The sequence below is a fragment of the Ascaphus truei genome, chromosome 3 (assembly GCF_040206685.1).
Source record: "Ascaphus truei isolate aAscTru1 chromosome 3, aAscTru1.hap1, whole genome shotgun sequence".
In the NCBI taxonomy this organism is placed as follows: Eukaryota; Metazoa; Chordata; class Amphibia; order Anura; family Ascaphidae; genus Ascaphus; species Ascaphus truei.
Window position 1 is genome coordinate 245325307 of NC_134485.1, and position 144179 is coordinate 245469485.

Sequence of the window (144179 nt, forward strand, 5' to 3'; positions counted from 1 at the left end):
TCTCTGCCATTATAGCAAATGTAAAACAATTGATTAGCAATCTGATGCAGGTCCAAGGTTACAATCCCCCCCCCCCCCCCCTCCTTGTTCTACATGCATTTATATGGAGCTTACTACATACAGAACCCCACTTCATTTTAATAATTACTTGTAACAACATTACAACATTACTTGTAACAACAAAAGTAACAACATTTGGGGTGCCTTTAAGCGTCTTCTGCTTGGGCTTCACTAAGAAGATTCGTGTAACTAGTAACAATTTAGATGGTGTTTGTTTCCATTAAGTGTAAAATGAAGGATAGTGAGGAGGGGTACGAAGCAGCAGAGGAACTGTGATGGGATATATCACGTTTGTATGTAGCTCATTCCTGGCATTGTTATACAGATTAACTCAAACTGTGTGCTGTCCAAAGTGCTGAAAACCCCGGAGCAGAGCAGCACAGCACAGCACAGCATGTCCCCACCCTCTGCATCTTAACCATGCACCAGCAAACACAAGCTACTGAATACACTGCGGGGGCACGTATTGCAATATATTAGCCTAGAAACAACCGATGAGGGCGCTACTTCTTTCTTCATTGTGACCAGAGGACGTGAAGGGACTACTAGCTGCATCTTGTCACCAGAAATAGAGAGTTGAGGCTGGAAAGAGAAACCTCTGCGATACAAAGGAGGGATGGACAATGACAGAAGACCAGTAAGGGACTGCATGAGATACACAATCTGTTCCCCTTAGTTTCATTGCAGGGGCTGATAGACTACAGCGAAGCACTCGTGTGAGCCAGTTTACAACATGCTAAGGAGTTGACTCGTTCATCTGTTCTCGCTTCTATAACAGCAGAAATACAAAAGTTCTTACTGATTTCTAAAACATGTTGGTAACAGCATTATAGCCGACGTTACGAGTAAGTATTCATTGAGATTTATTGTGTGAGGTTTTTTTTATTTTGCATTTATTATAATGTTGTATTTGTCAGATGGAATAGGGATAAGATCATTCTTAAACTTTTAAACCTACATCAGTGGTGTGCACTAGTGGGGGAAAAGCCTTAAGTAAAAGGGTTGGTTGTCATGGTGATGATAATTAACAAAGCACTTAACAAGATAGGAATCCCTGATCTTCTCTGGTTTAAGGGGATTTATGCTTTCACTTTAATTAATTCTGCCATAGCTCGTGCTGTCTGGATCACAAGCAGGGTTAATGTTTAGTGACTGCAGTGAACTTTATTGTGTGCTCTGTCTGTTTACAGAAGAGAGAGGAGAGAGAGGAGAGAGATGAGAGATAGACATCCACAGAAGAAAATGAGAATTTGAGAGTCATTATAGACAGAAATATGCAGGGGGAAATAAAGTACTTAATACAGTATTTACACTATATACAGTTCATGTCATAGTTTGCAGTGCTCACTCAGGTTCCCTGTGAGATATATTCTGCTTAATTAATATTTCAGTGGCAGCAAGCTGTCGGGACAATTTCACAAATATCCATGCTTAGAAGATAGGGACAGACATCTCATTGATTATCCAGGTCCCACTAATGTTTAGTGGAGTCTCACTGATACATTTACATTAAAATGCCATTCTTTTACACCTCCAAAGCTCACTTATTTGTATGTTAGGAAATTGACTTCTCTGTATTGATAGTAATCCAAAATATGCACCGAAATGTAAAACATGCAGAGATCTGCACGTTAGTGCGAATCTAACTAGCAGGGACTGATTGCATCTTATCTTGCTCTGTAACTTTCCTATGATTTCACCTAATACTTTGTATTCCTGCCAGCTGGAAGAAAAGGCTCAGGGAATAGGACAAAACTGCCTACTATTTAATATTGCGTTTTAATATTAATGTTCGGACAAACGTTCACGTAGAAATCAACACAAGCCAGCAACTCAAAGGGATACAAGCATAGATGTATTCAACATAACACTTTTCTAAATTCATGCATGAAGACAATTATTTACTGGGATTAAAAGCTTCAGCTCAGGGATCACTTTGATTTGTATTCTCCCCACTAGTATACAACAGCACTAATGTTAACAACACTGAGACCTGCAGGCTGCCAATTGTTCCACTTTTTAGAAGAAAATGAGGAGATGGATCTAGATTCTCTTGTCTTTAATTCTCATCTGAAATTGGATTTTCCTTAAATGGTCTGTAGGATGGTTATGGTATCCGATTTAGTGGTGAGAAGGCAAACCACACTTCATCTTGATGCTTCAATCATTACAACACACAGTAAGGACAAAGCATGTCAGCCGGCACAAGCTGCTTCTACCCCCCTAGTATGCTACAGAATATAAAAAGAGGAATTAATCCAGGTGTCACAATCCCCTAAAAACCACAATGCTCGTGTTAAGTACGACACCGTTTTAAACCTTATTCTCTTGACCATTTATTTCGTGGTTTACTTTTACAAGTGTCTGTACTTCATTGATTCGTTCCCTTTATCCTAACACCCCTTCTAGGTTTGCAAAGAACAAAGTAGAGTGAGTAGTACAGAATATTTCCATTTCAATCAAATCCTAGTGTACCCAGGAAAATAAATTTACTGTTGAAGTATGTCTACTATTAGTTAATCCAGTTACATTAAACATGAACGTCCGGAGTACTACTGACTCCATGTAATTACAAGTGCACATGGTGAATTGCATAATGTTGTCAGTGTAGATTAAGGAAAAATGGACTTCTTAAAAGATCAGAAATACTGTGCCAGCATTACTGTCTTAGTAGGGGTGCAGGATACTACTGTACATCTCCAGCATTAGATCAACTAAAAACAATTTAATTAAATTAACCTGCTTGGTTCTTTATATGTATTTAGGTTTTCACTGTAACTGATAAATAATAAGATAAATAACATATGCATATATCGTATTGGCTAAAAAAAATCATCATAGATATTATTTTGAAACAAATCCCAATATTTGTATTATTACATTTTATGTAGACATATGTTGCATTCATGTTTTGCTCTATGCCTCCTGTGTGCCATGTATACAATATGTACTGTATGAATCTGTTATGAACATGGCGCTACAAGTAATGCTACTGTTTCTCACTATATACAGTATGTAGGCCTCTCTACACTTTGGAAATTTAATGCTGTTGCAAATGTTATATATTAGGGCTGGTGTTAGATCTGTTTCAATTATTATGTTTGTTTTCATATAATCTGTAAAATTAATTACAGTGTGTATTCCCCTCATTTAACTAATTAATACTATGGTATGTAAATATATGTATGTATCCAGTTTTCTATTTGAGTATTTGAGATTAACGCTAAATCTGGAAACACGAACTGAAGATGATATAGTCATACTTATAAGGATATGGATAATATTTCTGACCCTAAAAAAGCACACACAAGATTGGGATATTTCACCACTGTAAGAGCAGCTACAAATAAAAATAATGCTTCGGCAAATGTTTTATGCTGAATTGTAAAACTATACTCTCTGCACCACATCATGGGGGGTACATTTCTAATCTGATTTGCAGTACATCGTGTCCATGATAAACTTCATAAATAGAAGATAAAAAATTGTGGAGCTCAAATTGTGAATGATCAAAATGAAACAAACAGGTTTAGTCCATTACACAATATGTTTTCAGTACAATAAAATGGTACATAGCATGGCTCATAATGTTATATGTTAGGAAATAAAGGTGTGAATTTAATTTTTCTGTGTCATATGCCAATTGATAAACAACATCTATGCATTTTTCCCTTGTGTTCAAACGATGCACCTTGCTTTATTAGGCCTCTTGTGGGATTAAGAGGGAGAAGGTCAAAGCTTGCCATGTCTTGTTATCCATTCTAAGCACCAATTATATTATCCTCTGACTTCAGAATTGGCTCTCTCAGCAGATGTCCCATATAATGATCCCAATGTTTTCTTTACTTACATGGAGAAAAACAAAAGTATGCCTTTACTTCACTTTGTAGATGTTTTTATTTATGTAAATAGATTTACATTATAAAGCTGTGTGCAGAAAGTGTTGTGCCAGCTACATAATTCATTTTCAAATAGCTAATACAGTGTGTGTAAGGCCCGGGCCATAGAGGGGGTGAGGAGGTCCGAGCCGCGCTGACGCTGAGGCTCGCCTGCTGAAATCTGCGCGATTTCATGCCCATACAGGCGAGCCAGCATGCGCGATCGGAGGCGGGGGGAGATTGAGGGAGGCGGGGCAGTGACGTCGCTGGGCCAATCGCCCGCGACGCACTGACGTCAACATCACGGCGCTGTGACGTTGACACTGCTGTGCTGTGATTGGAGGTTTTCAGCCGACAGCTCGCTGAAAAACAGCTCGGCGCTCGGCTGAAAACTCCAACTCGTCAGCACGCCTGCGGACTCTCGCATGAGCCCCCTCTCAAGGCATTCTCATTGAGGATGCAGGGGCTCAGCGCGGAGCGTTCGCACGCCTCAGCACGGCCTGTCCTTCTATGGACTCGGCGTAAGATCTCCTATCCCAGTGTACAAAAACTATTGTCAGTATTGCTGAAAAAAGTGTCTCGTATAACAAAGTGAAACCGCATGCTCAAGTCCAAAAAAGCTATCATACAAACAAACATTTTCCAACACTTATATAGCTACTGGTAGTTTGACCTTCATGGTTAGGATATATTATTGTTTATTTGTAAAAAGGTACAGTGGGGGCACAGAGTGACGTCAATTACATAACCAGAACGACATACCAAATAAGGACAAACAAGCGCAATCAAATACAGAAGGTAATGAGGCCCCTGCTCATGATATAATGTACAGTATGTGTGTCACAAAACTCTTTTGCTGAATATAATGCCTGCAGGAAATGTATTCGTAAACATGAATGTAAATTATATTTTACATAAGCTATACATGTGGAATCTGAGCAATTGGATATATTACGTAACTCGACTTCAGATATTTTGGCGAACTGGATGATGCTGGTTTTCTGCTGGGCATTTCTATATGTGCATTGTTCCACATTGCTGCTGACCTGTTCAAACATGTTTTTTTAAGAATCAGAACAGCAGAAGAGGACACCGTTATATAGATGTCCTTTAAAGCTGTTGTAATTATATAAAAATGCTAGTATTCTAATTTCAACAATACGATGAGTATATATTTCTTTTAAACATTATTTTTTATTTTGTTCACATTTTTGGGGTACAGAAAATAAGATGTCAATGAGTATATTTAATAACTCTTGTTCTATTATCTTTATTAATTTTATGGAGAAATCCCTCTGTATTCTGGAAACCCTGTGGCTGTGAGAATCAAGATGGCGGTTAAAGTCAGCACCCAGATCTCATACCCTGTGCTGCACAGGTTGTCTGTCAGGACCATTGATGAAGACATTGAAAGGACTGAAAATGGTGTCAGCAGGTAATGCCACATTGCATTTGGGAAAAAACAGACACTTTATATACACCATTTTGTTACATCTACTTAAAAATTCTCATTAGACATAATCATAATACATCATCGTCCCTGGAAGCAGCTGTGGTCTATTTAGAAGCAGTTATCTGCTGTGCTCTACAGCAGGGGTGCGCAAAATGGGGGACGGGGGCGCAGGATTTTTCTGGGGAGGCACAGGCGGTTGCAGAGGCCTTGCGCTCTTCCCGAGGCATTTAAATTAAATGCCGGGGGACCACGTGAGGCCTCTGCAACCTCAACTTATCAGGATTCAACCGGCTTCTCGTCATGTCGCCATGACAAAGCAGCATCAAATGACGCTGCAAGCTCATGTGATGTGATGCGTCGTCATGCTAACGCGCATCAAATTACGCTGCGGGGTCATGTGAAGTGTCATCACGTGACCCTCTGCGTCATTTCATGCCGGGTCACAGGAGAGGAGGGGGGGGGACGCGAGCGCTGGGGCGGCACACAGGGGGGGGCGCAGCAAAAAAACTTTGCGCACCCCTGCTCTACAGCATACAAATGAAAGGAAAATATCTGTAGAAAGAATGAAATACCTTGTTGAAAGACTATATCAGCAAAGAAGTGTGTATTTTAGAAGAAGTGTCTCTTTTACTAAACTATTGCTATAAGACTGTAAATTTTACTAGTACAGTCAATGTAAATTCAAAGCTTAGAAGACACCAAGTAACTGGGCTTAATTGCACTGTGTCATTCTTTACAGCTAGCATTTATTTCAGTTAGTTACGTGAATCAATAAATGTTTTGTAAGATTAAGAGATGAATACTATTCCTCCCTAAGAAGCCCTATACATTTTATATGTAAAGAAAGTCAAAGTATGGGTAAGAAAAAAAAATAATCTTTTTTTAACCATATAATCAAGCCTTTCTGACGCAGAGGTCATTATAGGTGATTCACTAAGGTCCATTGTGGGATAACACAGACAATCTAGAACTAACTGCCATTGACTTGAATGCTGGATTGGGTGCGTTAAAATGCAATGAACCTTAGTGAATCTGTCCCATCGTTGCCTACAGCATCATTCCCTTTTGCAGCCTATTCCAATATACATTGTCATATTATTCCTTCTATCAGTACAGCTGACAGCCTGGGCAAGACAAAGCCATGGTTTAGTTAGTTTTTTGGCCTATTTTCTGAGACAAAGATGATATAGTGGGTAGACTCAGTAACATACTGTAATTAGAACATGTTTTGTTTTTTTACACATTACCTATGATTGCATATGGCTGTACGTCCCACTTTAAGTTAAACTTCATTAATAATATAATACTGTATGTATCTGCAGGACTAGTTACACTAGTGGTGCATGGGCCATTGGAGCCATGCAGGTTTTTCTAAGGGTTCGATGCAGTCACTATAAGGTAACTTGAGGGCCAAAATGTGACAATACTCAAACCACTATATATTGTACCACATTCATCTTGATGAGGGAGGATGAAGAATTACTTTCCCCAAACATTAACTTTCTGTATGTTTTCACTCATTTGTCCAATATGCTGACAAAAGTACCTGTCTGTTCACTGTCTCATCTCTGCCTCTGTGCATGGTTAAATGGTTGTGTCAGTATTATTTTCACTCCACTTACATTACTTACTTACAGTTCAAAAAAATCTACATTACATGCATGGGGGGGGGGGGGGGGAGGGAGAAGAAACAAAGTAATAATTTGTAGGGATGTTGGGGAATAAGACTGTGGCAAACTGTTATCCTGTGGTTCCCAGTGCCCAACAGTAAGCAAATTGTGGCAAATAAACATCTCTATAGTACATCTGAAAAATGACTACTGCGAGATCACAATACTGGAACCAGTTTCAGGGTTGCCAGGAAATGCATATGTTCTTGATACACTTTCATTTCTGTTTTGTTCTGGTACAAAGCTTTATGTATATCAATATCCATTACTTTTTAATTAGCGGCTTTTCCTGTAGCTGAAAACCTCACCATCAAATCTGGGGAAACTGACAGTTCTTTCTATTTTTTTGTGAAAGGTGGTTAATTTGTTTTAAGTTTCACTAGAGAACGATTTCAATTCTTCCAATACTGTAGTTTAAAATGTTATGGAATCATATGAAAATCCCATTCCAACATATCTCTTCAAATCCATGTTTGGCCAAACAAATTCATATTTACCAATACCTTGAAAACCAGTGATGCAATCAGTGGAGAATGGAGTGAGGGCCATATACAATATTTGAACGTTTTCTGAGGACCATGATATTCAATTATAGAAACGATATTCCTCTATTTTGGTGGGAGATGCCTCTTAATCATCCTCAGTGCTAGAAAGATATGTAGTGTTTTATCTATTTGTATGCGACCTTTGGAGTGCTCCAGTGTTCTAAAATCTATATACGTAAGTTTGCTGATATAACACAAGTTCCTCGCATACAGTATATATTCTGTTAAATGAACTCAAGTTGTGTCTTTGTTTTTTTTAAACTTTGCATATAGGACTCAGCTTTTGTCTCAGGAGGCTTATTTATAAAACTGTGATAGTGCCGATCGGGGCACTATAACACAAAAACTCCTGTTGAAGAAATTGGATTTTCAGTGTGGTGATCAGTACTATCACCCAAGGTGTCATAGGGAGTTTAAAGGTTTGGGAAATAATTCCAATCATAGTGCCCCAGAACACAAAGCTGGATGACCAAAAATATTTGTGATTTGTGTCAAAACAGTGCACTTTGGAACACACACCTACATTTTAAATAAGACAAAACCTTGAAGGTCCAATCGTGCTTTATCACTACTTAAAATAAACAATTTACAGTATGTTCAGGGTGCCAATTTCCTCTTGCTTAGTAATTAAGGATTTTAAAGCAGTTTGCCATAAAATCAGAATGGCTGCTATCTTTCTGAATCCTCATAAATATTGCACCAATATTTCTCCAAACGTAAAACTATTGTTTTACTTGATTCCTTCCTTCTCAATAATAAAGAGGCATTTCCAAAAGTGTGACAAAAGACATGAAGTGGTGGGCGGAATACACAAGTCAGCTCACTGGAAGGGTGTCTCTAGTCACAGTCTCACTAAAGCAGTGTGTGAGAAGCAATCACCGTGGAAAAGAGACATACACAATAGTGCAGACCGTACAAAAATGTTTTATGAGTTAACAGTAAGGTCCAAAAAGATGGAGACCGATCACGAGGGATGCAAGAGTGGACGGCGGTGAGATCATTGACATACCGTACCACTTTGATGTCATTTTATTAACATGCACTTTTAACACTGATCCATTGTAGGTGTAAATCTATCTGGGCCTTACTGCTAACTCATAAAACATTTTTTATGTACGGTCTGCACTATATGTATTTCTCTTTTCCACTGAGATTGCGTCTCACACACTGCTTTAGTGAGACTGTGGTTAGAGGAAATATACAGAAAGAGGGTGGGATCCCCAAAGCAAGGGGTAGTCGTAGAAACTGCAAAAAATGGGGGGCACTGACGGAAATGTGGGGAAATATAAAAAAGACAATTTATTTATTAGATGAACAGTGGACAGGATTGAACATGTTAAAACCCTAAAAAACACAAAACAGACACTGTGAATAATGTCCCCTAACTGCTTATAATAAAGTGTCTGTGCGCATAAATCAAGTAACCAGGGAACCACATGTCAAGAGAGTGACTGAAGAGTCCCCTCTTGAAGTGTAGATAGCTGTACCCAGGTAAAGTAGCTCAGATTATAGTCTACTAAGATAATGACAGCTAATACAGTTCTAAATAAGTGAAAATGTTTCTTAATAGACATGTCAAAATCAAGCAGAACAAAACATGATCCTCCGCCCAGAAAGCTAGTCGCTGATACAATGTATCAATGTATGTAACTCCATCAAACTTATGCACGTGCACAGGGATAGTATTTAGTGACTAAAGTACACATGACAAAGTATCATCAAAAAATAGGGGAGGGGGCTATGCCCAGCATATATACAACAGGTATTATGAGTCAGTATAAATAGCTGGCCACTGCTACAGTGTATAATCTTTGCCCTTGTAAGTGTATATGTGCACACTGAAAGCGTATCAAACCAATAGAAAAGAATGAAAAAATATCCTACAAAATGTTGCAAGGTGTACATATATTCAAACGCAATCAGAGGATGCTTACGTAGTAACCAAATGATTATAGTCCCGAAAAATAGTATCCCCTCTTTAAGGTACAGTAGACACAAAGTATGGCAAAGGCAAAAAATGTTAGCAAACAGTTATTAATATCCAATATGCCCATTTCCAAAAAGTCAGTATCAGTGGAAAGATATGAACAACCTCCCATGCATTTCATGGCGTTAGAGTCTAACGTAATATTAATCCGATGCAAATCTCAGTGGTAGAGAAGGAAAACCCCCGCCAAGGGCAGAGAGCCAGGCTTGGTGTTCTGTGCAGATTCCCTGTGAAACAAAACAGAGGTGGATACCAGCACTACGAAATGGGAATAGAATAGGGGGGGGGGGTGCACTAGGGGAAATAACAAGAATAAATAAATTGGGGACTTGCTGACACATTATCTCCACTTGGATCTGGTGCTAGTCGGCGTTGCTATTTATTCTTTTTGAAACAGCAGGGGCGAACAGGCTGTGACATTGGCCCAACGAGGCATTTCACTGGTTAAGTTTCGTCATGGGCTTTTTTAAAAAAAATTTTATTGAGAGTTTTAACATGTTCAATCCTGTCTACTGTTCATCCAATAAATAAATTGTCTTTTTGATATTTTCCCACATTTCTGCGAGTGCCCCCATTTTTTGGAGTTTCTGGGATTACCCCTTGCTTTGGGGATCCCACCCTCTTTCTGTATATTCTCATACTTTACTCCAGGGGACCACCGTCCGCTTTTACTAGGACAAGGAATTATAGATTACTTTATAGTCATTGCCTGAGTTATTTACTGGGTAGTAAAGCATTCCCGCCCCCCCCCCTCCGTTTTCATATTGACTAGAGACCCCCTTCCTGTGAGCTGATATACCATCCACCACATCATGTGATTTGCCACAGTTCTGGAAATGCCTCTTTATTATTGAGAGCATGTGAGTTCCCTCTTCTCAGACTCCCATGATAGATTCACACTGAGTTGAGAACATATTGCACTATATTATGCTCTCTTCATTTTTGGTCATGAAATCTGTGCTCTCCAACTTTTAAAGATTGTCTTCCTATCAGGGACCTGGGATTTTGAGTGTTCAGTCTTATGCGTGTTGCGGCCTTATGCTTGGTATATTATTCAGCCGGTGTGCTGTATGCGGTAAAGAATCCAAAAGTCTTGAAGAAAAGTAGCAAAATTCCACCAAGAAAAATAGTGCATGGGAATTCCAGATTAGAAAAATATCAAAATGTCCATTATTTAATTTTATTATAAAAGACAGAAACCTCTCTTATGCATTTCAATGGACATAGAGCTCTAGAAGAACAAAATGCGTAGCAGTCAATAAAGGACATTTGTATATTTTTCGAATTCTGGCATTTCTATTCACTATTTTCTTGGTGGCTCTTTGCTACTTTCCTTAAAGACATCATGAAATTATAGTCCAATCCTGGATCTTTAAGTCTTCATTGACCATAGAACTGTATCACAAATGTGACTCAAAATGCAATGCTTGGTTCTCTGTACTGCATTTGGGGGTATCTGTACATTTATCCACCTCTCACTGTGCTGAAAAGGACGAATCGTTTCAGTTTCTGGTGCACCTAGTTAATACAGTCAAGTTGCTGCATGAAAGACCACAGAGAAAATGTTGTGTGACTGCATTCATCAAGGGTGGCAAAGTGTGAAAACTAATTTATTTTTTAATAGGAGACAAAGAGAGGATGTGAGTGATCACAACACTGTCATACTAATAATGGCCCAGTGTTGCATGCTTGTTCTTATTAACTGCTACCACACATACACCCCAGCCTGTTCTGGGTGTCCTCTTGCGTAATGGTGCCACCTACTGTCCTTTCTGCTCCACACATCATAATGTGTCCAGCATACAAACTTGGTAACAGCTTTATTCTTTATGCAGATAGATATTCGTAGAGAAACGTGTAATGGTAAATGATATCTGAAAAAATGGAAGAAGATGTAATACTTGCTTCTATTGAAAATATAAATAACACATATTTTTTTACTTTTACTTAGTTCCTGACATACATTTATTTTAATTAAGATTGGAGATCAATTAAAATGTTCACATTGAATAAATGACAAATCAAAAATAAACAGTGATGGTTGGGAGACAGCACTTAGAATAATACTACAAAGCAGAACCCAAATACTTCAATTTTGTTCTTAAAATGGTCCCTATTTGTTTATAAAACAAATGCATAGGAATATTTGCATATTCCATATAAGGAACTGCTTAGCTATTGTTACATATAGTTAAGTATTGTTGCATGAAGTTTGATTTTGGACACCTTGTTTACTGTGCTCAGATGAAATATGAAGATTTGCTTCATTAAATGGGTGCAAATAAATGTCCCAACGTTCAATATATATCAAATAGTTCACGGTCCGGTTCTTTTCTCAATTTATTCAGAGACAATAGAAAACATATTTTACAGCATCATTTCAGTCAGTTACATCATCAGGCATATAGAATGTAGTGTTAGAGTGGAGAATCCTTAGCGAGTTTTTAGCTTGTTTTTAAACGATTCTGCATTATATAAATCCAAATACAATTTTTATACATTTTAGCAATCATCTGTTTTTCTCACTGTCAGCCAAAATTTTCTTAGTCAGTCATCAATATTAGAACACTATGTTTTCCTTTAGCAATATTTACTTGGATTTAGAAGAACCTCTTTGTTCTGTCACTAAGTAACTACATAGTTAATCCTATGTTCATTATCTTTTAAGACCTATCTCTATTGTATTGTCTTTTACTACTATTTACCTAACAATTGATTCCAAACTCAAGACCATATACTATTCAACTCAGCAGACATTAAACATATCAAGTGTCTTAAATTACATAACACATTTCTACACCTGCCTGTCTTCAGACTGATTTATCTTCTTATCTTTGCAGAGGCAGCTTATCATTTTCCAATATAATTTCTAACTTAATAGTAAATGACTTATTTTAACTAGTTACATGCTGAATATGTGTGTATATAGAGAATATAGCATAATTCATATTTTGGCTTGAAATCATCCTATCTTCAAAATACTTAATTTCCTTCCCAATAACTCCAATATATGCACATTCTGGGGACTCTTTTTGACTGAATCTGATTAAAAATGTTGTAGTGATGATTCTGTGAAAGACACTTTACAGTTCCTCTGTCAGTGGTACTGTAACTTGTGAAAATCTTGGACATTAAACATTCCATTAAATGCTTCTGGATAAACTAGCAAATGAATGTGTATTTGTCATCCTGCAGAATTCATTCACTGTGTGAGGATACATCCTCAGAGCTCCAACGTGTGATTGCTTTGGAACCTAGAGGCCTGACAGAATCCCGCAGGAGTTCTTTTACTGGTAGGGGTGCATTGGCCAGGTAATATGCTTAATATACTTCTATAGGTTATTTACATGTATTGCATAGGAGATGAGTGTATGTCACCCAAGTTCTGTGTCACCAATGGATACCTCAGATCCCCTGAACAGATAAGAAAGCAAACAAAGATGACTTAAGTATATTGTTTATAAAAAAAGATTTTACATGAAGTTTAAAAGAACAGAAAATTAGGACTTTATCACATTTCAGAACATGGTAATTACAATACCATTGAAACTGCAAAATCAATTGTAAATGTAACATTTCGTAGTAATCCATTGTATTAATTAAGATATGTGGGGAGATGCAATTAAGTAGATCGATACGAGTCCTGTTCTAATGAATAGTCAAATTCACACAAAGCTTTGGCACTGGAAGGTAGAACCATTGGTTGTGTCTTGCCTTCAATGAAGATGTGGGTTATCTGATATTCTAGTGTACAAGATCTGTGTCAGAAATAGACTTACATGTACAGATAAAGCAACGGTTATTGTGCCACAAGCTGCGGCCACGCTGCTGCTGAGCCCGCTCATGCTTGAGAGTGGTGACATCACCAACTCTCCAAGCATGAGCGCTCGGCTGTCCTGCAATAATTTGAGAGCAGGAGCGGGGGACGTGTCATTGGTTGGATCAGAGTTGTGTGTGGGCCCCCCCCCCCCTCTCCCCTCCCCCTCCTCCCTCCTCCCTCCATTCTCTCTCCGCTCATCCGATACTCTCTTTCCCCATTCTGTCTGTCTTTCTCTCCCCATTCTGTGTCTGTTTCTCACCCCATTCTGTCCGTGTCTCTCGCACCATTCTGTGTCTGCCCCTCTCCCCATTGGTTATTGAAGGGTCAGGTGACTCTGCTGTAAGCTTGGAAATTAAATTTCCTTGTCTCTCCAAGCACTGAGCTTTAGAGAGCGTACGTGGATGTGCGCCTGAGCGCCGCTTGAGCATGGCCATACTTATTGGGAATCACTGAATTGATCTCTCCAAGCATGCTCAGCGGCAACGTGGCCGCAGCCTTATGGTGCTTTATGATGATATGTTTTGATATTGTGCTTTATCATTTCCATTGAATCTCTGTGATTTTCTGCGTTATAACCCAATATGTTGTGTTATCAGCGGGAGCAATAAAGTCTGCTACAGCTGTATTTACTATGCTTAAGATAATATGCAACATACTCTTATATTATTGTCTAAGAAGTGTTATGCATAAGCCTTACATTTAACTTTAACATACATCAGCTGACAATGTTCTTATGAGTGATGCATGATTAGCTAAGTAAAATTAATATATTTCAATGAAACCATGTTTGAAGAATGAATTAGATTGTATTCAGGATATTTTGTACATATGTTGAGAACAAGTATATACATTTTTTTAGGAGGATAAGCAGTAATCAGAGAAGTGCTAAACAGCTGAAGCAGTTGTAGCTGTAAGCTATACTCCCAAAATATGACTTCTCTTCTTGTCTTACTGTAGGCTATCACGAGTTATCATTACATTGCGGAACTGGGCCATGAGACATCTGAATCGGGAAGACCAGAGACCAGATTCTTTTCTTGAACGTTTCAGAGGGCCTGAGATCAAGGAAATGTCCAGCAGGAACAGCAACACCCAATCCGTCCAGGGGAACCAAGACAAGCTAGACAGAGCTAGGAGGTAAACTGAAATAAAGTTAACCAATGTTTTGCATTTTAAAGCAGTGGCAAGAAAGAGATGGCGAACTGTGAAAATGCTGTTAAAACTAGTAACAGTTGGGGTAGGATAATTATGAAAGTAATTTTGTTAAATGCCATACATATTTTTCTTAACTCACACTGTAGGTGTATAGTATTAGAGGTGTAATTGTAAATATATCTTTGTAAATAGAATGTTGAAGGAATAATGAGACTTTGTCCCTGGAAATGTATTATTATTACACTCTTAAGGAAGGAAAGAAAGAGTAGGAGAGAAGGGCCAGTTTAATTCATGCAAAATTCTAGATGTGTTCTTTGTTATTTGCAAAACAAAAAATACCACAAAATATAGTGCCATGACAACTGTGTAATTCTTACTTCTTGTGCCGTTTGTGGTTTTATACTGTATTTCAGGCGCACACACACACACACACACACACACACACACACACACAAAACAAATACAGTATGTGAGCCTCACAATTTGTCTCAAATTGTCAAAGGCCATTTTGATTAGTCTATTACACGTGCTTTCATGTAAATAGCCCTTTATCTAGTTAAGCACGTCACAAGCCTTCAGTGGGCAATATATGTGGCCCTCAGGGAATGATACTCCTAAGCGTAGAAAAGTGTGCAGAAGTGATCTGATTTCCAAACCAGAACAGTAAGCATGCGTGTTGCTGTCAATGTTCTTGGAGTTAGAGAAAAAGTGACAGGACATTGGGTACAAATGATGAAACAGAAGATGTTTAATCTCTTGTAGACGTATAAAAGGGAATGAAAACAAGCATTACAAAGTGGAGGAAGTTTCATTGCAAATCTGTTTTCCAGTCATGGGATTTACAATAGACAAAAAGTCTTCCAGGCCCTCTACAGCAGGTCAACTTGAAATGGTACAGAGCAGGACAGATAGTTTTGACAGGCAACAGTTAACTCTGGAGTCAGCTCTCAAACCGATCACAAACAGTTTAAGATGCAGGCCAGGCATCAATAAGGAAAATGTCAGAACAGGGCCACAGGGAAGTAAGTCATCCATGTGGAGTGGAGACAGGTCACTTGGTAGCAAGGTTATACCATAGAAAGAATCCTCTCAGCACAACAGCAACATGCTGGCTTTCTGTACAATATTACGCCATACTACAATGCCACAAATCCTAGGCAGCATTCTGTTCACTTGTGATTCAAATAGCCGTCACTTGGATAAGGTAGGCTCAAGTCATACAGTAGATGAAACCCCAATAAAGGACTAGCTTTGTGATAGTAATAAGTGCTAGGTGAAAATACTCCTAACACATAGCATTACCATTGGGCTCTGGAAGTGAGCAGTGCATGCAACACAGAACACAGGAAACTATAACCAGGCATTATTTATGGGTACCAATGTTTGCTGCTATGAACACTGGATATAAAAAGGTAAACGTTGAAAGAGTGTATTCTAGTTTTGTGAAATGTGCCACGTGGGCGCTTTTATATAAAAAAGAAAGATGAAAGCACAACAATATGTAGACATTTCCATGCATTGATAAGGGGGAGTAGTTATCAATAGGACTGACTGCAAGAGTGCAAATATATTGCTGTGCATTTGTGAATTTTGCAAATATCATCATTGGCACCACAACTGATACAAAAAAAAAAAGAGAGAAATAATGTTTTTCACTATTTTCCTACTTAAAACCCAACTGAAACAATCCTCACCAAAATATGACAAGAATCAGCCCTACCCAATTTCAGTAGTCAAGCTATGATTGCTGTAAAAAGTGAAACAGGAGACTGCTGATCCTCCTGTAACCATGTCTGCACAAGAGGAGACAACTCCTCAGTATACGCACAGTGATATGAGGGTATACATATTACATATTTCAGTATTCCTTTATTTCACACTGCATATATGAAGGTTATTATTAGGGGCCCGATAAGATTATTATTGGCAATTCTGTGGTTTACAGTTTTACACAGTGTAGGTCCTGATTAAATGTTTGTACAATAGGATCATACAATATAACATCTTGAATTAGAGCAGCCCAATTGTGTGGAGTATAGTAAAAAAAAAAATCACCTTGATCAGTGGAGGCAAGAGAAAATATTGGAGGTATAAAGCCGTGTGAATGCAGAGATGTCACTGAGCAGGCACGCGTAATAAGCTAAAACAGGAGTGCGCAAAGTTTTCTTCCTGCGCACCCAGTCTGTTCGTGGACCCCCCCCCCCCCCGGGTTGCCATGATGACGCATCGCTGGAAGGCAAGGTAAGGCCTTGATTAAACCAAGTGCTGCAAGGCGGCAGCGCTATTCTGTGACGTCACCCAGCATCTTGATTATAACGGGGAGGGAGCGCAGTGGAGGCTTGGACGTGAGTGGTTCGCCCTTATTGGCTGAACCGCTCACGTGACACGGCCGTCGCAAGAAAAAAAAACAAATTCCACAGTCTCTTCCCCAGCCGTCCGCTTTACAGTACGGCGCACAGTGACCGTTGCCAGCGGTATGAGCAGTTTCATTAGAATTAAGCAAATTGTTTTGGCGCTGTGTGGCATCGCTACACGCGACTCCGCGTGCATTTTTGGGTATAATCATGGCCTATGTTTATACAGAAGCCTCACGCTATCCCCTTTATTTAATTTAAATGCCTTCAGGGATGCATGGGGCATCTGTAACCGCCACCCGCCCAGAAAGTCTCGCGCCCCCAACTGTGTGCACCCCTGAAGTTAAGCAATGTCTATTGAGGACCACACTAATAGCATGATAAAAAAGGGGGGCTTTTATATGATAGAATTGGAAATAAGAAGCACAATCTAAAGTCAACAAAATCAATATATATACACAATAGTGCTTCTCTGTGCTGCTCAAAAAAAACAGTTTCTAGATACTGTGTGCATGAATTAATTGTGGCAAAAATTAAGCGTAATAGTGCAACCAAAAATAACAAAATGGATAAAGTGCAATGGTGGTAAGTGAATAAAGCACTCACATAGGTGTCTGTAGATGAATGACTTGGCACACGCCACCTCTCTTAAAAAAAAAAGAATACGGAGAGAACATAGCATAATACAGTTTTAATGGACAAAAAAACAAAAGATGGTGGAGAAAGGTTAAACTCACATTCCCCCAATCCTTTAAAGCGTTGAGTGCTATAAGAGCACTCACACACCACTCTGAATCTCCCGAACAACTTTTCTTTTGGTGTGGACCTCTACACCTGTAGCCTAGATCCTCCAATCCTGTTGGCGTCGGCACTTCTGCGTCTGCGCACGCTGCAGTACGATGGCTCACCAGGGATGTCAATCTGCGCTGTCGGCTACGGGATCCTCAGAGGGTCAAAAACCCTACGCGCTTCGCCTTTCCCTTCTTACGGCTTCCTCAAGGGTTGTAAATTGTCTGCTTTACCATAGAATTATTTATAGGCACAAATGTCCAATAGAAAAGATCGTCCAATTTCAGAAAGGGCGCCAAAATATCTCTGTGCTCACTTCTGATTGGGTCATATTCTGTTTTTCCATCATTAAAGTTAAACTGTATAAATGAACCATTAAAACTGTATTACAAAATGTTTTCTCCATAGGCTTTTATATTACACTAATCATGTAACATAGGAAATGGTTTAATTTATGTTATCAACGTGTATTTATATATTTACGTAAAGAGCTGGGAACGAGACACAATGTCAGGTACAGGCACAGCTAAGGGAAAAACAAATCATGGAAATGGAAAGCTGGCATGTAGAGGGGCTTATGTTAATTCCCAGTCTTACAATTGACATTCTCATTGTTCCCAATCTCATATGAATTATTCAGTATTTTATTGTTGTATTTTGTAGTTCTGGTAACTCGTGAATTTTTTTATTGGTGATCATAACCGCTCAAAACCACGCTAGCTTTATTGTGAACGGCTGTTGGTTCTTTTTGTAACAATCTTATCTTTTCCAATTCCTGTTATTATTTTTTTCTGAACGGCTCTAACCTAGTGTGCAGTATTATTTTCTCCTTTTTATTTAACTCAACACAGTCACTGGGTACTTGCCAATTTCAATGTCAACAACAGCAACAACACGGAAGAGTAAGTCTATCTTCGTTATTCCCATAGGAAAACCAAGACCCTGTAACATCCCAATATCCTAGTAGTGAAGTCTGTTCAAATGGCCATAAATCCTTCCAGTCATAAATAGATTCTGTTTAGCATTTAGCAAGGTTATTTCTTATGAATAGAAGATATCCCTCTAACCTCCTGTAGACTAACCAAACCCCCTTAATCTTTGATGTTTCCTATTCTGCTATCCTTTTGAAGATCTTTAGATTATAAGAATTGTGACAACTAAAAATATGTGATCGTATTATATTTTTTCCAAACTCCATCAGAAAATTGATTTATTTTACCTGTAACAAACGTAGCTTAAAGTCATGAATGAAACAGTACAATTGCAGTAAAAGTCACATTTCTCATTGTATACTGTACAACATGGGAACATGTAACATAACTCAGCACAAAATGTTTTGTTAAAACAGATGCAAAGCAGAAATGGCACAATTACGTCAATTTTAACATCTCCATTCCACTGACACATTCTTTCAATTTGCCAAGAGAAAACTAACAAATGGTGATACCTTTACTAACACTCATGTTTGGTAGATGCAAACTAATATCTCTTCCAGGCTTTCTCTATGAGCTCTTGATATGTCCAACCTACAAAACACCAGTTACAAATAAAGTTATTATCCCCATCAACCCATTGCTGTTTTATCTTGATAGGTTATATATTGTGAGCAGACTTATTGTAAACAGTCTAAAAAAAACCAAAACAAATTATTAATGTATTCACTCCATAACATTTTAAAAGAAGCATATTTTTGGATTACAGAAGTTATACGGATTTGTTAGTTATCTGAAGATCAAACGTTGGATCCCTTTATAAAAAAAAATGGTCACATTATAATCTATCTTTGAGCATAGTAGCTCTGGAGCTCTTCTTGTATTCTCCCCTTGGAACTGTATTCCTTATGAAATCCCTCCTTCCGTCCTTCATGTAAGAATACACTGTGTTAAACAGCACACAGAAAGAAAAGAACACCACGAATGAAAACAAAGAGCAAAAACAGGAGAACAAGGATGGCAGAAAAGATGATAGTAAGGACAACGAGTAAGTACTGAAGTCATCCCTAGTGTAGAGAATCCCATTGATGGCTATACTGTGTAAGTTAACCTCTGTTCTATCCAGCAGGAACATATAACACATTTGTGATAAATTACCTTCTATTAAAAATGTTACATTTGTTGCTACACCATTGTAATAATAATCAGATTGATCCAAGTTAAAAGTCCCATTGAAAACCCTAGGACTTTTTCTTTGATAACTCTATAACAGGTGCTTTGTACCAGTATTGCATTCGTGTTGAAGTAGAGATAGTTTCATAAATGACTCTTTTCTGCCATAGAGAAATGAAATGCAACTTGTGCGTACATTACTTGAGAAAAAAATAAATACCTTACTCAGTTAGAAATGTGTCCAGTTCCCGTGAGACTAAACAAACCATGGGAAATCAATGCATTTCGCCATTTCTAGCACACGTGTAATACTCTCATTACTGCCAAGTTCTGAGAGGTAAAATGTAAAATAATTGGTATATTAATCAGCAATGTAAAAATTATGAACCATTGATAAACTGAATCAAAGCTTTAGAGTAAGAAATAGAGAATACTGACGTCTTTTGTACATTCGTCATTTTCTCCATTTGTTTTAAGCAAATTATATCTACTTATACTAGTAGCAAAAATGGTTATTTTGATATGCCCTTTTGTCTGAAAAGTATTAGTTTATGTCCTGTAGGTCACTTAAGCAGTGAAAGCAGCTATTGTTGTGCATACCGTTTGAATATTGCTCTATAGAGCATTGTTATTTTTTTTGATACTTGTGCCAATACATTTCCAATCAGTTGATTTTAACCTAGAACGATAACTTCCTGCAAAACTATTTGCCTTACCCTAGTTTTTCAATGAATGTAGGAGGGCCGCATACAGATTTCCCGGGGCCCAGGACTAGAGTTATGACCCCCCAAATACATACATATAACCCCCCCCTCCCAGACCCAAATACATACATATAACCCCTCCCACCCAGACCCAAATACCCACTGACATTGCAAATGCATTCAATGATTACTTTGTGGGGTGTGCCACTAACTTATTAGCGAAACGCAGCACAAACCCCAAACCTGAATCTCATCCTGGGAGTATCCCTACAGTCCCACCCCCTCCCAACACTGCCCACAATTTTCAATTTAGCCCAGTATCTGAAGAGGAGATTACACAAGCGCTCCTCAAACTAAAACTAAGCAGCCAATGTGGACCCGACTTACTACAATCTAGGTTCCTACGACTTGGTGCCCCAGCCATTGCCAAACCAATTGCGTCCATAGTCAACTCTATCCTGTCTGCAGGCCATATCCCTAAGACCTGGAAAACTGCCAGAGTTGTCCCAATCTTCAAAAGTGGGGACAAAAACACTGTCTCAACCTACAGGCCAATCTCACTTCTCCCAATTCTATCCAAAGTTATGGGAAAATGTGTCCACTCCCAATTAAGCGATTTCTACACCAAGACAAATTTCCCTAGCCAATTCCAGTCTGGGTTTCGTCCCAAACACTCCACCGTAACTACCCTGCTAAAAGTTTGCAATGAAATCCAGTGTGGAATGGAACGGGGACAACTCACTGGTGCAGTATTCCTTGATTTTGCAAAGGCTTTTGACACAGTTGACCATGTTATCCTGCTTAACAAACTCCAGAGCTCTGGAATAGGGAAACATGCTTTAAACTGGTTTCAGTCCTACCTATCAGGAAGATCCCAACATGTGTCCATCTCAGGCTCTAACTCCAACCCCCTGGATATCACCTGTGGTGTCCCGCAAGGCTCTGTTCTGGGGCCCCTACTCTTCTCAGTGTTCATTAATGATCTTCCCACAGCTTGTAAGGAAGCCTCAATACACATGTATGCAGATGACACAATCCTGTATGCACACAGCCATAGCCTCTCTGACCTTCAACACATACTTCAGTCTGACTTTTTGAGACTCGAAAACTGGATTTCCCAAAACAAACTGTTTTTAAACACTGACAAGACGGTAACAATGGTATTTGGGACCAAGACTAAATTTGTAAAGCTTCCAGTGACTGAGCTCCTGATTAGAACCAACGCTAAAACCACCCTAACACCTGTCACTAGTTTTAAATACCTGGGCTTATGGTTTGACTCCCACTTAACATTCGGGATGCACATTGATACCCTGACAACCAAGACCTATGCCAAACTAGGGGTACTTTACAGGAACAAATCCTCCCTAAGTCTCCTGGTCAGAAAGCGTATTGCACAGCAGATGCTAATGCCAATTATTGACTATGGAGACATAGTATATGGCTCGGCTCCTCAAACCCACCGTAGCAAACTTGACACCCTCTACAATTCAATTTGTCGTTTTGTTCTCCAATGCAACTACAACACACATCACTGTGAAATGCTCAAAGAACTAGATTGGTCATCACTAGAGTCTAGGCGCAAAGTTCACCTTTCCTGTCTCACCCTCAAATACTTTCTGGGCAAGCTACCCAGCTACCTGAACAAGCTCCTCACCCCTACTACATGCAGTACCTATCACCTGAGATCAGACTCCAAAAGACTATTCATGGTCCCAAGACTCAACAAAGTATCCGGACGTTCCTCCTTCTCCTTCCGTGCACCCCAAAACTGGAACAACCTACCAGAGACTCTCATATCCACCACCAGCTTAAGTTCTTTCAAATCTAAGGCTGTCTCACACTTTAATCTGGTCTGTAACTGTTCCATACGCTCATAATATATATTTTCTTTAACTGTGCATGCAATGTCTTGTATATAATGTATACCTTGTTCATTTATGTAACTGTATTTGTAACCATGTATTATTTTGTTTTACTCTGTGCCCAGGACATACTTGAAAACGAGAGGTAACTCTCAATGTATTACTTCCTGGTAAAATATTTTTATAAATAAATAAAAAATACATACATATAAACCCCCCTTCCCAGACCCAAATACATACATATAACCCCCCCTACCCAGACCCAAATATATACATATAACCCCCCCACCACACCCAAATACATACATATAACCCCCCACCCAGCCCTAAATACATACATATAACCCCCCACCCAGACCCAAATACATACATATAACCCCTCCACCCAGCATTAAATACATACATATAACCCCCCCACCTAGCCCTAAATACATACATATAACCCCCCCACCCAGACCCAAATACATACATATAACCCCCCCTACCCAGACCCAAATACATACATATAACCCCCCCTACCCAGACCCAAATACATACATATAACCCCCCTACCCAGACCCAAATACATACATATAACCCCCCCTACCCAGACCCAAATACATACATATAACCCCCCCTACCTAGACCCAAATACATACATATAACCCCCCCTACCCAGACCCAAATACATACATATAAACCCCCCCACCCAGCCCTAAATACATACATATAACCCCCCCTACCCAGACCCAAATACATACATATAACCCCCCCCCCCCAGACCCAAATACATACATATAACCCCCCCCCCCCCCCCCCAGACCCAAATACATACATATAACCCCCCCACCACACCCAAATACATACATATAACCCCCCCTACCCAGGCCCAAATACATACAAATAACCCCCCCACCACACCCAAATACATACATATAACCCCCCCTACCCAGACCCAACTACATACATATAACCCCCCCTACCCAGACCCAAATACATACATATAACCCCCCCTACCCAAACCCAAATACATACATATAACCCCCCCTACCCAGACCCAAATACATACATATAACCTCCCCTACCCAGGCCCAAATACATACAAATAACCCCCCCACCACACCCAAATACATACATATAACCCCCCCTACCCAGACCCAACTACATACATATAACCCCCCCTACCCAGACCCAAATACATACATATAACCCCCCCTACCCAAACCCAAATACATACATATAACCCCCCCTACCCAGACCCAAATACATACAAATAACCCCCCCACCACACCCAAATACATACATATAACCCCCCCTACCCAGACCCAACTACATACATATAACCCCCCCTACCCAGACCCAAATACATACATATAACCCCCCCTACCCAAACCCAAATACATACATATAACCCCCCCTACCCAGACCCAAATACATACATATAACCCCCCCTACCCACACCCAAATACATACATATAACCCCCCCACCACACCCAAATACATACATATAACCCCCCCTACCCAGACCCAAATACATACATATAACCCCCCCACCACACCCAAATACATACATATAACCCGCCCTACCCAGACCCAAATACATACATATAACCCCCCCTACCCAGACCCAAATACATACATATAACCCCTCCTACCCAGACCCAAATACATACATATAACCCCCCCTACCCAGACCCAAATACATACATATAACCCCCCCTACCCAGACCCAAATACATACATATAACCCCCCTTACCCAGTCCCAAATACATACATATAACCGCCCCACCACACCCAAATACATACATATAACCCCCCCTACCCAGACCCAAATACATACATATAACCCCCCCTACCCAGACCCAAATACATACATATAACCCCCCCTACCCAGACCCAAATACATACATATAACCCCCCCTACCCAGACCCAAATACATACATATAACCGCCCCACCACACCCAAATACATACATATAACCCCCCACCACACCCAAATACATACATATAACCCCCCCTACCCAGGCCCAAATACATACATATAACCCCCCACCACACCCAAATACATACATATAACCCCCCCACCACACCCAAATACATACATATAACCCCCCCTACCCAGACCCAAATACATACATATAACCCCCCCACCACACCCAAATACATACATATAACCCCCCCACCACACCCAAATACATACATATAACCCCCCCACCACACCCAAATACATACATATAACCCCCCCTACCCAGGCCCAAATACATACATATAACCCCCCCTACCCAGACCCAAATACATATATATAACCCCCCCTACCCAGGCCCAAATACATACATATAACCCCCCCACCACACCCAAATACATACATATAACCCCCCCACCACACCCAAATACATACATATAACCCCCCCTACCCAGACCCAAATACATACATATAACCCCCCCACCACACCCAAATACATACATATAACCCCCCCACCACACCCAAATACATACATATAACCCCCCCTACCCAGGCCCAAATACATACATATAACCCCCCCTACCCAGACCCAAATACATACATATAAACCCCCCCACCCAGCCCTAAATACATACATATAACCCCCCCTACCCAGACCCAAATACATACATATAACCCCCCCCCCCAGACCCAAATACATACATATAACCCCCCCCCCAGACCCAAATACATACATATAACCCCCCCACCACACCCAAATACATACATATAACCCCCCCTACCCAGGCCCAAATACATACAAATAACCCCCCCACCACACCCAAATACATACATATAACCCCCCCTACCCAGACCCAACTACATACATATAACCCCCCCTACCCAGACCCAAATACATACATATAACCCCCCCTACCCAAACCCAAATACATACATATAACCCCCCCTACCCAGACCCAAATACATACATATAACCTCCCCTACCCAGGCCCAAATACATACAAATAACCCACCCACCACACCCAAATACATACATATAACCCCCCCTACCCAGACCCAACTACATACATATAACCCCCCCTACCCAGACCCAAATACATACATATAACCCCCCCTACCCAAACCCAAATACATACATATAACCCCCCCTACCCAGACCCAAATACATACAAATAACCCCCCCACCACACCCAAATACATACATATAACCCCCCCTACCCAGACCCAACTACATACATATAACCCCCCCTACCCAGACCCAAATACATACATATAACCCCCCCTACCCAAACCCAAATACATACATATAACCCCCCCTACCCAGACCCAAATACATACATATAACCCCCCCCTACCCACACCCAAATACATACATATAACCCCCCCACCACACCCAAATACATACATATAACCCCCCCTACCCAGACCCAAATACATACATATAACCCCCCCACCACACCCAAATACATACATATAACCCCCCCTACCCAGACCCAAATACATACATATAACCCCCCCTACCCAGACCCAAATACATACATATAACCCCTCCTACCCAGACCCAAATACATACATATAACCCCCCCTACCCAGACCCAAATACATACATATAACCCCCCCTACCCAGACCCAAATACATACATATAACCCCCCTTACCCAGTCCCAAATACATACATATAACCGCCCCACCACACCCAAATACATACATATAACCCCCCCTACCCAGACCCAAATACATACATATAACCCCCCCTACCCAGACCCAAATACATACATATAACCCCCCCTACCCAGACCCAAATACATACATATAACCCCCCCTACCCAGACCCAAATACATACATATAACCGCCCCACCACACCCAAATACATACATATAACCCCCCACCACACCCAAATACATACATATAACCCCCCCACCACACCCAAATACATACATATAACCCCCCCTACCCAGACCCAAATACATACATATAACCCCCCCACCACACCCAAATACATACATATAACCCCCCCACCACACCCAAATACATACATATAACCCCCCCTACCCAGGCCCAAATACATACATATAACCCCCCCTACCCAGACCCAAATACATATATATAACCCCCCCTACCCAGACCCAAATACATACATATAACCCCCCCACCACACCCAAATACATACATATAAAACCTGCCCACCCAGCCCTAAATACATACATATAACTGCCCCCCCAAATACATTAAAAAAAAACACCAAATACATACGAATTTACCTACCTTGGGGATGGTCTCAGGTCGCTGCTGCCCCCCAACTTCTTTGCCCGGCGGACACTCATTGCCGCCGGGCCCTGCTCTCCCCCAGCTGCGGGCCTCCCTCACTGACTGTCCCATGTCGAGCCTGACACTGGCGCGACTCGGAGCGCACCAGAAGCTGAGCCCAGCCTGCTTCCGGGACGCACCGACATCAGAGGCCCGGTGTGGGACCGCGTCAGCTAGCGAGGTCCGCAGCTGGGGAGAGCCAGGCCCGGCGGCAACGAGAGGACCAGCAGCTGGGCAAAGAAGTTGGGCTTGACCTCTGGCCCTCTGCAGCCACCGAGCCCAGGACACATGTCCTGGCTCTCCCCCACCCCCCCTGTTGATGGCCCTGAATGTAGGTACTCAAGTAAGTTATGGTTAGTAAAAAGGAAACTTAAACCCTCTACTGTACAACGTAGAGCAACATGCAGATAAGTGTCCTTTACCATTGCTGTACGCTGGTGGAGGCGTTTTGTAACTTTTTTTCAAGGCACGACCAATTACCATCCTCACACTGATGAGACCCAAAGAATAGAAACAACTGGCTGGGAGTAGGTTCACTGGCCAGAAACTTCTATAACCCTGGCTTTGCTGTAAAATGTGAATAAAACAGCATGCATACGGTTATAGGGATCCATGTTAAAATGGGTAAGCAGCAAAACGTGACACATTGTGGGTGCTCATTTGCATGTCATTACCCAAAATCCTTTGCTGCAGTGGAAGCTCGGTATGCTGTGCGATTATGGGGTAAGGCAGGTTTGTGCACAAGTCTCATATATGTGAATGAGTGCATGTGTGTTCTTTATCATTATTGAATGTACAAATCCTCGAAGGTTATTGCATACGTGAGGGTGCATTTATTTCAAATACATGCAGTAGTCTAGGCAATTAATAAAGTCAGGTCCCCAAATAACAGGAATCGTTAAATACCAATTAAGCTGGCTTCTTAGCAGGTTACATCAACCATAAACATTCTTCAGAAAAGTGTTTGTACAAAGGATCACAGTGTGGTACATGATTTTATTATTGTAAAATAAGCACATATATAGATATTGTATTTTCTCAGCATTACATTGTGTTCAAATGTTTGTAATATGTGTTAAATACATATCGGTACTTTCAAGCAATTTCTTCATACGATTGTGTGCCCATGAGCATCTACATATATTTTATGACCATTTGTTTATTGACCATACATTGCTTTATTACATGTACAGGCGGTACATCCTCGGTTATCCGACACAATGTGTTACTCAAAATGGCGTTGGATAGCGAAACGTTGTAAAGCGAAACACGTTTTCCCATAGGAACACTGTTTAAATGAAAGGTTCCGTTCCTGAAGGCATTTTTAACACTAAAATACACCAAATATTTTATGTAGGCAATAAGATATGCAGCACACGTATAGATTATATAGTGTATATACTATATAGTATAATATAATATTATATAGTATAATATTATATATATACACTCTTATGCTGCTTTGCAACGTTGTGTATGTGTATATATATATGTGTGTGTATATATATATATACACATACACATACACAACGTTGCAAAGCGTCGTAAGAGCGTTGGATAAGCCGTTTTGGCGTTGTAAAAATGAACATAGGTATGCATTGCACAGCGTTGGATAAGCCATTCGTTGTAAAGCGAAGCGTTGTAAAACGAGGACTGCCTATATATCTATTCCACCCTTTGCACTTTGTTTTATTATTTCTACTAAAAAAAAAAAAACTGGGGTAAAAAAATACATGCCGAAGTAAACAATTACCTTGGCAACCAGGTAAACGTTTGTCTTAAATGGCAAATGCATGCAAGGTGTTTCACTGTGATGTGATACATCGAGATTCTAATATAGATGGGCTAAAAACATGACAATATAGCACAGATTGAAACTATATGTCAGAAAACATTCAATGTCATAATCCAGGACAGGGGGGCTCAGCCCCAGTCCTCCAGAACAGGTCAGGTTTTCAGGCTATCCCAACTTCAGCACAGATGGCTCAATTAAAGGCTCAGTCTAAGACTGATCCTTTGATTCAGCCACCTGGGCTGAAGCAGGGACTGATTGAGCCACCTGGGCTGAAGCAGGGATATCCTGAAAACCTGACCTGTTGGGTGGGCTTGAGGACTGGTGTTGAGCACCCCTAATCTAGGATGCAGCAATGTGGATGTCCTTGAAAGAGAGGAACATTTTGTAGGTTTGCTGCCGCTCTGCCGCTGCTAAACCTTTTAACTTCTCCAGCATGAAATGCTGTAATTGTGCTGACAGGATGAATGGCTGGTACTGTATGCAATAAACAACTGGTACATGACATATCAGTATATCAGCAACCCTGAAGCATATAATTAAAAAAAGACTATATGCTGCAAGTAATTGTGCCTCTATAGCATAGACCTTTACATAGCATGCCAATGTCTATCTACAGAAAGAAAAAAGAAGTGTTTGTAATTGACCCAGCAAGCAACGTATACTATAGATGGCTATCGATTATCTCCATCCCTGTGCTTTACAACTGGTGCTTGCTAGTGTGCAGGTAGGTCCGTGTGTATTGGAGTGCATTCAATTATATATATATATATATATATATATATATATATATATATATATATATACACACACACACACACAACTTTACTTTCTTAATTCTTCTAGGGCTTGCTTTGACGAGCTTCAAAAAACCAATATCACCTTGTGGTTGGTTTTGGACTACAGTGCAGATCTTATATACGTTATTGACACAGTAGTAAGATTCAGAACAGGTGAGTTTCATAACCGTACTTATCAGAAGGAAAGTGATATGTGATAAGGCCTGGGACCATTTGTAGTAATATGTAATTGTATAAAATTATATTTAGATGCAATGCTCTAATGTGATAAAACATTTCTTCAACTCAAAGGAAAATAAAGTCTGCATATAGATCAGCATATAATTCATGTTTTTAACTCTAATGCAATTGACATAATTAAAACACCCTAGAGAGAGAGAGAAAAAAAAAAAAGTGTGCGTCCTGCCAGGAAATTAAAATAAGTGTAAATAACATTTCCATTTTCTTTCTCAGCGTTCCTTGTACTGGGGGACTTTATCACTAATGCTATATATTTCTTAATTACATTGCCTAATGTTCCATGTTGGACTTGCAATCTATAGATGAAGTCACACATACTGTGCACCATTGAGATTACAGTTGTGCCGAGGTTATCTAGAATTGGGAAAGGGATATTTAAATATATATATATATTTTTTAACTAGCTGAAGAAGATACCCAATTTACGCAACTACCATTTGCGAATAGGTACTTGGTACATAACTTGGAGACCCGCAAAGCCATGTGAAGTCCCCACTCAAATGTAAAATGTATGGAATGTACGTAGCATAAACAAATGTAAAAATCATGTAATGTACTTTTCATATAGAACGATTCTCAATAAGAACTCCTTCCAGCTTCATGGCTTTTCAAATTATGCAGGGGGGGGGGGGGGGAAGGGAGCAGGATCGTCAGGAACACCCAGAAAAAAAACATATACATATAGATCATGGTGTGGTATGAAAATAAATATGAGTCAGAACTCTGGAAATGCTGAACAGGTCCCCCCCCCCCCCCTCCCCCCTGGATCCATACGTTTTGCGAGGGAATCAGTGTATATTCCCTGGAAGGTTGAGAGTTTTTTCAGTTTCACCACTCTTATATTTTTTTAGATCACTTGCACTGTGTTAAAGCGCCACTCTAAATCACTGGGTTTCACGTTGTTCTCAAATTATGCACCGAGTTCCTATTATCTAATAAAACGTATGCAAAAAGTTAAGTAAATTAAGTATGTAAAAAAAAAATGCTTTTCAAAGCGACAGTAAGCATGAGAAATTCTGCTATAATTTATTGCTTTCATTAAAATAGGCCTAATGCTACACATAGAGACCACATCTTTGGTATGATATACTGTAGGCTAAATGTTAGAAGAAAATGGTAATGCATATTGCAAGTAATTCTATTTATTCAGAAGGACAAATAATATTTCCTTTTACTATTATGAATGTATTATTTTATTTTCCTATTTAGGTTTTCTTGAACAAGGCTTACTAGTCAAAGATGCCAAGAAGCTAAAACAGCATTATTCAAAGACTTTACAGTTTAAGCTGGACATGTTGTCACTGCTGCCAACAGATCTTGCCTATTTCAAAGTAGGACTTAATTATCCAGAGCTGAGATTTAATCGCCTGCTGAGGTTTGGCAGGATGTTTGAGTTTTTTGACCGCACAGAGACCAGGACAAATTATCCTAATATCTTTCGTATTGGGAATCTTGTCCTGTACATTCTAATCATCATACATTGGAATGCTTGCATATACTTTGCCATTTCCAAGTCCATCGGGTTTGGAACAGACACATGGGTTTATCCCAACATATCCCATCCAGAATATGGACGTCTTGCACGAAAATACATTTATTGTCTATACTGGTCAACCCTCACACTTACCACTATTGGGGAGACTCCTCCCCCTGTGAAGGATGGAGAGTTCCTCTTTGTTGTGTTTGACTTCCTCGTTGGTGTACTGATTTTTGCTACCATTGTGGGTAATGTGGGCGCCATGATTTCAAACATGAATGCATCCAGGGCAGAGTTTCAGTCCAAGATTGACTCTATTAAGCAATATATGCAATTCCGTAAAGTGACCAAGGACCTGGAGGCAAGGGTCATCAAGTGGTTTGACTACCTCTGGACAAACAAGAAAACGGTAGATGAGAAGGAGGTCTTAAAGAATTTGCCAGACAAATTAAAGGCTGAAATAGCCATCAACGTTCACTTGGACACATTGAAGAAGGTACGGATCTTTCAGGACTGTGAGGCAGGATTGCTTGTGGAACTGGTACTCAAGCTGAGGCCTCAAGTCTTCAGCCCTGGAGATTACATCTGTCGAAAAGGGGACATTGGACGGGAGATGTACATCATCAAAGAGGGGAAACTAGCTGTGGTAGCAGATGATGGAGTGACACAATTTGTGGTCCTCAGTGATGGCAGTTATTTTGGAGAAATAAGCATCCTCAACATCAAAGGAAGTAAATCAGGTAACAGAAGGACGGCCAACATCCGAAGCATTGGTTACTCTGACCTCTTTTGTTTATCTAAGGATGATTTGATGGAAGCTCTCACTGAGTACCCAGATGCTAAAACAGTATTAGAAGAAAAAGGACGGCAAATTCTCATGAAAGATGGTTTGATTGATGAGGATGCAGCAAGAGCTGGGACGGAACCAAAAGATGTGGAGGAAAAGGTGGAGAGATTGGAATCTGCTTTTGACAGTTTACAGACTAGATTTGCTAGACTACTAGCTGAATACAACTCAGCTCAGTTAAAACTTAAACAAAGGATAACTCATCTAGAGAGAAGAGTACATAAATATGGGAGTGGCAACCTATCTGAGGGACCAGAATGTGTGACAGAAACAGATGTTGACAAAACCGAAGGCAACGAAAATAATAAATAGCTGAATATATACTTTGTCATTTTAGACACATACTTACAATACAGACCATATATATATATTTATATATACTTATAATGGACTCTGGCCTCAACATCAACCTTTCCCAAATGTATTTTCCTATGAACGTATCTTTTTGAGAATGAGTACAGATCTACTGAGCTCACAAAGGAGGAACCCTTATTTGCATAGATTTTAATTTGTTTAACAATATATTTTTATATGCAACAGTTTTTAGAATTTTTAGGATTTTTAAGAAACTTAGTCTGATTTTAATAAAGTTGGTGTTTGAGTTAATCTCTATCCAATGATGGAAAAGCCTGCAGGGTTTTGTAGTTGCTGAGCAATGGTTGGAAGGCACCTTTTGAAGTGATTAGTTTACATGTTTAACATATAAATTACAATTGCTCCAGAAACTACCACATCACAATAATTCCAAAATAAATGGTACAGATGTGACCTGGGTCACTAACCACAGGTTCCAATAAAGTTGGCTATATCTGTATATTTAATTATTTCTGATATACAATGAACTATTTTTTCAATCTATATATTAGAAATACCATAGCAAATTCCAATGGGTTAGATATTTTAGACAATATAAAAGCATTATTATTAATATACCTGTTAACATGTAACACAATACTTGGGGAGTCACTGGAGTAGTTGGAGAATCCCGAGTGATCCATTGTTTTTTTTGTCAATATTAACCTCCCAGACCAGTTGTATTCATTCAAGGCTGAGAGAACCACACTGGGGGTGTGAGCAATGCCAACAGCATTTCTTAAACTTGCACAAAGGCTTGTGAAAAGTAAAACGAATAAATGCTATGGGCATGATTGGGTTACTGACCATGATGTTATCACTACATATCACAATGAATACATCATTTGACAAATGATTCCATGAAATCTTCATCACAATAGGACAACCTATCCTACCCATGCGGCTTCTGGCACTGGTCACACGCGTACTGTATGACATCTCCTGGGTTGGATTCTTTGCAAAATTTTGATGTATGAGTTGTTTAAAAAATCTACAAAAAGACATTGTTGTTTTGAGGCCACTAAACATTTGCATAGAAACGTGGCGATAAGGTTGCCGAATAATGTTTATTTGCCATACCAGGAATAAACAGATGTGGCAAAGCTTAGTGTCTTCGGGGGCCACTGCCACATGCAGTCACATGACCGTGGCAGCCACAGCACCAAAGGATTAACACTGCAGGGGATCCCTATAAGAAGCATGGACCCTCTGAAGCTCCATCGGCGCAGATACCGTCCCTGGCTCTGTGCACTTTTGTTTGTTTGTCTGTGGTGCTGGGGCAGTCTAGGACATTTGGCGCAATGAAAACTCCACCAGCGTTCAGCTGCCAGGACACTTCGCCGCCATCTCCGCTCCAGTGCCCGACCACCAACCCGACCAGCCAGGTCTGCCGCACCCGACCGCCCTTTCTAGGCAGTGTAGCGGTCCTGCGTGGGACACTTAAACCTACAGTTGTCGGAGCGGGCGGTTGGGACACGCAGTTGCTGGAGCGGCAGACCTGGCTTGGCGGGTTTGGGTGTGGGCGGTGGACAGCAGGCAGTCGGAGGCAGGAGCAGACATCGTGGCGAAGTATCCCACAGTGAAGTGTCCTGGCAGCGAGTTTGGCCACGGCCAAACGTCCCATTCTACGCTGGGGACAGCAGGTCTTACTACATATCTATGTAAAGGCTATTTTAATATAATTATAATTGAAATCCTTGGTTTTTCATTATTAATAATGGCACAGGATATCATCGTAGACAAAGAAGGATACATGCCTATTCATTAAACTTTATTTTTTTCTTATGGGATTTGTTTCCGGCTGTGTCATTACACGATAGGCAGATTGTGTATGCAAATGAAGCAAACTCACAAAATTACATATTTATCGGCTATTTATTATGCTGTGAATTGCATATCACTCGGAAAATCACAGCCCAAAATGTCGCCTCTCTCTCTCCTACCTGAGGGAGGCGAGATGGCAGATTATCGTTTTTTGGGTACTATTGCAGTAAATCAGGAAAAAAGTGCATGCAAATGACTTGTCAAACCATACATTTTTTTTATGCATAGATCAATTTTAATGGCATTGGCAATATTAGAGTTTAATAAATTGGCCCCTGAGTTTCATACATATTTAGCCATATTCCCCATTAACTTTCAATTTGAAGATTACCAACACTTGTCAAATACTACTGGTGAGGCAGAGAGGAACTGATGAGAGATGGCATGTTTTTAAGGTAAAGAAAAGGAATACATGGGTAGAAAATTATAGACTCAGTTAGGTGGGAACAAAGGAATGAAGGGATGGGTGTGTTTAAAAACATTATCAGATCCTTTTTGTGTGATGCCTACAAGCATCATATTTATAATCCAGTAACATTAATATAATATTTATATGTATCTTTTACTGTACATGTCTTCTTTTGACAGGTCATTAAAGCTGCAATCATACCCCACGTTAACTAAGCCAGTGTTTTTAAACAGGGGTTCCTATGAACCCTTGTGTTCCCTGGGCATCCCTAAGGGGTCCCCTGCAATTTTCAGGTAATTTGAAAATTGTTCCTTACAATGCATCTGATCTCAGGCGCGTTATTAGAGGGGGTTGGGGTTCCTTATGTAGCGCACTTTCCCCCACACCCTGGGAGATATGGTGGCTAAGGTGGGTGTGGTGCTTTACCTGTGGTTCACAGGAGAGCCGAGCCTCCGCTGCTGGGAGCCTGGGGTGTGTATGATCCGTCTGGTGACAGCGCCTCCACCTGCACGGGATCCTACTATGTTGGATAACCCCGTGACAGGACCAAATACAATAATACACACACTGAATAAAATAACAGTTTACTGTATGCATAAAAGTAATAATAATAACACCTCGAGCACGTCAACTAGGCCTCGCAGGGCCGCAACCCCACAATGTCCTCCAACCAGTGTCCCCACCTGATGGGTTATACCCCCAACGTACCGAGGGGCCCTTGGGCACCCAACCACACTGGTGTCCACAAGTAACAACCCACCCAAATGTGTAAGACAGCGCTGCCCACAAGAACTGATGGTGTATAGTTGGTGCACTTATAGTACCTGCCCAGGTGCTCCTGCACCTGGGTATGGCGGGAAGGTAATGCGGATCCACTGGTCCAGTGAGGTTAGTGTAGCCTCCACCTCTATGTTGGGTGGTGTCCCACGTGGACAGTGCCACCATGAAGAATGTCTGATCTGTAGGTGGTAATCTGGTCCCAGACCACCTGATGCCAGGTAGCAGCCGCATCCTGTCTGTGTCCCTCGCACTGGTACTACAGGGGCAGTGTCCCTAACTGATGGGCCTGTCCCTGCAGCAACCACAAGCTGAGGTGAGTCAGGGCCTAGCTGGGGCCTGAGGGAGGGGGGAGGGGGGTCACTGACACCCTGCACACGCACACCCTACCCTTCTGATGTTCCAGCTCCGACTGACTAGCGTGGTGCAGATGCGTCAAATGTATCTCTTTGCCTGCAGGGGATTTCTGCAGCCAGATTGGCTGTTTTGGGCCATGTGTTGTGCAGCCCCTGGGGCTGCTGGGAATTGTAGTCCCCGAGGAGCCTTGGGTGTAATTGCTGCCGCTTGCAAGGCCTCTTGCGCATGCGCGAGGAATAGCAAGATGGCCGCCACACAAACAAACCTACTTGGCATGCGCGAACTGCACTGCGCATGCGCTGCCACATTCAAGATGGCGGAGTCCTGCAAAGGGAGCCGGCGGTGACTCGCTCCATAGGGATATCCATAGGGGAGACCTGGCCACACTTACAATACATCTGACCTCAGGCTCGCTGTTAGAGAGGGTTGTGGTTCCGCAGAATTTCACTATATAATTATAGGGTTCTTTAACAAAAAAGGGTTAACAATGCTCTTGGCATTAAAAGTATGAAAGAGTAGCCAATTGCAAATTATAATCTACATTTGATACAAAAAGAATAAATAAATCTACTGATTAAAAAATAGCTTTAAGGATTGACACTGAATCAGGGAAACTGTATGGTTGCTATTTGCTCACTGAGGTTCCATTGCTTCTCTCATCTTCACTGGTTATTTCAACTTCACCCGATTGTATTCTGCCATGTGGTTCTATCACTGTTCTCTCACTTAGAAAGGTTCATGTAACTTTACAGGAAGAGGTCTGCAGGAAAGTAGATAGATGCCCTTTCAAAAGGTAGGGGTGTGTGTGTAAATATATATATATATATATATATATATATATATATATATATATATATATATATATATATATATAGTTTTTTTTCCTTATTTGGAGTAAAGGGCTATGTATTGACATTTAGAGTAACATTGGCTATGTTAGCAATCTAAATTGTATTAGGCTATTTTTTATTTGCTGAAGATAGACTGCTGCAAAACGGATGTGTTTTTTGCAATGTGTACTGAACTTAAATTGATCCCTTGTACAATACAATAGCAACCACTTCAGTTTCAATGTACTGCTTATATTCACATATTGCATACATTAAAGTCAATGTCTACCCATCGGGACTTACAGAAAACAAAAGAACCAGAACACACGTAAATCTTTTTTTCGAGTGCAAGCATTAAAAATCACTTTACAAAGCTCCCGCAGTAAATGTTATTTCTTTCAAAACAGTACCCCTGCAAAATGTTCAACTTCCCTGTGGTTTTCTTCATGTGTTTCCGATAAACATTGCTAGTGCATCTTTTTTTTACCATTTTATCCAGTTTCTGTTCTATAGAACTAAATTCACTAACTTACATCCCCAATGGAATCTATATTGGTACTTTGCAAACCTATTCGTATTAATATAATCGTATGTGCCATCATTATGGTGAAGAGATGCATGTGATTGTCAGTCATATTACTTCAAAATCAAGGTGACAATAAAAGAATAGACATCATGGTACAGTATATCGTTATGATTGGGATTGAAAGTCATTTAACTACTGAAAGGGCTACGGGCTCTAAGATACCATACAAAATCTGTCACCTACATATCAAAAACATGCTGCACACATTGCAATGTTGCAGTGAACAATTGTATAAAATCAACATTAAAATTAAAATTTTTCTGGAATAAAACAATTACAAAATAAACTACTAATTAAATTCTGAATTATCAAGGTGGTTAAGGAAAAGTATAGGTAAAGTGTGAGAATAATTGTTACTGAGTTGATGGGATTGCTAATTTAACTGCAGATTTTTTAAAATGAATTATAATACAAAGCAATGGAATCAACGGACTCAGACACAGAACTCAAACAGCAGCCCAACCGTGCATGTAAACTCAGCAGCTTCGCTCCAATACTCTGTCATTATTCACTACCCCAAACCGCAAATTAGTTGCGTAAAGGTTTAGAACAGGGGTGCGCAAACTTTTTAGTCTGCGCCCCCCTGCCTGCTTCCTCCCTGCTGCTCGTGCCCCCCTTACCTGATCGCCTTCATTTTCTGATGTCACGACGTCATGTGACCCCGTGGCGTCATTTGATGCCATGGCGACGTGTTGTCAGAAGCCACCAGAGACCAGGTAAGTGAGTTACAGAGGGCTCACGCGCTCCACCGGCATTTCATTTAAATGCTTTGGGGTAGAGTGGGGCCTCGTAGCGCCGCACCCCTGACTTAGAATGCCATGTCCTCAAAAGAAAAACTGCCTTAAAGCATAAATAAAGCAATCTAACAATGTTGTAGTGGGTATAAAAGGTAAAATCTTTATTATTACAATTTGCTATAAATCAGTAAAAGACTGCGACTATTGGGCCTAACTTTGAAAACCGCAGTGTGGAGTTCACTCCCCCTCTAACAGAAGCCTTAAAGCAGCAAAACATTTGAAATCATATATAAAAAATAAATAAATCAGTTCTGTAGTATTAGATAAGTGACTGTTTTTTCTTCTTTTTATTCAACCCTTAATGTCATTTTCAATGAGTTTTAATATACTGCACCCCAGCAGTGCAAGATCTTTGTAACACTTTCCTGTTTCTAATAATTTTTTTGCCAATATTCCCAGCAGTTTGAGCGGTCAACTGTAACAATAGTCAATGTTACCTTGGTAATATAAGAAATTTGTAGTTCTAACTGAACGCAGCAAACGTTACTCAATTATAATTTTTTTGGTCTGATAACAGCAGTATATGGCTTTTAATTTTATATAGCATTTTCATTAAAAAATTTATTCAAATATAATGTTTGTATAATTTTTAATGGAACAGGTCGTTTAATTGATTTACTGTATACACACAAATTCACAGGTAGCTCAAAGTCCTACACTCACCACATCATAAATACAGCTCAACCCCGTTATAGCGCGGTCCTCGGGGGGGCCCGCTAGTCCCGCTCCGATCCCGCCCGCCAGCCCCGCTCCGATGCCCCCCGCCAGCCCCCCTCCGATGCCAGCTCTGCTCCGACCCCCCCCCCCCCGCCAGCCCCGCTCCGATCTCAGCAACCGACACCAAAGGTAGGGACGGGGAGTCAGAGGGAGGGGGCTGGGAGTGTGTGCAGTGTGCTGGGAGTGTGTGCAGTGTGCTGGGAGTGTGTGCAGTGTGCTGGGAGTGTGTGCAGTGTGCTGGGAGTGTGTGCAGTGTGCTGGGAGTATGTGGAGTGTGTGCAGTGAGTGTATGCAGTGTGCAGTGAGTGTATGCAGTGTGCAGTGAGTGTGTGCAGTGAGTGTGTGCAGTGAGTGTGTGCAGTGAGTGTGTGCAGTGAGTGTGTGCAGTGAGTGTGTGCAGTGAGTGTGTGCAGTGTGCAGTGAGTGTGTGCAGAGTGTGTGCAGTGAGTGTGTGCAGTGAGTGTGTTTTTGAAATTCGGGGTCCACGCTCAAACCGCGTTATAAGCGCGTTATAGCGGATTTATGCCAAAATTAGTGCTACTGAGTGTGGCAAATGTATACAACAAAAGACAGGGGTGCCCAATGCTACAGTACATCAAATTGACAAAACATATACTGTATGGTAATAAGTATAAAGTTTAAATACTTCAATAATAATAGTAATGCCTTGTTTTTTTTAGTTTTGTCAATTTGATGTAGCATTGGGCACCCCTGTCTTTTGTCGTTTAATTGATTTGTCTGAAATGTATTAAAAAATAACAAAAACCTATTACAGCATGACAAACTGCAATCAACATCTCCTAACGTTGAAATAGCTTTACAAACTTTCCTATCAATGATGCCCACAAACTGCAAAGGCGAAAGATCTTTATCAAAGTGGAAACAAATGAAGAATGAGCCGTGCAGCTGCTGCTTCAACCAAGATTGAACGCTCTTTCCTAGATGACAGCCGAATCAGATACACTTCATAAAATCAAATGTGATGGCGTTATTTGTGACTTTGCAAATAGATACAAAAACATGTAGATAAATAAAATGTATGTGTTTGTAGTATTGCTGCAGAATTTCAATAAAAACATACTGTATTTGTATGTAAATGTAATCTTTGTGGGTGAGTCCCTGTAAGAACATCCTGTATATTCCCTAACTGGGTGGGTAGCTAGGCTGATTACAACAGCCTCTCTGTTCTCCTGGGTCAGCATCCATGTGTTCTATGGTACTCTCTGTGCCCAGGTTTAGAGGTCTTGTCCCCTTGTCTTGCTGTCAGCATACAGTCCTTCTGTGTGCATCAATACATCATATTTTCCTCAGGTCAGCCCAGTTGTGGGCTAAGGAAATCTCTGGTCTGTCCTTGTCAGCCCAATAGTAAGCTAAGGAATCTCTCTCCTTGTCTCACATGAGGCTTTTTTTTAGTCCAGGTGGAGGCGAGTTAATTCAGTGGCTGCAATTAACTCTCTCCCTGCTGGATCCACAGAGCTCTGAGGATGCTTTATTTAAACAGATTTATTTAATATGTCCCTGTTACAGTTCCCCAATTTTCAACCTATCCAAGGGCCCCAAAAAAATCTTAAAATGGCTGACTAGAACATATCTTGTGCATGTTAATACACAAAATAACACTATTTGACAAAGTCACGAATACCGCACCTGTGAGCATGTGGCTTGTTTATGTGAAATGAGCAATAACTCCCCAAAAACCATGACACTGCACCTCAATTACGCTGCCACCACCAAGAATAATGTAAGGTCGTGCCCACAGGAGTGCTTGGTCCCTACTAGAAAAAAGATCTAAATAATAATAATAATAAATAAACCAATGTAGCAAAATATGACCAAAAATGCGGTTAATCTCTTCGCAAAGGTACTAGGTTCAATTAGACCCCAAAGACCGTACTGATTACATTTAAGATTTAACATATGAAAAGTGTACAGTGCTTGTTTACAGAAAAGGAATGTTACAAAAAACATTCAATATATAAATAGACCGTTTCATAAAATAATAAAAGCAGAAAGCCTAATACGTGACCAGCTAATAGACAGAAGAGGTGGTGAGATAGAAATATGAGAATTCCCGTATTATTTGGTATAACACCCTTCTCTCTATGTTGAATTCTACTTTTGATACACAAATGCATTTGTATGCCCCTGTGACAAGGGCAGACCAACCTTTTGTGTCATATCTCCCACTTATCAATCTTTGGTGACATTTATGGCTGCGAGAGAATGATTTTAAACTCAAATTTATCAGAGCGTATAAAATACCCTATAACTCTCACTATAAGTATAACCCCTACAGCAATGCTTTTGCATTCGTATGATTTTACAGAAGGCGCAGATATCATTTTTGCTAAAGCAACTTTCAGTTTTGAGGGAGTGAACAAATATCAGTTCTGCAACCCAGACAATCTGTCATATTTGCTGCTGTTGCCCGCCACAACTCTATATTTTAATCATACATTTTTAAATCCTGTAAGGAAATGGAGAATGCCCTGTCACCTTTTGTCTACTAACCAGAACAGAGTCAGGAATTTACACGATGCCCATGAAGATAACCAAGATCATGTCAAACCTTCAGTACATCTGCACATTTTCACATGGCTACAAATTACTAACATACCGTTTTATCATAGCTTTATTGGCCCATTAATGCAAAGGCCATGTTGACCGAGGAAACCTCCCAGATCATCAATAAAAATAGGCATGTTTTCAAATGAAAGTTAACCCCCTTGATTGCTGTAGTAACACAACTGAATAGGTTAAAGGCATTAACGTGACAGACAGGGGGAATGGGCATTTGCAAAATTGTTGTGCCCTTCTCACCTACTCTTATATTCCCTCTCAAACCCCAGGCCCTCCTTTACGCTAACCCAGCTGCATTCAGGGAAGCCCTGCAGCCAGACTTGCGCTGTCATGCCGTGTCAGTGGGACTAGTTACATCTGCCCTCATCCCCCCCCTCCCCCCAGCAGTTTTGCAAGCCTCCCCACTTCACACCTCATGAGTCGCCTCTATTTCCCACCCTCTTTCCTTGTATTTCTCCCCTCCTCTCTTCCTCAATCACACCCCTTCCCACCTCGCATGTATTTCTCTCGCTTACGTCTCATTCTTACTCCGTTTTCCTCACTCCCTCCCTCCTTCTCCCCCCTCTCCTCTCACGCAATTTCCACCACAAAATACATATAACCCCAATACATTTTAAAAAGCCCCCCACTCGCCCAATACATTTGAAAAAGCCTCCCACTCGCCCAATACATTTGAAAAAGCCCCCCACTCGTCAAATACATTTGAAAGACCCCCCACTCGCCAAATACATTTTAAAAAGACGCCCACTCCCCCAATACATTTTTTTTTTTTAAAACAGACTTACCTTGTGGATGGTCTGCGGAGGGCCGTCAAGCAGGCACTGCAATTTGGGCCCAACTGCCGGTCCTTTTGCGGCCGAGCCACGGCTCACTCACTGCAGACCTCTACCCCTGTCCCATGCTGAGCTAGCGCGCGCCGGGTCTCCCTCCATGTTGGCGCATGCCGGATGCTGGGCAAAGCCTACTTCCAGCACGCGGACGTCACAGAGGCCCGTCGGCGTGGGACAGTGATAGAGGCCTGCATCTGAGAGCAGGGGCCCGGCCGGGAGAGGCCTGCATCCGAGAGCTGGGCTTGGCCAGAGGTCAGGCCCAAGTTGCGCCACAGGACCCCCCACTGCCACCGGGCCGGGGACACCTCTACCTTCTGTCCCCCCCATCTGCGGCCCTGCAAGGACCCCCCTGCCAGGGGGGACCGGTGACTGCCGGGATGGGGGGGCAGTGGTGACCAGGTAAAGCAGTTGCCACCACGCCCGGCTCTCCCCACCTGCAGGCTTCTTCCTCTCTCTGTCCCATGCCGTGCCCTCTGAATTCAGCGCGTGCCAGCCCCTCCACTCATGCCACCGTGCAACAGAAGCTGGGCCAAGCTTACTTCCGGCGTGCCAACAGCAGAGGCCCGTCGCGCTCTGACAGAGGGCCCGGGTGGGACAGAGACAGGAAGAGGCCTACAGGTGGGGACAGCCAGGGCCTAGCGGCAACTGCTTTGTCCAGCTGCTGGGCTCCCCATCGCCAACGGTCCCGGGACACCCCCTGTCGTTGGCCCTGCGGTCAGGTTATGCTCTGTGTAAGTGAATATAGGTATTCATTTGATTTGTCCCCTTATTTGAGGCACGACGACAATGACACTAGTAAATTCTGGCTCCAACTGCCAGTCAGGTTGACCACCCCTGGTAAATAGAATTTGGGCTTGGCCTTTCTGCTCTCAGACATAAATTTAACAAACTATTACACCATGTTTGATTGTTACATAGTAGATGAGTGTAACACCTTTCCCCCCCCCCTATCGCAGATGGGGACCATGTGGGGAAATCTACACTTATGTTACCTGGTGTGGTGCGTTACCTGATAGGCTCACAGAAGACCCTGAACCTCCGCCACTGGGAGCCTGGGGTTACCTGATTCGTCGTACACAGCGCCTCCACCTGTAAGGGTTCCCACCTGAGTGGGATGGTCCTCTTACAGGAACCACAATAATAAGACACGCACACAGTGTATGCTAATAACTGTTTACTATTGCTAATACTAATAACTTCGGTACCTGTACCACACAGAATAATGCATATAGCCGTACACATAGAAGTGCACCGGGTGCACACATCAACATAAGTATTCCCCAGAGTACCTTATGTACAAACCCACCCACGTGTGATGGAGATAGCACTATCCCTGGACGTGTTGGTGCACAATTTATAGATACCTGCTCGGGGCTCCAGCCCACGGGTACCGCTATACAACCGGTATGGATCCGTCTGATCTGACGTGATGTCCTCCTACGCGTGGGGTGACTTCCAGCGTGGATAATATCACCGCAGCTCCGCACCGTCTGTACCTTGACGGGGATCCGCCTGTAGCCGGCAGGCCACAGTCACTGCTTGGCTGGGCCTCCACGAAGATAGTCTCTATGTAACTGAGGGGTCTGAGCCCAGACCCAGCAATCAGGCTGCTCAACACTGAGGGTGTCCTAATTTAACCAAATAGCTAAAGGGGCAGATCTCCTTACGTAGGGCCTGTCCCTGAAGCAACCACAAACTGGGGAATGGTAACTTATCTGGGACCTCTGGGGGTAACTAGGCCTAGTGCTAGGGGCTACTGCTCCCTGCACACACACCCTAACTCCCCCAGCTCCGACTGCTAACTCTTTTTTAAAAGCTGTCTAAACTGTCATCTCTCACAGCTTCACTGGTTGCCTAGCAACATGTAACTGCAGCCTTAACTGTCTCTATTTAGAACTATTCAGAACTGCCAGCGCAGGCTCCCTTGCACTGAAAAGGCCTTAATTGCAAATGCAGCCGCCCTATTGACTAAGCCGCAGCATGTGACAATCCCCTTAGGGATACGGGGGCTATACACCCCCCCTGGTAAAATCCCAACGGCCTCGCTTGGGTAGCAGACATATAACGGAGAGTTATATAATGAAAAATGCATTGCATAGGATACACAACAAATCACGTTGATACCCGAAGCCAGCTGAGTCTCATAGTGGGGTACCCCTAACTGATTGAGTGATTGACTCCTGGGAGTCTTTTGGAGCTCATGATCGGGGGCTAGTGTCTCTGATCCCAAACCATCTCCTCCCCCTGGTAGAAGGAATCGTAAGGGGTCTTGGTGCCAAACTTTTACCCGGCCATCCGCGACATGGACGAGATGGGCAAGGAGGTCTTGCCCTTTGCCTCGGTCCACCACATGGTGAATGAAGCGCTCCAGCGTGCGCATGAAGGAGGCAATAATTACCAGAGCGGTCACAGCACAGACTTTGTTCACTCCAGCAATCTCTTTAGTGGTGACGTCTTCTGGGGACATCACAATATCTACATGCAGGTCCTTGTCTTGAGACGAGAAGGATTGAAGGTTCCTCTTGTAGGTGTAAGTGCCGCGCATAGCCGCTGTACTGGATACCTTGATGGGGTCAAATCAGTTCTCTGGTCTGCAGAGATCTTCTAGGGGAGACACCTCCACCAGGACGCGATGACAGGGGTGAGCCCATCGCCCGGGTGACCCTACCTTTGGAGCCACCATGCTCCACGATCACCGGGGAGCTCACACCCGACACCCCTGGGGCAGTCAACTCACCCCTGTCGTCATTGGCAGGTACTGATCCCAAGCCTGGGACCGATGGTACCATCGTTGAAGGCCGGACAGGCCGTGGCAGGGCACACGGGCCCACAGCAGAGTCCACAGTAGGTGAGTCAATCAGCCCGTTGTCCTCAGCGTCACTTGAGTGGTCCGCCGGCAGGTGCATCACCACGGCTGATTGGATACTGTTGTCAGTAGAAGAGAATGGGTGTAGGGACACCTTACCCTTTGTTGGTTCGAACATCTGTGGTTCCGTCATTGGAACCGATTCTGGAGTTGAGTCTGGAACCGCTGTTAGGGCGCACGGGCCCTCCAAAACCTCTGCTCTTGAGGTAGGTAGACTAGCAGCATTGACCGACCCAGTAGAGGGGTCTGTCGCATCTTTCTCTGTGGTTTCCGTGGGCCGCAGCAGCATGGGTTGCAGGAACTGTGCTCCGCAGCAAGCACTCTTGGGTCCCCAAGTCAGTTCTCCATCTGGAAAATCACATTTGCTGCAGAAACATCGTACGCACTCCTGCCTGTCCACTTTTGCCACCAGAAGTTCTACTGGTTGGTGATAAGGGTCAAAGTCCATACCGCCATACTTATTCAACTCCTTTTGTAAGCACGGGCACAAAAGATAGGGTGCTTTCACTCCTTTTACTCGCCAACCTCTGTATAACTGAGGGTGCAGTTGGATGCATCCTGTTTCTCCCTGCCGGGGAACAGAAGTGGTGGACTGAGACTCACTTACATCACAGGGGTGGAGCTCTGGTTCTCGCGCCAGACCCGGGCTGGTTACTGTAACACATTGTGATGCAGCCTGGCCGCCATTAGCACGTGCGCTCTCCTGACCTGGCGGGAGATGCCATTTTAGGTGGGACTCATGATTAGCCTCCCCAGATGAGGGAGCCAAAGAAACTGCTAGGTAAGGGTAGATAATTGGGCACCCATTGGTCGGACCCTCAGGCAGACTTAGGAATTGGGGACCGTCTTCCTCGCATATGGCATGGCCTACCTTTAGTATCATGGCACTCCATTGACGGAGGGAATCAAACTTTCGTCCTATGACCCATGCTTGTGCCAGTCCAGGGAGTTTGCGAACATGCGCCTGGATGTCTGACGCGAATGCGCATGCAGGAACTCCGCCCACAACGACCAGGCAGTTCGGGGTCAGGCTGTTTTGGGCCCATGCGTGGACCTCCTACCTTGAGGGCACCCACATAGTGGAAAAGTAAATTGGACAATTTGCATGAAAAATAGGACAGGGCACCCCAGGTCTGAGATCTCAGCAGCTGCCTCCAAATGTAACACCTCCCCCCCCCCCCCCCCTATCGCAGATGGGGACCATGTGGGGAAATCTACACGTATGTTACCTGGTGTGGTGCATTACCTGATAGGCTCACAGAAGACCTGAACCTCCGCCACTGGGAGCCTGGGGTTACCTGATTCGTCGTACACAGCGCCTCCACCTGTAAGGGTTCCCACCTGAGTGGGATGGTCCTCTTACAGGAACCACAATAATAAGACACGCACACAGTGTATGCTAATAACTGTTTACAATTGCTAATACTAATAACTTCGGTACCTGTACCACACAGAATAATGCATATAGCCGTACACATAGAAGTGCACTGGGTGCACACATCAACATAAGTATTCCCCAGAGTACCTTATGTCCAAACCCACCCACGTGTGATGGAGATAGCTCTATCCCTGGACGTGTTGGTGCACTATTTATAGATACCTGCCCGGGGCTCCAGCCCGCGGGTACCGCTATACAACCGGTATGGATCCGTCTGATCTGACGTGATGTCCTCCTATGCGTGGGGTGACTTCCAGCGTGGATAATATCACCGCAGCTCCGCACCGTCTGTACCTTGACGGGGATCCGCCTGTAGCCGGCAGGCCACAGTCACTGCTTGGCTGGGCCTCCACGAAGATAGTCTCTATGTAACTGAGGGGTCTGAGCCCAGACCCAGCAATCAGGCTGCTCGACACTGAGGGTGTCCTAACTTAACCAAATAGCTAAAGGGGCAGATCTCCTTACGTAGGGCCTGTCCCTGTACCGTGTATGAGTCTCACTAGATGTGCTAAAAACTGAGCTTTGTCTGTGTTTTATGTTATGTCTCTGGTTTTACTGTCCCTGATGCAACCACAAACTGGGGAATGGTAACTTATCTGGGACCTCTGGGGGTAACTAGGCCTAGTGCTAGGGGCTATTGCTCCCTGCACACACACCCTAACTCCCCCAGCTCCCACTGCTAACTCTTTTTTAAAAGCTGTCTAAACTGTCATCTCTCACAGCTTCACTGGTTGCCTAGCAACATGTAACTGCAGCCTCTCTTACTTGTCCCTATTCAGAACTGCCAGCGCAGGCTCCCTTGCACTGAAAAGGCCTTAATTGCAAATGCAGCCGCCCTATTGACTAAGCCGCAGCATATGACAATCCCCTGAGGGATACGGGGGTTATATGAGGTTGAAAAAACACATCCATCGAGTTCCACCTATATTAAATGTGATTGACTGATAAAGCACTCAACTACTCATCCGATATTTATATTTATTTTGATCTAGAAGAAGGCAAAAACCCTCAGTGAAACATTATCCAATGTCTTATAAGGGCAAAAAATAAATCCCCTCCTGACTCCAGTAATGACAATCAGATTTCTCCAAGGATCAACATCTCCTCCATGTTTACTTATTTGGTGTGTGTATACATACATAAATATATATATATATATATATATATATATATAGACAGAAAAAAGACTGCGCTCAACAGGTAATAAAGATCTGAATGTAGTTAATAAACAGTATTGATTAGCATAATTGATTGACTATACATAAATTGAATTCTAATAGAATAGCTGAATTATTATTGGTATTTTCTAAACATGCTAAACTAAAATCAATGGGTGTAATTGTGGACCTGTATATAATTAAACTAAAATAGCTAAAACCCTAAATCACTAATACAAATACATGAAATAAGTGATATAATAATATAATAAAATACAAATTTCTATGAAAGAAAAAATATATATAAAAATAAAAATAAAAGGTAAAAATAAAAAATGAAAAATGGGATTCAAAAATAGGATCTGGCAGCTCTCCACAAGGACCAACGACCTCCCAGGAATCTGCGAACAACAAAAAAAGAAAGCGCCCGATCCTAGTGCAATATGAAAAAAAACACTTTTAATACAATCGATTAGGTCCAACAAAAATACACTCACAAACAAATAAAAGGTAAAAGCATGTTATGAGTATACTCATTCGCCTCCACGTGCTGCTGTAACTCCGTTTGTAAACTGCTCTCTCTTGGGTGAAGTGTCTGCTTCTCCAGTAGCCCTTATCGGTGCAGGAACTGTGAGAGTCTCTGGAACCGTGACCCGGAAGTAGGATCAAATGCCAGGATGGTGGGTATAACCCTGAGGTTTGGTGTAGACTGGCAAGGTGTTATTTCCCTATAATGTCCACTTGTATGAAGTACCCGGTTCCTGTACCTCTACTGGCAAACCGCTCCCTTCAAGGATAGAGCTCCGGTCTTTCCCGTAGTCCTCCGGTGGGTATAGGGGTTGGAACTGTAACCCGGAAGTGTAATCGCCCCCTCTGTGTAAACCGGATGCGGAGCAACGGATGTGCGACCCCGCTGTTGAGGTCTTATTATACTTCCAAAGTTCCAAAGTCCTGACACAACTGTGCAATGATAAAAGGCAGAAAAACGGCAGCGAACGAGTATTAATAAAAACTGGTCTAGATACCAATAAAAAATCCTCCCTACGCGTTTCTTCACTCAGGGTGATTTCATCAGGGGATGTATGACGGAAGTACGTCATGCTATTTATACATATGTATGGCAATCAATTAATTAAATGCTTCCAATACAACACATGATTATATTTAATTGCTATTTTCAAAACGAAGGCATCAATATATACTTTACATGTACAATTAAACCATTCTCAATTGTTTTAAACTGATTGTGGATTTTAAATAAAGTTTCATATGACATTCAATAAAACTATTTATCCATGTCTGTTTCAGTTGGATATATATATATATATATATATATATATATATATATATATATATATATATATATATACACAATGTGTTCAATGAATGTTGAATTTTCATTGCTTCAATTTATTCCCATGTGTCTTTAATTTACTAATAGTACTGGGTATTGGTAGATCTTTTGTCCTTACAGACTAGGATAAAGAGTCAATTACAATTAAGCACTAATGTGAGTTAATGGTTGGAGGATAGGCGACAAGGGTGGCCATTAATTCAATGATTTAAATCTGTGTTGGTCAATATTGAATAAAATAAAATAATTTTATTTTTGAGATCCTTAATGTCTGGGCAAAGTCCCATCTGCAATAGATGTTTACATATACCCTAAACATGGGCTATTTGGATCTAACATTATGGATGTATTTTTATGGAAGAAAGGGAAGTTTACCCAATAATGGTATTCATAAAAAATCCACTAGTGGTACCACATCTAAAACACAGAAAAAAGATGGAGCCAAGCCTTCCCATAGTAAAGATAAGAAAACTGTCTCTCATACTGACTCTTTTTTAGAGATGGTGAGCCAACACGAGGCTCAGGAGAAAAAGGAGAAAATTTACCCTTTATGGAACCAAACAACACCATCAACAACGCCGCGCAGAAAACGAGACACCGAGGAAGAAGAGGAGGGAAACAGCAGCAAAGAAAGGAGACAAGCAAACTGAGACTCTTGACGCCAGAAAGTCACGGTATTTTCAATTTGTCTAGTTTTGTACTATCGGCTCATCATGTGTCACTACTGGCTAAGGGTCTTTCATTTGCACCTAGTAGTACACCAAATAAATTTAATTTGTTCGTCGATTTGAATAGATATATAAGAAAGATCACTCTTATGAGACACTTTGCTATTAAAAGCAAAGAGAAAGAAATGTTATTTAACACACAAGAACAGGAGTGTATTAGACTTATGGCATCTCAGCTATCTGTGCAGTCACAAAATCTAAATATACAGATACCAACTGAAACTAATTGTATTGTAGATTCCAATAATAAAACAACAGTTCCAAATTTTGACATTTTTACTCAACATTTTACACAGAATCCACTAGAAATGATGGTCACTATACATGATGAACCTTTGGTAAATATTGAACCTACCATTGTACATTCCCCGTTTGTTCCAAGATCCACATTTTTTCCGTATTTGTCCAAAGGTGGATTTATAGAAACATTTTATACTCTAGTCCTACGTGACTTTGAGAAAATGTGTGATGAAACATCTACTCTAAAAAGAAAAAATCTCCACCCAAATGAACAACGAGCTCTGGATGAAATGAGCCAAAATAAAAGTATAGTAATAAGACAAGCGGATAAAGGGGGTGGAGTGGTTCTGCAAAATAGGGAGACCTATATAATAGAAGCATATCGTCAATTAGATGATAAGACTCATTATGTCACACTAGATGGAGACCCTTTGATGGAATATCAATCACAGTTAAAAACTTTATTGTTAGATGCCCAAATACATAGTATAATTAGTAAATCTGAATTTGAATTTCTCTATAAACGCCATCCAAGAACACCAGTATTCTATCATATACCGAAAATACACAAAGACATAAAAACACCCCCAGGAAGACCCATAGTATCGGGTGTCGAGTCGATGACGTCTAGCGTGTCCCAGTATGTAGATTATTACTTACAACCTATTGTGGCAAAATTGAGGTCACATATTAGGGACACGCTACACGTCATCGACTTGATTTCACATATTCCCTGGAAAAGCACGTATATATGGGCCACGTGTGACGTGGCCTCTCTATATACATGTATCAATCACGATAAAGGTATAGAGGCAATCAATCAGGCATTAGAGACAGACACCAAATTAGAATACATACAAAGAGAATTCATCCTGAAAGTTATTAGATTTATTTTAGAACATAACTAATTTTTATTTGAAGATCTATACTATCTGCAAATCTGTGGAACGGCCATGGGCACGAAGTTTGCCCCCAGTTACGCAAACCTATACATGGGGCTGTGGGAGAGCATCCATGTGTGGGGGAATGCGAGACTGGGGGCTGGACTCGTGTTCTATGGCCGTTTCATTGATGACCTGCTATTTGTGTGGGATGGTGCAGAACAAGAACTAGTGGACATCTTTTCTACATTCAATGACAATAACATGGGTCTAAAATTTACATCTGAAATAAATAATACCACCATCACATTCCTAGATTTGGAACTTAGTGTAAATAGTGAGAACAAAATCATCACGAAAACATTTTTTTAAAAAGTGTCAGCGAACGGATATATACATAATAACAGCAACCATTATGGCAAGTGGCTAGAGAATATCCTAGTCTGTAAGGACAAAAGATCTACCAATACCCAGTACTATTAGTAAATTAAAGACACATGGGAATAAATTGAAGCAATGAAAATTCAACATTCATTGAACACATTGTGTATATATATATATATATATATATATATATATATATATATATATATATATCCAACTGAAACAGACATGGATAAATAGTTTTATTGAATGTCATATGAAACTTTATTTAAAATCCACAATCAGTTTAAAACAATTGAGAATGGTTTAATTGTACATGTAAAGTATATATTGATGCCTTCGTTTTGAAAATAGCAATTAAATATAATCATGTGTTGTATTGGAAGCATTTAATTAATTGATTGCCATACATATGTATAAATAGCATGACGTACTTCCGTCATACATCCCCTGATGAAATCACCCTGAGTGAAGAAACGCGTAGGGAGGATTTTTTATTGGTATCTAGACCAGTTTTTATTAATACTCGTTCGCTGCCGTTTTTCTGCCTTTTATCATTGCACAGTTGTGTCAGGACTTTGGAACTTTGCCGGTATAATAAGACCTCAACAGCGGGGTCGCACATCCGTTGCTCCGCATCCGGTTTACACAGAGGGGGCGATTACACTTCCGGGTTACAGTTCCAACCCCTATACCCACCGGAGGACTACGGGAAAGACCGGAGCTCTATCCTTGAAGGGAGCGGTTTGCCAGTAGAGGTACAGGAACCGGGTACTTCATACAAGTGGACATTATAGGGAAATAACACCTTGCCAGTCTACACCAAACCTCAGGGTTATACCCACCATCCTGGCATTTGATCCTACTTCCGGGTCACGGTTCCAGAGACTCTCACAGTTCCTGCACCGATAAGGGCTACTGGAGAAGCAGACACTTCACCCAAGAGAGAGCAGTTTACAAACGGAGTTACAGCAGCACGTGGAGGCGAATGAGTATACTCATAACATGCTTTTACCTTTTATTTGTTTGTGAGTGTATTTTTGTTGGACCTAATCGATTGTATTAAAAGTGTTTTTTTTCATATTGCACTAGGATCGAGCGCTTTCTTTTTTTGTTGTTCATATATATATATATATATATATATATATATATATATATATATATATATATGTATATGTGTGTGTGTGTGTGTGTGTGTGTGTGTGTCAGAAAAGGCAGTTGGCACTCCAAAAGGTGCTGGTAAGCCACAGGTGCACGTCCCATATAGAGAATATAGTTATATGTTACCATTCCGAGGACTGGTAAACAAGAGACAGCACTCAATGTTGAAAATCAAAGTGTATTAGTGATAGCAAAAATACACACACACACACACACACACACACACACACACACACACACACACACACACACACACACACACACACAGGCATACCCCGCATTAACGTACGCAATGGGACCGGAGCATGTATGTAAAGCGAAAATGTACTTAAAGTGAAGCACTACCTTTTTCCCCACTTATCGATGCATGTACTGTACTGCAATCGTTATATACGTGCATAACTGATGTAAATAACGCATTTGTAACAGGCTCTATAGTCTCCCTGCTTGCGCACAGCTTCGGTACATGTAGGGTGCCGGTATTGCTGTTCAGGACGTGATGACAGGCGCATGCGTGAGCTGCCATTTGCCTATTGGGCGATATGTACTTACTCACGAGTGTACTTAAAGTGAGTGTACTTAAAGTGGGGTATGCCTGTATATATATATATTGTGTGTGTGTGTGTGTGTGTGTGTATATATATATATATATACTGTAAATATTACTGTATGTTCATTTGCATGTCTTAGACAGGTCTGCAACCCTGTCTATCCCCATTGTCACCCAGCATACAGCGCTTCCACTGCAGCAAGGGATTCTGGGAAATGACATGCAAATGAGCACTCAGTGCCACCTTTTGTCTCAAGCTCGTATTACACAAGCCAATCCTCAAGCCACTGCATGCTGTTTTAAACACAGCTTTTAAACAGAGGCTGGGATGAGATGCGAAGCCATTAGACCTACTCACATACATGTTTCAACCTTGATGGGTATCATCAGTGTGAGGCTGGTCTTAATGGCTTGCAGGTTTGAGACTAGACTAGACTATATTGTATATATACACAATATATATATATATATATATATATATATATACACAATATATACACAATATATATATATGCAAATATAGCTGTATGCTCATCTGCATGTCTTAGGCAGGTCTGCAACCCCACCTTTCCCCATTATCACCCAGCATACAGCACTTCCACTGCAGCAAGGGATTCTGGGAAATGACATGCAAATGACCACAGTGTCACTTTTTGCCTCAATAACCATTTTTAACATGGTTCCCTATAGGCTTAAGCTTGCTGCATGGTCACAGCTTTGAGCACAGCCAGGGTTAAGGTGCATACCCAGAAAACCACCCACAGACAGCTGTTTCGACCTTGATGGGTCTCATCAGTGTGGGGTTGATTTTACTGGGAATGCAAGAGAGGCTTATGGGATAGGCTAAACCATAATACTGAGTTAAGTTATGGTGAGTAAAAAAAGTGACAAAAACCCTCCACAGGAAAGCAAATATGCAAATATAGCTGTATGCTCATCTGCATGTCTTAGGCAGGTCTGCAACCCCACCTTTCCCCATTATCACCCAGCATACAGCACTTCCACTGCAGCAAGGGATTCTGGGAAATGACATGCAAATGACCACAGTGTCACTTTTTGCCTCAATAACCATTTTTAACATGGTTCCCTATAGGCTTAAGCTTGCTGCATGGTCACAGCTTTGAGCACAGCCAGGGTTAAGGTGCATACCCAGAAAACCACCCACAGACAGCTGTTTCGACCTTGATGGGTCTCATCAGTGTGGGGTTGATTTTACTGGGAATGCAAGAGAGGCTTATGGGATAGGCTAAACCATAATACTGAGTTAAGTTATGGTGAGTAAAAAAAGTGACAAAAACCCTCCACAGGAAAGCAAATATGCAAATATAGCTGTATGCTCATCTGCATGTCTTAGGCAGGTCTGCAACCCCACCTTTCCCCATTATCACCCAGCATACAGCACTTCCACTGCAGCAAGGGATTCTGGGAAATGACATGCAAATGACCACACAGTGTCACTTTTTTTAGGAACTATGGGTCGGACATGCAATACCAGATTACAGTTTGTATGCCCCTTTCAGGTATTTAAAGACAAGGACAGCCCCGAGGAAGACCCCAAGAGAGGGGTCGACATGTTGGGCATTTATGTGAGTAATACATGTATTTTAATATATTTTGTAGTGCTGCTGCATTTTTTTTTACCTATCCTTATATGGCATAATAGCCTATTTAACCTTACAGCTACTGCAACGATTGAGCATTATTGCTAAACCTGTCTACAAGCACTCCTAAAGCCTTCTCTATCAAGGATTCACCTACTTTTGGCCCATTTCGTTTATATGTAGCCTGTTTATTCTTGTTTCCCCCAATGCATAACTTTACATTTACCTGCCCAAGCTTCCAGTCCAAGTGCTTCTGTAGAGAAATTATATCCTGCTCATTTTATTAAGCCTCCTATGCACTTCCTCCTGTGTTAACATTGAGGTTCTGGCTGCTTCTTGTTAAAATATTTTTGCAATCAGCTTCTCTCATACGCAGAGGTAAAACAATTGTTTAATACCTCTGCCTTCTTATATCCAATAATTTGACATGGAAAGAGTCTCCTATAATGTATTTTCGGACCTTATTAAAGTACTTTAAGTACTTCTTAGTTGTCACTTCCATTGTAGTCCCTTTTCATTTCAATTTTCTGATTGTCCTTTTGCAACATTTCTTATAATTCTGATATGAAGGACTTTTCCCTTCTGACTTCTTCAAAATGTCCATCTCTTTAAATTTCTTCCTGTACCTGTTTAATTAGTCATATTGGTAATATTTAATATAGAAATATAAGCCAAAGGGTATACACTGGTAAGTGTACGCATAACAATGTTTTAAAAACTGATAATTTTGCATCTATTTTTTTTTCCAAGACAAGAACTTCATCCCAATTATTTGTGGATCCTTCCTTAGTTGACAAATATCTGCATTTTTTCATTGTTTATCCCATAGAACACCAATATATATATATATATACATATATATATATAGTTAAATTATTTAAAATGAGACCATGTTATGATCAGTTTCTCAAATATTCCCTCACTTGAATATTTATCACTTCTACACTAATTCATATTACCAAGTTCCTCAGTAATTTGGGTCATGTCATTATATTTTAGCACACCCACAGACCTGTTACCTTTAGTTTCACTGCTAAGTTCATTACTCGATGTTCAGATAGATCATTAAAATCACACAATTAAAACATGGCCTAGTTTTGCTGTCTTTTAAATTTGCAAATGTAGTTCAGCTTCCTCAAACGCAAACATATTTGATGGTTTACAGTAGATCCCTACCAGTATTTTTGTACTTTTACCTCCATTGCAAATGTCAGAAAACGAGCCTACATTTTCAGCAACCTATTCAAAAACACCATCCCTTTATAATAGGTTGTATATTTTGTGTCACATATAAACACTCCTCCACCATCGCTTCTATTTGCCCAATTCCTCCCCCCAAAAAGGGAATAACCCTAATTTTCTTGCCCAGTCACGAGTTTTATACCACCATGTTTCAGGAATCTCCACCATATTATATTGCTCTTATCTGGCTATTATTTCAAGCTCCCTCATGGCTCCAATCTAAACATAGCTGGTTGGTTGCCAACAAGGTGTATTGATTCTCCCTCCCCCAAAATAAGTCTTGTATTGTTAGGAAAGTGTTAATAAAAAGAGTCAACTCATAAGGTAAATTTGCATTAGTATATGACCTAACTCTTCAGGGAAGACGCCTTTATAAAACAATAACCACCTTCAGCCATTTGAATATGGAGCTACCGGTTTAACTTCCCTGACAACAAACAATACATGTCAACATTAGTTCTAACAACACAACACTGCAGGAGTAAAATTTCTCACCAAAAGCCTGTAGTTGCTTTAACACCTTTAGAAGAGAGAGCATTATTGAAGAGTACCTGCTTTAACAAAGTACATGTAGGTGTTCAAAAATGACCGAGAAGAAACTCCGGGAAACTGAAAAGTCTCCTCTGACAGTATCCTTCAACTGTAAAGAAGAAAGCCTCTTACAAAAGAAAATCATCATGTTGGATTCCCTGAAGAAACAAGCAGCAGACTTACGGACTCTAGATCAGAAGGTTTTATATAACCGGTTCATCATGAAGCTTAGAAGATCAGAGATGGCACATGCCAGACTCATTGGAAATAAAGACCTAATCAAACATCTAGCACACAGCTTCAATGCTACATTAAATGACAGAAGTGAAGAAGCAGTGAGAGCTATAGTGAAACATGGCAAGCCTTTGCGGGTGGCATCTGCACCATGGTCTAGGAGTTGCATGTCAGACACAGACAAAAGCTGCAGAGGCAATATCAGCCTCAGGAAAATAATGGATGAGAACATATCCGAAACGGAAAGTACAGATTTTATAGTTTTTAAAACGGAAAAAAATTCTCCAAATGCTTTTCCAAGATTCTATTCAGCGCCTGGAGCTCGACAAGGCGTGAAGAAACTGGTTCAGTTCCATAATTATAGGGTGGACAAACCTAAGAAAAATAATCTGTTTGCTGTTCACTCCATTTCCCAAACTACCTTCTTAGCAAAAAACCATGAAAGCCAAAATGCCGGTAGACCTAGAGCAGAGATCTTAAAATGTAAACACTCCCCAGAAACAGTGGCCACAATCACAAAAAATCAACTTGCCAAGGAAGTCAAATTGTCTGAACATGGACAATGCTTAAGATCAGAAAGCAACACAACTCTGGTGGGAACAAGGCCAAAGACAAGTCCTTTCTTGGACACTGGAGGAATCAAATCAGACAACCCATCTCTAGCAAAGGATACAATCCCTATTCCCAAAGAAGATTTTGAGAGCAGAGTAAAGTTATTTATTGATAAGGTTAATTCTATGCAACACAACTCTTCTCTACGAGATTATTATTCTGACAGACTGTTAGATGGGCCCGGGAAAAAAGAAACCGCAAGTTTAAGAGACGAGGAGCAGAGGGAATGGTCTCTTGTAGGACAAGAGCCCTACCATCGAAGTGTCACAATAAAAGAACTGGATAGAAATTTCACTAGAAATGACATACCTGTGGACATTTTGTTTATGGAACAATATAATTTGGTCCTTACAAAAGAGAACTTCACTGTAAGAAACTGGAAGAACAATAATCCTCATGTGACAGCCAGCTAAATGTGTACCAAATTCTACTTTAGCAATATTGGTTTGTACTGATTTTGGAGAATGGATACAAGTACCTTCTTTTATTGTGGTTACCACAACATTAGTTCGTGTTAGGTCCGATGCTGCAGAAAGCAAATGTGTACTCATGTATATAGTGCAACTTGCAGAACCAGTAGATTTTACGTGAGAAAAGCAATGGCAGAAAACATAACAAAAAAAAACAGGTATGCTAACCCAATTTTTTGTGTTCATGTATTTTCTCAGATGTAGAATTGGGGGAGATTGGGTGGTTATAGTAATGTTCAGCAGCTTTATACTATATGAACTAACTCTCTCTTCCTAAACAATACAAGACTTTTGCTGCAAAAACAAATACACCTTGTTAGCAACCAGACAGTTTGCATTGATTGGAAATAAACTGTTTAATGATTGATTTTACTGGCAAACCCCGCTATATGGACCTTCAACTTTACGGACACTCGCAGGTACGGAAGTTTTTACAATAGCACCATACCCCTGTGTCCATACGCTCGTTCGCAAGTACGGACACTTATTCAGCCCTACAGACCGCTGTAGTTGTGTGACGCGCCGATTCTCCTCGCTCAATTGGAAACCGGTAGCTCGCAGGCACGTCCTGAATAGCAATACCGGCTCCCTACCTCTACCCAAGTGAAAAAAGGTTCTGCTTCACTTTAAGTACATTTTTGCTTTACATACTCTGGACCCATTGCGTACGTTAATGCGGGGTATGCCTGTATTGACATTGTATATTGTGAGAATTTTACATGTTTTTATCTAAAACTTTATTTGAGATTATAATGCACTTTACATTAAGATATAGCAGCAGTTGTTGCTTTTAAGCACAAGTCAGTACATATCCAATAGAAGTTGTTTTCTCTGAGAAAATAATAATACCCTGCTCATTTGTTGGCACAAAAGAAATAAGTGCATATTTATCAGATTTATCTACAGCATACTTACCATGGATTTCTTAACATGTTTGACACATTAGAGAAGCATACTTACCATGTGGTGAGCAGGGTGTTAAAAGCTTTACTGGTAGTTGCTGACGTCAGCCTTTATCATCCAAGTATTTCCCAAGGAAAGCATCAGAGGATAAAAAAAAATGTATTCCTTGACATACACGTATCTGTGTTTTCCACACCCGGTCCATAAAAAAAAAATCTTTGGCATATACCAACTTGAGGCTATGTTGCCTATTTTAGAATATATTATTTAATTGCCCATGATGTACATGTAGTTTGGCATTATGGCGCTGTATATGCGAGTTGTTTGTGGTAATTAAAAACAAGAGGACAACCGTGACTTAATATTAAGTTAATTTATCAGCTGAGAGAATTTAAAAATACTACTCTTCCACAAATACAAAAATATGTAAGGGTGGTGTTTGAGATACTTACAAACTATGCTAAGGAAAATGAGAATCCACAAGAGATTTGAATTGGGAATCAATAGCGTTCGTATTCTACAGTATACGCCAATATAATATACAAAAAGTAGTTTCAAATCTCCTAATAAAATACTGGTTCTACCATTAGGTTACATACTGTATATGTCTATGGTTTAAGCATATGGAAGTAGAAATAGTACATTTTGTGACATACCCATTTATGATCTTGTCTGTGATTTATCAAACTCAAAGTTAGGTGATAGAGAATCGGAAAACGATCATATAATTTTGACAATGCATTAAAGAGGACATGAAAAAGGTTAGAATATAATGGTCGGTAGACAATTTTTTTTCACTTAAAAAAAAAAAAAAGACAAATTGTATACATTATTGCATTTTTAGTTTGTAAGCTCCTTGGAGCTGGTACTTCCTTCCTATTGTCTCAGGATAATAACATTGTATATACAAGTTTAAACAAACTGCGCTATGGAATATGTTGGGGTGATACATTAAAGATAATACGCATATAGTACTCTCAGAATAGGTTTGCGTAACCCATATAAATATGTTTAACCTGGGAAACCAGAAATGGAGCCTGCAAAAGTACACTGCACTATGAACAGGAATTACGTACACCCACAAAACAAAAGGTTTCAGTGTTTCTTGTTTGTGCACTTCTGTTAAATAAAGAAGCATCCAAGTTATTGAGGTGCCATAACCCTGGTGTGTGGCTGTTTCTTACATTGCCATACAGATTATTACAGGACACCTGTGACACCCCATCACAAGGAACGTACAGTATCAAGTAGCCACATTTGCAAACACATGCTTCATTCAGACAGCCTCCATGCGAATACTTCTATATTGTTTAAGTGGTTTAAGTGGTTTACATACTGTAGATACTAAGTTCTGATAAAAAGGTATTTAAAAAAAATAAGCCGTAAATCCACTTGTAGGTGACCGGAGGGGGGCAGAAATAATTAGTTTTGCTTGCTTCATTTCCCATCTACAAGACATGGCCATTACAGTAGAATCTGATGAGCTTTTAATGAATTGAGGTATAACATTAGAACAGACTATTCTATGAGAAAATCCATTCCACTTTCTTCATGTAATGCAAGTTCATTAACTGACAGTGAATCATATTACTGCCATTGCATAAAAGAGGCTCCAAATGTAGTCAGTGTATATGTGCAGCGGGGGTGTACGTGGAAATTGTTAACTAAACAAACAAAAAAAGATGTGCTGGCATCAACCCAAAGTGTACAATATTACCAGTATTACAATGTACCAGAAATAAAGTCTTCATATGCCTAATTATTTCAACAGGTACAATAATGATCCCCCAATTATTTTGAGTTACACAGAATAATTAAAAAGAGCCACTTACAAAGTGTTAGCTTTTTTTTCACCTGTGCATCATTTGTTTGAAATATCTATTGAAAGCTAAACAAATTATATGCACTTTTCTTAATTGTTGTGCCATACAACCCAAATGAATCTGGACACATTTATGCAGAGTAAAAATGGTTCACTTACATTTTATTGGCAGCTCTTGGGTATTTGCTAAATGGTTTCACTACAGAATTCTTGTAACCGCATTACAATAATGCTGAATTTGTGGATAAATTTTACTGAATTTGTGGATAAACATATCTCTCCAGCCTATTGCCAGAGCCCATGGACAGAATCATACAACACATTTCCTCTGTGCTTTCTTCACCTATTTATGTGGACCCAGTGAGCAGAAGTAATGAGAGCTATAGACATTAAGCACAGAGAACGCGGTCTCACCGACTGACCCCAAACCTTCTGTTTAAGAATTCTCAGGGTCAATTATCTCTAGTACATCACTGTACTTTTCATGAAGAAAAAAATGGCTTGGTTGAGCTAGTATTGATAAAAAAAATGAGTATCTTGAATGGATTATAAACTTTGCCTTTTTAAAACCATCAAATAGATCTGACCTGGAGAAGTCTGTTTAGCGTTGCACATCTACAATCGCTTTTTACTAACAAGATATACCAATTATGTCCTTGGTTAAAAATGAATAATCCCTTTATTTCATATTGCAACATGAGAAGTTAACATTACACACTCAGAAGTCCAGGAAAGATAAACAAATACATTCGGATATGATTTATTTATGTGAATCTTGAACCCTACATTTAAACTGATGCAGTAGATTAAAGTCGGTTTATAGAAGTTACTTTTCGATCATTAGGAAAAAATAAAAAAGTTCTGAGCCTTTTTGTAGGTTTATGAAATTGTTATCTCGAACAGAATTTAGCTTTTGTAATTAATCTTACCTATTGTTTGGAGAGAAGTTTAGGGAAGCAGTAACCATCCCATCTAATTATACAGCAGCACTGATCATGTGCCTGGAGCATGGTACAAAACATGACAAAATTGAAAGGATATTGACATAAGATGTAGGGAAGACTTTGGATTGTCTATTTAAAATGTTAACTTAATATGCAATTAATATTCTTCATTTTAAGTGCACTTCCACAAGCTTCTTGTTTAAGATACAGCAAACTATCATCTTTTCCGACACCAACCCACCCTCTACCACAGAAAGTTTGGCTGAAAATGCACTTCTGCCAGTAAACTCTTCTTGAAAAATAATACAGCGCTAAAGTCTAACCCTTCACATACCAAGATATCAGATTTTCTAACGAAACACATTATACTTTACAAGACGTGAGAACAACGAATAGTGAAATGGTTTTTTTTTTTTTGTTGTTTTAAATCTTTAATTTTTTTTTGTGCTGTGACTAATGTAAAAAGTTTGCAAGGCTGCAGCTTAGCATTCCAAGTACTCCCTTCCATCTTTATTGACTAAAATGTTTTCTTCTCACAGAAACGCTTTGGGGCTAGAACAGCAGTAATTGCATCACACAGTTTTCCATGAATTCAAGTTTTATAAGCAAACTGTAAAAAAAAAAAAAAAAAAAAAAAAAAAGTACAGTTCCTGATTTGAGTAGGTGCAGGACAAACATCTAGCACATACTTGAAAGTTAGGCTGTCTGCTTATTGATGGCATTTTTTCTTGTGAGAGTACCTTTTCCCCCCAATACTCAAATAGGCTCAACGTCAAGCAGTATTAAACACAAGCAAAAGTGATTTAACCCTTAAAATAAATATTCAGGAAAACTTCTCTGTACATACATGTGAAAGATTGTATAACATTTTCACGCTAAAATGGGGGGGGAAAAAAAAAACAAACAAAAAAACGTTGTTCATATAAGCAGCTGAAATCTGCTGTTCAAGCCCGATGTCCCAGCGGAGAAGGGAGGCACAAACACAGGTGACTACGTATAGCTCACTATCTTATGGCCTTTTTGGATAGGGACATCAATTTCAGAATTGGTATCCCTTTTGTTAAGCTCTCTTGCCTTTTTGTTTTTACAGCATGCCAAATCCCTTGGCATAAGTGATGGCCTTTAACAATCTTTCTTTCAGTTTTTCTTTGCTTGAATACTCGGGAAGCAAAAGGACATTAAAGCATGTATGAGATGTTGGTAACCTACAGAGGAAGAGATGAAAAGAGAGAAGGACTAAATGTAAAATGCACCACACATGTTGATGTTGCCATTAAACCAAATTATTACTGTGTGGGGACACAAAAATAAATGCAAGAATCTGGCACTCCAATTGTAATCAAATAAGGTAGGTGCATGTCCCATTAAAAAAAAATATCAATAAATATACGATACCGTTCACACGAAAATCAGCAGACAGTACTCAGGTTGAATAATTAAATATATAATGTGGAAAACAAGACAAATATCCAACGTTTCGGCCCCACAGATGGGACCTTCCTCAGGGTAGTGCAGTGAAGGAATGATAACCATACTAATATACCCGCAACCCCAGGTGCAAAAGTGTTAATTAGCCCATAAAAACACAATCAAAACAATTAAAATGCCCAAAAGCCCGCCAAACTTGCCTAATTAGGAACTCTAATGTGCTGTCCCAGCCATTTTTAATCCGTCCGGTGGCCATCTTGAAACGGAAACCGTTTGACGCATGCGCAATGTGTAGCTGTATGGAAGAGAATCCAAGCTGCTCCTGGGGTTAGGAGTATAATAGTATGGTTATGTCATTCCTTCAATGCACGACCCTGAGGAAGGTCCCATTTGTGGGGCCGAAACGTTGGGAGATTTGTGTCGTTTTCCACATTATATATTTAATTATTCAACCTGAGTGTTGTCTGCAGATTGTCGTGCTAAAGTAGTGTGTGTGTACACACAATGTATATTCATAATTAGAACTTGCCAACAATATACAACCACACACTTTTTATAGGATAAACAGTACCTAAAACAAGAGACCTCCCTAAAAACCTACTCTATAATGAGTAATTACGTAAGTGGGTGTTTTCACTAGTCAATGTAGATATGTGAGCTCAGGTGAGCTGTAACATCAGACTTGAATGTCTTTATAATAGGTATAATAAAAGTAGATATATTTGGTACAGTAGCCCACACTCTTAAGCAGGCGTATACATTCACATATTATGCACTTCGCATACAGTGCCCATTGCGGTTACTTACCACTGGACTAATATAAAACATCTTGAAAATGACCTGTAAATTTGTCATTACTAGAGTTGAGAAATGTAAATGTGTGAGGAGTAAGATAATTAGAATGTCACACGTACAGTGGTGTGGTGTGAAAAAGAAAGTACACCCTCTCTGAATTCTATGGTTTTACATACCAGGACATAATAATAATCATCTGTTCCTTAGCAGGTCTAAAAATTAGGTAAATACAACCTCAGATGAACAACAACACATGACATATTACACCGTGTCATGATTTATTTAACAAAAATAAAGCCAAAATGGAGAAGCCATGTGTGAAAAACTAAGTACATCTTATGATTCAACAGCTTGTAGAACCACCTTTAGCAGCAATAGCTTGTAGAAATCATTTTCTGTATGACTTTATCAGTCTCTCACATCGTTGTGGAGGAATTTTGGCCCACTCTTTACGTTGCTTCAGTTCATTGAGGTTTGTGGGCATTTGTTTATGCACAGCTCTCTTAAGGTCCAGCCACAGCATTTCAATCGGGTTGAGGTCTGGACTTTGACTGGGCCATTGCAACACCTTGATTATTTTCTTTTTCAGCCATTCTGTTGTGGATTTGCTGGTGTGCTTGGGATCATTGTCCTGTTGCATGACCCAATTTCGGCCAAGCTTTAGGTGTCGGACAGATGGCCTCAGATTTGACTCTAGAATACTTTGGTATACAGAGGAGTTCATGGTCGACTCAATGACTGCAAGGTTCCCAAGTCCTGTGGCTGCAAAAACAAGCCCAAATCATCCCCCTCCACCACCGTGCTTGACAGTTGGTATGAGGTGTTTGTGCTGATATGCTGTGTTTGGTTTTCGCCAAACGTGGCGCTGTGCATTATGGTCAAACATCTCCACTTAGATCTCGTCTGTCCAAAGGACATTGTTCCAGAAGTCTTGTGCTTTGTTCAGATGCTACTTTGCAAACCTAAGCCGTGCTGCCATGTTCTTTTTAGAGAGGAGGCTTTCTCCTGACAACCCTTCCAAACAAACCATACTTCTTCAGTCTTTTTCTAATTGTACTGTCATGAACTTTAACATTTAACATACTAACTGAGGCTTGTAGAGTCTGAGATGTAACTCTTGTTTTTTTGCAATTTCTCTGAGCATTGCACTGTCTGAGCTTGGTGTGAATTTTCTGGGACATCCACTGCTGGGAAGATTGGCAACTGTCTTGAATGTTTTCCACATTTGGATAATCTTTCCCACTGTAGAATGATGGACTTTAAATTGTTTGGAAATGGCCTAATAACCCCTCCCAGATTGATGGGCAGCAACCATTGCTTCTCTATGATCATTGCTGATGTCTTTCCTCCTAGGCATTGTGTTAACACACACCTGAATGCTCCAGACCAGCAAACTGCTAAAACGTCAGCTTTTAGAGAGGTTGTCACGCTTGCTGATCAATTAATCCAGGGCATTTGATTAGCAGCACCTGTCTGCTACTTAGCATCTTAATTCCTATGGAAGCAGTAAGGGTGTACTTAGTTTTTCACACACGGCTTCTCCATTTTGGCTTTATTTTTGTTAAATAAATCATGACACGGTGTAATATGTCATGTGTTGTTGTTCATCTGAGGTTGTATTTACCTAATTTTTAGACCTGCTAAGGAACAGATGATTGTTATGTCCTGATATGTAAAACCATAGAATTCAAAGAGGGTGTACTTTCTTTTTCACACAACTGTAAGTACACTTCAATAAGATATCTGTGAGGACTTAAAAGCTCTGTATACTACATTACCACATATAACTGTTCCTGGTCCCCCCAAAAAGTATCACATTTTACAACGTAACTATGTTTGAACAAAAATTGGAAACTAGTTTCAACATTTACAAAAACGCAGTTCTGCCCACCACTATATGTTAAAAAGAAAGAAGAAAGCGCTATAAACATCCTCTATGGCAGTGGTTCTTAACTCCAGTCATCCTGGACCGTAAACAGTCCAGGTTGAGGATATACTCATTAGCACAGGTGGCCCAATCATTTTGACTGATCCACCTGTGCTCAAGCAGGCGTATACTTAAAAGCTGCACTGTGCGTGGTCCCCGAGGGCTGGCGTTGGGGACCACTGCTCAATGGTGTAATATTGTATATCGTAAATGTAATGGCTCTCAACACACACAGCAGGCTGCACACAAACATATTTTTCAATGATGGCATACAAGTGGTCACTTAAAACAGCAATCCAAGTTCTTGTTTTTTTTTTAACACATTGATTTTTTTCACACAGGATTGAAGCGGGTTTACCAAATCATGCAAAAAAGAAAAACACGCTGATCAAAAAAATAATAAATAAGTTCATGGGTCGCTTACCTGTCTGTGTCCGGGCCATTTTTGGCTATAATCATCTTAAGTTTCCCTAGTCCTCCCACGGGTGCTCTGTCTGTGCCAGTTGTAAACTGTAAGAACAATCTTTTCTGCTCATCTGTAAATGAATGTACTATATCCCAAAAGTCTCTGGTAGAAGGGAGAAATAAAAAAAGAAAAGTTTACATTCTAATGAATCATTTGTAAAAACACCCAACATTTTGAAAAGATTGGTATATTTTTTATGCAGTTAATCATGACATTTATATTCAATATTTCTTTATAGTAAATGTGGTCTCATTGCGATTTTTTTTCGTTGCAATTGTAATTTTTTTATATAGCATTGAAGCAGGGGGTCTCCTAAGCTGAACCCTATTAATTTCAGCTCAGAGGACCCTGTACTTCCGGAGATGTGACAGTAGCAGCTCCAGCTGAGCAAGCAGGGCTTTAAAAATTAAAGCTTCCGCATCACATGGGCCGGGCCAATAAGACGCTGCACCGATGATGTCACAGCCTCTACTATCCAGAGATTTATAAACAGTGGACATATTAAGAACCCAGGTAGTCAAGGAGAGCAGCTACCCGGACCTAATTCAGAGGCAAGTATCTCCAGAGTTAAACTTAACCAGGTTCAACCCCAGACCATCTGTTTCAATGTATATAAAAAAAATTTGCAAAACAATTCGCAGTCTTGGTTTGTCTCCAACAGTAACATTAATGTCAAGTAAGAATACATACTTTTAAAGTTTACAATACTTAATGATGCAATGTATCTAACTTAAAACAAAAACATCTGCTTCTCTTATATACGAGAGTACACATTAAAATGAGGAATAAAAACTACTGGCTGCCTGAATGCATCTGATGATTCACTAGAAAATGCAGACAGAATAATAAATATACAGTGGCTCACATATTTCAGATATTTAAAACCTAAAATGTTATTAGATCTTAATCTAAGTCATACTAATAGGTACAGATAACCTGATACAACAAATGACACAAACACATGATAATCTTTCAACATGTGATTCAACATTCAATATCCATGAGTGAAAAAGTATGCTAAACTTTAGATTCCGTTCCTGGTGGCGCCCCCTTGAGCAGCAATGACTTAAACCAAGTGTTTCCTGTAACTGCTGGTCAGTCTCACATCGGATTTGAGGAATTTTGGCCCATTATGTTTTACAGAACTGCTTCAAACTCAGTGACATTTGAGGGCTTCCTTGCATGGACAGCTCACTTCAGGTTCTGCCTCAACATTTCGATGGGGTTTAGGTCCAGACTTTGACCAGGCCATTCTAAAACACTGAATTTCTTCTTCTGCAGCCATTCTTTTGAAGATCTGCATGTATGTTTAGCATCATTATCTTCCTGCATGACCCACTTTTGCTTCAGCTTACGGATGGATGGCCTGACAGTCTCCTCTAGAATCTTCTGATACAAACAAATTCTGCATTGTGTCAATGATGGCAAGTCGTCCAGGTCTTGAGGCAGCAAAGTGGCCCTAAACCATCACACTCCCACCACCATGCTTGACAGGTTGGATGAGGTTCTTCTGCTCGAATGCAGTGTTTGATTTTTGTCAAATATAACGTTTCTCATTGAGGCCAAAAAGTTCTTTGACTTTTCTGTTCAGGGAACATTGTTCCAGAAGTCTTGCGGATCATCTATGTTTACTCTTTGGCGAAATCCAGAAGGGCAGCAATATTCATTTTAGAGAGCAGCAGTTTCCTCCTGGCCCTTTCTTGCTCAGTCTTTTTCTGATAGTTGAGTCATGAATACTCACATTAGCCAAGCGAGACTGGACTGTAGATCCTTGGCTGTTACTCTGGGGGTTCTTTATGACTTCCTGGATGATTTACTGGTCTGTTCTTAGAGTGATTGGTAGAATGACTGCTCCTGGGTAGTGACAGTGGTCTTGAACTTTCCCCATTTGTAGACTGTTCGACAGTGGATTGGTGGAGCCCCAAATCCTTAGAAATGGTTTTGTAACCCTTTCTAGACTGATGAGCATCAATAACTGCTTTTCTGAGGTCCTTAGAGATTTATTTTGATCGTGGCATGACATGTTTCCACACATCTGTATGGTGAAGATCAAATTGAAAGTTTTTGATCTTTATATAGGGGCCTCCTACCTAATTATTGAAACACCCGATTCTAATTATTCCCTTTAATTTAGCTGATAAAATCAGGGTTTCACTTACTTTTGCACATACTGACTCTTAATTACTCATTGTTTGTCTAATTCATACATAATTTTGTTTCAAAAGACATGGCATTGGTTAATATAACCCCTATTGGACATTTAGGAAAAGACTGGTTTTGATTCAAGAAGGTTATCATGGAAAACCTATGGAATTAACGTAATTATAATTGGGGTTCACAACCTTTTTTTCACCACTATAGAATAAACCATTTGACAGTCACCTTCATGTTCTGATCACATCAAACCTATTCAGGTTCATCTGATAGCAACATTCACCTGACTTTTCAGAATCTGTGTGAGAACTTTGAAGTGCAAGTAGTACTTTGGGTCCCCCGTCTCTAAACTCTAATACATACAATGATGTAGGATAAAATACATTATTTATCATTCCACAATACAGTAAGCAGCAAACAAACGTCTCATACAAGCTGGCACTTTGTTTTTGGGATTATTATGTATACAAAAAGCAACAAAGAACATTTTTTGGGAGTAGAAAAAATAAATATGTGCATCATTTGTAAAGTGTATTGAATACAGGCACATAGAGCACAGTTTAAGTACTTTCAACATCTACACAATATCACATCCAAATAATGTATTAAGTGCAGCTACAAAAAAAAAGTATAATTAAGACAAAGCGACTGTGTCAAAAGCAAACTTAAATTTGACTATCCGTTTTCTGTAGAGATTACTTTTGATCTTTTTATAACTTAAAACTACCATTCCTTTGTACCAGATGTCATTTACAATTGAATAACTGCAGGGTGATTTAAGTTTAAGGGATACAAATTACAAGAGGAGGTAAAACTTGCAGTATTAAAAGTCTACAACTGGAACAAAACAGTCTCACAAAGTATCCAGAAATACTCCCAAAATAATCACAACTTTGAACACTTTATATTGAATATACTTCACTGTAGTCACCTTAGAATATGCCCTCTTTTAGAAAGCTTTTTAAAAGTGGTTTATAGGAAATCATTGTAGTTGACTTTACAATACACATTTATGTGAATGGGGAAACTTTCCAGATTTGATCCATTGTAAGTGGATTATTTTCTTTTCTGTTTTATGTTGTAGCATTCAAAAGGGTCTGTAAATAATCAATTTCTAGAGGGCTGCATTTCTCTTGCAGACCAAGGCCGTGCTTATAGTGCGCGCGACGGCAACACGATGGATGACGTCACCCGCGAAAGTTGTATTTCGCTTTGCCGCAACGTCGCAAGCGACCTGGCCATTGATTGGTTCAGAGGCTGTCAAATGTGGCGCCAGCCTATGAAAAATCAAATTTGACCAGCTTAAAAATTTCGCGCCGCCACGTCGCACTTACTATAAGCGCACGCGACCGCGGCAATACATTTGGTTTGCCGCGTAGCCGGCACTATAAGCGCAGGCTAAGAGACCAGGCATTTATGAGTAAATGCTTACTTTATGATTTTTTTTTTAACAAGAACTCATGTTCTGTGTTATTCCATAACTTTGCTTCGCAGGGCCTGAAAATTCAAGCTTACATACAGGCGCATGAATTGTAGCAGGACCTTAATTCGCTGTATTGTACATCAAAAACAGTTCACGAATAGGGAGTACAGGTTAAGAAAAGATTAGTGATTTAGATGAAATCCACTTCAGCAATATAAAACAAATGCTGAATAAATGTATTCTGCATTTCTCAGTTTAAACAGTGTGAGAAAAGGAATGCTTAGTAGCATTAAAGTCTGGGATTTTAAGACCACAAATGCACCAAAAGGGTCTGTAACCAAGTATGTATTGTATGTCTTTATTTATATAGCGCCATTAATGTACATAGCGCTTCACAGTAGTAATACATGGGGTAATCAAATAAATAACAGATAATATAAATAACAGATCATGGGAATAAGCGCTTCAGACATAAAAGTAACATTAAGGAAGAGGAGTCCCTGCCCCGAGGAGCTTACAGTCTAATTGGTAGGTAGGGAGAACGTACAGAGACAGTAGGAGGGAGTTCTGGTAAGTGCGTCTGCAGGGGGCCAAGCTTTATGTATCATGTGTTTAGAATATCCACAGTGCTATTCATATGCTTCTTTAAGCAAGTGTGTCTTAAGGTGGGTCTTAAAGGTGGATAGAGAGGGTGCAAGTCGGGTACTGAGGGGAAGGGCATTCCAGAGGTGTGGGGCAGTCAGTGAAAAAGGTTTAAGGCGGGAGAGGGCTTTAGATACAAAGGGGGTAAAAAGAAGACATTTTTTATTCCATCTGAATTGTTACCTGATTGCTGGAGAATTGCTACATGATACTTCTCATTCCCAACCCCAAGTAAGTGTACTTCTTGCCTGTTACTGTACTATATTGTGTGTTCACCTATTTAAGGAATAAATATACTTTATCATATCTAAGCTTCGTTCAGTTCAACCCAGTTATTTGGTGTAATTATTATAGCCTGTCACAAAGCTCTCGTCACAGGCTTATAATAAAAAACTGGTCACTAATAGCTTAGCAAGGTCACTAAGGAGAGACTTGAAACTATCATTTAATATCTTTTTCTGCCCTGTGAAACTATGGCATACCCATATTTATTATACCAGAACAACGGTATGCTCACCTAATAATCTGCGAGTCTCTGGTATAGCCACCATCATACTCTGTCGTTTCTTCTAGAGCTTGAAAGTCTGGAAAGTTCTGCAAATGAGACATTTTATTAGTTCACATACCTATGACATTGTGAAGAAAACCTTACAAAACCCCAAAAAATCCTTACCCTACTTCCACAGATTAGCAGTTCAATTTCCTCTGGCCTAAATAGATACTTCAGTGGCGATTCGTTGGTAACCATGTGAAATCCCCTTCTGAAGGCTTTGAACTGCTTTTCCACAGATTTATTTATAATATAGTCTATATAGAGACTGACAAATTCCTATAGAAAATAATGACAAAAAGCACATATAATATGTATAGTATATAGTATCTATACACATATGTATAGCACAGTGGTTCTCAATGTTTTCAGCAGGGGCACCACTATAGGATTTTTTAAATCACAGCACATCCCTGCTCTTCAGACCACACACATCCCCTCCTTGCTTACAGATGCACCACATTCACCATCACACATCTTATATACCCTTTTACTGAACACACTTCTCCTGTTTTCCCCCCTTTTAACACAGAACACTGACCACCCTCTTAATCCTAAACACTACATTCATCCCCCTTCTCTTATTTACACCAGATGCCCTTCCTCTGCCCCATAAAAAGTCCTATCGTTCCTCGCCCTCCCCACACAAAGCCCTCACGTCTTCCCTTTCCTCCCACACACCTCAAACATGACAGATGCTCAGCAGGGCGTGTGCTGCGCTGTCTGGAGATGAAGAGGCTTCTCTCCTCCTCTGCACCAGGGTGAAAGAGGAGGCGGGTCGCAGCCCTTACATCTCCACGCAGCGTGGGGGTGCCTGCTGAACAGTCCACGTTTTTCCCCTGGGGCCGCGGCACCCTTGGCAGAGGGTTACGGCACACTGGCTTAGAGTATGCAAACATATTCCACAAAATATACAATACATATTGCCCTGATTAGTTAAGAGATCAAAAGTAAATAAGGTTGCAGTGATTAGGCATATTAGGTGCAAGGTCTTTCTTAGAGACGCTAGAATAATGCCATATTTAAAAAGCTCAGGAAGGTCACTCAGGAGATATGGGATATTATTTAGCCATCTAAGCTTTGGCGTTGTAAAGACATTCTATTTTCTCCCTCTCTCAAGGTGGATACATACTTTAAATATATATATATATATATATATATGTATATATATGTATATATATATATATATATATATATATATATATACACATACACACACACACAGGAATCTGTCTTTAGGTAGCAGTTATAATGTAATCTCCTCAGGACTCCATTTTGTCATAAAATTTACCAAATATATTTGGTTGTTATATTACCTTTCTGTTCTCGTTCGTAATGGGGATTTTATCTCCATTTTCCTTTAAGTCGTGCATTAAAGGATTCCCAAAGAGATCAGTCTGAGAGATCTGGAAAGTAATCATCATATCATCTTCAACGCTACCCTCATATTCCAACAGTTCTTTTAAACTCTGATACAGGACCTGGAAGAAAAACAAAAAAAAAAGAGAAGCTATTTGGAAAAGCCTAATAATTTCAACACAATTAAGCTACTAAACTTAAGTAACAGTAGTTGTTTTAGATCCTTAGCTTGTAGAAGTATGGATTGCGGAATATTTAGCAAAACAGAACATGGTCACTAAACCAGTAAAAAGCTTAAAATTAGGAGTTAAAAAGGTTGAGTATGACCAAACTTTAGAAGAAACAGCTGACCAAGGTGTTGTGCCCCGAAACTGTGACATCAGAGTGATCCTTTGACTAAAGAAGCGCTCATTCCTGTGTGCGGCTGCTATCTCTCTCTCTCGAGAACACTTGGTTCTATATGTATGAGAGTGTTGGCAGGACCTCTGTAGGAACCAACACCAGGAAGGAAGGAAACGCTTATGCAAAGGAGGTGAAATAATGAGTGTGTAGGTATAACTGTGTACCAAACGTAACAATGGACTTACTGGATGAGAGTCTGCTAGGTCACGTAAAGTTCCTTTTTTGCCCATTAGTTTTCTGTACACGACCATTGGAAAATGAACATCTAGAATGCAGTTATTGTAAATCGCCAGACCCAGGACAATGCCAATCAGGGTGAACTGTCCTTCTGTCTCCAAAGATGAGGGATTAAACCAAAAGAGTTTTGTAGTCTCATCGAAGGTAAACATGCCTGTAGGAGAGCAAAATTAATTGTGTTCATTTGGAGAGTCTAAAAATTGTACAGAAATGTTCATTTGAGATGTTCAACTATACAAAACTGCTAACACAGGATACAGCATTCCTTCTTAACTTTTTGTTAGCCAAGATAAAGTTATATGGTGCAAGAAGTACATTACAGTGCAATGATAAGGTTAGTAGGTGTGCACATAGGCCCATGGGAGGGGGGGGGGGGGGTGGAGGAGAGGGGTGTGTGAGTAAACTAATATTTCCCCCCCCCAAGTAAACTAGAGTAATTCCTTGAAAACAATGATAATTTTAATAGAAAATAGGCATCGATTTTGAATACTTCGAGGCAATCAAAGCATTTCCCCCTCATCCCACCCTCCCTTCCACCGCCCACTTGTTTTAATACAGAATTGAAGCATGTGGTCTCCGGAGATGAAACCCATTAATTTCAGCTCCGGGACCCCACGCTTCCGGTGGTACTTACCTCCGTAGGGGCTGCTGCTAGCGACTGCAGGGTTCACTATATGTCTGCTTTTTAAAGCTCCCGGGCACTGTTGGCCAATAGGAAGCAGTGACATCATCATCTGCGGCTTCCTATTGGCCCATATGACGAGGAAGCTGAAAACTGCAGAGATGCCGGCACCCCCTTCAGAGGTACCTCCGGAAGCAGGGGGTCCTCAGAACTGAACTGAATGGGGTTCATCTCTGGAGACACCCTGATTAAAATCTGTAATTTAAAAAATGAAGGAAAAAAAACATCTTGGATTGCTCCTTTAAAGGGTAAACCGCGGCCAGTACATAGAAAAGTACTCCTCTGGATTAGGCGAGAGTAATATTTTGATTGCAAAAGTAGAGATATACAATTGTGAAGTTTTGTTTTTTTAACGGTAATTGATCATTAAAAAAGAACGTACCAATATCAGGGTTAAAAATTTCCTCAACAACCAGCTGGAAAAACTCTTTGGAAACACCTCCTTCATCGACCCCTTGCTCTCCCTCAAACTCCACATACAATTGCTTCTTCAAATCAGCAGGGTTTTCCATGGCAATCATCTCCAGCTATTGAAGGAAGAAACATTTTTCAGATGTAAAAACATTTACGTAAAAAGCCAAGTTTCAAGGGAACATTCACCAGTCACAATTCCTTAGCACTTAGCAACAGCTAGTTTCTGTTCCTTCTCAATGACCAAATCACAGTATTATTGTTTCACGCAACAAATACTTTGAAATATCAATTGTGAAAAAAGAATGCAAACAAGGCAAGCAGAAAGGGTCGATTTCTTTAGTTGCCCCCCTTGTGTTTGATGCAGTGTGGTTGAGCAGGATCTGCCCTCCATGTGTCTTTGTACAATCCTGCCTGTTCCTCACAAACGTTCCTCAATGGTATTAGTAGTAAGATCATACACAGTTTAAACTGCAGACATCCATAGATCCTGGAATCCTTTGGCTACTTTAATAATAAAGAACAAAAATTGCACAAATACTAAGAGAATAACTACAGTTTGAGGGCAAACAAAATGAGGACATCTTGAGAACAATATCACAAAAAAAGCAGCACACCATAAAAAACAATCAAAATACTTGCTGATACCGGTGCTCCTGATTCAGGGATATCTGCCTGGAACATCCAACATTGGAGAAAATAGAAAGATCCAGGGCAACTTCGGATTTCTTTAGAAAAATTTATTACAGCTCAAAAAACACTGTTTTTTGAGCTGTAATAAATTTTTCTAAAGAAATCCGCTCAAAAAACAGTGTGTTTTTTGAGCTGTAATACATTTTTCTAAAGAAATCCGAAGTTGCCCTGGATCTTTCCATTTTCTCGACATCTTGAGAACACCAGGTAAATTATGTTTATACTCTGCACTCTTTTATGCATCATCACATAAGACAAGCATACTAATAACACTACAGGATTTGGCATACTTTGGTGGTACAGATATAATGGCAGTCCCTCCAGTACCTTAATGTAGTAAGAAAATAAGATATTACTGGAGCAGCTCACAATATTCAAAAAGATTACATAACATATTTCACATAACACTTACCCGAACCAAAGCATCATCAATTATGTGATCACGCCGGACCTTGAGTCGTAAGTATGGGTTCATCGGCTGTCCTTGCACTAGGCTGTAGAGGACAGTGATTCGTCTCTCACTATACATGCGGATTCGGTTGTCATAGTATAAGCCCAGGTTCTTGGTAACTGCGTTCAGGATAAAGGGGCAGGTCATAAAAGAGAATTTATTTTCCGTTTCTACTTTAAAGAAAGTATAGTCTTTGTCCATTTCAAGAACATCATTTAGTGGTTCGTTAACAAATTCTTCAAACGGGATGAGAGGTTCCCTGCAATCAATAGTTTTAACACCAAGTTCTGTTTCCAGGGCGTCCACTCGAGGCCCTTTCTTATTTCTCCGTTCTTCTCCAAGCAGCTCCTGGAGGGTAAATTCACTGGACTCTGGGATGGGCTCCTCGTCCTCATCTTCATTATGGTCAGTTTCAATCTCTCCGCCAACTACATTTGCATAGTATACAATTTTCAAGCACTTTGATGCAGCAACAATGGCATCATCGTCGTTCACTAGATTGCGACTGTTGAATTCATTGCTTATAACTTTGTAGGTTATCAGCTGCTGAAACGTTTCCATCATTCGCCGAATCTGCTCAGCGCTGTACTTTGACCAAAGTCTGACTAACTTGGCTTGTGCGGCAAGAGGCAGCTTGCACATTGCCTTACAGAACAATGGTAGGGCCATTTCTAGGTATTCAGGGCTATGGAGATTACCATTCTCCATAACTATAATGAACAAATTAAGATAGTTGGGATCCCGTGAATATACATTATGATAAGTTAAGTCACATTCCACATTGGGAGATAGGTATACAAGTGCATTAAGAAAGGCAGCTTCTATTTTCTCGTTAGAAAGTAACAGGTGATAGACCCGTCTGACTGCTTCAATATCTAGGGACACTTCTTCAGGGCCTAGTTTTTGTATGTTGTTCTCTCCTTGTGCGTTGTCACTTAACCTGGAAGAGGATGCCCCAGAGTCTTCTTCCATAGCGGCAGCGGAGGAAGCAGCTTTCTCTTTTTCATCTTCATCCTTGTCTTCATCCTTCTCTTGTAAGGACTTCAGCTCTTCCTTAGTATGCTGTTTGGCTTTTCGGAAGCTTTGAACCAGGGCTTCAGCGCTGGAAAATACTCTCCCGATCACCCGGATTAGTGGCGAGTAATCCTCTTTTTCTCTACATAATTTAAGAATTTCATATATCTTTTCTTCAGATAGGAAAGTCACATCTAAACAAGAGAGCAATACAGTAAGTATTCTTCAAACAGGCATACACTGTACTTCTGATAAAGATCAAAGGAAGCTTGTGACATTGAAAATATGTTTTAAGAAGCTAAATTATACTATTAATCAATGACAACAACTGAATACAGAAGGATTTAACACAAACCTACAAATTACATGTCATTTTAGTATTTGTTTAAAATTAGAAACTGTTGTACGGCACTTAGCTGATATTAACATATTTCTCTTATATTTCAATAAAATTATGAAGCAATACCTAATTTCACGTCAGGCTCTACTCAGATTATTTGGTCAGTTACCCTGGCGCTACCTATTTTCCATGTAAGAATAGGTGGCTTTGGATCTGTCCTATTGAATACGAAGTGGAAATGAGAGAAATGGTATGCACACATTCAAAAGTCAGTGTCCAAATGGGATATTTTGGGTGACAGATTTACGACTGCTAATCGCACGGGAAGACCATCACAGATACAAAGAGCAGCAGAATACAAGCTAGTACTGTAAAGATAGCCGTTTACCACCAACATTTGGTCAATATTTGGACCTTTATCAGTGATTAAACAGCTATATTTACAACACTAGTTTGTCTGCAACTCTTTGGATCTGCCATTGAATCTCAGGAGACAAGAAATGTATGTGGGGGGAAAAATAAAGTCACGTGGTTTTAGAAAAATGAAAATATTCACAAATGCAATACCCAATGTGCCTATCAAAGAAGCTGAAACTTCCTGAAGCTTGCATTTTTAAACATCAGGAACAACTTCCAACAGTGTCTTAAAATGAGGTTAGCAATGAAAAAAATTCACTACTGCATTAACACAGGTCATCCAGATGCCCCCAATCAAGGCATAATGATGCAGCAGGCTTTGGCTATCTGTAAAAGGCATGCGAAGCGCGCATACGTTTATCTTATCTATTACAAGAAATGTCTGAATTAACTGTGTAACCCTGTTCATTTAATGCAACTATCTATTTGTTATAACTCTGTTCCCAAGACATACTAGAAAACAAGAGGTAACTCAATGTGTTACTTCCTAGTAAAACATTTCATAAATAAATAAGATGGTTTCGACCTACTTTAATCTTTTGTCTGGTAAACTGAAATGAATTGAAATTTCTAATGGCAATGTAATGCTCAATGCTACAAGCTTAGAAAAATAACATTATCAGTTCCCCCCCAAAAAACTTGTGGATCATTAAAATATTCTCAGAAAGATCACAATACATTTAATATTGAGAAGAGTAAATGCAGTATGTAGAGAGTTTTTTTTATTTTTAAGTCCACTATAATTGCATTTATTATGTCCGGAGACCTTACCTTTAAAGTCATCTCTGGGTCCATGTATTTCTTTCTTGTTCATCTTTCTGTCTTTGCACGAGTTGTTATGGGCACTTTTAGAGTTGTTCTCTAGATAAGATGAGCTCGTTCCTTTCTTGGAGGGATGAGGATCACAGAGTTTTGCATTAACCTTATACAAGTCGAGGGCCTTAATGGCTGCTGCATTGTTATCCATACGAAGAAAAGTAGGACAGGAAGCACAAAACTCATTCGTGCAGGTTTCATTTCCACAACCCTCAGTTAACTGGTGGTAGTAGCGTTCTATTAGATGCTTTGCGGCTGCTCGCTTCCTGTACCAAACATTCAAACAGGCATGTGGATTAGTGCAGCTTTCATATACAAAGCTCATTCACATTATTAGTAAAGCAGGGTTAGTTTGGCACTTATACAATAAAACACATTGGGATCAAAGGATTTAGCAAACTAAGTCAGAGCAGTAATTTTTTCCCCCCCATGATAATTATTATTGAGACTGAGCTGGATTTATAACTACATAGAAATAGATAAACTGAAAATTGTGTGTGCATATTGAACATGTAAACTCCGTATTGTTTTGTACAAAAGCATGACATTTATAGAAGTCACAAACATTAACAGTTGCTCTGACTAGCAGGCTGTCAGAGAAAGGCATTTTAGAGGTTGTTGCTCATATAGTAGTACAGTACGTCTGAAAAAGAATACCTCAGAGAGAAATTAAAAGATTGGCTGATAGGGAAAATAATCAAACAAAAAAAAAAGTTACAGAAGTGGGGTCAATAGACAGAAATCCTCTTCATATTCTATACCTCTTCCTTCCTCCCCTCCAGCCATGACTCTTTTCTCCATCACAGAAAAGGAAGTCTCTGTGTTGCCCTGTTCCTCTACCACTTGTCCTATCATTACATGCCCTTCCATATCCTCAAACCTCTTGCTTCCACTCTACTCCCTAAAAACACCCACATTTTCAACATCTCCTGCCATGGTAGCTTAACCACCTCATTCAAGCAGATACACCTACTCCTACAAATAACACCCTTGACCCTACGTGTATGTGTGTACGTATACGTGTGTGTATACACGCGTGTGTGTATACACGCGTGTGTATATTTGTGTGCATGTATGTGTGTATACATACACACACGTGTGAAAAAGAAAGTACACACTCTGAATTCTATGGTTCCTTAGCAGGTCTTAAAATTAGGTAAATACAACCTCAGATGAGCAGCAACACATGACATATTACACCGTGTGTATTATGTCCTGATATGTAAAACCATAGAATTCAAAGAGGGTGTAATTTCTTTTTCACACACGTGTGTGTGTGTGTGTGTGTGTGTGTGTATATATATATATATATATATATATATATATATATATAAACTTTCCTATCTCCCACCTTTTGCCTCCAAACTCCTTCAACACCTTGTACTCTCACTCTACTACTATTCTCTTTTAGACACTATACCACAATCTGGCTTCTGCACTGCTCACTCCACTTAAACAGCCCTAACCAATGTAACTAATTACATTCATTTTGTTACAGACCAAAATCCTTACAACCTACTAATATTACTCTACCCCTCTTTGGCTTTTGATACTGTGGACCACCCCTTTTCTTTAACGCCCTCCATACTTTTGGTATCTGTAACAAAGCTCTATCCTGAATTTGCGCTTACCTCACCCAAATGTATTCTGTGTCTCGTTTGCCAACACCAGCTCTTTCCTCTCTGCGGGCAACCCCCAAGCTGTCTGGTCCCAAGACCTGTTCACGCTCTAGAATCTGCTGTCTTGACTATTATAACATTGCACTGTCTGGCCTTCCTGCCTCAACACACCACTAAAAAAAAAAACCTTACAAATCGATCATAAATATTTCTGCTACAATCACTCCACTCTCTCTCCTAAATCTAACTCAACTGGCTAACCCTGGCTTTCCATTAAATCCCATATTACATACAAAATGCTCATTCTCTTTTTAAAGCTGCAGTTCAAGCAATATTCTACGTGATTTTTTTCTTTTTAAATAAATCAGTTATGTACCATGAGAAAATACTTGTAGCATTTAAAAAAATAAAATGTAAAAAATTAAAGACATTTTTAATGTATTCTAATGTAGCAATCATTTACAAAGTCACCTTCCCTTCCTCTTCTGAGACAGGCTCCGGCACCTTTTGCCCTCTCTCTAGCAGTGCACCAATTGTATCTAATGCCTGCCTGGTCAGATCGTCCACACAGCACTTCGCATCTTGGGTAATCTTGTGCAGCCCAACAGTGATATAAAGAACCCCTAAGCCGAATCTTCAGCGATCGATTACAGGAGAACGGATCGATCGGCAACTTAGCTAATCACTTGTCAGTCTGCAGATTGCATTGATGCACATATTAAAACAATTATTTAAAAAAACAAAAAACCGGCAGCTTGAACTGCAGCTTTACAGGCTGTCCACTTATCTGTGTCTCCATATATCTTAGCACTTATTTTATGCTATATACCTGTTCCCTCTTACTTTCTGCTCAAGGATGTTTTACCCTTTTTACATCTAAAGCCCTGTCCCAACTAAAACCTCTCTAACTTACTGCCAAGCAACTCTGGATGCCCTTCTCCATAATAACTGAAAAGCACCTTCTCTCTCCCCACCTTCAAACTGGTCTTAAAGCGAACCTCAAAGCATTTCAGTAGTTCCAAAGTGCTCGCCTGTTGCATACGTAGGTCAAAAGTATCCACCCTTTGCAAACGTACTTACCATAACCCCATCCTACTGTCTCTGCAAGTTCTCCCTAAACTTCGATTATAAGCTCTTCGGGGCATGGACTTCTTTCCCTAATTTTCACTTCTGTTTGAAGCACTTATTCCCATTATGTTTCATATTATTTTGTTGCGTCTATTACTGCTGTGGAGCTCTATGTACATGGATGGCGCTAAACAAATAAAGATATACACATTTAAAGGCATGGAAGAAAAACAGAACATTTAAGAACAAAATTCTAATGTGTATTTTAATGAAGAGGAAAAATTATGCATTTATGACACCACCTACAAGTCCAATTGTAGCATAACATTTTACTTTTTATACTGTCCGCTTGTAATACTTAAAAGTAGATTGACTCCATATTTCGTCTCTATAAAAGACTAAACAAACTGGGAAATCTAGTCTACCTAAGAGGCCTTGAATCTAGTAACAGTGATGGTTTGCTTGTCAGTGGTAATATCAAAATTACTGTATGGCCACATGAATGACATGCTGCTTGCATCTATTAAACACATTTGGATCAATCTCATCATGGTTCTTAGTTTATCATATTTCAAAACAATGTGGGGGAATGAATGAATTCTTTAAAACATTGTAATGACAGATGGGACGTTTGCTGTAGTGAATGGAGCTCTAAATGTAGAATAATCAGTCACTACATTACAACAAATGTGCCTCTTTGCATGTCTCATTCAAGACTTGATACTGGGCATTTTTTATTAAATGTCTGCAGTGAAAATAACTTAATGGATACCATTAAACAGCTTTTACATTTTTTTTTTTTAAAAAAACAACCTACTTTGCAAGATAATCTGAATATATTCTTACAAAATAAACCATTTAAAATTATAATCTAGTCTAACGAAATATATATGGACATAAAAATGTGTTTGCATCTTCAGGTCTCAGCATAAATCGAAGATGATAGGGAAACGCTATTCACTTACTTCCCACATATATAGATATAGGCTTTTATTTAACATAGGATTGCTTTACGTAACGTCAAATGTAACCATTGTAGTTGCAGGATTTATCATAGATCGTGTGTGAAAAATAGTGTTGAATGAATACAAAACTCTGCTTTTTCCGGTCTGCTAAAGCTGTTGCATTTTGTATAACAGACCCTGCATCTGTATGTGGTTAGGTGAAAACAAGAAACAAATGCTATATGAGCTGCTCGGCCTTTGTCCTCTTTACATCGAGGAATATACTGTTTGAGCTGTGAGACCTGATAAGTCACACCCCCAAATATCAAACAAAATATCCTTTTGTGAAAAATTACATCACACTCATGGTTACAATATACAAAGCCCAATGTTTCAATGTCATCATAAGGGTTCTTGTTCTGGAGTGGGTATAGTAACTGATCTTCGTACTGTAAATGTTATTTTCACAAAATATAAAGGTTTGATATTTGAGGGTTCCTCTCTTTGTTTTAACCAGCTCTACATGTGATTTAACAAGTTGTCTCTATATTCAATTTTTATGATGTACTTAAGATGAGGATTCAAATCAAGGTAAATGTATATTTTTAACCATATAAATTGCACTGCAGCTTTAAATTAAGCCACAGACGCTCACATAGCAAACACGTTGCGAACTTACTCTTTTAAGCAAGCTTAGCAATGTCTGCTGACATGCAAAACATGGAGGCGAGCCAGGTCTTGCTTCTAAAAATAGTGTGTTGAAAAGCACGTGCTACTGCAATTTTATTTTTGCCTTTTCATGGTGCTTCATCCAGAACACTGCAATATGCAGATAACAGATCAAACACATTTCTGCCTCAGATTTGCAGGATAGACATGCATGAAGTTTCAGCTACAACTGTATGTACAAGTGCTTGAAGGGGGAACATGCCTCTATAGTATGAATATACATGTTTTTACTAGGAGCAAAGGGCAACAACTTTAAAGAATATCACCGTTTCTCAGGAAGTGGATGTTAACTGTATGCCAAGGGGTGGGGGGGGGGGGGGCGGAAATTATGTACATTACAGTTTGTGCATTTAGACAGAGCATCCCATTAAGTAAAGTACATGCATTAGTTAGGATTTTACAAGCAGTCACAAATGTGAAGAAACCAATGATACACTATGGGGAGTCTGTAACTTTGCACTTATTAACTACAAAAGAAGAGTACAGTTTGTAATATAATCAAAAGAACGTTTGAATAAAATAATGAATGTTACTACAAGCCACCCTGGCTCAACACTTTTGTCATTATAGCACATCATTCTGTGACCTCGTCTACATTGCAGACCATTTGTGATGCAACCAAGGGGAGGGGGGTTACTGAAACATAATTAAACATTTCATAATTTCAGTGGTACAATAGTGGCCGTTAATGTACATATAACAATCTTTGAGCTGAAGGAGTTGCTCAGTGAGTAAAGACACTGGCTGGCATTGAGTGTGAAAGAGGGGGACCTGGTTTAATTTCTGGTGTCTGCTCCTTATGACCTTTGGCTAGTCACTTTATCTCCTTGTGCCTCAGGCACCAAAAACAGATTGTAAGCTCTATGGACCTGTGCCTGCAAAATGTCTCTGTAAAGCGCTACACAAGAATAAACTATTATATATTTCCTAACTTTTTAATTTAATGAGTGGATTATGTATCAAATCTAGAAAACATTCCGCTTGAAATAAAATTTGGGAAAAATATATTTTCGGTCAAGCTACAATTATTCTTATAGCAATTACTAGACAGTTAAAACTTTTTAACTTGATGGACGTACGTCTTTTTTCAACCCCCTCTACTAGGCAACAATTTAAAATGCAAAGAAAATTGGAAACACTCAGGGGCTACAGTTAGGTTCATTGATTAGGCAGGGCTTGATAATAGGGTTGCCAGGTGGCTTCTCCAAAAATACTGGACACTATGGTGAAAAGTGTGATGTGCTCGAGACACACACCTCTCACCGCTCCATGCTGTTACCTCCTTTCCTTGGCCCCACCCCCAGACTCCTGACACCTCCTCCCGATTGGCTGCTGCTGGCTAATGCAGCCAATCAGGATGGAGGAAGCAGTCCAGTTCCCTAGCAACAGTCCTGCTCATGGAAATCCCACTGCACCCCATGCCGGCTAGGTCACTATGTCCAGAGACAAAATACCAGACACATACATGTCCAGTATTACCTCTAGGTTTATACTGGACAGAGTCCCCAAATACAGGACAGTCCAGTGCAATACCGGACACCTGCCAACCCTACTTGATAAGTGAAATATTTCAAAGTTACCACTTGGTTTTGACATTTTCTTTATCACTAGCTACGTGAGGAAGAAAAATAAAAGTGAGCAGGAACCAAACCGACTCCAGCATCAACTAAGATTTGTACTGTGTGTAAATGACAGCAGAAGTGACTGCAGATGTTGTTACTTGGAAGAGGGTTGTGCTGGTCTTGTGACCACATGTTCTTTTACTAGCTGGTTATGGCCCATGGCAGGTACTTTTTATAATTTTAAACTAAACAAATGATAAAAACAGAATGGCTGTAGATGCACCCATGTGCATATAAAAATGTAGAACTGCCTAAATGCTGAAGGTACCTAATTTTTTACTCCTAGGAGTATTGAGTCACTATTATGAGATACTATTGAATATTACATTGGCGTAATTCGCCCCACCCCACGAGCATTACTGTGAATCAAACTGAATATCAGACTGAATCATTTTATAATATTTAATGGCATTGCAACTATCATTATATTTAAAATTACTAATATATTTAAAATACTCCAAAAAATGTGGAGTCTTTTTATTCTGAAGAGTGTCTCTCTCTTTCTCTCTATTGTATACACACAATACTGGATGGTGCACGATTAACGTGACTCCCCCCCCCCCCCCAAACGCTACGCAAGCAGACCTGTCATTCTCCGATCTGCTCTTAGAGATCATGCCCCACAATGCCTTGCATAGCAGTGCTCATTTGGGGAGGGGGGTTGTAAGTTTGGTCTGTGTGTTCTCTACAGAATTAAACCAATGCATACAAATACATATACGGCAAATTTAGAGCGGTCCCAGTGATGTTACAGGTGTCTCAGACGTCAATACATGTGTAAACATGACCTCTGGTTGCACATTTATATTCAAATGACCCATATTGCTTTTACTAAGTACAGTAATCATGTCGACTGACACCACGGAAGATACCACCCTTACAAAACTGTTAAAAAAATTTTTTTGAAAAAAGAAGCATTGTATATTGACACCTGAACAAAAGCCAAATACTTGACCACGTGGTTGCAGGTTTCTCTCCTAATGTGGACTACAGAATTTTTTTTTTCAGTTAGATTTATTTGGGTAAATCGACTAAGGAAGATTATATACATTATAACAAAGAGTTAATGACTTTGAAGCTTGATTTAACTTAGACTATTCATTCAAATAACTATGAGAAAAAAGACAAAGTTTAAAATACCACTTTCTCTGTGCATGAGGGCATTACACAGGACTAGTGATGTACTGGGTACCGGGTACTACCCGGTACCCGGTGGCTTTTCAGCTACCCAGAAATTACCCAGATCCGGCAGCTGGAAAGTGGACCCGTGCCGGGTATCCGGGTAATGTCAGGGTAGTTGAAAAGTATCTCTTATTTACCTGCTGGAAGCCCGCGGCGACATCTGAACAGGTAAGCAGAGGTGCGGGGGCGGTGGGGCAGCATCACAGTCATGTGGAGCCCGCGCGGGAGCTGTAGGACTCCATACTGCACTGTGAGCTGGGACCATGTGACCGGAGCAAGAGAAGAAGCTTTCCTATTGGACAGCCGGCTGTCCAATAGGAAAGGTTCTTCTCCTGCTCCGGTCACATGGTCCTAGCTCACAGCGCAGTACGAGTCCTGCAGCTCCCACACTGAGGCTGCCCCACCGCCCCCGCAGGCTTCCTCCACCCCAGGTAAGTTTCCTCCACCCCCAGGTAAGTGAAAAACTGGGTAGCCGGGTACCCGGCTGGATACAAGGCGCCAAATCCTCCGGGTACCTGTTACCCGGTTTAAAAAAAATGTAGGACCCGGTCCAACACTACACAGGACAAAAATATAGCATGAAATACCAGCCCCGTCATCTGCCAAGAGAATTGCAATTCTAGTCACTTCAAAATGAAGCTGACAAATCCCACATATGTCCAGTTATAATGCTTTAACTAAAGAATTAAATAATGTACCTAGGAAAAAAAAAAAAAGAAACTAAAATCTATATTTAACATTTTAAGCGAGATTGAAAAAGCTGGCAGGAGGTGAAACAAAACTAAAATAACACTGTTGTGGTTGTTGCTAAAGTAGGTCATTTATAAAAAGCACAACCCACTCCCAGCATTCTATATGAATTAACTTAATGTTAGTATCTTGCTCCCCTGGTTGTGCTCTTTTTTCATTTAATATTTATTTAGCATGAACCCCCCCCCCCCTATTATCTTAATCTTTAGCTTCTGATGTTACCGCTAAGTATCTCTGAAACTGTTGAGGTCCCTGAAGCTGTAAAAGACAGTGTTTGGCTGAAGTAGACCCCAGGCGCCTACCCTGTAAAGCAGGCCTGCACAGCACGCGGCCCGCATGCACTCACTGTGCGGCCCGCGGCGGCTTTCCGCTCTACCCCTCCCTCCCATGTCCTCTCTACCCCTCCGCCTCCCTCCCGAGTCTGCTATCTCGCTCCCCCACGAGCCCGCTCTCCACCTCCCCCAGGAGCCAGCTCTCCCCGTCAAGCCACGGCAGCAGCGCGCTCTAACTTTGAGGCACTTCCGTGCCTGCTGCTTGCTAGAGCGCGTGCGTGAAGTCCTGACTTCTCTGCCGCCTCCTCCGCAGCAAACCAAGGTAGGGGGGGGGAGTCATTGGAGGTGCAAGGGGGGGTGATTGGAGGTGCAAGGGGGGGTGATTGGAGGTGCAAGGGGGGTGATTGGAGGTGCAAGGGGGGTGATTGGAGGTGCAAGGGGGGTGATTGGAGGTGCAAGGGGGGTCATTGGAGGTGCAAGGGGGGGGGTCATTGGAGGAGCAAGGGGAGTCATTGGAGGAGCAGTGGGGGTCATTGGAGGAGCGGGGGGGTCATTGGAGGAGCAGGGGGGGTCATTGGAGGAGCAGGGGGGGTCATTGGAGGAGCAGGGGGGGTCATTGGAGGAGCAGGGGGGGTCATTGGAGGAGCAGGGGGGGGTCATTGGAGGAGCAGGGGAGAGAGATGTGTGATGCAGGGGGGAAAGTGATGTGAGGTGCATGGGGGGGGTGATTTGAGGTGCAAGGGGAGTGATGTGAGGTGCAGGAGTGATGTGAGGTGCAGGGGGGGGAGTGATGTGAGGTGCAGGGGGGGAGAGTGATGTGAGGTGCAGGGGGGGAGAGTGATGTGAGGTGCAGGGGGGGAGAGTGATGTGAGGTGCAGGGGGGGAGAGTGATGTGAGGTGCAGGGGGGGAGAGTGATGTGAGGTGCAGGGGGGGAGAGTGATGTGAGGTGCAGGGGGGGAGAGTGATGTGAGGTGCAGGGGGGGAGAGTGATGTGAGGTGCAGGGGGGGAGAGTGATGTGAGGTGCAGGGGGGGAGAGTGATGTGAGGTGCAGGGGGGGAGAGTGATGTGAGGTGCAGGGGGGGAGAGTGATGTGAGGTGCAGGGGGGGAGAGTGATGTGAGGTGCAGGGGGGGAGAGTGATGTGAGGTGCAGGGGGGGAGAGTGATGTGAGGTGCAGGGGGGGGAGAGTGATGTGAGGTGCAGTTGGGGAGAGTGATGTGCGGTGCAGGGGGGGAGAGTGATGTGCGGTGCAGGGGGGCAGAGTGATGTGAGGTGCAGGGGGGGAGAATGATGTGAGGTGCAGGGGGGAGAATGATGTGAGGTGCAGGGGGGAGAATGATGTGAGGTGCAGGGGGGAGAATGATGTGAGGTGCAGGGGGGAGAATGATGTGAGGTGCAGGGAGGAGAGGGATGTGAGGTGCAGGGGGGCTGGGATGTGTGTGGTGTGCAGGGGGTTATTGTGTGTTTGATGGGGAGGGGGAGTATTATGTGTGTGGGTGAGGGGGAGAGATGGGGGTATGAGAGATAGATGGGGAGTATCACAAAGGTGAGGGGTTCTGGGGGAGATGAGGATGATAATGAAGGGTGCTGGTGGAGATATGAGGATGATGATGAGGGGTGCTGGGGGAGATATATGAGGATGATGATGAGAGGTGCTGGAGGAGAGATAATGATGAGAGGTGCTGGAGGAGAGATGATGATGATAATTTTACCCGTGCGACACAAATGTTTTTTCCTTGGAGCAGTTCGGCCCTTCTCACTTTACGAGTTGTGCAGGCCTGCTGTAAAGAAATGGGGGCAAAAAAGCACGAAGGAGGGATTGCGCCTTTAACCTCCTACACACAGCGTCGAATGTTAAATATAAAACATGCATTGGAAAGGGGGAAGAAGAGATCTATAAAGAAATAAAATGTCAATCAGCACAGACTAATCATGGATTGTCAAAGAAATAAATAAAAAGTGTGTGTTTATTTGTGTGTTGCTTCAGGGATACAAATTCCAATTAGAGTGGAGCCTGAGGAAATCTAAGGAGGGCATCTCAAAAATAGGTACAGCCTAAAACTACGCAATTAAATGTCTATTTATTCAATATCAAACATAATGCCCAGGCAAATGTATATTTTACAAAGTGTTTAGTACTGTTAAACAGGATGAATAATTACTCTTTCAGGCTTATTTTTTCCTTCTCAAAGAGTGCATTTGAACTGGAAAGTAATTATATATACATAAATTATACAAAATTGTTAGTTTTAGTTTCCAGTAATACAGTAGAACATTATATTCTGCCTATACTTAATAGTGTACAATATTCACGTTAACCGAAATGATTAACAAAACGTAATGCTCTTCCATTACTTATTTTTCTTATATATTGGTAAGCTTTTACAATCATATCTCAACTTTCGCGATTTAAAAAAGCAAAATAATCCAAGATGATGAAAGCAACTAAAGGTCATTAGAAAAACACTTAGAGGTTATGAGCAGTACATTTGTGATGTGTATTCTTCTATTCTCTAAAAGTAAAAGCAGCTTTGGCATGTTTAAAAGGTTGATGTAGCATGCTCATTTTCACTGAGCGAAGAGCGGACAGAAATGACCTTGCACATAAAACGGCACTCAACAAAAATGTTCATAAAATTTATTTTTCAGTATTGTGCCAGTCAATGTCTTTACTCACTGAGCCACTCCTCCTCCCTTAATTTACAATAAAGCAAATACAATCATTAGATGGTTTAATAAAGTTTGGATTAAATCTTTTTAGGAAGAAACTTCCTGCTGTTTTGGTAAAATGGTTGAGATAAAATTTTCCCATGTAATAGAATAAAGCAACAGTGCAAAAGTGTCACAATGTTTAATGCGAGTACCCGATCATGCGATCTGGTTAATAAATTAGACACTTTCTAATAAAAAAATATATCTGTATCTTAACTTTATTTTGTGTACAATTCAGATTAAGTCTACCGACAAAATATATGTTACAGTATATTAATTATGTTATTAAAAGTCAACAAAGAGCTTTCAAAATGAAACAAAATTGGCATGTTTTAAGATTTTTGTGGTTATATAGATTATACTATTGAACCTATTTAACAACTTTGCCTCTTTTCCAAAAAATGTGTGCTTCAGACATACAAACGAAGTTCTAATAATCATCAGAATTATGGGCTCATGTATTAAACAATGGTGACCTACCAGTATATAACAATTTTCGGGAATGGGTATGTGCTTCGACAATACTTACATTCGGCTATTTTCTAGGTTGTCTGAATGAGGATCTCCTGGTGATCTGTAAAATATAAACATAAAGGCTCATTCAGTTGTTGATGGATACCTCAGCTGGCAGTCCTTTAACTTGTCTTGTGTTTAATGAAACACAAAGCTTTCTCGGTGAATAAATGCTTCCTGTTCTTATTTAAGCACAGACTGGCATCATACAAACATGTCTGATGATATAATATGTCGTCTTTAAAAACACAAAGAATATTTAATGAAACAGATGTGAGATTATAATTGATTTATTTTAAAGTCTTGAGTAGCTGAAGATTGGGCGACATATTATCCAGTTGATAACATTAACAGTAACAGTGCTGCAGCTGTAGAAGCCTAAAAACTTATGGACGGCCATACATTTTACTCTCAAAGCGTTATAACAGACACACGTAGACTGCATAGAATTCTCACACACATACTTCTGTTCTGCTTTCGCACATTAGAATTCCACATTTACAATGTTAGCAGGCTCAAAACTCAGACCCACACTTATTTATTTATGTTTCTTTGCGTTAATTGGAGTGACACTGGGAAAGTGACCTGAAATGTACAGCAATAAAGAATGCACATCTTATATACATTTATTTAGTACATTACTATGTTTTTTCTATATTTTTTGTTATAAGAATGGGTCATTTAGTTCAATCCTCTGGCCAAAATATTTCAGGCCTGCAACCAGTTCACGGTAAACCCATCTCAGCAGGTCCTACACAACTTATTTTATACTGTGTCTTATGTATTTCTCCCACTGGAAAGAGAAAAGGGGAAACAAAACAATAATATAGCCAATAGCATGGGATGTGTAGCATTTATGCGATACCTGTGGGTGAGATGGGTTAACCGTGAAGTGGTTGCAGGCTTGAAATGTTTTGGCCAAAGAATTGAACGAAATGACTCATACTCAAGAAAAAAAAAAAAAAATAGAAAACATAGAATAATGTACGAAATAAATTGTCATATTGGATGTGCATTGGGACTTTTGTTTATCATATAAGGATTAAAGCAGCAGTCCAAGCTGCCGTTTTTATTTAATTCCCCACACCCCCCCCTTTACTATGTGCATCAATACAATCTACACAATGATAAGAAATTAGCTAAGTTGCCGATCAGCAAAGATTCAGCTCTAAATGGCTGTCAGTGTAGCAGAAGACGACCAAAGATGCAAAGTTCTGAGGGGAAGATCACATGACCAGGCAGTCACTAGATATAATTGGTGCACTGCTAGAGAGGGAAGGGCTCAAAAAGGGGTGTGCCAGAGCCTGTTTCAGAAGAGGAAGGGGATGTGACTTTGTTAATGGTTGGTATAGAAACAAAAAATGCTTGTCACATTATAATACATAAAAAATATCAACTTTTTTTTTTAAATGCTACAAGTTTCTCTCATAGTACAGAACTGTAATTAAAAAAAAAATGTAGGCTATTGCTTGGTCTGCAGCTATAAATTAAAGAAAATTTCTCATTATCCCCCCCGCTCCCCCAAAAAACAAAAAATCAGGAGATGGAAGCTTGCAGATGCTTCAGGTCGGTGGGAGGTCAGGACAGGCAAGGTTCCAAATAAATACATCCAAATCCATGAGACTTCAGGCCACTAAATCTTTAAGGGTTTTAATAAGCTGTTGGTAGTAAGATTTGTATAACGATGAGAAGAAACTCATAACGGCTATCCTAAGGTAACGGAGAGAGTTGAGTTTCCAGGAAAATGCAAAATGTAATGAGGAGTATCTGTCTCTTTGGGCATATTCACATTAAGGGCCATTGATATGAATTGGGTTGACTTTGTATCCTGATAGATCCCCCAATATTCCCAGAAATTGAAAAAATTAGGCAACGAGGTCAGAGGCCTTGTGAAATTGAGTAGGACATAGCAAGGACATAGCAAGACCTTGTAATGCCTCCTGTCGATGCAGACCCGGAGAGGTCAGGGCAGTCTTACATAAGGTGCGGGAGGCTTAAAAGGATAGTGCAAATAATAGAGGAGATAGGGGGCACCCATCTTGTACTGATCTCTATGAGAATCAGATTGGAGAGTCCAAATATGAAAGGTGCAGCAGGGTTGACCCAGTCAAAATAGAAGCATGGTTGACCCGTCAAAAATCGATAGCGGACATGTGGTAACTAAATTGTTGTGTACGCTATATTTTTACAAATGCTTCCCCTCCCCCCCCTTTTTTTTTTATATCTGTTATATGTTTTGTTAATTCTTATTTTGTATGAAAAAATGCTCAATAAAAATTCAAGTAAAAAAAAAAAATAATAAAAAAAAAAAAATCGATGGCGGCCTAGTTTCTAGCTGCGACTTCTGCCTGTTTTGGTTCTATAATAGTAAAAGCGCACCATTCCGTTGTGAGCTATATCAGTGCCTTAGGTGTCTATTGGCCCAATTGTGAAGGAGCTGGTCCCCAGGGATGTCTGGGCATAAGAGTGGAGCCATCTGTGTAGATAGTCCTGAAAATCAACTACCAATTCTGATATGTGCCTGATTCGCATATTGTTCCTTCTAACCCTATTATCATAATTCACTTGTTTCTCATTGTGCTCCAAAATCTGGGCCTTCACAATCTTCAGGTCCTGAGAGTCTGCTGTGGGCCCCTTAGGGAAGGTTGCTTTCAGGTTTGTATACAAATCATCCACAACCTGCTTGGTGCAGAGCCGAGGACCTGGATTTTTCTCCGGCTCCAAAGCTGAAGTAGCATGTGGAGATCGACCCTTTTGTGGTGAGCGGGAAGAATCCTGGCACTTCTTGTAAGGGTTTATTTTTTCTTTAGGTTCCAATAACATATTCTGGTCTGTTGAATGGTGAGATCTTTAAGGAATCAAATATACATAAGATCATGCCTCTGCTGAGCAGAGCTCCTCTAGCAAGTGTCCATGTCGCTTGGCATCACCCATGTGTCTGTTCCAAAAAGTATGCAGGGACATAAGTATGAGCTAGCAAAAATAAAACACTGGAGGATTTCCAACTATTTGTGCAGCTGTTTCAGCTTACATCGCACTTACCTTACTGCAGCATGTACTGGAGAGACAGAACAAGCCGTTTTTACAAAACACTCCACTTACAGAAAATTGGTTTGCTTTGAGAATTTGGTCAGCAAAAATGAAATACCTCAGAAACTTCATACTATATTTCAATGTGCAATGGAAAGCAGTCTTCCATATTTATTACCTTAAAACCGATCTGAATAAACAAATGTCATTTTGGCAGGGTCTCCTTATTTTCTGCTTACAACTCAATCTCTAATGGAATATGCGGTGCGGTTTGTAAATCTGTAAACGTGTCTTGAAATGAGGACCCAAAATGGCCCTGCAACAGGAAAACACCTGGTGGCATAATCACCTAGCTCTGCATCTCCATTGTTTTCTTATGCTCTACTGAATGTCCACTATCTTTACTTGGGACATACAGTTGTAGCAGATGGTAATGCATCAGTTATCGCATTTCCGCTCGCTGCAATTTTCATTATATTTGCTGTGGCTCCATTCACACAAAGCCGCGATATCTACACACACTTTGGGCAGTACAAACTGGGATTTGGACTGGCTGTATGATGCTCACTGTAAGGTTCTGTGCTGGAGAAAATGATTCCTGTATAATAAGACCTGTTTTGCCTCTGGCAAAGATAGGACCTGCAGGTAGTACCCTCATATAAAAAGCCCCTCCTACTTGCATGCAGTCCGGTTTTCCCAACCGCTAAAAGAAACACCAATATGATTAATATACTAACAACTCCGGGGTAGGGAAGATATTGCCTCTGCCATGGAAGGATTCCAGGAACAGAAAAGAACTACGAAACAATTTCCCTTTTCCTGTAACATCCCCATGGCAGTGGGCACACTTGGGACCTACCCAGGTAGTATTGAACAAAGGGAGAGGAAAAACTACTGGAGTTCTACAAAAGGTGTAGCTAGATTTGTTTTATGGACAAAGTTTGCGTCAGTAGATGCCTGCACATCTAATTTACAATGCTTAATAAAGGTACTGAATGATGACCAGACACCTCCACAGTTCAGTAGGTGAAGCTTGTGTTCTAAATGTTCAGGACATGGCCACTGCCCTGTTAGAATGGGATCTGAGCTTCATTGGAGTCTTCTCACGGCCCTGGTCTTAAACAGTCGTAACACACCATTTTATAAATTTTGCAATGAATGCTTTTGTAGTCGGTTATCCCTTCCTGGAACCCTGTCTGACTTTCAAAAATCGGCACCCCTATCTAAGTAGAGCCCCAGACAGCGAACAACATCCAGTGGATTAAAATATTCTTCCCTACAACAGGACAAATTTGGTCAGAATGAGGGGATATCCATCTATTGGTTTAGATGGAATGGATAAATTATTTGGGGTAAAAAAATTACACTGGTCTCAGCACAATTTTATCCAGATGTACTGTATGACTAAAAAAACAGGATGCTTTGATGAGAGCGCATGTATCTCATCGATTCTTCTTGCCACTAAAAATACTGTTTTTTTAGTGTTAGCTTTCTTAATGTAATTTGATGTAATGGTTCAAATAGAGGTTTCATAAGACTCGTCTTTAGTCCTCAGGTTCCACGGTGGAATCTTCTGTGGTCGCAGAGGTTTAACTGCTTGAAGAAACCTTACAATAAGTTGATTTGTTGGCAAAGGACTTTCTACAAGAATTGATAATGCAGAGACGAACTTTCAAACAAATAAACTAAGCCCTTTATCCAGACCATTCTGCAGGAATTTAAAAATAATCCCTGGGTGATTTTCTTTATAATCCATAAAAGAAATCCATATCCGATAATATACTTTAAGCTAAATGCTTTCTGGCAACCATTTAGGCTGTGATAACAAACTCAGATATACCTGTTTTTGTTTAGCAATTGCCGCTCAATCTCCTTGCCAGTAGGGGCACATTTTGAGAATTGGGACGTTGGTATGGCCTTTTACTCAGTAGGACTTCGATACGAATAGACTGAAGGTTGGTTTGCCATGTTTACAACCTGTGGGTGGCAACTTTCTTGGCCAATTGGGCAGATGATTACTTACACTTTTTCCCCCTCTATTGTAACCTCGGAATGAGTCGATTAGGGCGGAACAAAAAAGCGTGACTGTTGGTCCAAGGGAAGCCGGGTTCTGCTTGCGGATGAGAAATCCTTAAACAAAAAAGTGGGATTTCTCTGTTTATATTTGTTGCCATCAGATCTATGCCTGGATGCCCCCATTTGCCTGTTATCTTTGGAAAGATCTGTTTTTAATTCCCATTATCCTGGATGAATCAGCTGATGACTGAAGAAGTCTGCAAAGGGTGTTTATTCCCATGGAATGTGCACCGCTGTGATCGCTTGCCACCCATGTCAGTATGGCTTCTGCCACTTTCCATAACTTGCTTCTTGTTCCGCCTTGTCTGCACCAGAATGCCACTGCCGACCCGTTATCTCATTTCACCTTTACGCAAAGGCCTTGCAATAGATGTTGGAGAGCTTTTAAATCTTTCTCTATGGCATTTAACGCCAAAAAAATAAAAAAATATGACGACTTGTTTAGCAATACTATCTGAACAAACTGGTTGCTATCTAACTTTACTCTGGGCACATCTAAACAGCCTGTTCTGGACATAAAATTCTTCATTTGGTTCATAGTGTTTATTTTTTTAACAAGGCTATCAACCAAATCTGGCCAAAAGTAGAGCTGTCCGGCTGTACTTCCTCCTCAGATGACCCCCAGTAGTATTCATCTTCTGAAGGGAATACTTATTGAACTTCTGAGTTACTTCTCTTGTCCAGGCTGGTCTCAGATCTTCATCTCTTTTGATTCCTTTGGTGTCTGCATTGATAAATGCTCGCTCTGATAGTGTCTGTCCTTCACCCATGCTAAAAAGGTCAACATCTGTTCTGATGGTTTTTGTGCTAGAGCTCTAGCACACTCCTCACAACGCTTTTTCCGATAGATAGCAGGCTTTTGGCAAGCCGCACATATTTTGCATTTCTTTGCAATTCTCTTCCTCTGTAAATCTTGCACTGCAACGTTGGAGGTACCCTCCCTCTTGTGGCTGAGCTGAGGCACTAGCATAAAAACAACGGAGCCCAAAAAACACACCAAAAGTCATGAATTAAAAAGGATTCTAAAAAGTATCTGTAAAAAAAAAAAAAACCATTGCAAGAAAAGTAATTGTAATAAGCACGTACTGTAATTACAAAAAATATAAAACTGCATTTGCAAAAAAATGCCGTTTTTTTAAGACCCAAAGGAAATGTTGTTACCTACTGGACTTAGATAGAGACATCTTTTTACCGTCAGATTCCATGTTGAAGAGACAAAGTGAGCCGAACGCTAGCTAGAAGAAGCTAGAAGTTGTTGCGTGCATGCGAGCCCGCCTCCCCACCGCTCTGCACTCCATGTGCGGCCAGCAGACTGTGGATGCTGCCCAGGAAAGGAGGGCTCAGGGGGAAGGGGAGGCTGCCCCGCTGCAACTGTTAGCTGCTGTGCGTGCAGCCCTGGTCTCACAGGCCCCCCCTGAATAGTTACACACAAGTGCGACATATGGGGCAGAAGAGTGGTACAGAAACTGTTGCGTGGAATCCACTACCTCCATAAAAAGAATGAAAGGCAGTCAGATAAGCAAAAACACCTACCCTCGGCTAGGTAAGACAGAAAAACAGGTAGGAGGGGCTTCTTATATAATTATTAATAATAGGAGGTACTAACTGCAGGAAGTTTCCTGCCCTCTCTAGGCCAGAGGCGAAACTGAAGTGTCCACTGCCATGGGGATGTACAGGAAAAATATATTTTTAGAAGCTTACTTTAACTACAACCACGAGGGACCCCCTGATTTCCGACATTTTTGCATTGATGGCTTTAAATTACACACAAGACTGTGGGGGTCATGAATAGAAAGTCACATCTCCCGAATACATTGCCACTTTCTTTTGACCGTTGGCGTGTGACTTCATGGTCTGTGGGTGTCCCACAGGGCAAATATTCATGCCGGCTGAAAAACGGCTAGTCGATTGGGAACCGGTGGGGTCCCCGGATCAGCCCACACCTGGCTCAGGTAGGAGTAAAAGAAAAAACAACAACTTGTGTACGCCTTTCGGGAAGAAATGCATTACTTATAAAAAAGCAAGATCCAGGGCACACCAATATAAATACCAAGTACAGGCGGTCCTCGGTTATCCAACAGAATCCATTCTGGAAGAAGCGTTGGATAGTGAAACCGTTGTAAAGTGAGTCCCATGTGAATTAGTGGCGGTGAGCGTTGGATAACGCATTCAGGCGTTGGATAACTTATTCCGGCATCGAAAAACGTCCAATAGTGTTGTATTTTAAAGCGTTGGATATGCCATTCGTTGCAAAGTGAAACGTTGGATAGCGAGGACTACCTGTACATGTTCTTGTACACACACACACACACACACACACACACACACACACACACACACACACACACACACACACAATCTTGGGTCACTACATATTATGCTACATTTCAGTGATACATGTAGTTAAAAGGCAACAATAATTGATTTGATTAATTAAACAATAATCTTTTCAACAAAGATCATAGCCCTTAAAAAAAACTCAGGTTAATACAAGACAATTTACAGCATTTCTACGGAAAGCATATTAAATTAGAGAAGAAAAAAAAAGATATATGCAAATATATGCAGCGGTTCAATCAGGTGTCATGTTCAGAAATGTCATGATAACCAGGTCTTTATATTGCCTTTGATTGCTGTACTTATGTTTTGCGAACAAACTTGAGGTTTTAGCTTGCTATAGTACACCGCGGTGTTTGTCTGCCTTTACGTGTTGCTGAGAGTTCCCGTTTAAAAATGAAACCAAAATCCTGGGTATTAAAATCACAAGGATAATACAGTAGCTGGCCCATCAGGTGGCTCTTATTTACCAGACAAGCTGAAGCTGTCACAATAAGAAGTTTTATGAAAATGTGTCTCTACGGGAGTTGACGGTTTATATAATATTGTGGTATTCTATGATGGAGGAAACCTGTATGATGAAAGCAGCATAACGAAATAAAGCTACACAAAATGTACCATGACAAAAAACCCATAAGAACTGCAAATAGTTTAAAAACTACGAAAAAGGAGCCTAAACAAAGAAGTAAATGTGAATCGGCTACACATTTGACAAAGTATTCATACTCTATTACTGAAAACCCCTACTTTACTTCGAATAGATTACTGGAATACTACATTTAAAAAATATATAATATAATTTGATCGTTGCTACCATCTTTGCTATACAAAAATATTTTTAAATCACAAGATAGAAGGAATGCAAGTAAGTGCGAGTGTTCTAGACCAGTGGTGCGCAAACTGGGGGGCGCGCCCCCTTGGGGGGGCGCAAGATTATGTAGGGGGGGCGCAGGCTGCGTGCGGGGAAACCTGGGGGCGGGCAGAAGCTCCGTGCAGAGGCTGCTTCCAGTTCTCTGCTGTGTCTTGCAGAGGGGGCGGAGCCTTACTGCGGGGCCTTCCCTGCACACAGACAAGCCCTTCTCCTCCTCCTGTCTGTTAGCCGCCCGTTTTCAGCAGCACATGGGGGGACCGGAGCAGGTTTAGTTACTCCCTCCACCCACCGTGTGTGTGTGTGTGTGTGTGTGTGTGTGTGTGTGTGTGTGTGTGTGTGTGTGTGTGTGTGTGTATGTAGAAATGTGTGTGTATATGTGTGTGTGTGTGTGTATATGTGTGTGTGTGTTTTGTATGTATGTGTGTGTGTGTGTGTGTGTGTGTGTGTGTGTGTGTGTATATGTAGAAATGTGTGTGTATATGTATGTGTGTGTATATGTGTGTGTGTGTTTTGTATGTGTGTGTGTGTGTGTGTGTGTGTGTGTATGTAGAAATGTGTGTGTATATGTAGAAATGTGTGTGTATGTGTTTTGTATGTATATGTGTGTGTGTGTGTGTATATATGTGTGTGTGTGTGTGTATCTATATATATGTATGTGTATGTGTGTGTGTATATATAAAGTGTGTGTGTGTGTGTGTGTGTGTGTGTGTGTGTGTGTGTGTGTGTGTGTATCTATCTATATATATATGTGTGTGTGTGTTTGTGTGTATATATATATGGATTGTTGTGTGTGTGTGTGTGTGTGTGTGTGTGTGTGTGTGTGTGCTGTGCCTGTTGGTTGTCTGTGTGTGTGGGTGTTGGGATTGAGTGTTGTGTGTGTTGGTGGTGATTATGTGAGTGTTGGTTGTGACTGTGTGTGTAGTGATTGAGTGTGTGCTGTGTTGGTTGTGATTTGAGTGGGTGTTGTGTATGTGTTTGTGTGTATATGTATGTGTATATGTATGTATGTGTGTGTATATGTATGTATGTGTGTGTATATATATGTGTGTTTGTGTGTATATATAGACTGTTGTGTGTGTGTTTGCGTGTGTGTGTGCCTGTTGGTTGTCTGTGTGTGTGTTGTGATTGAGTGTGTGCTGTGTTGGTTGTGATTTGAGTGGGTGTTGTGTGTGTGTATATGTATTTATGTGTGTGTGTGTTTTGTGTGTATATATATGGACTGTTGTGTGTGTGTGCTGTGCCTGTTGGTTGTCTGTGTGTGTGTGTTGTGATTGAGTGTTGTGTGTGTTGGTGGTGATTATGTGAGTGTTGGTTGTGACTGTGTGTGTGTAGTGATTGAGTGTGTGCTGTGTTGGTTGTGATTTGAGTGTGTGTTGGTTGTGGGTGTTGTGATTGAATGCAGCGTTGCACAAACTGAGGGGGGGACGCCCCAGGCGCAAGATTATTTAGGCGGGGCGCGTGCAGCAAAACCTGGTTGTGCAGGCGAAAAAGATGTGCGCGCGCGGGCGGCCAAATAGAATAGTGCAGGTGGGGCCACGTGATTGGGAGGTACGCGGAGGAGCACGCCCCAGCGCTGTGATGTCAAACGCCCCTCCCTCCGGTGTCTGCCTACAATAGCGCTGTGGTCCTGCTCTCCTCCGCTGGCAACCTGCCTAGCTGCGATCCTCTTCATGTGAGAGGGTCGGCTGCCACTATATCAATCATACTATGAATGTACAGAAATAATAAAAAAAAGTGTAAACACTTCCCCGCTCGTGCTTGCAAAATTATGCAGGACACCCTGTGCTCATGCTTGGAGAGTTGGTGATGTCACCGCTCTCAGCGGCAGCGTGGACGCAGCCTAATTTTGCAAGAGCGAGCTGTTGAAGTATGTAAGTATTTAGGCTGCGCTTATAGTGCCGGCGACGCAACGTCGCCCGAAAACATGCATTGTCGCCGCCGCGTGCGCTTATAGTAAGCGTGACGTGGCAACGTGATTTTTTGAAGCCGGCAATATTTGATTTTTAAGGGGCTGTCGCCTCATGTGACAGCCCCTGAACCAATCAATGGCCTGGTCGCCCACGCCGCCGCCGCAAAGCGAAATACAACTTTCGCTAGCGGTAACGTCGCGGGCACTATATGTGCGGCCTTAGACATATTTGTATTTACATTGTATACCGTTTAATAAAGGGTTTTTTTTCATGGGATTTTGATTACATCAGGCAGGGGGGCCCGAGAAATTTCATGGATAAAAAGGGGGGCTCGGCATAAAAAGTTTGCTCACCCCTGTTCTAGACTATAGAGCAGTCTCAGTGCCGCAACCGTCATTTAAATTGATTGATTTATGAAAATATTTTACCAAGAAAAAATACATTTTAAGTTACCTTTCATTTTAATTTATGTCCTGCCAATACAAGGTTTCAGTCAGGGAAGTTACACAGGGGAAAGTATTTTCGTTCAAACAAATGAACTACAAGTCTAACCTTTTAATTTGTGGTAGCTCATCTGGATATTTAATAGAACGATGCTTATAGATAATAAGCTTAGTAAAACTACTCTACCCAAAACAAGAACCTCCAACAATATGCTAAATCCTGCTCTAGACCATTCCCAGACAACCACACAGTCTAACATACCCACACACCCACCAACACTAATACTTCAGTGATACCACGCCCACACAGTGTTGAAATGACCTTCCCTAAACACGGTCTTAGTGGGGGACACAAATGTATAAGACATAGGGGCCAGCTAGAATTGTTAGGCGTCAGGGAGGGAGTTTCTCAAAGGCAAGACAAAGACACACAGTAACAGAGAAACACAATGAGTTGAGAGGCACAGGCCCCGGGTGGGGTTAATAGGCAGTACCACCCCAGAGCGGGGAGGGGGTTAAGAGGCAGTTCTTGGGTGGGGAAAGAATTGAGGTTCAGGGGTTCTTATCCTTGGTCCTTGCCTGTAAAAGGAGGGACCATCTGAATGCTTGCTGCATGTGGTCTCCGACGGAGCTGCCAGACGCTCCCCTCCTCCCCCCTAACTCTCTTCCTGAAGCAGGACCGGAAGAGGAGGGTGTGTGACAGCTCAGTGAGAGAGACACACACACCCGTCCCAGCTCGAATATCAGGTGGTATACCCAGCACGGCTTTAAGGCGCCAGAAGTAATTTAGAACCCCAGGATTTTTCCATGTCTGGTCTACCCCATCTCACCTCATCATATTCATGTCTTTCCCCATGCAGTGTCTACCCCAGGGGATGGCAATTATTTTGGCTGGGAGGCCACTTCACAAGCTTTGGTTAGCTTCACGGGCCACATACTTAATGTAGAATCTACATTAAGTCTGTGGCTCACAAAGCTTATCAAAGCTCCCCTACTCACCATCTGCCCATCGGCATCTCCTCTACCCCCTCACACCCCTTCTTTTAATTCTGCTCCTCCCTACTTTCTTTCCGCTCAAAAAAAAAAAACATGTGGGGATGAACTTTCGATCCATAAATGGTCTACGTGCAAATAATGTTTTATGTCATTAGATTTTCTACAATGTATATCATTATCCAAAGGTAAATAAAAAGTTACAGGAAGTTTAGAACCAGAACACAGGCAACTGATGTTCAGGAAGGACAAACAATCTTTATATCGCAACGACAAAGGATTCAAGATACACCAAAATGTCAAACATTCATTGATTTCTGCTTCCTAACTTTGTTAGTCGACTTTTTGGCCTCCACACAACAGCGCATTGATTCACTGGAGATTGCGTCCCTTGCTAGGCCTACTATTAAGCGCAAGACGTGAACCGTAATACAGGGAAGTGAAAGAAGTTGGCTCCTATACCATTTCCGGGTAAGGGACGCAGCATCTAAATGGCTATTTGTTGAGCAGGGATGGGAGGTGGGGGGTTGTTCGATGGGGCCTAATGTGACGGTTTTATGGAGAGTGGATTTGAATGATCGGGATTTATGTGGGGGTTTTTGGGGAAGGGGTTTGATTGAGGTATCAGGTTGCAGTTCTCCTGCAGATAGAGTTAATGCCAGCAATTTATACGGTGTGCAATTTCATCTAAGAAGAATGACAGCAGAATATGTACAACTACGGCACAACAGGACATCCATTATATGGACTGGTAGTCTGCATACATTTACATTTCTTCATGTTGTTGCTATATATCCCGGATGGCTCTCCAAGTTCAGTTTTTCAAGATGTCTCTATTTACCAAGTAACTAATTGTCCCAAAGGCAATTTGCTTAGAGGTATGTGTGGCCCTGAAAACACGGTCTGTTGGTTGCACTCCAGGAGCGATTTATACTATACGCCATCCTGACAAGATACTCCCTTTTGCCACTATTACATGACTGTGACTGGTATATCACTGTATGTATGCGCGTGTGTGTGCACACACACACGTATAAACACATTTTTGGAATTGAGATCTCGGAAAAAATTTGTTTCGAGTCATTCAGTATTAGAAAAGCATACAACAAAAAGATAAAAAATACCCAACGCTACATCCAATGTGACAAAATACATAATTAAATACATCAATGTTAGGCTACGCTTATAGTGCCTTGCACGGCTCTGAAACAAATACATGGCCTCCGTCGCAAGCGCTTATAGTAAGCGCGATGGCAACGGAGCGACCAAAAATTGAGGCCGGGTAAATTTGATTTTTTAGAGACAGTCGCCACATGTGACTGTCTCTAAGCCAAACAAATTGCGCGGCCCGCACTTTTTAGTGATGTTCCTGGCCTTGTCGCCAGCGACGTTGCTAAAAATCAAATGACAACTTTCGCGACAGCATCGGTCGCGTCGCGAGCACTATAACCGCAGCCTTAGTATTCACATGAGTAAGGGTCATTCAGTTAAACCCTTTGGCCAAAGCGATGTCACGGCACCAGAATGCAAGTCCTAACACTACCTGTGAATTATCTGGGATTGTGAGAGTATTAGAAAAGCAGTGCAATGCATGGCAGGTGCTTCTGTTACTGAGGGGGTTAAACACAAAATGGCGAGTGCCTTGCTTCTGACACATAACACACTTGCATTCCCCATCAGTAAACTGACTCCTGCCTTGCTACCAAATCCAAAGTGACAGTTGATGCATGCTGTCAAGGCCAAACTAGTGGAGTTCACAGGATGACGCAGTGTACCGAGACTACACTCACCAGTCAATTAGTTCCATGGTAAGACAAATCAATCTCTAGGACTCATTTTCTCACAACCAAAAAGAGGAATGTAGATAAGAAATATGGATATGTTTCATGTGACAAACCTGCAAATGTCATATTTTATACACGCTGAAAAGTTAAATGGGGGCAAAAAAAATAAAATGTTTTTCCAGACAGGAATGCAGATTTAGAAAAAGGAAAAGAAATAAGTAGATTTGCTCTATACGTAGTCATTAAGGTTATATATTATTTAATACAATGTTAATACCTGGCAATTTACCCTACTCAACACCAAGCATTGTGTCCTCCTAAATAAAGCTCATGCCATGGTCCTAGTAAGCTAGTAGGGGAGCCAGTAAATGGACATTATATTGGTCCTCAGGAGGTATGGTGGTCCATTACCTGACAGGTAGCCAAAGGCTCATAGGTAACTTCAATATAACTCTAAAAGTCACATCAACACCTTACTATTGGAGGGTACGAGCCCAATAACTGAAAGGTGCTTAAAATTACTTAGCAGGTCCAAAATAAGATGCCTTTACTTTCCCTTTTCCATCCAAAAGATAAATATATATATATATATATATATATTTTTTTTTAAGGGAACTCATTCTTTCTTGAAGTGAAAGTTACCATTTGAAATTAACATGTTTGGATTTTCTTTGGGCTATGAAAAAACATCAAAATGCCTTTAACTACAGAAAACGAGATAACGGTATGACCGATAACCCTGCCTTTTTGTATTGTGCATAATACATCATTTTTTTGAAAACTCAAAAATTGATACTGGGGTATCACAAAGATGACACCAAAACAGAGTTGATGATCCCTTTCTGGGTTTCTATAAACCGCTTTATAACTCATGTACAACCACTGCAACATTATTCCATCTGTTTGTTATCTTCCCCCAACTAGATGTTGTATATTCCATGCTTCTTACTTTCCTTTTTATAGCATAGGCTAACAAACATGTACATACAAACAAAGAGAACAAGATTACGCATTGATATTGTAAAACTATCTTACCTATTTTCAGGTTTAAAATCAACCAAAGAAACAGCTAAATGAGCATGTGTACATCATTGGCCTCTTTTTCCTACATGATTACTACAGGAACACTGCCATCACGTCTAGAAGATGACCACAAAGACTTATCACCTCATCCTCTCTCAATGTGAGGCCTCTGAATGATTTTTCATTGTCTCCAGCTTCCCTCAAATCCATCCACACATTCTACTAGTTCTTTTTTTCCTCTCTTGTACAGAGTAACCATCTCCTCTACATGATCAAAACACCTACAACCGCTCACCCCACATTCTCACCCCACCACCCTACAACTCCCCATCGCTACGTCTGTATCCTCACCCCATTACCGCACCACCAGTACCCTCACCCCCCATTATCGCACCCCTAAACCCTTTACCCCCAATTATCGTACCCTCACCCCCATTATTGCACTCCCATAACCTCACCCTCCATTATCGCACCATCTTACCCTCAGTCCCCCATAACCACACACCCTTACCCCCCATACCTTCACACCTCCCCCCCATTATAGCACAGGTCATACCCTCACCCCTCTCCATTATGGCACAACTCATATCCTCATCTCCTCCAACTATCAGACCCCCATACCTTCAGCTGCCCCACTGTTGCACCTTTCCATACTCCAGACTCCAAAAGACTGTTCATGGTCCCACGGCTCAACAAAGTATCCGGCCGTTTCTCCTTCTCTTACCGTGCACCCCAAAACTGGAACAACCTACCGGAGACTCTGACATCCACCACCAGTCTAAGTTCTTTCAAAACTAAGGCTGTCTCACATTTTAATCTGGTCTGTAACTGCTACATACACCTATAATATATATTTTCTTTAACTGTGCATGCAATGTCTTGTATATAATGTATACCCTGTTCATTTATGTAACTATTTGTAACCATGTATTATTTGTCTTAACTCTGTGCCCAGGACATACTTGAAAACGAGAGGTAACTCTCAATGTATTACTTCCTGGTAAAACATTTTATAAATAAATAATACCTTCCGCTGCTCCCCCACTGTCGCAGCCCCCCATACCTTCAGCTCCCCCCCCACTATCACAGCCCCCCATAACTTCAGCTCCCCCCCCACTATCGCAGCCCTCCATACCTCCAGCTCCCCTCCCACTATCGCAGCGCCCCATACCTTCAGCTCCCCCCCACTATCGCAGCCCCCATACCTTCAGCTCCCCCACTATCGCAGTCCCCCATACCTTCAGCTCCCCCCCACTATCTCAGCCCCCATACCTTCAGCTCCCCCCACACCTTCAGCTCCACCACTATAGCAGCCCACCATACCTTCAGCTGCCCCTCTCCCACCCCCCACACCTTCAGCTCTGCCACCCCCCACACCTTCAGATCTGCCACCCCCCCCACCTTCAGCTCTGCCACAATCGTACCCCCCACACCTTCTGCTCCCCCATTATCGCACCCCTATACCCCCAACTCCCGCATTATAGCACCCCATACCCTCAGCTCCTCCATTACCACAATCCCCAGACCTTCAGCTCCTGCATTATCGCATTCTGCATACCCTCACCCCCAGGTTATCCCCCCACCCTATAGCCTCAGCCATTATACACCATACTCACCCCCCTATTATTGCACCACCCCATACATCAACTCCACATCATTACACCTCCACCCCTGCCCTCACCATCTCCCTTCATTACATCAATCCTAAACCCCTCACCACCCCCCTAAACCACTCACCATTAGGCCACCCTCAACAGCCTGATCATTATGCTACCCTCTATACCCTCACCACCCCCCATCATTACGCAACCCTCCATAATTAAGTCATCACCATACCACCACCAGCCCCCATCATTACCAAATCTCCCATACACCCATTACACCAACCCCATCCCCTCAACATCCTGTAATTACGACACCACCCTTACATCACCCTCCATACCCTCACCACCACAATTATGCCACCCACCATACCACTCACCAATCCCACAATTATGCCACCCGCCATACCACTTACCAATCCCAACCGCCATACCACTCACCAATCCCACAATTATGCCACCCGCCATACCACTCACCAATCCCACAATTATGCCACCCGCCATACCACTCACCAATCCCAACCGCCATACCACTCACCAATCCCACAATTATGCCACCCGCCATACCACTCACCAATCCCACAATTATGCCACCCGCCATACCACTCACCAATCCCACAATTATGCCACCCGCCATACTCTCACCAATCCCACAATTATGCCACCCTCATCATTAAGTCACCCCCGTACTGCCACCAACATTACACCAGTCCAGGTCTTCGCCTTCCCCCAATATACCCCCCCCCACCCCCCAATTATTTCACCACGTGCCCGCCCTTCCCTGCTAACCTGTCTTCCCCGGGGCTGTGTCCCGGGCTGCTGCACGGTGCGTGTCTTTTCTCCGGGGCTCCTTCTCTCTCCTGCTGCTGCCGCCGCCGCCGGTCCGGGGAACTCATGCGAGGCACCGCAGCAAACGCAACCACCCACACAACTACTACACAACCACAGCACTGCAACACTACCCCCAGGCCATACACACAATGTGTGTGCGTGTGTGTGATATTATGATCTATCAATGTGTCACTAGCACCGTGTGCTTAATATATATATATATATATATATATATATATGCGTTATTATTGTGCCGCTGTGTGTGTAACACAGGTGTGCTTGTGACAGTTGTGTGCCAGGAACACGTTTTGGTGATACAACAGTTTCCCTCCCAACACAATAAAACGTGTGAATTATAATAATGTGACAAGTTAGGATGTATACAGACCAGACACTGCAGGATGGATATAAATATGTGCACACAGCCGGTCGTGTATATATAATAAGATGTATAACAGTGTGTATATAGTTCTATATCACGTGTGTGTATGTATATCTCGGTGCTCGGCCTGCAGTGTATCCGGGTGTCTTTGTGGGGTGTATACACACGCACAGGGGAGGAGGGGGTCGGTGTGTCGGACCGGTCACACAGCGGCGGGATACGGATAATAAGCGGCGGCTTCTTGTTCTTCTCTGCTCACCCCGAGCCTAGTTCCGCCATCTTGCTACAAGACACGGACCTCGGGCAGCGCAAACTGGGAGGACCGACGGAGAGGGCGGGGGCATCCCAAAATGCACCGCGGCAGACCACCATAGACACCAGGCTACCCGTACGCGTGGATGACAGAGCGAGAGGAAGGAAAGGCAGGATGTGAAAGGTACGCTCTGCGCCTCTATGGTTTGGGGTGGGTGTGGAGGGTGTTTGGTGCGCATGCGCAGAAAAGCAGCACCGCCTGTGACAGCTCCTCTCATCTGGTGGTCACACTGCCAGCCAGCAACATGCACTGTCATCTGCAGGGCTCAACAAACAAGTGGGGAGGGGGGAGACCTGCAAAAATACCCCTCTGGGTTGTGACACATAATGGCCCATGCAAAAAAAACTCTGGATATCTGCATTGCCAGCACGAGCACTGAGTTGATTGCAGGCTGTGATCATTGGTTGAAATGCATTTGACAAAATGCTGGCACTGTTTGAATGCAGGCCAAGCATAATCCTATCAGACAAGGGGGTGATACCCTGAGGGCCCAATTACATAAAAGTACAGTATATGCTATAAGTAGCGCTCCAGAGACACTGTCTCTGTGTTGGAAAAAAAAAAAAAAAAAACATGTTTCTGTAATAATACTATAGAAAAAAATCCAACACATAAATTTAGCAAACTCGAAAATATTGTATTATATATTACAAGGGATCCAATGTTGCTGTCCTCAATGACCTTGATAGGGAACCCCTCTCCCTGATGAAGGTTATTGTGGACAGAAACGTTGGATTTCTTTTGTAATATGTAATACAATATTTTTGAATTGGCAACATTTGTGTGCTGTGGATTTTTTCTATCGTACTACATTTGTACGGCTGTCTAAACTTCCATGAGGCACTGACTAGTAGACTTATTATTTGTATTACAATTTTCGGTGGAATTAAATTAATGTTTATTTAACTAAGGGTGTGCATTGTTCTTTATAATGATACTACTGTAGCCCCCTTTCCCTATGACTAAGGGAACTACACGTGCGGCTGTACCTGTTGGCGCGCAGGAGGCCTAAGCCTCTGCTTCTGAGAGCCTGGGGTGATCTCTCTCAGTTCTATGCAGCGCCTCCAGTACACTACACACAAATATACTTTTCAACACCCGACCTTACACATGCTGTACAAACCAAAGTTTCTGAATGTCTCTCTGCTATATCATCCTGGATGGCCCTCCGTCGCCTTAAACTCAACATGGCTAAAACAGAGCTCCTCATACTTCCTCCCAAACCTGGCCCTACTACCTCCTTCCACATTACTGTTGGAAGTACTAATCATTCACCCAGTAGCCCAAGCACGCTGCCTAGGGGTCACACTCGACTCCTCTCTCACATTCGCCCCTCACATTCAAAACATTTCTAAAATCTGTCGCTTTTTCCTCCGCAATATAACTATGATACGCCCTTTCCTCTGTTGCTCGACTGCTAAAACTATGACTCAGGCCCTCATTCTCTCCCGTCTTGATTACTGTAACCTCCTGCTGTCCGGCCTTCCTGCCTCTCACCTGTCTCCCCTACAATCTATCCTAAACACTGCTGCCAGAATCACTCTACTCTTTCCTAGATCTGTCTCAGCATTTCCCCTCATGAAATCCCTCTCCTGGCTTCCGATCAAATCCCGCATCTCACACTCCATTCTTCTCCTCACTTTTAAAGCTTTACACTCTTCTGCCCCTCCTTACATCTCTGCCCTAATTTCTCGTTATGCACCATCCAGACTCTTGCGTTCTTCTCAAGGATGTCTTCTTTTTATCCCCTTTGTGTCTAAAGCCCCCTCCCGCCTTAAACCATTTTCACTGACTGCCCCACACCTCTGGAATGCCCTCAGTACCCGACTTGCACCCTCTCTATCCACCTTTAAGAGCCACCTTAAGACACACTTTTTTAAGGAGTATATGAATAGCACTGTGGATATTCTGAACACATGATACACAAGCTTGGCCCCCTGCAGACGCACTTACCAGAACTCCCTCCTACTGTCTCTGTACGTTCTCCCTACCTACCAATTAGACTGTAAGCTCCTCGGGGCAGGGACTCCTCTTCCTTAATGTTACTTTTATGTCTAAAGCATTTATTCCCATGATCTGTTATTTATATTATATGTTATTTATTTGATTACCCCATGTATTACTACTGTGAAGCGCTATGTACATTAATGGCGCTATAGAAATAAAGACATACAATACAATACTAAACGCTAGTTCCCCCGCACCGGAGGCAGCAAAAGGGACACTTGGCTACATCCTCCACCTGGTGGAGAATCCAACATCCACGCTTGGGAACAACATGCTACTCAAATCTTATTCAATGAAAAATTAATATCATACATTTAACTTAGCGGTACAATTAGCATCTAAACAAGATTGAACAATACGTTGAGCATGGTCATTACAGAAGCAAATGAGATAGAATGGCTGTCTGGCACAAGTTTCCTCGATATGTAAAAAATATCATCTGCCGTTGCTCATGAATAGAAGGGATTGTCCTGAGAAATCCCAAAGGAATCACATGAAGGAAGCAAAATCCAGGCACATGGACTCCTGCATGGAAATTTATGGTTCTATTGCTGAATACATTTCCATACGGAAGTCCATGTGCCTGGATTTTGCTTTCTTCATTACAGAAGCAAACCTGCTCCGAGACAGCTGCTGAGACTCATAGTGAGGTGCCCCTAATGAATCATACGCCATTCTCATTGGAGGGAGTCTCAATCTTTGACTCCAATGAGTCTCTTCTTCAATGTCTTCTTGGATGGATAGGCTAACATCGGCTTGAGGCCCTGGCCCTCTCATAGAGTGTGAATTTAGAGCTACAGTACATAGTCTTTAGTAGGTACAAAGCTCGGAATCCTTTGGTCGAGTGGCCGGCTTGTTGACGCCGCTGGGGAGGTTACATGGGGAGCAGGCCCATTATCCGCTGCTTCTTTTGGTGGTGCCCACCAGCCTCATCAGTTTGGGGTGGCAGATGTTCCTTCCAATGGATTCTGATCATTTGCCGTTGCAGTTTCTGGAATGTCGTTGCACTCGTCTGGTTCACTTGCCGACACTACTGCGGATGGTTCAAATTCCCTTTCCCCCACTTGACAAATAGGTAGCAAGTGATTCGATGCCAGACCCTTACCTCTCTGACGGCATCTCAGATGTGATATACAGGGAGGCCCGGCATCTGCGATTCCACCTCCAAAGGGAGCTTCTCTGCAGCGGCCTGCTAACTTATGCTTCCCTGGTATCCCTAGATTCCGCAGGAGGACTGTGTCTCCAGGCTGAAGTTCCTGATGGCGTACTTTATGGTTGTACCGCCGCTTGTTCTCGTTAAGTTTGGCGGTGGCTTTTTCTGCCAACTGATATGCTCTACAGAGGTTATCCTGGAGCCGTTGGACATATTTATAGTGCGTCATGTTTGGCACCCCGTTGGTTGTTACTCTGAGCCGAATGTCTACAGGTAGTCGCGCTTCTTGGCCGAACATCATAAAGTAGGGTGTGTACCCGGTGGATTCATGCCTGGTGCAGTTTTAGGCATGCACTAACGGCTCGACATGCTTGCTCCATTTGGCCATCTCAGAGCCCCTCAGAGTGCCTAGCATATCCAGTAGGGTTCGGTTGAACCTTTCCAGCAGGGTGTCTCCTTCAGGGTGATAGGGAGTTGTGCGAGACTTCTCGATATTGAGCAGGTTTAGAAGCTCTTTAGATCCGATTGGGTAACACGTAATGGATGAAGTACTTTTCCCACAGTACTTTGGCTACTGTGAGAACTTTCTTGGCAGGGAACGCTTGAGCGTATCGGGTGTAATGGTCGGTCATTACCAGGACGTTCCCGATACCCTTTGAGTCTGCCTCAATGCAGAGGAAGTCCATGCAGTCTAGGTCCATGGGACCAGAGCTCTTTAAGTGCCCATTGGGGTTGCGCGTCTAGGCAGTGTTTTTTGCTGTATACACCACAGACACCTCCGGCAATGGTGCTCCACTGATTCCCGCATCTTGGGCCAATATAACCTGTCTCTTACTAGTACAAATGTTTTGTCCACTCCCAGATGTCCGTGATCATCGTGCAGAGATCATAGGACATGGTACTGCAGACTTTTGGGCAGGACGAGTTGTTTCCTATCGGGGTGGTTTTGATAGGGGGTAACTCAGGAGAGAAGGCCACGGACCATGCAGAACTTGTCCCGTTCCCTCATGTTGATGGCGACCGTATCGGCGGGAGCACGGTTCACTGAGGAAGGGTTGTTTTCTTGGATGGCTCAACATATAGCTCTGGTCACCGGATCTTGCATCTGGTGTATCACTATTTCCTTCCACCTTATTATGGTGTCCTGTGTGATGGACATGCCATCTGGATGGCAGTATGCTGCAGCAAGTGCCTTGGACTGACACCTCAATGAGTCTGCTACTCTGAGTTTGGAAAAGGCTACTTTGTCCTCCACGATAGCCGCTGTGGAGCACATGGTCCGAATCCCAGGGCCATGAATCTTTTCCCACTGGCCTTCGTCTGGCGTTGCACTCAGTCAAGGCCTTCTGGACAGAGCATCGGCTCCGATGTTCAGGGGCCCTGGCTTGTTTTCGGCGTGAACTGATAGTTAGACAGGGCAGCCAACCATGTGTGTCCGGGGGCATCCAACTTGTCAGAGGTCAGGATATATGTCAGTGGGCTATTTTCGGTTTGTACTTCAAAGGAGACCCCGTAAAGATAGTAGTGAAGCTTATCGACAACAGCCCACTTGAGCGCCAGGAATTCCAGTTTATGAACTGGGTAATTCTACTCGCTCGCCGTCAGACTGCGTCTCACATATGCTACTGGCCTGAGCCCTGCAGGGTATTTTTGGAGTAATACCGCTCCCAACCTGTTGAAGCTGGCATCCATATGTAGGATGTATGGTTGCCCCGGATCTGCATAGGCCAAGACAGGGGATTCATTGAGACTTTTTCAGCCCGTGAAGGCCTTCTCGCAGGCGGAAGTCCATTTGTCCCCAAACAGTGTTCGCAGGGTTGCGGCTTTTTGCCGAGGCTCTTCTGAGTAAATCTTCAACAGGTTTGTCTAGGGCTTTGGCCTTGCTTGAGTACCCCTCTACGAATCGTCGGTAGTACCCACAAACCCCAGAAAGAATTGTAGTTCCATCACGTTATCTGGTCTGGGCCAGTTCACTATGACGTCGACCTTAGCGGGGTTGGTAGCCACTCCTTCTTCGGACACTATATGACCCATATAGGTGACCGAAGTGCGTCCAAAGCGACATTTGTCCAGGGACAACTTCAGGCCTTCTTTTCCCAGGCGGTCCAGGACTTTCAGAAGGTGTTCTTAGTGCTCTTCTAATGTTCTTCCGAACACAATGATATCGTCCAGAAAGACCAGACATTCCCGGGGATTCATATCACCAATGGTCTTTTCCATCAACCTCTGGAGCGTTGCAGGTGCACCACAAATGCCTTGGGGCATCTGGGTGAACTGGTAAAACCCGAGGGGGCAGACAAATGCTTTCTTCTCTGAGTCTTCGAGGGTCATGGATATCTGGTAATATCCAGACCTCAGGTCCAGCACGCTGAACCACTGACAGCCTGATAAAGCGCTGAGGATCTCTTCAAACCGCGGCAAGCTATATTGGTCTGGGACCGTGTGGCGGTTCAGGGTGCGGTAGTCCACGCATAGGCAAACAGACCCGTTCTTCTTCTGCACTACCTCAATAGGAGAGGCATAGGGGCTACGGGACTCCGTCATGATACCCACCATCTCCTTCAGGGCATCCCTCACGTCCTCCACATCCCTGGGAGCAATGCATCTGGAATGCTTCTGAAATGGCGTTGCGTCATTCAATCGGATCATTTGTTGAGCACTCTTGCTGCAACCCACATCCATCTCACTGGTGGAGAACACCCTCTGACGTTCTGCCACCTTGAGAAAGCGTCAGCGTGACGTGAAATGATCGTCGGTGGTGGGCGCTCCTCTGTGATGTCAGCACACGTGTCAGTGCGGCGGTGTCTAGCGTAATCCCTAAGCAGCCTTCCTTGGTATTAGCAGTGCGGAGATCTGCTGGTGTATCAGCTAGGTCCCTACCCCACCCGGCAATATAATGTTCTGTGGTGTTCATGAATACACCACGCCGGGTGGAGCTCTGCAGGCGCTGTTTTATCGGAGCTGTGATTTACTGTCCCTACAGTATATAGCAGCCACCCAGGTATCATTTTACTTTGACTGTTACACTACCGAGTGGCTGTAGGGCATAAATCACTACTCCCATACCGCACATACAGGTCGCATATATCTAGCGACCTGTATCTAGCAGTTGTGTATTAGATGTGGAGCCGTGAATGAATTACTACATATAGAGCAGCTAACCAATTATAATTCAGACTAGTTACACTACTGAGTAGCTGCATGCTATTATCATTGAATCCACACCTCACACACAAGTCGCAGACACCAAGCGACCCGTTTTAGGCATCTGTATACCACTTACAATATTTTATATCACTATCTGTCACATTTGTATGCATTTATGGATCAGATAGCCTCTTTAACTCACAAACGCTGTCCTCATAGAGGATCCGAGTAGCAGTCCACTGTTTATTTATATTTTTCTCCTGCTCTCATCAGGCTCTGGCACTCTGAAGTGTTCATTAGTACTGTCAGTTTGTCTATAGGGAGACCTTGTGTGGAAGCAGTTAAACAATGTGTCCAAGGCTCCCACATAACAGCCTTATTCTCCCAGCTACACAGTAGCCTAATTTCCAGCAATCTGTATCTTTTACCTTGCGTTGCCTTGAAGGACTATTTTAAACTGTTGTCTACTCTAGATATTTGAGTACTACCTACCTTCTACACCTACTATATTAGGCTGCATTTAGCACGTTGGTTTGATGCACAATTGACCTGCTATCTATCTACAGCCATTCTATGTACTCTCTATGAGTGACAATCTTATCAGGCGTGGTTTGAAAGTTGTGTGACTGTCTGATACATCACTGACAGACACTAGACTTTTCCAAATATACATACCACACTGAGGCACTATTTACGTTCTGATTTATTATATTCTTTTAGGTGCCAGCTACCCATAGTTCCTTCATTTACCACCTCTACCAGTTTATTACCATGACTGGGAGGTAGTTTGTTTAATACTTTTTTAATTGTGTTGTGTGTTTAGCCCTTCACTTGTTATACCCATATACACTAATAAAGGTCACTTTTAATTATTTGTATTTACCACTATATGTGTGCTTGTTCATTGGGGTCCTTTTACTTGTCTAGGCAAGTGTAGTTGTTAGTTTGTCGCTTAGCCATTTCTTCCACTCCACGGGCAAGGTTGATTCCCCGAAGTCGAACTGCAATCCGGTAGGGGCTTCTTGTACGGTAGCTGCATTCATGTGAGCCAGGTATTCTATTGAAGTAACTGGATATATTCGACCCAGTGCTTGACCGACATCAAACTGTATAGGGTGGGGCGAGATATTCTGTATGACCACCCTGAACCGTCGAGGAAGTGCAGACTTCAATTCCTTCATTTCTGGTACCACCTTGAACCCTCTCTTGGCGGTGTTTCTAGTGAAAAATACCAGTCGGCCTCGTCGTGGCCCGGGTAGTTAGGTACAGCGGCCATGTGCTTCACTCCCCCAGGTGGAATCTCTGTCAACCCCTTCTTCAGGTTGAAAAATTGTCGTAATCCTTCTTGGGCAGAGATTCTATGGCATTCCTCCTTGAATACAGGGTGAATATTTAGAGAGGATAGGGGTAATTCGCCGGCTTTTTGCAGATAAGCCCGGATCAGGGCTTGCACCACATTCGCGTTGGTCCCCAATATGATGGGAGAGCTTGGATATTCCCGGGGCTCAGGACATATCAAGGCTTCCACTTCCTTGGGCTGGGTTTTGTTGGTATTGAGCTGCGGTATATCCAACTGAACTTGAATCACGCCAGACTAAGGGAACTACGCGGGCTGCTGTACCTGTTAGCCGCGCAGGAGGTCTAAGGCTGAGTCCATGCTGTGAAAGACCGCGCGGAGGCGTCCGCACGGGGCGCGATCAGACTGCATTAAGGCAGTGATCGCGCCCATAGACCGTGCGAGCGCACATGGGCGGAAGCAGGAGGGGGCGCGCGTTGCGCAAGAAATCAGTTGAAACTGATTTCTTGGTGCGAACCGTGGGCCACGTGAGCGGTTCGTCCAATGAGGGTGAACCAGCTCCGTGACGCCCTTAGGAACGCACCTAGGAACGCCCCCCATGGCCCGTCGACCATGGCCTGGGAAAGCACACACTTTTCCACAGCCTCCGCATGGGCGAAGTCACCATGGCCCGGGCCTTAGCCTCCGCTTCTGGGAGCCCGGGATGATCTCTCTCCGTTCTGTGCAGCGTCTCCAGTACACTAACCGCTAGTTCCCCCGCACCGGAGGCAGGAAAAGGGCAACTCCGCTACACTACCATGAACAGTTTTAATTGTTTTCTTTTTTGGGGGGGGGTATTAACCCCTTCGCAGCCAGAAGAACATGTAATGTGTCTCGGGTCCCTCTGGGAGTGAAGGAGTTATTGTTACAATTCATTAAATGAAGAAAGACAATACATGTGTTTCGCTGTTAATCCTTTGCTAACACTTAACTCAAGCAAACAACACTTTATCAGCAGCACATGCTTCAATCTATTTTTTTTTATTGTGAAAATAAATTAATCAATTCATACTAAACGGCTAATTGTCATTTTCATTACACACCCAGAATGTGGTCTGTTCCACATGGTCTGCGAGCCTGTACTGTAATCACAAGTGTTGATGCAAATAAAAAAAACTAGGGCCTATGTGCTAAGCAAACTGCCTTTTTTAGTGCAAAATTTGAGTATTTGTACATCCCAATTGCAATTATGCTTGTGTGTGCCTATGTATTGTTGCTACCTATCAACAAATACATTTATTTGATGCAGCATTGATGTTTCATTACATACTGTAGGTTAACACAATGTATTATTTTTACAGCAAGGCTAATAATATTAAACAGTAATTATTATTTACTAGTACAAGTTATGAATACAAAATTCACATAATTATGTTTTAATTTCAACTGTATCAATCAGGTATTCAACATTACGGATGTTTTAAAAATAATTTCAAACAACAAATTATGCATCATATATATTAAGTCACATAACGACCTTCATATCTATGATGCACAGTTTTTGAAGTTTTGTAGCACTTTTTATAGCGCCGACAGTCTTTGGCGCAACAAACATTTGAAATAATATGTAAGTCCATAGATGTCTAGATCCTTCTTAATTGTGTTAAGATTACTATTCCCGAGTGTCAACCCCCTTTTCAAGTCTTGAAACATCAGCAAAGAGGCATACTAGCCCTTCAAGCTCATGTACACTTTAACTAAACAATATGTTTGCTAGAAATTTGGGCATTAAAATGAGTTTGGATGAAGAATGGAAATCTGACAATAAAAAAATTCAATTGATATGTTGTCACCAATGTTGAGATGCCTGGAATCCACCTCTCTATAGGTGGGCCCATCTATCACAGTTATATTTTTACGTCAATTTACTTCCATCCTTACATGGTAAATGGATGTGTTCATACACAACGGTAGTATATGGTTTTCAATGGAAAAGAAATAGAACAAACTTGCATTCACGCTGCCGTATATAATTCAGATGGAGGTGCTAGGATCCTGCAGCGATAAAAGTTATCAGACACACACTGTTAAATGTGCAAAATACAGCCTTATACTTTCATTGTGTGTTGCTGCTGTGTTTTTTGATAAATTAAAGAAGAAACTTGGTCAGACCAAAAGGAAAACGTGAGTATAAATTTCTCTTATTTATTTTTTGAGTGCAGATCCAGTATGTTTTTTTAAATTGTTTTATATGAGTCATATCCTGAGTAGTCCTGAGCAATTACATCACATACGTGAGCCCGATCCCACAAGGTTCTGTGCAGAAAGTTGAAGCATCAGACATATCCCTTCTCTGAATTTGGAAAATTCTCACCATACTGAATAACACCACTTCTACAGCTAAACTAATAAAGGACAATATAGTTCTGAATCACATTTGAAACGCTAAACACATGCTGGCAAGATCTGACAAGGACTTTGCAAAACCCCTGTGAACCATTGTTAGGGTGACCATATTTGTCCTGGCAAAAACCAGGCCAAATGTCGTGCATGCGCAGTCGCGAGCGCCAACTGTGCATGCGCGATGAGCGCTTGCTGGTCGCTTATGTGCATGTGCGACTTGACGACCGCGCATGTGCAATCGGAGCTTGCCGTTCGTGCAAGCGCCGATGGCGCTTGTGCTGCCGGCACCGATAGAAAACCGGGACAGTGGTCCAAAAATTCAGGTCAGAGACCTAAAAACCGGGATATCTGGTCACCCAAACCATAGTCCCGCTCCATACAGCTTCCACTGACACATACTGATTCCTCACACAGACACATCTACTCTTAGTGGTTTCTACAGCATTGTGAAAGAGGGTAATGAAAATGCCTGAGGAAATATTTTGCAGGAAAGCAATACACAGCTTTTACTGATATACTCTTGTGCCACCATAATAATCTCAGCGTTTTAGCAACGTAAAATGACGTGTTATGTGTTACTCTCCCTTCCCGGCTCGAAAGGCGTTTACATCGAGTTGAATGTACATGGCTGTGCTCAGTCTCTCATACCTTTGTAGGGTGCTGGGTAGGTGCGGGGTGTGCATGGATATGCAGATAGAATAATGATGGGCGCCAGGAACTTTTATAGTACAGGCAAGAGCTTTATTCACAGCCATTGAAAACGCTCTACATACAAAACATACTTCACTTCAGACATTAACTGGTGGCAAATCATATGGTTATTCTGTGCAGCTTCCCCTGGTAGCTCTGACTCCTACACTAGGGAGATACTTAGGCTTCTTTAGGCTTCATCCTCCTGGTATCTCTCACTCAAATGCTGGGGAGGTGCTTATACTTGTGTTCCTTAGTATTGGTTACACTGGCAATCTCCTGTATTGCATTAATACCTCCCCATCTCATGGGGGCCACTGTGGTGGGAGTATACTCTGCTTCTCAGGGAACAGTGTACTGCCTACCTCGTTCATGTATATTAGATCGAAAGATTACTAAGGACTTGCCGATCCAATTATGCTCCAGATAAGCACATGCTCTTCCTATTACCGAATGAGAACAATCTTGGGCCATTACTATAGGAGCTAACTAAATGGGGCACGTTCCTTAAATGAAAACAGTAATGGTGACAAGACATCCTTAGTACATCTAACTATACACTTAAGCATATTTAGATGACTCACAATAATTTTGTCTCATTTGGTCACAAGACCGTTATCACATCACTCGTATATGATATGTTATTATCATATACATAAAATGCCCTGCAGTGTGTCAAGTTGCTGCGGTCCATCCGCTTTGCAGCTTGTGAGCTGACTCCTTTTTTCAACCGCCTCACTAGAGCCTAAGGCTACAATTATACTAGCTCCGGCTGGGTGTGCGCAATCGAGTGACGTCAAAGTTGCGACGCGGCCGAGCGACTAGTGCATATACTGCTATATACTATTCTCGACATAGACCTCTATTCAAAATGCTGCAAAGCCTCTTCTCCATTTCAGGGAAGGCTCTGAGACCGAGCTCAGTTTAAGTGAATGGGACTGTCACGTTGTGCGACTGTGAGGCTTGAGTCCAGTTGCTGGGACAGACTAGGAGGCGGATAGTGAAGGCCAATGAACAAACAGAGGTCAGGGCTGGCGGCAGGCAAAGGATGGGTAGCAACAAGCAGAGAGAGGTCAGGAATGGCGGCACAAAAAGAGCAGTGGTTCATAATAGGCAGAGTTCAGTGCAACAGAGGAGCGACAAAGAATAGGCAGGGAGGAACAGGCAGGGGAGATTTATATAGAGGTAGAAAAAGCGGATGGTCACTACTCCTAGTAACACTACAAGCTAGTAAAATAAAATTACTTTATTAGAAAAAAAGGCTGGACATCATAGTAGAACCACTCTGACGCATTTCATCCCTAGCATGGGACTTTATCAAAGAGTATATGGTTCAGAAGACAGACACATCTTATATACATGTGAGCCACATCTGATTGGACAAAACCGAATTAGACACAGCAGATAATAATAACCACATGAATGGAAACGTATTAACACTAGCATGTCTGTAATACAGCAAAAAACATACATATCATATGATGAACTCTATAATAGACTAACAAAAAAAGAAAGAAAATAAGAAAAAATAGAGAAAATGTATAAAAATTAAAAACAATGAATTTAGTATAATGTCAAGTAGAATGTCAATTCTAAATAGGGAAAAGGTAATCATGGAAGAAAAAGATCATGGGAGATAACAATCAAATATGCATAATTAAAACAGGTAAGTATTATTACTATTATTCATAAAATAAAATGCATAACATATTAAACTTGTTCTGTTGTTATTTCATGATATTGCAAAAAATGGCAAATAGTTTTATACAAATGTCAGTAATAAGATAATACAAAACAATATAATGTATTATAATATTCTCCATGCATCTATAAAAAATGTTTCAACTCCCAATCGGAATTCATTCCTGAGGGATGGAGAGTATTAAGAGTATATATCCAATACATTTCTTTCTGATTTAATCGATTCTCCCTATTGCCTCCCCTGGGGTGACGGGGTATATGTTCAATGGCTGTAAAGGAGAAGTTGCCAATACCTCCCCTAGGGCACTGGGTGAAATGTCTGGAGACAGGATGGACTAAGTCTTTCCTCTTAATCAAGCGGGTATGCTCAGCTATGCGCAACCTAAGAGGTCTAATGGTGCGTCCCACATATCTGTGGCCGCATGCACATAGAAGAACATACACAACAAAAAATGTATTGCAATTCAAAAAGTTCTTAATATAAAACTTTTTTAACCCATTAGAATAAGTTATAAACTTAGAAGGTAGTGCGTATTGACACATAGAACAATTCGCGCAATTATAAAAACCTTTGGGTATGGTACTAATAGTAGCAGTTTTTAAGTTAGAGTCAAACAGACTGGGAGAAAGGTGGGAGGCTAAGGTTTTTGCCTTGCGAAAGGTAAATCTAGGGCCACTAGATAATGAGGGGCCAATGTCTTCATCGAGAAGAAGAGTATGCCAATGTTTAGATATTATCTTAGAAATCAGTTGTGATTGTGCACTATAAGTAGTTACAAAGAATGGAGTTTGTATAGTATTTGAAGATATATTATTAGAATTTGTAGATTTCAAACCAGTTCTTTGAATCAAAGTATCTCTGTCCATAGAGTCAGCTTTACTGAATGCAGTCTCTATGTCTTGTGTGGAATAGCCCCTAGCTATAAATCTGTCAAACATTTCTTTTGATCTTGACAGGAAAATGTCATTGGTAGAACAGAGTCTTTTCAATCTCATAAATTGAGAACCAGGAATATTCCTTATTAATGAACGGGGATGGCAACTCCGTGCATTGAGAAGCATATTCCTGGAGTTCTTTTTGCGATAGATATCGGTCTGAATAAACATCTCACTGTCAATATACAGGGTCAAATCTAAATAATTAATGTGATTAATATTGTGCTCGTAAGTGAATTTAATATTATAATCATTAGTGTTTAATAGTGAATAAAAGAAAATAAAGAGTGCTCATCACCATCCCAAATAAGTATCAGATCGTCAATATACCTCTTATAAAAGACGATATTATGACGAAAAAAATTGTTAGAGTGATAAATAAATTGTGCCTCCCAAAAACCCATAAACAAATTAGCGTATGAAGGTGCAAAACTCATGCCCATTACAGTGCCTAATTTTTGTAAATAAAAATGTGAGTCAAAAAGAAAATAATTGTGTGTGAGTAAAAAGAATATTGATTCTTGTAAAAAAGTGCAATGTGAAACTGATAATGTGGATAAATCAAGAAAATGTCGTATCGCATTAAGGCTGTGATTGTGATCAATGATGGAATACAGGGAGGCAACATCTAATGTGACCCACCTGTATTCCTTGTGCCATGTAACATCCTGTAATTTGACAATGAGATCTGCTGTATCCCTAATGTAGGAAGGTAGTTGAAAAACCAGGGGCTGTAAGAATTTGTCCACATACCGCGATAACCCATCTCCCAAAGATCCAATGCTCGCCACTATTGGTCGTCCTGGAGGGTCGACTAGCGATTTATGGATCTTTGGGAGATGGTGGAATACCGGAATCACGGGATGTGGACAATTCAGAAATTCACATTCTTTGCAACTAATAACATTTAGAATTCTCCCGAAGGACAACAATTCTGTAAATTCCAAGGCATATTTTGAAGTAGGATCCTCTTTTAAGGGTTGATAGAAATTAGCATCATATAGTTGCCTTAATGCTTCTTGTTTGTATTGGTCAGAGGACAATATAACCAAAGCTCCCCCTTTGTCCGCATTTCTAACTACAATGTTAAGATTTTTCTTAATAGAATCAATTTGTTGAATCTCTGTATAGGTCAAATTGCCAGAATTAACATTGGAATAGGAAAAGCCTTGGGAAAGTAATTTTAAATCTCGTTCAACCAAACGTTCAAATGTGGTTATAGATGGGCCTCTGTTGTAATTTGGGCAAAATGAAGATTTTTTTCGGTACCCAGAGTCTTCTGACCCAAAAAATGGTTGGACATAAGTATTTAAAGGCTCTCCCTGTGACTCTAGCAAATTTTCCATATCAGTGATAACACAATTTTCTTGAAAGTTTAAGAAATTCATGGTCCTAGTATCAAGCTGTGAAGATTCTGAAGGAACCACATCAACATCTGTACCTAATAAACGATTTCGTGTGGAAAATAATTTCTTTAAAGAAAGTTTGCGAGTAAATTTTTGGAGATCAATTACCGTTTGGAATAAATGAAAGTTCTGCGTAGGGGCAAACCCTAATCCCTTATTCAAGAGCTTAAGCTGGTCCAAAGAAAGATCTACATCTGACAAATTAATTACATTGTCAGGAGAGTTCATTCGTATTTCTTCCTCTTGGACCTGCCTCTGCTTTCGTTGTTTTCTCTGGGACCTTCGTGTTCTCCTCGGCCTCTGGGGTTTGACTGTAAAAAAGCCGAGGAGGGTTGGCCAGATGATTTTGGAACCTTAGACTGAAATGTAGTAGTTTGAGCTCTGGATTCATAGACAGTTGCTCCACGATCATCCCTGGAATGCCCTGTAAATCTATCAAAGGACACTGATTGAGACCTTGCCTCATAATCTGAGACATCTGAGTCAAAACTAGACGTCTCCCCTCTAGTGTTCTTTAGAATAGATTTATTGGGATTATTATTAGACCAGTTTTTTGATTGTTTTTGTTTACCCCTTGGTGTACTAGAACCTATAAATTCCTTTGTAGGCTGTGGTTTTTGCCAACAGTATACTTGGCTTTTAATGTAATCAATGCGGTCTCTCTCAAATTTAGAGTGTTTTTTCTCACTAATAATCTCTTCAATAGAGTCCACATTAGAAGAAAGAGTTTTATCATTTTTGATAAATTGTTCCATTTTGGAGAATGGTTTAAGCTTATTTTGGAGAGTCGCTATTTCTTCCATAAGTACAGATTTTTCTGATGTTTTTTGTTGAATAATCAACTCTATAAGCTGTATGGAACATGTATCCAAAATTTTTACCCATTCTTTCTCAAAATTATTACTCGTGAAACCAAATGAGGGCACCTTTTTAATACGTAGACCTCTAGGGATTCTATTAGATCTAATATAGTTCTCTAGTGAGGTGATATCCCACCAGAGTCTTATATTCATAACAAGGAGTTTTTCCAATTTTACAAAGTAATGTGTCAAGTCTGACGGTTCATCACAAGTGATATCTAAAATACCATCAAAAAGGTGCGCAGCTTTTCTGGAGCGTTTAGTGTTATCTCCGCATGAACGAACATATGTATCAACTTCTTCCTCTAATAAAACAACAACTTGATCTTCAATAGATTCTTCCATGATAAATCAATTACAATATAAATATCCAAAAGGAAATAAATTAATAGAAAAAAATAATAATAACCGCTTGTATAGGTAATCCTGTACAGTAAATTACAAAAGAAAATCTATAAATATGTATCATAAACATATATCATAGTACAACAATCTATATCATATAAACATAATAATAATGAAAGGAAATTTTATATGATGAGCAAACGGAAAAAAGTCTATGGATAGAAAAAAATGGAGAGTGAACTCCAATGTTCCAATGCTGCAAATCATAAAAAACAACAAGAAATGTAATCACTGTCCAGGAGTAACTAGGAAATGTCTCGAGGCAGGTGTAGGATAATAGATGTAAAAGAATAATGTCAAGATGGCTATGAAGGTATAGGCACACCAGTCGGGGGTTAAATGCAAATGTGAACCAGAGATAAAGAGTAATGAAACCGCAGCTTCACCAACTTATACTCAATAATAGTCCCAATAATGCTAACCTGACCCGACCGGTAATCCTGCCACCTTGTCAGCCGTGGAGTGCAATGAAGCAAAAGTCCCCTCCAGCCTGTATATGGCAGGGGAATCCTAGCTGTAGAAGGATCGAAGAACCGGGGCGCTCCTTTCGCTAAATCTGCAGATGGAGATCGCAACTGCTCTGCTGCCTGGCGTGTATGCCAAACCCTCAGCTCACCGATGTAGATGACGTAGGAGCTGCGTCACCAAAGGCAACGGCCGCGCAGTACTGGGGTCCCGCGGGTAGTGCGTTCAAGCCCATGGATCACACTGGGGCTCCCAACCAGAAGGCAACCAGCCGTGCTGTGACCAAGACAGATGACGTGTAGGTAGTGTCACAGAGCTCACCGGCTGTGCTGTACTGGGGTCCCCGGGTAGAACGCTCCGGCCCTCTGATCTTCCTGGGTCTGCCTCCAGAGGCAATCGGCCGTGCTGTGACCTGGGAGACTGCATGCAGGGTGTTGCCGTGGTGCAGATCAGCTGGATACCACCTCCGTTCAGTGCTGATGATAATCACCTGTAGCCATAGAGACTGCTGATTTATATAGGACTGGTCTGCAGGTAGGTGACAGGTGCAGGATATTAGATAATTAGTAGACAGAGAGTTTTCTGCAAGAACAGCAGCCGGCGGAAGAGCAGTCCCGGTGGCAGACCAGCAGGACTCAAGGCTGGGCAGGAGAGACACCCGAGTTCAAACTCGGACAGGGAGCCAGAGGCTTCCCACATATGAAGAAACCGCTTCACAGCATGGACTTTACTTACTGTGAGTGTCAAACTGAAGATACTGTATTTTACAGTAGCTAACCAGCTGTCAGAAATTTCTCAGATATCAATGGTCAGATCCTGGTCTATATCTAGTTACATTTATCTTGTCACACACAGGTACATACGTTCTGAATTTCCCCTAATCATTTACAATATAAAACAGCAGATCCCCCTCTGGGACCCCTTTTTTATATGGGCGAGAAGCAGGGTCGCCGCAGCTGAATCACGATAATTTCAGCCCCAGGCACACTCTGGTTTCCAAGATACATTTCATGAAACCTAGCGCAGGTGTCCAGGCTATTTCGATCCCCTGCATGACACAAGCCAATAGGAATCCGCTTCCACATGGCGTGGGAGATTGAAACCGTTATTTTGTTTCCTCTGGAGGTGTCGGTACCAGCGTCCAAGATAAGTATCTCAGAAAGCAGGGAGTCTCCGGAGCAGAAAATAGCGCGTTTGAGCTCGGGAGATCCCCTGCTTCCCCCACATGTAAAAAAGTACCCTTATGCTAAGCCTTTTATATAGCTCAATTTAAACTCAATTTCGTCTTTATATGTAAGGGAAGGAGGCAGGATCCCTTTACTACAGTGCCTCCGGGAGCTTTGCAGCAGGTTTCATCTAGAGCTTTTTTGGCCCTTGGCCAGGCCAGATTTTGTTCCCTGCCGCAAACCAAAACAACGATGGAAAAGAGCTCCAGAAACTAGAGTGGATTCTAGTCCCTCCGACTAGCTCTCTATGAGGTGAAATCTTCTCCACTGAAAATAATGTGTGTGCTCAGCCACTCCTTCCTGAATATGCCTACGGCGTATGCAATCACACCCTAATTGCCAGGTGACTCAGAGAGGAAAAACAGGGGCAAGTCACAGCTAAAAAACATGTTTCAAATACTTTTCTGCATCAGGTTTAGAGCCATTCTGACATTGTCTTAGAGATGGTATAAGCTATAATTGTAAAACTTCTGCTTTAGTTTAAACCAGTATTGTATCAGGATGCAAATATTATCTTCAATTCCTTCACTTTACATCCACCTTGAAACTCTAGATTGTGAAATAGTATCAGAAGACCCCTGATAAAATCTAAAATATGACTTCTGCAATGTCTCCTTGACCAAAACACTTGGCTGCTTTTTAAAAAAGAATTGTATTTGGTTACGTTGGTATTATCGGTGTGTTTTACTTTTTTCCCTAACAAAAGTGTACTGTCAGGTGGGATTATATTATGGTCATTTTCTCCTAACTGTCCTCTCATCTCCACATTTGTTACTTCTCCCACTTTAATTGTTTAGAAAGACAGTAAACGAAGTGCAAAATGTCCCAGGAAATATGTGTAATGGAAAACATCAAAAATATAGTGCAACACTGTTTTAAATCACTTGAGATAATTAAAGACGGGTGTGGAATATCTCACTCACGTGATGTGGGAAATAATCAGGCAGATAGGTATTAAACCATCTTAAACGTATGATATCATAGCCCACGAGGAAGCTCTATGAGTGAAACACGTAGGGCGACAGCGCGTGGAGCCTTTCGTTCCTGCGGAGACATCAACTGTGATCCCTGCTCTCATCCTCGTATTTGGCGTCAGTGCCGGGAGGGATGTCACGACTGTCCGAGGAAGGAGAGTACCGACGTCTGCTGCAGTTCCAGTGCTCCATTTTCTGACCCTGGGTGGTCACAACGCTTTCTTGTTACCTCCGTTTGTGAATGTATTACTTTTTTTGTGTTCTTTTTATGTGTATAAAGCGAAATTGCACTATGATTTGGCTTTTTTTGTTTTATGTCATTTGGAGTCCCCTGAATATCTGAATCATCTTCAGAAGATGATAATTCCGTTTAAGATGGTTTAATACATATCTGCCTGATTATCTCCCACATCACCTGACTGAGATATTCTACACCCTTCTTTAATTAGCTCAAGTGATTTAACACCGTGTTGCACTATACTTTTGTTTTCCATTCCACATACCGGTATGTCCTGGGAGATTTTGCGGTTCGTATCCTGTCTTTCTCTGTATTTACCAAGATGACTGGAAAAGCGTCTTGTTTCTACGGAGCTGCACTACTCCCAAGGATCATATTTTTTACTACTATTTTAACTATTTTTCACAGTTAACATTATTTTTTTAACTTTAATCACCCACTTATTAGTGATATTTGCCTTTGATTTCTTTGTTTTCTGTGCATTTCTTTAATTGTTGAACTAGAATTGCCTTCATTTGATGCAGGTGGTAACTGCATCAGCAATATCATCCATCTGATGTTCAAAACACTCTTTTTAGTTGGACACTTTATGCCTATATATTATTTTATTTAAAATATCCCCTTTATCAGGACATGTTACTCTGACAGATGTAGCATATTACTATGCACTGCGGGTCCTTCTGCCAGCAAAAGGTATAAGGGAGCAGTGCCCACGCGAACTGATTTTAAAATGTCATTGTTTTTTGATATGGGGATATTATTTTATACTATACTGGTTTCATTTCATAAGTTATTGTAATGGATCCGCACCTTATTTTGCGGTTTGCCTTGCCTTACAGACTCATGCAGCCCTGGAATACTGCTCCTGACCTTTGCTGCAGCTACACCCTGTGTTCACTCATTAAAGCAGTGCTGCCACACGCCCCTTCTGCTATTGGTTCACTGACCTTTAAAGACACCTTTCCCACAATGCTTCCCTGCCGAGCATAACCCTGCCTGGTTGTCACAAGTGTTCTGCCACAAGCCCTAAGGCTTGGCTCTGTTGTGTACTAATCTCTCAAGTTATATTCCCCAGGTCACGCAGAGTTCTGTTCCTGTCTCCTGTGCTGAAGCGGAGTACTCTTCATGTTTAACTTCAGATCCCGGTTTCCTGATGCTATAGCGGAGTACTCTTCATGTTAACTTCAGATCCCTGTTTCCTGAGGTCGGCTGCTAGTCGCACGCAGCAGCCTGTTCCTGTCTCCTGTGCTGAAGCGGAGGTCTCTCCAGTATTGATTTCAGCTCCCTGTTTCCTGAGGCCTGCTATCCTTCCACAGCAAGAGCCTATCTACCGGTACCTGGGACTCACTGCTCATTCTCCATAGCAGTAGCCTTGTCCTGGTTCCTGTGCTGAAGCGGAGGTCTCTCCAGTGTTGACTTCAGCTCCCGGTTTCCTGAGGCTTGCTGCCCTACCCTTAGCAGAGGCCAATCCCGAGTCCTGAGGTCTGTAGCTCTCTCTCTCCTTGCACAGGCCGCTCTGGACTCTTGCGCTGAAGCACTGGTTTACCAGTGCTGCCTGGCGGTGTGCCCACTCCGGTCTGCCTAACCTTTCCTGAGACCGGTACCATGGGCCATGGTCGCCGCACGCGCAGATCTCACACCCGCACTCACGCTCCTAAGCTGAGGCGGGGAACTTCTGATTACCTGTTTTCGAACTCCTGCTTGAATAACGGTTACCCTGATCTCTCCAGTCCTGACCATGGCTTGTCCATCGTGTTGTCCACTGACGATGCTGCCTTCTACAGTCCCGACCCTGCTATGTACGACTACGAACTGCGCAATCCGGATCAGCCTGCGCGACCTAAGGTCGGTGCTTATACAACCCCACCTCAGCAACGCGGTCCGACCCAGGTTTGTGGCGAGCACAACCGTGACAGTTATAAAACTTTGAAAATGTCTAATTGTAAAGCTCTGTCAGCCTATTTAATGTGATGGAACAAACAATACAAACCGGCGCCTACTGTATAATGTTCAAAGACAGTCTGTGTAAAGTCCAATTTCCAATTGAAAAGAAGTGCAAGGAATTGCTTCAACTCTTGTACTTCCAAAGATATTGATGAATCCACGGCAAGATGTCACGTGATATATGATAAACAAGCAGAAAGAAACATCATAGTGCAAACTGCTAGTTTCACAAACGAACAACACAAACACTAGATAGACAAATACAAAACAATGAACAAATACAAGCAAGGCTGAAAAATAAAAAGAGTTAATTTAATATAACATATATTTAAAATAACAAAATGAAAACGATGGCAGGCAGCTGGTCCGGTCAAATAAAACCGGAATCCTACTCACAAGATATTGAGAGTATTTGCGCAATAAATAGCAGTAACTGGGGGGTATCGACTTAACCTCCAATCGCTGTCGCACACTCCTGGACCGGAAATCCATCGCTGGGGGTGGGCCTTGAAGGGAAGAACCTCTTCCTGCTGCTGCAATGCAAATGAACGCTACCACATTGCCTGCGTTCGTTTATGGTGACAACTCTAGAATACTACCCTACGCGTTTCGTGCGCATGCGCACTTCATCAGGGGGTTATTTAATGTGATGTTAATCTGAGTTAATGCCCATTGGTCACAGTAAATTAACGTATTCACTAAAGCAAATGATGTGTCATTTACCAGGATTTACTCCCGTGGAAAACATGGCGTTATTTATTAAACAGGAGCTGCAAGAGGTAGGAGTAGATCTATTCCAAGATCTTCTTAGGAAGCTTGAGCGCGGATTGACAACTATTTGACTTTTTTATAAACGCTTTTTTTAAATGATATGCAAAATAGCTCATTATAGCCTACAAGACATAACTCTGGTGTTACTCCCATCTAGACACGGTAATAGGGCTTTTGCTGGAGAGGGAACGAGAAAGAGAGAGAGAGAGAGATAATACTCCAAGTGGTGAGAATACCTGGGAATACCTGAAATACTTCTCACCTTCTCTCTTACACCTTCTCTCTCTCTCTGTCTCACCTTCTCTCTCCCACTCTTTCATATATCCTATTTCAGTCTGGATAGGAGTAACGTGAAGACTTACACAACATCACTTCATCCCTAAATAATGTGACACTAACTCTAGGTTAATGAATTTAATTACGGCCATTGTTTTTGCCTATAACTACTTTAGTGAATAAGGAGTTAGCTCAGGGGAAATGTTCATTGTGTAACGGATGCTTGCCACAAACTGGACGGAACCGCGAGGCCGAGGTGGGGATATACAAACACCGACCCATAGCCACGAAGCCGCATTCGGATGAGGGACTTGTAGTCGTGGGTAGCCGGATCGGGGTAGGAGAAGGCAGGATAGTTGTAGGCAAGATGAGGTCGAAGGGTATAGAGGTATGAGTTGAAGAGGTCACTAACCGGGTCGAGGATTGGAGAGCGCGGAGTAGTCGAGCGTAAGATGGGGTCGAGGATAGTAGATAGCAACGAAGTTGAAGGTAAACAAGGCAAGGCAGAGTGCTTGTGACCAGCACACGTTCTCAGAGGTTTATGCTTAGCCAACTTCCTGGTAATAGGGCTGAGCCTAAATAGCAGGTTAAGCCAATCAGACTCCAGGCTGCATAGCAGGCAGGAATCAGGCAGGAGCCAATCAGGCGACTGGAGTTTGATGGAGGCGGAGCCTGCATCTGCTCCACACACATTGTTTTAGGCATCATCATGTTATTTGCCCTGATTTAACGGAGCTTAATAAATCTAGGCCGTAGCACTTATAAAATGTCCGACATTTATCTCAGACAATTAATGGGAGTGAGACGTGTGCCCTGTGTTGTATTGATAAATACAAGGTATCGTTTCCTAATTCTCATTGCATTTCATTTTTAAAAAAACCCCAAACATTGATTTTTGTTTGGAAAAGGGAGAATTGTAGACGTAAGAGTACTATCTATTAAAATGGAAGCAGGATGGTATGATACTGAACAATTGAGTGAGACAAATTAAACACTGAGACAAAATAAAATGTATGTTGTGTAATCTTAAAGCTGCTTCAGTTTTGTCTTTACGCAGTACTATATTTGCATACTGATTTTCAGTCCATCTCAGTACTCACATTATGGCCTCGATTCAATAAGATTCAAATGAATGAGACATAAATCTTATCCAGCATGAGAGAACAACGTCACAGCATATTGTACAGGGGCATGAATTATTTATTTACATGTAAAACGGAACACTTTATTTTAGAGAGAGGAAATAACTTGGCTCGGCGGATGATAAACAATAGATACAGTAGATGAGAAAACTAAAAAAAATAACATTTTGAATTCTTTGTGAAGAAGTAAAATTAATGGCAAATGATGTATCTTACATCGCGTTAATCATGAAGGGCAGTCTATATAAAAATAAAACAAAAATTGCATTAGAAATGGAGTCTCGCAGGTTTAATTTCAAATTGACTGATCATATTCACAGATTGATACATTTATTATTTGCTTCAAATGGCTGACTGTGATAATAAAAATAAATAATAATAATAATAATACAAATTTTAATTCATTAAAACCTTCTACATTTGACATTTACAAAAAGAATGAAAGTATTGTCAGTAAAATGGACATTACCCTTTCATTTTTCATTTTATAATTCATTATACTATAAAAATGGGCCTTATAACCGATTTCACTTTTCCTATATGTCAACTGAGATTGCAGCTAAAATATTGTGAGGTGAAGGTACTTTTTATGTCATAATACTAGTGGTACTTTAGAGATTTGGCAGTTTTTATTTGAAAAAAATGAAGACAATTCATGTAAAATGGTGGGGTTATTATTATAGTGAAATTAATGAACACACAATCCCAGCAAGCTCTAATCCCAGAACCCACCACATCATAAATATATTTGTGACAAAAGGAGTGCTACTGGGCGGGACCAAAATAATACAACAATAGACAAAGATACTCAATGCTACATCCAATGTGACAAAATACACAGTTAAATACTTCAATGTTTGTATTCTCATGAGTTAGGCCCGTAATATAGTAGGCGCGCGTGCCTGTGTGAACACTCGTGCACGTGACGCACACTTTTTGTGTGTACGGTCCATGCTGCTGTGAGCGACAGACTTGGAAGGGTACTGTGCGTGTGTGTCACTGTGTGTGTATAACTGTGTGTGTCACTGGTGAAGCGGTGTGTGTGTGTGTGTGTGTGTGTGTGTGTGTGTATTAAAAAAAAAAAAAAAGACATGCTGTGAGAATAAATTATTTATTAATATTGTGCAACTTTGATAAATATACATACACACACATACACACACATACATATATACACAGGGAAGAAAGAGGAGAGATCGCACGCCCCATAGTGTAAAACTGTAAATTTATTGAGGGAAGGGGAAGAAGGGGGGTAAAAAAATGTACTCACAAAGATACAGAGTAAAAAGGCTTTTCGTGATAATAATCACCACCATCCGGTAGCTGCGCTTCGTCCTTGGGTAACCCCCGATCACGAACAGGATAAGCTACCCTTTGAGAAAGTCACGCGTGAGTGACGAAACGCGTCAGGGAGCGTCATCACGTAGGGAGCGTCATCACGTAGGACACATTGACACTACGTCATCACGGAGCGCAGGAGTGAACCGATCCAAGCGCCGACACCATAGAGGCTTGTTAGCAAGGAGCTATACTTCACGATCTTTGGAACGTGTTGCAGCACTATCCACCTGCCCTGGACATCTGTTGGGACCGTGGCTTATCCCGTTCGTGATCGGGGGTTCCCCAAGGACGAAGCGCAGCTACCGGATGGTGGTGATTATTATCACGAAAAGCCTTTTTACTCTGTACCTTTGTGAGTGCATTTTTTACCCCCCCTCTTCCCCTTCCCCTCAATAAATTTACAGTTTTATACTGTGGGGCATGCGCTCTCTCCTCTTTCTTCTCTGCAGATTCCCTATGGACATGGTTAGTCCTTTTGAGAGCAGCCGGAGACCCCTTGCACCAGCTTCCATCTACATCATTGGACTATCACTTTGAGGACTGGTTTTTACCCTCTTTTTTGCTTTTTTGTTTTTTATATATTTTATATATATATTTAATTTGTTTATATATTTTTTTCATTTTATTGTTATGATATTGTCATTCTATATTTTTTCCTTGTAATTGTTACACAGGCACCTAGTTAGTTAATTTGCTATCACATCATTAGTATAGTCTATCATCCATTTCTAATCATCTATTTGAGTTATCACTTGCACTTGACATATATATATATATATATATTTTTTTAGACTTTCACCCACCTACACACCTTCAGTAGGCGCTCCTTTTTTTCTTTGTTTATACATATATACACATACATACACACATTGCAGACACTGAGCGGTAGCGGCGTGAATACATACTTTTCGGAGTCTTCCCCCTGATCGCCTGGCTCCACGCTCACTGCCGTGCGCGTGCGCGGCCCTAGCATACAATGGCTGGCTAACCACAGCCAATTATAACTGCCGCGCGCCCGGTGCAGCAAGCGCGCCCACTATATTACGGGCCTAGGGGTCATTTAGTTAAACCCTTTGGCCAAAGCGTTGCAGCCACTTCACGGCATGACCAGTATGTAGATCCTAACTAATTATAGTGAAATACCTGCCACGCCACACAAAGTATTCAAGGAGAATCATTTTGATCAGAACACATGTTAATTAAGAAATACTGAGAATGAAGGTGACCTTTTCAAAGTTTCAGTGACCCCGACAAACTCAATTTGAAACATGGCAGGTTCATTATCAGGAACACAACAGGCAGAATTTATCAGAATACATTGCTGTCCATGTAATATATACATTTGTATGCTTTTTGTGCAGTATTGTGGTGTTTTTTCCGATTCTTTGCGATTCTGGTATAATGTATTGGATTCTACAATCTTCGCTGGCAGCTCTTTAAAAAAATATTTCATTTGTCAACATTTGTTTAGTAACGTTAATATATAGCCGGGTCAACTAGCACATAAAATGCACATTACATTACAATTGCTATACAAATTCCCTTGTCATAAGTTTCAAAATGTTATTGACAATTACTATTTGTACTGTTAAATATAATGTAGGAAGAGGTAATTCATTTAAAATGATTACTTTCAATCAACATGCATGAATTTGGCAGTAGCTGTATAGCACGTGGCAAAATGCATTAAAGGAGTAGCTTACTTCACTTGCTACTGTATTTTATTGATTCGGTACAAGTCAAGGTTTTTAGACATCTACAAGTATGCTACTTCTTGCAATTCTTAACTATGGATTGTCAACAGTAAATCAGAAATCTTAAAAAAAAAATATATTTAACTATTTACAAAGCTCAAGGTGAAAACAAGAAATAGACGCCGAGTTGAACACATAATTGGATGAAGCCAGTGGCGTAGCTGGACATTCGCGGGCCCCCGGGCAAAAACATTCAGGGCCCCATTAATATTAATACTGACTAGAATTTTTTCTCCCTCCCATCCTCTCCCTGATCCTCTATTTCGGGGGTACGCAAAAAGATTGCGCTCCCCTGCTCTCTCTTATCATCCCTCATCTCTCCCCATCATCATCCCTCATCATCATCTCTCCCCCTCCTCATCATCTATACCCTTAACCTCTTCATCATCTCCTCTCCCCCTTCCTCCTCCTCCTCATTTCCCCCCAGCCTCCTCCTCATCATCATCATCATCTCTACTCCCTCCTATCTCTCCTCCCAATCCTCTCTCTCCTCCCTCCTCTCCCATATATACACACAAACACTATCCCATATACACACATACCAAACATACCATATACAAATACACATTTATATTCAACATATAAAAAAATACTAAATATACAACATATACATGCACATAATGCATGAAACACACATATGCATTACAAAAATACACACACACCAACACACACTTATAAACACACACTCTTACCAACACAGACATACACACTTACCAACACAGACATACAGACAAGGTAAGTGAAGCTTACAAAGACATTCGCCACTTCTCTGGCATTTAATTTATGTGCTTTCGGGAAACACGCCGGGCCTCTGTAAACCCCCCCCCCCCCCACAGATAATCTCGTGTGCTCCCCAGTTTGCGCATCCCTGAGATAGAGGATGGGAGGATGGGAGGGAGAAAAAATTCTAGTCAGTATTAATATTAATGGGGTCCTACATTTTTTTGCCCGGGGGCCCACAAATGTCCAGCTACGCCACTGGGTGGAGAATATTTGAGTCCCATTCATTTGAATGGAGCAGATCTCTTCTCTATCACAGAGAAGGAGCATCACATTGGCGCTTTTATCAGCTGCGTTTAAACAGTAGGTAATGTGCTATTGTTTAGTTATTATTAACTGTCATGGAACAAGAATCACATTCCTGCCCGACCCCCCTTCTGCTTGTCAGCTCCTTAAGTTCAGCTGCAGGCATTGGCTCCACATACACACACTGTGCCTGTGTAACATGCAACAATGTTGCATTTCTTGCCTCTGAGCACGTAATCAGTGAACTGCTACTGCAGCTTCTCCAGTCCTCCCAGTTAATGGACTTTCCCATGTTCTCCCCTGTCTTTTGCTGACAATTAGTGCAGTCCCACTCAACCTTTAGTGTGACCCCTGCCTCTCACTTCCTTTTCCACCTTAGATTACAGTGAGTACAGACCTGTCTGCATCCACCCCTGGTAAGGCCTTTCTCTCTTACCACAGTCTAACCCCATAGAAGCATCCCACATAGAGAAGCACTCTCTACCTACACTACACCTACAAGTTCCTGTGTTTTCTGATCCAGCAATAAAATTAAGAAAGACATTAAGGACTTGTCATGCTTTGGAAGAGGGAGGACATGAGTTGAGCTTACTGGAATCATTCATACATCATTCGTGACCCTGGTTCCAGGATAGTAAGAGAGAGACCGTGTATTAGAGGTCTACGCAGAAGCAATCACTCACAGCCTTCATGCTACAAAAGTGCAGCTCTACACAGCTATACAGCAAACTGCTACAGCTTTCTGCAAAACAAGCAGCAGTTTAAACAGAACAGTAAAACAAAGACCTGTGTTAAGGAATCACACAGCAGCTACTACTCAAAGACTTTATGCTATACAGAATAGTGCCTGCACACAAGGCAGCAGCTTTGCAAACAGACTGTACACACAAACCTAACTGCCTTTTTCTCTGTCTGAGTCCACCCGCTGCTCAGCCCCACAGTGAGGAGCCTACGGACATCTGTAAGTACAGCTACCCCAACGCTGCACGCTGCAGGACACCGCTCGGCATCATCTGAGACAGACGCCCATCGCTGACAAGGTAAAAGACCGCACGCCACACGCACTGGCAAAGGTCTACACACACCTACAGCATGGCAGAACTCAGAGCCTCACCAGACATCACGCAGGAAAGCGATCTCTCAGACACAGAGACCGCTGCGCATCTGCAACAGGCGCAGGCAGGCGCAAGGCCTAAAGAGACAGTCACACTGACACAAAAGGCCCGCGAAAAATATGAGACTGATATTGAAGCACACCGCGAAAGGTTAGAGAAGGCCTGGGAGGACACTGGTCGTGAAATATGTAACGTTGCAAGCACTAGTGATCAGGAGAAACAAATTAGGCAAGCTATTGCCCAATTGAGGTCAAGTCACAAACGTTACCAAATGCTGTCACAAACATATCTCGCCTACCTAAAAAGAATTAACACAGAGGAAAGCCTCAGCAAACGCGACCAGCAGGAGGCAACTGACCTGGAGCGTAATGGCTTCGTGCAGACCACTATTACTGAGGCCGAAGACCAGAGAAAGGACCTTTTGCTGGAAACTGCATCACAGCGCTCAAGCACATCCAGACACTCATCAAGGTCAGCAAGATCAGTGCAATCTCACGCGTCTAGCGCAAGCGCGAGCGCTACCAAGGCGTGAGCCACCGCAGAGGCCGCACGTGCCAGGGCCGAATATGGTCGGAGAGAGGCAGCCGTAAGGGCAGAAAAGGCGCGCATAGAAGAGGAGGAGCAGGTCGCCGCCGCCGCCTCCGCCGCCAATGCCGCTGCCGCTGCTACCACCGCCGCTGCCAATGCCGCCGCCGCTGCTACCACCGCCGCTGCCAATGTGCGTAGAAAGGCCGAATTAGACGCGGATCTAGAGGCTCTAAGCAAAGAAGAGGACGCAGCTGCCGCCATAGCCCAAGCCGAAGTCCTAGAAGCAGCTGCGAGACAGGACGGCGGGGAGCTACCGTACAGACGGATAGCCTCAGAGGATCCAGCCCGACGCACTGAAGACTACGTAAGGAGCCTCTTCAGTGTAAACACCAGCGCACCATCTCAACACGGATGGAGCGACTCCACAGATACCGAAGACCTGCTAGGCCCACGAGGAGAAGACGCTGCTCCATCAATGGCACATGCTGCCTGGGATAGCCACAGCCGCAACAGTGATCCACACGCCAGCGCGCACACGGATGCACCACAACAGGCTCGCAATCCAGGTACACCCACGCAGGAGAAAACAGCCCCTCACACTGGCCAGCAGTCATCACGCGTCCATGCCAAGGAAGAGGCGACCGCACGGACCCTCCCAGCAACTACCTCAGAACGGGACAAACGCGCCGATGTCTCAGGTCTGACAGACATAGCCAAGTACATGATCCGGCGCGACTTGGTGCACGCAGGACTCATCAGCTTCGACGACCGCCCTGAGAACTACCGGACGTGGAAGTTCACGTTCAAAGACGCAATCGACAGCTTGGACTTCTCAGCAAGGGAAGAGCTCAACCTGTTAGTCAAGTTCCTGGGGAACGTATCCAGGGAGCAAGCGCAGAGACTTCGGACGGCAAACGCGCATCAACCCCAAGTAGGTCTTGACCTAGTGTGGGAAAGGCTAGAAGAGTCCTATGGCAGCCCCGAAGCAGTCGAGGATTCACTCTTCAAAAGAATCGAGAGCTTCCCCAAGATCACGAATAAAGACTACTCGAAGTTACGAGATCTTGGAGACCTGCTGCAAGAACTGGAGTTCGCAAGGAAAGACCATTCCTTAATAGGTCTCAACGCCCTAGATTCAGCTCGTGGAGTGAGACCCATCCTGGAGAAGCTACCCTTCAACCTCCAAGAAAGGTGGCTTTCACAAGGTTCCAAATACAAAAGGGAGAAGCAGGTTGTCTTCCCCCCATTCTCATTCTTCGTGAGCTTCATCCGCGAAGCGGCAAGGACAAGGAACGATCCCAGTTTCATCTTAGGTGCGCAAACCACATACAGTGCGAGCAGCCTGAAGAACGAGAGACCAGCGACGAGATATGGTAACCCCCAAACACCCATCTCGGCCCGCAGGACGGACGTACCTCCCACGACCCAAACTACTCCCGATCAGTCGGTTGCCGGAGACAAGGAACCAAGGGACCCAAACAGGGAATGTCCCATACACAAGAAGCCACACCCACTCAACAAGTGCTTTGGGTTCAGGATGAAGTCCTTAGAGGAACGCAAGAGGTTACTTGGAAAATTCGGAGTTTGCTTCAAGTGCTGCGGTTCCACGACTCACCTAGCCAGGGACTGTAAGGAAGAGATCAAATGCACAGTGTGCGAGAGTGACAAGCACGTGACAGCATTACACCCAGAGGCGATGACACTCCACCAACTCAAGAACCCATCCTCCATAGCGGAGCATGGCGGGGAGAAAGAAGGAGAGTTAACATCCGTCACATCTCAGCGCACTGAGGTTTGCGGAAAAGAAGGTGACAAAATGTCCTGCTCCAAAATATGCCTTGTGGCAGTGCACCCCCAGGGACAACCTGAGAAGGCTATTCGGATGTACGCAATCCTCGACGACCAGAGCAACCGATCACTGGTCAGGTCAGAGTTCTTCGACATGTTTAACATACAAGATGGTGCTTCTCCTTACACTCTCAGAACGTGCGCAGGGCAAATGGAGACCACAGGGAGAAGAGTGAATGGCTACACCATATGCTCAATAGACAGCAAAGTGAACATGCCCCTTCCCACACTCATAGAGTGCAACCACATGGCCACAAACAGGGACGAGATACCCACACCAGACGTGGCACTCCATTACCCCCACCTCAAAGGAATAGCCAACCACATCCGGCCGGTGGAACAAGACGCCAAGATCCTGCTGCTGCTCGGTAGGGACATCATGAGGGTACATAAAGTCCGTAAACAGCACAACGGACCCCACAACGCGCCATACGCCCAAAGACTCGACCTAGGATGGGTGATAGTGGGCAACTCGTGCACTAACAAAGAGCACGGGCAAGACTACGTTGATGCCCGCAGAACGGAGGTGACAGAATGTGGACACACATCTCTCTCCGAACCATGTCTTGGCCATCTCCAAGTGACCGAAGGGCCAAGTGAAGAGAAAAGACAAGGTCACACCCCTGAGACCAACAAAGACATCCTCACGCCGATGGGATGCGACAATGGCTTAGGATGCTCAGCAGTCCAGACAGCCAAGGATGATGAGTCGACTCCACCGAAGGAAGAGAGTAACCTCCCAAAGGTGACCGACAAAGGGATCGTCCTAAAAACAACAAACAATCAGACAATACTCCCGCGAGCAAGGGCACAATTAAGACGTACAGTTGTTCCTCTCCACAGAGTATCAAGCAACAGAGCAACCAATTGCCACGGCTGGCATAGCCGCAAAAGATTGCGCCCCACAGGCGAAGCCACAGTGTCAAAAGGACTGTTCGTTCAAACACGTAAAAGGGGACAGTTGCAGAGACATTTCCCAAAAGGATTTACAAGGACAAAAGAGACTGTTCTTCGTCATGTCCAGGGAAAAAACAACCTCCCGATGGCAGTCAACAAAGAAACACAAAAGCGTTTCACCAAACTACGCGGAGATGTTCTCGTGCAAGAGAAATGTACTGATGAACTACGGTGCATAGCGTTCCAGACAACAAGGAACGATGACAAGCAAACACCATCAAGGGAAGATAGAGGATTCCCGAAGTTAATAGCCAAGGAGCTCTCTAAAGACGGACTAAGCAGTCGGGTGACTCCGCTACCATTCCGTTCACCAAGGAGGCGCTTCCCAAACAATGGAGAACATGCCATCTCTAGGTTCACCTCGCACCTCTGCGGCCTACAAAGGGAACCAGAGACCAAAAACAACTTTGTGGTCTTCATCCAGAAGATATTCTTTACCGGCCACGCAAAGCCAGCACCTCTAATGGAGGAAGGCGAAGAATGTCGGTACCTCCAATCACCTGGGGCCTACCACCCTCAGGAACCCGATCAAATCCGGGTAATGTTCAACCCCAGCGCTCAGCTTCAGGGAGTCTCCCTGAACGACGCCCCCTTTATTGGATTACATTCGACAACCAGTTTTCCAGGGACAATAATCCGCTCCCACAAGGAGCCAAAAGCGCTCTCCTTCTGCCAAACGCCAGGTGATAGAGCAACAGGCTGCCACGGCTGGTATACCTACAAGGGGATACACTCTGTGGGTGAAACTACAGAGACAAAAGGACTGTTCTCTTACAAGACTAAAAGGAAACAGTGCCAGAGACTTTCATACAAAGACATTGTGGTGCAACCAGCAAACCTGGAGCTGTGCATCCACCCTGCATCCTTTGCCAAAGAACCTTGGCCAAGGGACCTTGATACCAGTGATACCGACCGGTGTCACATTGCTATGTGGACATGGACTCTTGCATTGTTTGAGAATGTGATGTTATCTTTGTTATGCATTGCACATATGTTCCACATATTCCAGTTATATAGTGGTATCTCCAGATACCAGACGGGGAGTGTCATGGAACAAGAATCACATTCCTGCCCGACCCCCTTCTGCTTGTCAGCTCCTTAAGTTCAGCTGCAGGCATTGGCTCCACATACACACACTGTGCCTGTGTAACATGCAACAATGTTGCATTTCTTGCCTCTGAGCACGTAATCAGTGAACTGCTACTGCAGCTTCTCCAGTCCTCCCAGTTAATGGACTTTCCCATGTTCTCCCCTGTCTTTTGCTGACAGTTAGTGCAGTCCCACTCAACCTTAAGTGTGACCCCTGCCTCTCACTTCCTTTTCCACCTTAGATTACAGTGAGTACAGACCTGTCTGCATCCACCCCTGGTAAGGCCTTTCTCTCTTACCACAGTCTAACCCCATAGAAGCATCCCACATAGAGAAGCACTCTCTACCTACACTACACCTACAAGTTCCTGTGTTTTCTGATCTAGCAATAAAATTAAGAAAGACATTAAGGACTTGTCATGCTTTGGAAGAGGGAGGACATGAGTTGAGCTTACTGGAATCATTCATACATCATTCGTGACCCTGGTTCCAGGATATTAACTGTGATATTTGTTTAATGTTTTCTGTGCTTGACTACCGTATATGGAATTAATGACCACATTTGGACCAGAGTGGAGCGATTTCCAGTCACTGTGGCCTTTCCGCTGCTCTCTGCGTGATGAACATGCCTGATGAAGGGAAATGTGAAACGCGTAGAGTGAAACAGAAGTTTCATTCAGCACTAAGCCTTAGGCCTTGGCCATGTTTAGTGCTTGCTTGCGGAAGCGCGCTGAGGCGCGCTCCTGCTCAGCACTGAGCCCCTACAGTCACAATTAGAGCGGCTTTAGTAGGGGCTCGCCTACGCTTCCGCAAGCGTGCGGAAGCGTAGGTCTTAGGGGAATTTTAAATTCCCCCGCTTGCCGGAGCGACAGGCCGGTCACGTGAGCGGTTCGCCCAATGAGGGCGAACCAGCTCCATGACGTCACTGGCCCGCCCCCGGCCAGTGACGCGCCCGCCCCCGGCCCGCCCGCTGACAGCGCGTGCGGTAAGCAACCGCAAGGCCAGGGAAAGCACCCGCTTTCCCTGCACCTCAGCACGCCAGCAGGGAGCCTGGCCAAGGCCTAACAGAGCAGAGCGACCCAGAGCCAAGTCAGCCTGAGTGACATCATCCTCTGACGCCATCATCTAGGCAACGGACCCCTTGGAATGGGACGCTGAAGTGTTGCAGAGATCAGACACTGTGGCTCTGATCTACACGCTGACGCAGACTCGGTCTGGTAATTGCAACATAGTTGCTGGTTTCTTTGCCTAAATATTGTGTGATGATTCAATCACTTGAATCCACATTCTGATTCAAGACTTTCTTTGGTAATTGCAACACAGTTGCTGGTTCTTTATATACACTATTGTTTGATTTTTTAAAAATATATATTTTAATCAGTTGTATTTTTTAACACTAAAGGGTACTGCACTATTGTGGTATTTTTGTGTCCTCTGCTGCCCCCTGTGTTTCATAATTTTCTAATATGTTGCTATCAATAATAAGGGTAGTCATTCCAAGCAGCTAGTTACAGTCTTTATTAGTGCTGTGTGCAAACAACCAATCATAAACACCATATTAAAAGTACATAAACAAAAAGCTCTTTTCTGGCAAACTAAATGGCTGTCAGTTTGTAAGAGGCCACAATGTAATATAAATTACAGCACTATATAATTAAAAACTGTGGCCAAGTTTGCTGTTCTCAAATTATATATTTTATATACTGTAGTTGTGGTATACATGTTATGGTTATTTTTAGTGTATATAATTGCAAAGCTAAATCACTGTTGAAAATGTGAAACCCTTTAACACTTTATAACAGCAATTTCTAAACATCTTTAAAAAAAAAAAGCATATTGTTTCCCCTATAAAATGAAGTTACAGTACTTACCAAAAGCTAGTTTCTCAAGCGTTGCAACTGATTTAGAAACAAGGTGGGAAAATGAGTATGGTAAACATATATATTTCGAGCCCTGCTCAGATATCTACATTTTGAAGAATGGGAGGAGTGCAAAGTGGTTTCTGTTAAAGCTTTTGCAATACAGATGTGCAAGGAAAGAAGCAGTATTTCTATATTTGTTGTAGGAGGAAACGGGCACCTGTGCACTAATCAGGTTGCATGGCTTCTACCAATAGGATTTGGAACGCAAGGCCCATGCAAGACAAAAATAAGATTTAGCTTTTCAAATCTGTCGTTCTCCTCGGACTCAAAACCCTCCTTCTAAGAAATCTCATCTAGTCTGTTCATAAATGTGCCAGATGATTCCTCGTTCCTTTCATTTTGCTTTTGATGAACTTCCTCCCCAACCTTATACCTTGACCAAGGAGAAAACTGCACAGATCTCTAACTCCAATGTGATCGACAAGATTAGTCTTTTGTTTATTATAGCCCTGTATTTATGCTGGTGAACATAAAGAATGGGCCAAAGCTGCATTATTAATAAACATACAGTATTTACCAAGTCTCTAGCTATTTATCTGTCTACATACACACACAATAAATAAATTTCTAGACTTATTCACAGAAATTACAACTTTACCTGTAGTTATTGTGGAAGAACTTATCACCCGTCTTACCTGATTTATTTTCACCTGACAGAATCTTACTTCTTTTTTTTCTCCCTTTTTAATACTCTCCTTAACCTTAGTAATGGACCTTTATTCCTTTGCCTATTTTCTAAGACTGGCAATGAGATTGTCATTAGTTGTTCCCTGCAATATACTTTATTCATGCACATAGAATTCTTAATACCAAGGGCACAGGGATATGAATTCCATTTTAAATGTTCATGCGTCTCCTCGTATTTCTATTTTGGTAAACATGTGTCTGCCATTCTTTATATACAGTATGTTGTAGGGTACGAGAATACCATTTTCTGTAAGTAACCAATTATAATACACACCTTATTTACATAATTATTCAAAAGGGTACAAAACACAATCTTTTTAATGGATCATTTTTTTAAATTATGCAAAGATTATTTTCCGATATATGACTGATTTAGTTATTATTGAACCCTGGAGCAAAAACTGGCGTGAGGATGTTTGCATCAATCTAATCAACCAACCCAAATAAAGTTAAAACAAGCTATTTAAAAAGATATGTCAGATTGTATAAATCTAGTTCGCAATATTCTATACAGTGCATACATAAATGTATTGGAGATTTAAAAATATATATTTTTATAGAATTTTCCAATTTTAGAAAATGAGATATAATATACAGAGCCAAATATTATGTTTTCGATAAAGCCAACAATTTCACGAAACCAACAATTTCGATAAGGGCAACGAAATTGCCCGCTGGCGTTTGGCCCAAGCAGCGCACGTGCTGCTGTTTAATTTCCCCTGCTCGCGCTGAAGGAGGAAAAAAAAAAAAAGCCGAAGGCGCGTTCATGTTGCTGCGGGAGACTGCCCTGCCTCCGCCTCTCTGAGCAGCACTTTCCCTCCTTCCCCGTCGCGCCTGTCAGTCATGGCAGCCAGAGCGCGCCTCTAATCGGGTAATTGTCATGCGCATCCCTCTCAGGAGCTCCCCCTCTCTTGATTGGCTGGCAGTGGCCTGCGGTGTCCTGAGGGGGTGAGCAGCGCTGCCAGTAGTGTTGATAGCATGGAACTCGGGGGGGTTGTGTCACATTATGGAGAAGCAGGTGGAAGTGCTGCTGTCTTTCCTGCGGAGGAGAAGGACAAGGGGAAAGAGGAGAGTCCCAGGCAGGAAATTACATCGGGCCCCCGGGGAGATCAAACCCTCAGTACCTGTCTCATGTGCGACATCCCTTGTCTCCTGTGAGTGTGTGTGTCTGTGAGTGCGTGTGTGTGTGAGTGAATACAGTGAATACAGAAACCCAGTCAGTCATCCACCCACTCAGTCACACGCCCATCCAGTTAGTCAGTCATCCATCCACCCAGTCAATCAGTGTCAGTCACAATCACCCACACAAGTGTCAGTCAGTCATCCACCCCCTATGCCACCCACCCCTCTGTCACCCTCTCTCTGTCACCCTCTCTCTGTCACCCTCTCTCCTCTCTCTGTCACCCTCTCTTCTTCTCTCTCTGTCACCCTGTTGCAGAGTACATGCAACTAAAAACGCGGGTTCTTTGAATAAGGCTTATTTATTTTAGCCTTAAAACATACAGCACACCAAAAACAAATAACTTCTCATCAGCAAACAAAAGAAAAATAGCTTTTTTTTAGCAGGCAGAGCAAAATAGTTTCTCTTTAGCTGACAGAGCAAAAATAAGGTAGCTACTCTTTTGCATGCAGGAGCCAGACAGTTCATAAACTATGTACTATACAAACAGAGCTTGTATCAGTAATCTCTTCAGTAACTCACTCTTATCCCCTGACCAGCTAACTGCATGTGTGCACATCTTGGGGGTTTTAACACACCTTGATTAGGCAGCTGGGATTCAACTAATTGCCATGAGTTTTCCAGCTGAAGTTAACCTCATCACTGACTAAACATATATCTGCCAGGCATATAGCTGGTGGCTTTTATTCACCCTGTCACATTCCTCCCCTGTTAGTGTGTGGCTGGGGCTACGCACGGCTGAAGCCCGACCATCCACCCCTTCTCTAGAAAAGAAATCAGCATTTGCGTTCTCTTTTCCCGGCCTGTGCTGAATCTCAAATGAGAAGGGTTGGAGGGCCATATACCACCTAGTTAACCCAGCATTGGAATCTTCCATACTATTTAACCGCTTCAGTGGAGCATGGTCCGTCACCAAAGTAAAATGGACTCCTGCCAGGTAATGCCTCAAAGCTTCGATTGCCCACTTTACTGCGAGGCACTCCTTCTCAATCACTGAGTAGTTTTTTTTCCCTCTGAACAATTTCCTACTCAGGAAAAGGATAGGGTGTTCAACTCCCTCAAACTTTTGTGACAACACTGCCCCTAGCCCTATCTCTGATGCATCTGTTTGCACTACAAAATGGCTGTTGAAGTTTGGGCTCCTAAGGACGGGAACCTCTGATAGACACCTTTTTTATGTCCTCAAAAGCTCTCTGACACTCCCTTGACCATACCACTTGTGTAGGGGCACACTTTTTTGTGAGGTCCGTTAAAGGGGCTGCCACTTCCGAGTAGTTGGGGATGAACCGCCGGTAGTATCCTGCTAAACCCAGCAGAGAGCGTACCTGCGTTTTTGTTTGGGGGGGTCGGAACTTCTTTCAGGGCAACTACCTTGTCGGCTAGTGGCCTTACTTTTCCACCTCCCACTGCATACCCTAAGTATTTGGTTTCCGCCTTACCCAAGGCACATTTCTTAGGGTTGGCTTTGAGCCCTGCCTCTCTTAGAGATTTAAGGACCGCTTTCAGCCTATTTAGGTGGGCTCGCCAGT

At 41.9% G+C, this 144179-nt stretch overlaps 2 protein-coding genes across 7 annotated transcripts; one reads left to right on the forward strand and one right to left on the reverse strand.

The window, feature by feature from the left end:
• Positions 1 to 401: 401 nt before the first annotated feature.
• On the forward strand, positions 402 to 36313 carry CNGA3 (cyclic nucleotide gated channel subunit alpha 3). 2 transcript variants are annotated; one of them, XM_075590550.1, is made up of 9 exons: positions 403 to 905; positions 5226 to 5373; positions 12789 to 12905; positions 14371 to 14550; positions 18563 to 18613; positions 19602 to 19691; positions 29047 to 29154; positions 29274 to 29380; positions 30677 to 36311. In XM_075590550.1, the coding sequence occupies exons 2-9, from the start codon at positions 5270 to 5272 to the stop codon at positions 32101 to 32103; spliced, it is 2184 nt and encodes a 727-aa protein (XP_075446665.1). In that variant the 5' UTR covers positions 403 to 905; positions 5226 to 5269; the 3' UTR covers positions 32104 to 36311. The 2 variants fall into 2 exon arrangements, with proteins under 2 accessions (XP_075446666.1, XP_075446665.1); XM_075590551.1 differs by lacking the exons at positions 18563 to 18613; positions 19602 to 19691 and having other exon boundaries at positions 402 to 905; positions 30677 to 36313.
• A 24373-nt stretch (positions 36314 to 60686) lies between these two features.
• UBE3A (ubiquitin protein ligase E3A) lies at positions 60687 to 106210 on the reverse strand. Of its 5 annotated transcripts, XM_075590555.1 has the most exons (13): positions 105447 to 105516; positions 88606 to 88650; positions 81488 to 81627; positions 79877 to 80051; positions 77133 to 77443; positions 74552 to 75798; positions 73418 to 73562; positions 72302 to 72507; positions 71672 to 71836; positions 70479 to 70634; positions 70323 to 70399; positions 65545 to 65688; positions 60687 to 62175 (listed from the first exon to the last, which is right to left on the reverse strand). In XM_075590555.1, the coding sequence occupies exons 4-13, from the start codon at positions 79939 to 79941 to the stop codon at positions 62055 to 62057; spliced, it is 2637 nt and encodes an 878-aa protein (XP_075446670.1). In that variant the 5' UTR covers positions 79942 to 80051; positions 81488 to 81627; positions 88606 to 88650; positions 105447 to 105516; the 3' UTR covers positions 60687 to 62054. The 5 variants fall into 5 exon arrangements, with proteins under 5 accessions (XP_075446670.1, XP_075446671.1, XP_075446668.1 ...); XM_075590556.1 differs by lacking the exon at positions 81488 to 81627 and having other exon boundaries at positions 77133 to 77247; positions 105447 to 105539; XM_075590553.1 differs by lacking the exon at positions 81488 to 81627 and having other exon boundaries at positions 105447 to 105539.
• Positions 106211 to 144179: the final 37969 nt, after the last annotated feature.

Excerpts from the sequence above, each read along its gene's own strand:
- CNGA3 (XM_075590550.1), top strand. The coding sequence starts at position 5,270 with ATGGCGGTTAAAGTCAGCACCCAGATCTCATACCCTGTGCTGCACAGG. Across the intron at positions 29,155-29,273 it reads TGGTGCTTGCTAGTGTGCAG|GGCTTGCTTTGACGAGCTTC; the intron begins GTAGGTCCGTGT and ends TAATTCTTCTAG. Across the intron at positions 29,381-30,676 it reads AGTAGTAAGATTCAGAACAG|GTTTTCTTGAACAAGGCTTA; the intron begins GTGAGTTTCATA and ends TTTCCTATTTAG.
- UBE3A (XM_075590552.1), bottom strand. The coding sequence starts at position 105,553 with ATGAGTTCCCCGGACCGGCGGCGGCGGCAGCAGCAGGAGAGAGAAGGA. Across the intron at positions 72,508-73,417 it reads AATTTTTAACCCTGATATTG|GCATGTTTACCTTCGATGAG; the intron begins GTACGTTCTTTT and ends GCTCTCCTACAG. Across the intron at positions 70,400-70,478 it reads TGCTAATCTGTGGAAGTAGG|AACTTTCCAGACTTTCAAGC; the intron begins GTAAGGATTTTT and ends TCTCATTTGCAG.